At 33.9% G+C, this 108,507-nt stretch overlaps 2 protein-coding genes across 3 annotated transcripts; one reads left to right on the top strand and one right to left on the bottom strand.

The window, feature by feature from the left end:
- The first annotated feature begins 2,369 nt into the window (after positions 1-2,369).
- Positions 2,370-3,958, top strand: LOC121985427 (serine/threonine-protein kinase OXI1-like). Its single transcript, XM_042538882.1, has 2 exons — positions 2,370-2,827; positions 2,915-3,958. Exons 1-2 carry the CDS (start codon positions 2,439-2,441, stop codon positions 3,798-3,800), a joined length of 1,275 nt encoding a protein of 424 aa, XP_042394816.1. The 5' UTR covers positions 2,370-2,438; the 3' UTR covers positions 3,801-3,958.
- Positions 3,959-7,408: 3,450 nt separating this feature from the next.
- Positions 7,409-85,920, bottom strand: LOC121985426 (histone-lysine N-methyltransferase, H3 lysine-9 specific SUVH4-like). 2 transcript variants are annotated; one of them, XM_042538880.1, is made up of 16 exons: positions 85,687-85,920; positions 84,986-85,594; positions 84,096-84,179; positions 76,059-76,127; positions 73,588-73,642; positions 72,564-72,673; positions 50,283-50,462; positions 49,390-49,488; positions 37,799-37,897; positions 25,891-25,940; positions 19,287-19,375; positions 12,723-12,882; positions 10,891-10,996; positions 10,638-10,820; positions 9,167-9,385; positions 7,409-7,854 (listed from the first exon to the last, which is right to left on the bottom strand). In XM_042538880.1, exons 2-16 carry the CDS (start codon positions 85,592-85,594, stop codon positions 7,741-7,743), a joined length of 2,226 nt encoding a protein of 741 aa, XP_042394814.1. In that variant the 5' UTR covers positions 85,687-85,920; the 3' UTR covers positions 7,409-7,740. The 2 variants fall into 2 exon arrangements, with proteins under 2 accessions (XP_042394814.1, XP_042394815.1); XM_042538881.1 differs by lacking the exon at positions 37,799-37,897.
- Between the last annotated feature and the right edge of the window lie 22,587 nt (positions 85,921-108,507).

The raw sequence follows: 108,507 nt of genomic DNA, 5'->3' as shown, positions 1-108,507 counted from the left end.
TAAATATAAATTAAAATTATTCTAATTTAAAGTAACTTTGATCAAAGTTATTATTCAAAGTTAAACAAGTATAATTTTAGACTATGAATCACTCTTAAATATTTATAAAAAGGTTTATCATCTTTCACCAGTTCATTAGATATTAATGGGCTTAGCCCATTTTAAAGGCAGACTTGGGCTAGCTATCAACCTGATTGGGTTGGCTTAAGGCCCAATAAAGTTGGTTGGATTTATCAAATTAATTTATATGATATGAAAGTTTTCTTTCGATAAGTCTAATATTAACTATCATTTTTACTAGAGTTAATATTTACATATCCATGCTTATATACTACTCTTGTATAGGATCCCGTGTTCGATCGTAAAGACTAAAGCAATATTTACGTGTTCACTATTTCTTTCATAGTTCGAGTAGCTCATAATTAAACATTATCAAACTTAAAGAAATGTCAAAGTTATAGATTAGGTCAAGCCAAGCAAATAGGAAGTTAGATGCAAGTTTAGAAAGTTGTTAAGTTCGTAGAACACACTTACAACAGAGTTTATTCTAGTAAACATAATTTCACTCAAGGCAATGACTAATCCCCTGATAAGCCACCTTAATTAACATATCCAACGTAAGACAATTAGTTATAAATTAGGAAAGGATTAATAGAAAATTCATGACTTGATTAGGGTTTGGTCTTTCTAACAAATACTATAAATTCGTTTAGATGAAAATTGATGAATAGGTTAGTTGGAGGGACTAGTTTGATAAGGCAAATTAAGCAAATTGATCAGGTGGGACTTATTGGAAGGGTAGGGTCTGTTGGAGGGATTAGTCAAGTTAGGGTAAGAACATCAAGCGGGCTAGACGTGTCAATCAGTTAAGTAGAACAATCAAGCCAGACAAGTGGTTAACCACTCGAAAGCGGTAGAGACACTCCCATCGAAATGGTTAACAATTCAAGCTTTAACAACTCAAACGAGTTGGATAGTGTGATATCGTCGAGCTAGTCATGTCGGATGTTCCGATCAAGAGAGTTTGGGCTGTTGGCCCGAATAAGATGATTAGACATGATTTATAGTCAAGCTTATCAAATTGATGGAGCAACAAAAATTGATTGGGAAGATCATTTGATTAAATGAGACAAAATAAACTAACTATATAAAAATTATTTTTATCAAATAAATTATTCTTTATTTTTCTTTTTATTATATCTATCAGACTAACCTCTTCTTTTGGGTTAGTGAAGTTTGATTTTTGTATGGTTAGTGGGGCAGGGTGAATAACATTTAACTTGCAAATATGCTCTTACACTAGCAAAGTTATCATATATTTTTTTTGTAATAACGTCTTGAATATCTTTTCATTTTCTTTGACATATTCTAGCAACATTAGTCATTGTTATGTAAATTCAACTTATTTTATTTTATGTTTACTGGACTTGAAAATCTAACTTAGACTTTGTTTGGTTGCATATTTATAGTCAATAGTTTGTCGGTGAAAATCTCATTAGAGTGTTGAACATTAAAAATAAATAAATAAAATAAATTTATACATAAAAATAATTTTATATAAATATAATAAATATAAATTATATTGTTGTATATGCCAAATATTTATATAAATCGTACCCTCAACTCACTGGAGCCGCAAGTGGTGAAACCTCAACCACCACGCGTCTGACTGGTCTCCCGTGTATTTCTAACCACCTGAAACACGTGTCGGGCATAAGTAGGGTAGATTAATCCTTCGCGTGGAGAATCAAATCAAGATCCACGTGGAAGGCAGCCAACAGCCGAATAGCTTTACCAAAGCATGGGAATATTCTTTTCTGAACAATTTTTATTTTTATTTTGTTATAATAAGTTGACCAAATTTAAATTATTATAATAATACTTAAATCAAAACATTTTTAGATAGAAAAAAAATGAAATACTGCTTTAATATTTAAAAAATCAACCCTCGTTTTCTTAGTCAAAAAAGGAGAACCACATGCAATCGTTAGCGCCATCCTGACCATCACAATCAAACACTTTTAAATTCAACCGGTAGCAACATAAAAACATTAAAACATCAGGAAAATATATATTATATATATTTTAACGAAATAATAATAACAAATTAAATATGAAAATCGTAACGACCTGGCCTTTTGTTTTGAGATCATGCATTACGCACGCGCTCTCCGAAGGCGCGCACCGCATTGCGCGGCCCGTGAAATGATGACGTGGCATTCTAGAAACTCCCACAATCACGTATAGTGGAACGTTCATTGGTCTTTCCTTTTCTTTTTTTTTTAAATGTAAAAAAAAGGAAATGAATCCTTCCTTCCTTCTCCCCCAAGAAACAAAGACGGCTTCCTTTCTATATAAAGCTTAAAATTACCAGCCTGTTTCCTTGGACGGCGCTCAACTGTTTCCTTGGTGACTTTCCCTCCCCTCCCTCCCCTCTAATGGCCCAACCGGTGTCGCCGACGCCGCCACCGATCGACCTCCGGGATCTGAAGGCGGTCTCTGTCCTAGGCCGCGGCGCCAAGGGCGTGGTCTTCCTCGTCCGTGGCGGCGGCGCCGCCCAGTCGACCGAGCCCCTCGCCCTCAAGGCCGTCTCTCGCTCCTCCATCGAGAAGAAAAGGGCCGCCTCTGCCCCCGGCGACGCCTACCGTCGGGTGTGGCTCGAGCGCGATGTCCTCCTCACCCTCCACCATCCCTTGCTCCCTTCCCTCCGAGGCGTCGTCTCCACCGACAAGATCGTCGGCTTTGCCATCGACCGATGCTCCGGCGGCGATCTCGCCTCCCTCCGCCGCCGCCAGAGCGAGAAGATGTTCTCCGACGATGCGATCAGGTGCGTATTCCATCCGATCGCCGGATTATTCTCTCCAGCTCGACCATCGCGCTTCCGATTCTTAACGTTTGGTTGCATTTTACGCAGATTCTACGCCGCTGAGTTGGTGTTGGCGCTGGAATACCTCCACGGATTGGGGATCGTGTATCGAGATCTGAAGCCGGAGAACATCCTCATCCAAGACAACGGCCACCTAATGCTAGTCGATTTCGATCTCTCCACCAAACTCCCACCCAAATCACCGCTGAATCCGCTAGGTTCCACCTCTTTCCGCCGCCGTGAACTGGCGCCGGAGCGCAATGGCAACAAGGAAGAAGTGAAAAAGAAAAACACGAAAAGGAAGGAACGGCGCTTACTGGGTTGTTTCTCCTTCAACTCCGGCGTCTCGCCGGAAGCCACCGAATCCGCCGCCTCCGCAGGGAACCCTACGCCGCCGTCGACCGAGTCATCATCGAGCGGGAAGTCGAACTCGTTCGTGGGGACAGAGGAATACGTGGCGCCGGAGATCATCCAGGGGCGAGGCCACGACTTCGCCGTCGACTGGTGGGGACTGGGCGTGGTGCTCTACGAGATGCTCTACGGGCGGACGCCCTTCCGGGGGCAGGATCGGAAGGAAACCTTCTACCGGATCCTGACCAAGCAGCCGGAGCTCACCGGCGAGCCCACTCCATTGCGACGCCTCCTCCGTCGCCTCCTCGAGAAGGACCCCGCGCGGCGGATCTCGTGCGAGGGAATCAAGGCGCACGAATTCTTCGAGGGGATCATCTGGGATGAGGTACTCCGGGTAGCGCGGCCGCCGTTCATCCCTTCGCTAGCGGAAACGGGGGAGGAAGAGGTTGAAGGTATCGACGGCGTCGAGGGGCTAGACGTCGAGCGGACGGTGGAGGAAATTTCCGCCTCCAAGGAAGAAGCGGCCGAGGCGGTAACAACCTCCTCCGCAGAAACGCCGGCAGATTTTTTCTCCGCTTTCTAATTTTTTATTATTATTAATATATGAGAAAAATATATTGCTTTTATTTTTTAGAATAATTTATGAGAAAAAGAAACAAACTTTCTATTTGTTTATTTTTTTTAAATGTAAAAAGAATTGGAAAAAAGAATTGCAACGTTACAGCGTTCTTTTAAAAGTAATTCTTGAGGTGTCGTCTCACTCTTTATCTATTTTTTTTCTAATATATATCTTTAAATAAAGTGGCACCCAGTATTTTTTTAATAAAAAAATATAAAAATTATTTGTTTTTTTAAAGAAGCTTTTCATGGAAAAAAAATAGGAATTCAAATTCTATCATTTTGAGAAAAAAAATAAATAATAAATTTATGATTTTTTTAAAAAAATACATATTAATATATTTTTATACTCACCTAAATTTGATAAAGAAAAAACAATGGAGAAACAAAATTGTTAACTTAGAGCAAGAAAAAACAATGGAGGTAGAAAAGTTTGTTTCCAATTAATTTGGACGGATAAAATATCAATAAAATATTCCATATAAAGAAAGTTAATTTTATTTTTTATTATTTTATAATAGGTAAATAATGGAAAGGATGAGTAATTTATTTTTTCCTTGCATAAAATAAATATTGAAAATAAATCAATAACTTTTTTTTTAAAAAAATACTTAAATATTCATAAATTTTCTTGGGAAGGATCCATTATATAAGTCTTACCTTATTTTTTACAAGAGATTATTTACACCTTTCGATTACAAAATAATTTTACTGTTATACCAAGTTCTCCTTCATTAGTGTTCTTTTGATATATTTTTAAAACATAAATTGAGACGCTATTTTTGCCCTTAAAAAATTTCACATTCTTATTTCCATTTTGCAATCTGACAAAATTTTAGTGAAAATTTAGTAAACCATCAAAACAAATTAATAAATTCTTGAAAAAATTATGTCAAAAGTTCTCAATAACTATAAAATACATTATATAATTTTGAAAAAACATGTCAAACTCTTAATAATCATTAAATATTTCATTTTATCTTTAAAAAAAATCCCAGTGATCAACTAAAAAGATAAATTTCATTTGAGCATTAATCTAAAAAGAGTCCTTAGCAACAAGCAATTTGAGTCAATCATGTCCCGATCGACCATATATATACCTATCGATTCGGCCAAAGACCAAACCACATGTTGAGATTTATGACTATGAAAAGGATTGGTTAGTGAAATGTTGCTTCAATTAGTTGGGGCATTAATGCGCGAGCCTTAGCCTCGTCGTGTTTATCAAAGGACCAATCCAAATATAACCATCAATGTGCTTGCATTTCTTGGTGCCCTTCCAAATCTTTTATCTTCTCAACTAATTAAATTAATTAAAGATTGAGTTAGAATAATTTGTCGGTTTTCAATTAAACTTATGCTATTAATATTACACAGAATTTTCCATATAAAAAAAATAACATTATCACAATCTTTATAATAATAACTATTTGTATGATAAACTAATAAAAATATCAATAGTATTATTATCATAATTTTCATATAATAACTGCTTTTATAATAAACTAATAAAAAATTAGATAAGTAAGCAAATTTAAGGCATTCTATATAGTGTTTAAAATGAAACACCTATAGTTTTTGGGTTACTGAAATGGGACCACATTTATGATTGAGATGGATAAAGATATCTGGATTTATTAAAAATATAAATTAATTAAAAAAATAAAGGTGATTTTTTTATTATAATAAATTAAATCAAATTTCAATTTTGATCCATTTATTTATTCTTAGTTTCAGTTCCGTTAATGAATTGTCCTATTTATCCATGAGATTGGCTTTTAAAAACATTACGAGGCAATTATTTTTATAGAGAAATATAACTGATTATTATTACATTTTTTACTATTAAACAAACAATACGAGTCAAATTAAACTGGAGTATTCTCAAATTTAAACTAATATAAAAAAATAGTTCAATTTGAACATTCCCAATTAACTCAAATCAAATATAAAAAAGTTTTATTTTTTTGTTGAAAATAATAAAAGATTATTTAGAATAATCTTTTTTGATATATTTAAATTTATTAGCTGTGAATAATATGATAAATATTTTAATATGTTTTGATAATTTTATTTTATCTAGAAAACAAAATTTTTAAATAAAAAAATCAATCAACAATTCTTTCCATAGCTCATAATTTTTAGCTATCTTCGTAAACATTGCAAAGCAAATTTAATATTTAATTAAATCAAATAAAATAATCATTCCAATTAATTGGCGATCAAATAAATTAAATTGATGTTTGACTAGATTTAGTGGTATTTAATTCAAATTTGTAGTCCATGTGCATTTAAAATGGGAGTAGGCACAAGTTCATATCTAAGTGTAGTCCTTGTGGGGGTAGACTAACCATCAGTTCATATTTATTTTATTTTTTTAAAATCTTATTTTTTTAAATTTTATTTTAGATTCTTGTAATCTTTGATTTAATAATATTTATAATATTTTAGTAATATTAATGATATGGTTTAATATAAAATAATTCATTTACTTGAAATTTTTGGTATTCTATTTATTAAAGTTAACTTTTCAATTTAAATTTTTTTAATGTGAGACTATTCTACCTATAATTCATTAAATTTATTAATTTCATTTAACTCTCTTAATAAATAAAATCTTATTTTATCTTTTTATTCATTCAATATTATAATTGACTTATATGCCAATGATAAATTTATCCTAATTCGTTCAATAATAAAATTATAAATAAATAAATAATATATATATATATATATTAGATAAAAAAATGGCTTAAAATTTAATATAACATTATTCTTGACCTTTTAGAAACTCAAACACTAATGATTAGATGAAAATTATAAAAAGAATAAAATAAATACTAACAAAATAGATGGCTTTAATTTCTGTGTACCCTAAATGTATAGATAAACAACTTAAATAAGTTCACTAATTTTTAAAATTGGTAAAATAAATACCTTTGCCTCGAAGGTATGGTACTTGAGATATAGGAAGATGCTGCAAAAAAAATTAAATATATAAAACAAAAGAATGGAGCAAATGGAATGCAATGATACAATTATTATCTGTATTGAAGTCATAGTAAATTTAATGAATGAGATATAACACCTCTACTTTATAATATAATCTAATTAGCCCCAATTATATCAAATTCTGAAAGAAAGAAAAAAACAACATACGCATGAATTATTCTGGATAGAATATCAATAGATCATGAATTAATGTACAATCATATTAAAATTAAGTCTTGACAATGAACTTGGACAAAGACCTGAACTACTTAATAAATATTGCATGTAATGCTCTATCATAGAAAGAAAAAGAAAGACATCAATAATTGCATCAATCGTACTTATTTAACTAGAGTGAAAACGTCTTTGCCTGAAACAGTTTATGACTAAATACAAATTCCCATACATAAGTTGAAACAATTATAATTGTGTAAAATGGAACAAACTCCTGTCAGTTCAGATGAAATTAAAAACCCACCGTCCTGAGCAATTTACCAAGTCAGAACTACATGATCTTTGCTACTACGAACCCATAGTTTTGGCTAGATAAAACAAGTCCAGGAACCGCCAAACATATTCAAATTGGAAAAGAAAAGGTCATTCAAAACACTTACGTTGCAATGTAATGCATACAGATGCGGAGCGGTCTACAATACCTCCTTTCCAACGAGAATACATTAAACATTGGAGACAATGTTAGAGAAAAATGCTCAAGATTTGAGGCATGCAACCACTTGCAATACATGAAAAGTTAAAGAGAATACACATGAAAGAATAGCACATTGCACTCTTTCATAAAAAAACAGCGTCCCTGCAAAGATAATTTGAATGCCCCGGCCAATGTAAAATTAGGGGCACCGTTACAGTAGATGTCAAGGAATTAGCTAACACCTATCTAATGATTAACTAACCATTTAGTATAACCACTTTCTGCAGTCAACTGCCCCACAATGGCATCGCATCTTAACAACTTTCCCGTCAGCTCCTACGACACTATCCAAAGCATAGCCATAATCGTATGTGAGCTCCTGCAGGATGAAAATAAAGACTAGTATTAACCAAGTTTTTCAAACAAGCGTACAGATGCTGAACAGCGAAAAGTACCTCCATGACACTTTCGCACAAGCAAAAGTCATAGATCTGATTCCATGAAATAAGCATTGATTCTTACAAGCTAAAGCTATAGATCATCAGTTAAACATGCTCTTAAAATTCCCCTCCAGCTTCAGAATTGCAGGATGGCAACAAAATTCAAATCTAAATTGCTCCATAACCCTTTTATCCAATGCATGAGTTTTTCTGGAGTTATTTCATTGAAAATTCCAAGTATTGATGCAATAGTTGGCCTTCTAATCAACCTCCAAGGTTATTCATTGTCAAAAATAAATTTCTACCAGATTCATTAATACTGGTATTAACAGGCCCACATCATACTTATAGGTTCCACTAAAATAGCCTTCTAATCATGTAACTATCTTGTCACTCTGAATTTTGTAGTCTTCATTTGCTTAGTAATTTTATATCTTTGTTTCAAATGAAATATCCTATAACTTTTTAACAAACCTCACGATATTGTTGATTTGAGAAAAATAGAATGTTTCTGATCTTTTTGAACATCAATTATGTACATTTTCATTATATAAACAACAGCACTGATGACAACAGTATGCTTTACAAGATATAAGGCCCTAAAATTTGAAATAAACTAGTAATCAAATGTCATCTTCAAAAGAATAACTTAGGACCCCCACCATTTTTCTGTTTCTAACTGATAGACCCTGCGCGTGTGTGCGCACACACACAAAGGCTAAATCTATTGTTTCCTTTTCCATGCAACATAAAATTTTCAAATGATTTCATCTTAATTCTTGTCAATCTCACTCAAATAGATGATTTCTCAAGAAAGATAATTGAAATTTACTAATCCTGAATGCATTTGAATAGAATAAGCTAGTATAGGAAATCATGGGTTTAGACCCATATTTGGTAAGAGAGTGACTGCAGTTTGTACTAGACAGGCATCATGTCCAGAGAGTGACTGCAGTTTAAACTAAATATGGGTCTAGGAACAAACATGTTTTAGGATGTATCATTATCCAGAATGACTGCACAGTTTGTACTAAACATACTAAGTGGCATGTTTTTCCAATCACCCAAACTAATATCCATATTAAAAATCCAAGCAACTTCAAACATAATAACTCCAACTTCTATTTACTTTTGGCTTTAAATATATCATTTGAATCTTTAAACCTTTTCCCTTGCTTATCATGAAAAGAAATGTTAAATCTGAAATATACAATGTATATTACACATAAGATAGAACTACAGGGAAATTACCTCCAATGGCGGTATAGTGTCTGCAGCAAACAACATCACCTTTGCCATTTTCATGTCATGGTGTGAGCTCAGAATACACTGAACAAACAGATTTGGTTGGCAACTGTGGTTAATGAATCTAGCAACATTACCAACTGAACCTGCATCAATGCAATACTCTACAACCTCTGATCTTTTATCATCAAGGTTGATGAGTGAGGACACATCTCCAGGCCGCGTCTATATAACAAGATGCAATTAATATAACTAATTTTCCATTCAAAGGAAAAGTAACATAGATTAATTCCATGCAAAAAATGTAGTTGTATGTGAGAAAAAATGAAAAATAATGAAAACAATGACTTGTCTTTATTGATTGAAGTATCTTTAGAAATATTAAAAGATGCTCTCTATCTTGCTCAGCAACAATGGCAACATATTGAAAGTAAATACTGCTCAGAGGTTGAATTAACAGCAGAATCTCAGGAAAACTACAGAGATCAGCTTGTTTTCTCATATTTTTTCTGTTTATCAGGTTCTCTGGATTTCTGAGGAAGAATAGTCTGGAAGAAGACCATGGTGAACAAGACAGCAAATTGCCTTTATCAAAATCATCTATTTGGAAACAATGGATATTAACACAGAAGTGGAGGTTGAAGATGCACCAAATTCCAAGATGCAAATTGATAGAGACATAAAAGCTTGGCTTCTGCAGTGGTGATGGTAGCAGCAACAGAAAGAATAGGTGGTTTTCCCTTTCTGTGCTACTATTTCAGTGCCAAATGGAGCATGAAGAAGCTATTATTGATGGCTGCTTCAACAGTTCAGCATTTTGAGGTCTCCAACCACACATTCTCGAGGATATGAGAAGATGTGGGGAAAATCTCACAACGGAGAAGGATAGAATGGTGGAGAGAAGGCAGGGAAAATCTCACACGTTATCGAAGGAAGAGGCCTTGCATGATGATGAAGGAAAACAAAGCTTGTGCTGAAGGGGAAATCACGATGAGATGAACCAGGGGTGCACTTTGATACCAAGACTTTAAGTAAAAAATATTGATTTCCCTATTCAGTCTTCTCTAACTATATAAATGTACTACTACATTCATGCAATTTGTATGCATACAAATGCTCTCTCACCATATCAAAATTAGTCCCTAAACTATTTACAACTAGGTGCCTAACAAAACTAAACTAGGGTGTGACACAGACTAAAGTATGGTATACAGGACTAGTCTAATTATAGAATTCATCTGTTATGTTTAAGCATTTAAGTGCCCACTAATTTTTTTGAAAAATTGGCATACTGGACTTTCATGTGGCTAGTGGTTTTCAGTTCAAAAGGCCTCATTACAAGGATTGCATTTTCATGAAATAAAACACAATCTGTGAGAATAATTTTGCTTTTTATATAGATACCCACAGAAACACTCATCATGTAAATAAAATGGAAAGATAAAATTAAATTGAAAATTAGAATTAACAGAGGCACCTCTCGGCCATCAAGACCCTTCATCGTCTGAAGACAGTCTATCTCAAAAATATAGCTGTTGTCAGCTATATTGTCCATGTCATCTGTCTTTGTAAGGATTCCAGTATATTCACAAATTGGAGCACCAGAAGGAATAGTGTCCCAAGATCGAACTCCCCACCCTTTGCTAGGTGTGCGAAACACCTGGATACACAATCCATAAGTTATGCAATTCAACAATTAAAACAAATATCTTTGAGAAATCAAGCAGAACCTCCAAATGATATTTTATTCCCTGCTGAGATATACGATTGACACAGCTGATGTTGCACCCACAATTTGGACCACATTCAAAGACAACAGATTTGGCTTCAATTAGCCTGAAAGGGGAAAAGGAAAATGAAAGTAGTTTCAAAATAACCATAAAACAAGAATGTGTTTGGAAATTCAATTTGGCTCATTTCAAAAATGACCAAAATCAGAATATCCAGTGAGACACATGAGAAAATCAATCAATGGAACACTGTTAAAGTGAAAGAAAACCAAATCAACTGAGCTATGCAACAACCAAGAGAATTCAATTATGAAGGGTCATTCTATTAAGAATTCGTAACATTTGTCCTCCAGCAGTGATTGGAAAGATTCTCTGAAAAATTTTGAAATTTTGGAATCCCAAAAAATATCTTAAGCTGAAGACGCCTTTTACCGAGATGGTAAAGACCTTAAGCTGTTGCCAAATTGTTGGGTGTGAAGCCCAACTTCACAAAGTAGGGATCCAGATTTCAGCTATCCCTTCTCCTGAAAACAAATAGCCTAAGCTAATTGATAATGCAGCAATTTATATCTAACACCAACCCTTCCCGTGTGGAATACTAGAACAGAGCAAAACCAAGAAACATCAAACAAATAGGAGACACAGAGACGGGGGGACGGACGCGCGCGCGCGCACACGCACAGCTTCAGATATGCTAACTTAGTTGAAAGTATGTAAGGGCCTAAATGTAGACAACTTATTCAATACATATGTACAGATAGAGGGAGCTACTAAGGATTAACACTAAATTTTTTCTCATTTACATAAATGGTATCAGATAGAATTCTTGGTTGTGTATGTGGTTTTAGCCTGTGCATCAACCTGGTCATGTCCTTATTTGATTTCACAATTGTCTGCATAGTGCTGCAAACTACTGCAGACTTCCTGAACCGGCAGAGAAGGGGCACCTGGGTCACTTCCTTTCCCTCTCCGCTGTTTTAGCAAAGTTCAGTCAGTGCAGTGCCTCTCCAACATCTTCTGCAAATCTAGGTAGAAGTAACATGCGCTCCCAATCTGCACTTCTGATAAACGATTTTCTTGGTATTCTTGACCTCTTACATCTTCCAATCTATTCAATCCAATTCTTTTGACAATAGAATCCATTGGTCGCCTTTGATCACAGTCAAACCATCACAAATTATTCTCTTATTCTATTATTGGTTAGAACTACACCTAATTGTTTTGGATATTAATATATTTTCTTTTGGGTCCCTCAATCAAACTTATACTATAGTCTCCAATCCATTCCAAGCACCAATTTTTTTATTATTAATGATATCTTCATTAATATCTCTTTGCTGAATAATACAACCACATCAATTTTGCCAAAGTTTCTATTCAATTACTAACTATGAGAAAATTGACTAAATTACTAAAGTGTCACATAACCTTTGCTGCTAATTCTATTTTTATCAAGGATTTACACACTGAAAAGGTGCTTGGTATAGGTTGTCAGTTTCAAGCATTGTATCAATTGATAATGGCTACCCTTCATTGAATTGTACCATCTCGTATAATAAGTTTTTATTTTTTAGACACAAATTTATTTTAAGATTTAAAAGGAGTTGAGACACCAACTACTTTTTGTCTACCTTCTCCATCTAGACAGAATCACCTGAACAGTAGCATATCCATTCAATTATCTAAGGTTCCATAATTATGGAATTTGAGGTTATATTATATGCATACATCCAGCAAATGGAGTTAACCCAAGGAGAAAAAACACAAACTTGAATGGAGTTTGATGTAATGTTGATTCTTTCTTACTACAATTAATGAATCATTAAACTCACCTGCCACCATCTCGTTGAACATATGGGAAATCATTGCCATTTAACTGAGCACATGCACAAGCTCTTGGATTTGTGCAACCCCCTTTGCATTGACAGCCAAGACAATTTGTAGGAAGCTTCAAGTTCTTTGCAAATTGCATAAACTTTTGATATACAAAATCTAGCATTAATAGTTCATAACTGTTAGAAAAGATGAATGAAGAGATGCATTGAACAATTCTAAATTAGTAAGGATAACTGATTAAATTATCTGAGCCTGAACAGGCATAACCAATAATATATTGCAATACAAATAAGAAATTAAAGAGTGCTCAGCTAGAATGCAGCTAGGCTTGAAATCAACAAGGACTAGCAAGATATCAGTTGGTTCATTGAAAATTCAATGACAAAAGCTATATTTCAATGATCTTGTGACTTTGAACTTGGTTAAATGACATAGCCATAGTGATTTTCTTCAATAAAAAAGTCAAGAAAACCTCCAAAAATGAATGCCAAAGATAGTAAACAAATGCAGAACAAGAGTTCAACTAGGGAAGTTCAAAAAGGTTCAAACTTCTTGTCATCATCCACTCTTCCATAGTCGTTGGCATTTGCTGGCATACCCACTGTCATGTTAATTATATCTGCATTTTGTCATGAACATGATTGCCATGATTGATGTCATATAATTAGGCGAGACCATTATCCATTTCAAACTAAAAAATCAAACCAAACATAATTTTCAATTTTGGCATAGCTTGGTTTGAAATGGAGAAACCCCCCCAAAAAAAATCAGTTTAGTTGACTAATTGGACAGTTCAGTGAGGACCAAATCAAAAATTGATACACGAAATTTGTACTAATTTTATAAAAGTTACTTTTATATCTAAAAAACCCACTTATGCCCGTCCCTAGCCAAGATGAAAAGGGGCGAGGGTTGCGTTAGGTTGCTAGGTAGTTCAATAAATGAAGCCATTAAACTATTGTGTGCTAATGGTAGGTTGTTCCCCGGAAGGAACACGTTTCAATTTTTGCATATTTAATAGGAATAGGTATTGCTGTAGACAATTTGCTAAAGAATGAAGTAATAGGAGTAATTAGAAAGGGATAGTAATTATAGCTATTAAGATAGTGGTAACAAAAGAAACTATTAATATAATTGATATTTTGAAAGAGGCATGGAAGTACCTAGAAAAAAAAGATATTGAATGGCTTACAAAACTATTCAACCAGATATTAAAAATGAAAAAAATGTATGATCACTAATGGGTAAATACTCTAGTTCTCTTATATAAGGATAAAAGAGATGTATAAAATTGTACAAATTATAGGGGTATTAAACTAATGAGTCATATCATGAAACTTTAGGAAAGAGTAATAGAGAAAAAAAAGTCTAAGGAAGGAGACCACGATAATCAAAAAATAATTTGGATTCATGTCTAGAAGGTCGACAATAAAAGTTATACATCTTCTTAGGCAACTAATTGAAAAATATCGAGAAGAAGAGCAAAACTTACACATGATATTCGTGACATAGAAAAAGCTGATGACAGAGTAAAGGAGAAATTATATAGAAAATTCTAAAAAAGAGAGGTATTAGTCGTATATTGAATTAATTAAGGATATGCATGAAAATATAATAACAAGAGTGAAGACTTCCGGCAGATTAACCAAAGCATTTCCATAAAGATAGAGTTTCATTAAGAATCGGTTCTAAGTTGTTATCTTATTACACTGCATCAGGCTACATTAGATACATGCTTTGGCTATCATCTGAAATGTGTTGCAGATCACACACCTAGCATATGATGATGACTTGCTACTCTTCGCCAAGGGTGACACTTCATTAGTGGGCATACTTGATAGTTGCTTAGGGCAGTTTAGTGGCATAGCGGGATTGCACGTCAACCGGCTTAAATAAAAAATCTACATGTCTTGGGTGAATGAATGAATTAGGTCAGCTTGGTGGAAACTTCAAGGTTTCAGGAGGGTACATTCCCATTCAGGTACCTTAGAATACCACTTGTTCCAGAGACATCATGCAAACCCCGTGATCGCTGCAAACGCATCGTGAGAGCCCCATGGTCGTATCGCGAACTGGCGGCACGATTCAAGAAGGGATCGTGAGGGAACGAGAAACTTAGCTTTTAATTAAATAACTTGAGTTAATAATTTCAATCAATGCCTAGTCATAATAGGGATAATTTAATTTGGCTTAATTAAACTCTAATAAAACTATTCGATATTATATATATATATATATATATTTATTCTTTTACAAAATTTTATTTTATTTTATTAATATTTAGATTAAATTTTTTATTTTTAATTAATATATTTTATATTTAAAAAATATCAAAATCATAGCGGCACAATATGGTACCAAAAATATATTGTTTCAGTCTGGGACTAAAACCTCAACACGAGTCAAGATTTTAAACCATGGTATGTATAAGAGCACCATGGAGTAGATAAAACCTATGAATACTTTAAGAGGCCAAGGACCCAGGAAAGCTTGGACCAACACTATAAGGAAGTCCTATATATAGCCTAGTCACACCTTCACCGTATGACTACTAACACGTGGAAGACTACCTACTCAGGACGGCTGTCACATGCTTTAAAGAAGACCTGTAGCTTTTATGCTAGAGTAGAGAAGCCACAGAAACACCTATTCTTTTTGATGCCCTATGGTAGGACAATTCTCGAGAATGGTTAGAGACTGATTGGACATGAGGTAGGAGATGAGCAAATGCAATAGGATGTCTAGCATCTTCAAGAAGGATTTCGTGGTACCTAACTTTTCACAAAGGCGTGGCACCTAGCTATGTCATGCATGTTTTACTATACATGGATTGGTAGGAACCGATGTCTTTTTGAGAGGGAGAGGATAGATGCAGGGGTGTCTATAGGAGTATACAAATACATGTGTATAGAACCTTTAACATCTACTCATATCTAGCACTATGTTAAATCTGATAAAATGTTCGAGGATAGTTTTGTACATCCTTTTTCTTGGGGCTAATATATATTTATTTATAAAAAACAAAACTTCATATTCCCAATCCTCTACCAGATATGCCATGTGGGGTAAGGAAGCAATGGCATTGATCAAGTTAATTAGTTAACCTCATCGACAAATCTATGTGTGACAATCTTCCTATATGAGTGCCCCTCAAATAGTGTCGATTCTAGCGTTACTCTTACAAAAGATATCGGTCTCTCCCTTCCCTTTAAGGTCACTATCTTTGAGGGTTGATATTGCCAAAGGTATGTGTCTTCACCAAAATGATAGAATCTTTCTCTAGCATATGAGTTGTTGTCTCGATTGTTGATCTAGGTGGTAATGTTCACAATGACAACAATATCAACCCTTTTGATGACAACGATAACAACTCTTGGTGTCCTTGCCTGCTAACTTGGTATATTTGTTTCTCCTAATTCCTAGATTCTTGACACTTTTCCAATAGTTCCCAATTTAAATGGGTTCGAGTCTCGAAAATAACCTCTTGCACAATAGGATAAGACTGCGTACAATATACCCTTCCTCGAGATCCCGCATTGACAGGAGCTTCGTGCACCCGATTGCCTTTTGTTTTTTAGATATTTTTTCACCATGCTTGACTTCTTCAAGTTACATTGTAAGAGGGAGTCTATCTGCAATTTTGATGAAATGATTGATGGCCATGTATTGTTGAACATAATGCAAAAACTAGGCAAAGGCAACTTTCCCGATTCCCACCAAAACCATTATGTAATGCTGGAAGCATGGGTTGAAATGACGTTCCGTGCCGCTTGACACTAACGGTTTTTATCGTTCCACCAGACGGCCGAAATCGGCACAGGAGACATCCCCGGATGTCTCCGTCTCGACGGCGCTAGAGGACATGCGGGACACCTCCAGCGGCGTCCCGCAACGCCTTCTGCAGCTCCGCAAGCATCGCCGAAAGCGTTCGGCGACCTTGCCGGCGTCGCCGAACGCTTCCAGCACTGCCGAACACCCCCCGCGAGGATCGTGGGCGATGATCGCGGGCGATCTCGCTTCCGCAAATTTTTTCTTTTTCAATAATTAATTATTTTATTTAATTAATTTAAACAATTTCTAAGGAGGATGTGATATTTCGAAGAAACTTTAATAAACCCTAATTAAATTATCTTAATAAAATATATAGAAATATATTTAAAATTAAAATAAATTTAATAAATTTTATTAATTAATATTCTGAAAAAAATAATGTTTTAAATTTCATTTAATGATTTAAAAAAATATAATAATTCTTATTTATATTCTAATATATTTTTTTTTATTTTAAATTTCATTTAAATTTTTTTAAAAATTATTTAAAAATTCTAAAAATAGTTTAAAAATTCTAATAAATTATATTTATATTCTGATATTTTTTATTATTTTAAATTTTTTACTTAATATTTTTTTACTATTTAAAATATATATTATTTAATTAATAATTAATTAAATGAATAAATAGTTAATTTATATACTTATTATTATTATTATTATTATTATTATTATTATTATTATTATAGATAGTTCCATTTTAATTTGAATTATTGATATATTAATTCTATTTAAATAAAACTATTTTTAATTATTTTTCTAACAATATTAAATTATTCAATAATTGAGAACTTATAATAAATCAATATACAACTTATTTTTATATACAACATAAACATATTTATCTTATAATTACTATATATAAATAAAAAAATACTGAAACTGTATCGGCACAACATAATACGATACCGAAACCGTATCGTTCCGGTCTGAGACCGAAACCTCGGCACGGGTCGAAATTTTAAACCGGCTGGAAGTGAAACAAAATAAAAGGAACCTAAGCATCGAATGATGTGACATAATGCGGAAACCAAACAATGGAAATCTACCTGCTGAAACTGCTGCAGTGTAAGGGCAGAACCATGTGAAGGAAACCCTACCATAGAAAACACTGCAACAAAATACTGAAACCAAGTGCACAAGAGCACTCCTTTGACCCACAATGGTAACATTGAAACCACTGCATGGTCAACAATCTAACAGGTATATGCCTCGCACATAAGAAAACACAGCCAATACTAGCCTCTTCATGCGATCCCACTACCTATGTACTCTATCAACTATCTTTAGAGCTTTGTCGATGAGCTCAAAGAGATCATTAATTCCATGTTCCATTAATGCATGTCTGGAGTCCTATATATTTCTAATGTAATGGGGAATAATTCAATATAATTTTTTTCTTTCAATAATATCTAGTCCTGACATGCAACGCATGCCATAACCACTAATGAACACACATTTGCTTGAATTCAACTACAATATATATGGTAGCTACTTGTTAGTTTTCATTTTATTTGTCCAATTTGCAGTTCCAAGGATTCTAATCATCTTTGAGGTAGGTTCCTTCATCCTTTTTCCTTGTACCAGAGATAGATTTCAAGGAAGGGTAACAATAGTATATAGCAAGTTGATAATATACTTGTGTAGAGTATCCATGATTGTGAAACAGCTTGATCGAGCATCTAATCCAAGGGGTGTGATTAGTTGAAATGTGTTGTATAATTGCTCGATTACCAAGGGGGCAGGAGGCAAAAATTGTAACTTAGCATTGAGTTGATCAAGGTAGAGTTATGATTTTGAATTGGTTCCTTTGTCTGTAGCTTAGTAAAATAGAAAACTTTATTTTCATTTATTTGAAAGTGTTTCCACAAATGGAATATTTTTCAATTGAAAGTGTCTTATTAGAAACTTTTTTAAAACATTAGAAAAAAAAATCAGCAAATTGTAGAGAGCGTTTGTACATTCTTTTTTATAATTATCACCACCAAGCTAGTATATCAGTTGTATCAAAATTGATATTTTAGATTAGACTAGCAAAGTATAGAACTCATAAATCTAAGTTAAATGCATAAACAATCAGCAAAGGGGATACAAATCATGATCTGAACCATTCTTAAGTTCTAGACTCGAAATATAAACGGGGAAGGCATCTCATGAAGCATATATTGTTATAATGACCTGGGCAAACTACTGGAAATTGTACAAAAAATTCTTCTCCTTTTAATCTTGTTGTGTTTCTTTGCATTTTATTCTGCTATTGATTTTGGCAACATGTAAGGGAATATTCAACTTCAGCTCCTAATATAGTGGATCAACATTAGTAGAAATAACCCCAACCACTACAGCCATGAGTCCATTTCCAATATCTATAAAAGCAAATACAAAGATAATTTTCATAACCAGCATAAGCATTATCATAACTGCAACCACTAAGGTCTGGGCCTTCTTGTTTAAAACCTATTGGCAGACAACCACAGAGATAGCACTTGGAAATCCGACTAGTCTAGACATAACAGCCCAGGGACCACAACTAGAAGGCAAAGTAATATAGATAGGCATTTATACTCTCTCTCCATCAATCTCTGCATCTATGTAGTGTTTGCAAATTAGTTATGATTGAGGAAAAACAGAAATATTTAACAAGAATCAGATCCTACATATATGGCAATTGATGACAATTTTCCCAAAAATTCTAAATTGCAAAGTGAGCAATTTTTATAAAATCTCACCTATAGGCCCAACTGGTGGATCATCAATAACATTGGTTACAGGTATTGGAATGTTCTCTTGACCACCACTCAGATCTTCACACACTAGCCTGAGAGGATAAAGTCAATTTCAAAATGCATATTAATGAACAGGAAGAAAAAGTAGCATGCTCAATAATGAAGAACATAATAGCATTGCTAAAGACAATACCATTAGTAATAAAAATTTGATATCATGTCCAATTAAATGATTGAAACCATTGTATTAAATGTTGTTCCGTGCCACCCGGCACGGACGGTTTTTACCGTTCCACCGGGCAGCCAAAATCGGCACGGGAAGAGTCCCCGTATCGGCGGCGTCGGAGGAGATGCGGGGTGCCTCCGTCGGCACTGGAAGAGACGCGGGACGGCTCCGGGGCGTCTCGCAACCCCTTCAGCGCCGCTGAAAGCGTCCGGCAAAGTCACCGAACGCTTCCGACGACCCTTCCGACGCCGCCGGACGCCCCCCGCGAGATCGCCCGCGATCATCACGAGCAATCTCATGTACGCAAGGTTTTATTATTTTTTTAATAATTATTTATTTTAATTAATTAATTTAAACAATTTCTAAGGAAGATGTGTGATATTTCGAAGAAACTTTTATAAATCCTAATTAAATTATCCTAATAAAATATATATAAATATATTTAAAATTAAAATACAATAAATAAATTTTATTGATTAATATTCTGAAAAAAGTAATGTTTTAAATTTCATTTAAAAATTTTAAAAAATATATAATAATTCTTATTTATATTATAATATATTTTTTATTATTTAAATTTTATTTATTTATTTAAAAAAATTCTAATTTTTTTTAAAAAATCTAATAAATTATATTTATATTCTGATATATTTTTTAATTTTTTACTTGATATTTTTTAATATTTAAAATATATATCATTTAATTAATAATTAATTAAATGAATAAATAGTTAATTTATATAATTATTATTAATATAAAGTAATATCTTGTATTATTATTATTATTATTATTATTATTATTATTATTATTATTATTATTATTATTATACTTCATTTTAATTTGAATTATTGATATATCAATTCTATTTAAATAAAATTATCTTTAATTATTTTTTCTAACAATATTAAATTATTCAATAATTGAAAACTTATAATAAATCAATATACAACTTATTTTTATATACACAATAAACATATTTATCTTATAAATACTATAGATAAATAAAAAAATACCGAAACTGTATCGGCACGATACGATATCGAAACCGTATCATTCCGATCTGAGATCGAAACTTCGGCACGTGTCAAAATTTTAAACCTTGATTGAAACACAAATGCATGCACACTTTCACACAACTTATATACTTAAAATCAAACAAGTTTCCTTCTAGTAGATAATTATAGTACTATGGATAACAAATAATAATAATAATAATAAAAAGGGCAGTCCGGTGCACGAAGCTCCCGCCATGCAGGGTCCAGGGAAGGATCCATTGTACACAGTCTTACCCTGCTTTTTTGCAAAAGGTTGTTTCCAGGATTCGAACCCATGACCTTTTGGTCACGTGGCAACAACTTTATTGTTGCGCCAAGGCTCCCCTTCAATAATAATAATAATAATTACCAGCATCCAATGCTTTAGAAAAAGTAACAGGTATCAACCAATCAAATTTAACTTGGTGTTAAGAAATGACAAAACCAAATGCTAAACTCAAAATCAAAATGTCCACTGACTTGACAATGTTAATAATAAGTAACAAATAAAAAAATAATATATTGAATCTAATTCTACAAATGTCTGTAATCTTTTTAGCAAAGTAAGTTTTAAGTCTGTGTCATTTTAGTTCAATTTTCTTGACACAAACAAGATCAAACATTAAGAACTCAAAGATACAAGTTGGCCAAAAGCTTAAGCTTTTGGCATAGTAGGTTTTCCATTATACTTTGAACATGATAGCAAAAGCAGAAACCCAAGCGCGCACACCAACAGTAGTCAAAGAGATGGTAATAGTTGAATGAGCCCACTTATTTGACTTGGTTGGACCAATAAACATTCCCTAAGCACATGTGAGTACTATGTGAATAAATGTGTAGATTGAACTCTTTCCTAGCAACTGGTCATCCAATTATTGTTAGATACAACATCAGGGGTTATTATTCCAGTGATTAGGATTATGCATGGATCTTGGAGATCAAATAATGCTGTTATATTAATAGCCTATGAGAAAACTATTTCAATGTATCATTTGGGTGGCGTTTGGTTTAGAGATTTGGGAATGAGGGAATGAATTCATTCCCAAACCTTATGTTTGGTTGATGAGAATGGAATCAAGATTTTGGAATGAAACCCAAAAATTTAGGTATGGATGAAACTTATCCCTTCCCTTGGGTTTTGATGGAATGAGAATAAGAATTAAGTTTGGACGAAAATACCCTTAGTATATTTGTTCAATTTTTTTTTTCATTTCACTCTCTCTCCTTGTTCTCTCTTATCATACTCTCTCTCCTCATTCTATCATCACATTTTCTCTCTCAACATACTTTCTCTCTCCATATTCTCTCTCATCACACACACTTTCTCATTATTTTCTCTCTTCATTCTCTCCTCATTTTTTCATCATACTTTCTCTCATCATATTTTCTCTCTCCTCAATCTCTCTTACCATTCTCTCCATATTTCCTATCATCACACTTTCTCTCTCTTCATTCTCTTATATCACACTCTCTCTTCTCATTCTCTCTCATCACAGATTCTCTACCATTTTCTCTCTGTATTCTCTCTCATTATACACTCTCTCATTATTTTCTCTCTTCATTTTCTTCTTATTTTTTCATCATACCCACAATCTCTCTTACCATAATATTTTTTCTCATCATACCTTCTCTCTCTTCATTCTCTTCCATCACACTCTCTCTCCTCATTTTCTCTCATCACACTTTCTCTCTCTTCATTTTTTCCTATCATATTTTCTCTCTCATCATACTTTCTCTCCTCAACCTCTCATTTTCTCTCATCATACTTTTTCTCTTCTCAATCTCTCCTATCACGCTCTCTCTCCTCATTTACTCTCATCACGCTTTCTCTCTCTTCATTTTTTCCCATCATACTTTCTCTCTCATTATTCTCTTTCATCATATGTTTCTCTCACATTCAACTTTCTTTTCCATCTAATTTTTTCTTTTATTTTCCTCTAAGAGTAAAAAAGGAAATTTAGGTTCATTCCGATTGAAAATATTCAACTAACCAAACATTATTTTTAAGAATGATACTCAAATTCATACTCATTCTCATTCCACAATACTATGATACTCATTCCCATTTCGATTCTTAGGAGAGAACCAAACGCCACCTTGGTGTTTCAATGTATCATGTCTGCATTTTGACATATGATGCTGGTGAAGAATTGATGTGGAAAGAGAAAGGAGATGAAAAAGAAGTAGAGAACACAATTATATGTCTAATTTTGTAGTATGTAATGGATTTTGAATGTCAATATGACACAATACTCATTGACATATAATATATCTTAGGATAGCTTCCTGGTGACTAGTATCAAGTTTTAAAAAATTATCAAAAAGATACCTTGACCATATCACCAAGCACAGTACGAGATTTCAAATGACATAATAGTTCAATAAAAACTTTTTAGCAAGGAGTTAAATGACTTCTTTGAATTAAACTACTTTGAATTAAGCTAGTATATGATGCAAAGAATTTTCATTCTCAAAGGAAGTATGTCACTAACCTAACATGCCATTGATCTACATGACATGAGACTTTTTTGGTGAAAATGGATGGACTCCAAAAGATATTCAACCATTTTCCAATTATGATGAAGATTTCAATGAATATGCCCAATGATACATCCTATAAGCAAACTAATGTATTAAATGGTTACTCATTTGAACTTACCATTTACAACTGGGCTGGTTGGACATAGATATAAAGTCCTAACTAGTGCCACTAAGAGTGTATCTTTCTTCAACAGATTTAAAAATTTCACCTAGGAAAAGTATTTTACACAAAAAGATAAGCATAAAAATTGAGATCTATATTAATGCAAACTATATTAGCTTGGTAAGTGATCGCAATTCATCTATAGAAGTCGTACGCTTGTTGGGATAAATTTGATTGCTAGAAAAAGAACAAAGTGTTCAGGCATCTACTAGTATTGAGGAAGTATTGAGATGTCATGTCTGCGCAATTATGTGGTTGAATACTTGATGGATATTGGTGTTCACTGATTGAGCCAACGGCTTACATTTTGATAACAAGCCAACTTTTCACATTGCCAATAATTATTATCTAGAACTTCCAAACACAAGTATTGTCAGTTTATCTATGGACTAATTCTTTAACTTATAAGCATACAAACTCTACTTGTAGATAACTTCTGAAGGTTTGTTGACTTTCAAATGATTTAAGAAATCGAATGAAATACAAGTCTATGCTCACCTTAATAATGTTAAGAGTAGTTTATTTGAGGTTGCATTTACAATGCATTGTACCATAGAATCAAATACTGTATCGTGTCACTCAGCATAGGAGGAATTTTTCATTGTGATCTCACGACTGCCTCCAATTTTTTTAAAAAAATATATAAATCCATTTATTTATTTACTTTTTAAAAAATTTTAAATTAATTAATTTATTATTTTTATTTCTAACCATTATTTAAATTCCTTTTTTATTTTTCTTTTAATTTCTTTTATCCATTAATTTTTTTCCTCTTTCATCCGTCCATAAATGTAAATAATGAAAAAAAACTTCTTTACATCTTTGACAATCGTTATTTTTTTCCATCTATCTATCTATGAACAAAAAATCATAAGGGGAGCCTTAGCGCAACGATAAAATTATTACCGTGTGACCTAAAGGTCACGAGTTCGAGTCTCGGAAACAATCTCTTGCAAAATAGGATAAGACTATGTACAATAGACCCTTCCTTGGACCCCGAATTGATGGGAGTTTCGTACACCGGACTGTCCTTTATCTATGAAAAATATTCCACTTAAAGGATGGTTAATTTTTTTTCTTCTATCTATCCATGAAAAAAATCTCTCTTAGATAGTTAATTTTTTTCCTGTATTTATTTACAAAATAAACCTCTTTAAGATGAAAAGAATAGATTGTTAAAAAAACAAATATAATATAATTTTTAATCTTATAAAATATACTATCTGAATTAAATTATTATATATAAAGTAAGTAAAAATATTAATTTAATTTAATTTAAATATATTTGATCATGTCATATCTACATACTTAGTGGATTTAACTAATCCTAAATTAAGTTTTACTCAATAAATATTAAATATTTTATGAGATAGTATTAAAATTTAAACTCAACTTTCAATATCTCAATGATAACTCAATATAAATATCTATATAATTAATATCACTTAAAAATCAATTAATATATTTATATTTTAAAAAATAGTAAAATTGTATCGATATAGCACAACACGGTACCGTAACCATATCGTTCAGTTCATAATCCTTGCATGACTTGAAATTTTAAACCTTGCATTATACTACCAGCTCACCACTTGTTTGAATATACAAGCACCTTTCTATTAATAGTGACACATTCAACATGTGGCTAAATCATTCTTCACAAACAAAAACAGATCATGTTTTCTAAAAAAATGACAATAGAGATGAATTCTTATACATACTAATTCATACAAATTGAATTGCTGAGAGCATTCTTCACTAAGATGTCAAACAATACCATATGTACCATTCTGTAACACGCAAAAAGCTCAAAATGAAATTTAAAGAACTATAGAAAAAAACACTCAAAAGATTTATGTGAATCAACTTGTACATAAGTAGAGCACAAACATCAATTATTTAGACAAGGATTAGCTAGTAGGGAGGCTAGAGATCAAGGCATTACACCACAAGGAACAAAAATGTCTACAGACATGTTTAAATGAAACATCTTGAGATTAACAGAGGAATGGTACTAATGGATTAGCTAGCTAGCCTATTCTTGAATAAGCATAGATCATATATTCATCCAATTAGAAGGATAGCCTTGTTTTTCATGAAGGATAAAATAATCATTATGAATCGAACATTTTTAGTAACCAAATTTGATTCCGATCTGCAGGCATAAAGTTCACATTCATAATTATCATTCATTCTGTCAATTCTAAAATATGTTACTTAACATGAAGTTTGGCTAAGATAGTTCCAAGAAAATAAAACGGCCAACATAATAGAATTCCCAAGAAAAGCAGAAGAAATAGAGAACTCCAAAAACTTCTTCACTTGTCCCATCCATCAGAGTTAAATATCAGAATAGAAAATTAAATCGGTCAAGTATATTTCAGCCATATGCAGCATCTATGGCAGCTAAATGACATTTATCCATTAGTACTCCAAAATAATAATTCACTATATGTTGACCTACAAACATTAGAAACAAAAAAGATATAATCCTATAATCTCAAAAAAGCTAAAGAAAATAAAGATCAGCATTCGTGCAACCACAGTGCTGAGCTAACCTTATCATTTGTCCATGAACATCAAGTGTAGATTTGATTATCAACAACAGAACAATATATGAGAAAACAGAAGTATATTTCATACCCACGAAGGTGTGAAATTGACCTAGGAGCTTGTGCTCGAGCAAAAAACACCTGAAATGAGAAATAAATTAAATAACCAAGTGGAACAGACATGTGTTAGAGATGTCAATGTAGAACATTGATGCAAAAACGTGATAACGCTCGGGCCAAGTGCCCCTCATCGCCAACCCTAAGGTCAGATGAAGGGAGGTAAATTAAGTACTCAGTAGCCCCCTAAGTGGGAGGGTTATTTGTCGCAGCCGCTATTAGAACCCTTGCCCATTGATGCAAGTCTACCACTTGGGTACAATGTAGAACATGACCATATACACAAGTAGAACCTGATGATAATATCGTTGACAGTGACAGACTTGGATTGAAATCCTAAGCCATGCTAGAGTTTCAATAAATAACCAAAATGGTACAATTTTTATATAGTGCCCAAATTTTGACCTTCAATCCCGTTGAAAAAATAGAGGTGGAAGGAGAAAGAAGAAAGAAGATGAAAAAAAAAAGAGAAGAAGAAAGCTACGTACTTAGGGCAAAGGTTTAAAGTATTATTCAAGCTGAAGAATATAACAGCTCCAACACTGTGTTGCCCTGATAATCAACACACAACATGCATAGACGTATATTGAGGTGAATTTAAATCAATACCCTTTCACTTTCACTTAGTTTATTTACTTAAAAAAATAAGTGTAGCAATCAAACACTAGATTGAATTAAATTTTAGTATGGATACTCGAGATATTTCAACGTGTGTCAAAGCATCCTGAAATAGAATAAAATGCTTTTTATTCATTTGATCCTCTGTCACACGATTTCTATTATAATATGAGTATATTCAAAATAATTTTGTTCATTTTTTATTCAATGCATGTTGAGATAAATTCATATAAATTTTATTTGAAAATCCTGTTCCACTTAACTTTTTTTTTACTTATATAAGTAAAACCATTAAAATTAAATAATCAACTTAATTAGAATTTTAGCAAAAAAATTTAAAAATAAAAATATTACTTGAATTCAATGTGATGCATGTCATAGTGTATCAAATGTCAACAAGATATGATTGGTTAACAAAGTTGACATAGACGACATGGGAAATTATTTGATTCAATAAATAACAACAACAACCAAGCCTTATCCCACTAAGTGGAGTCGGTTATATAGATCCTTCTTTTTATAAATCTCTATTATCATTTATATTTAAATAAAGTTTATCTTGTTTTATTATTACTAATCAAGTCTTTTTTTATCTTCATTTTCCTCGTTTGATATGCACATGTCATAGTTTCACATCGCCTGAAGCATTTATTGGACGTCTAAAAACATGTTTGTATCATCTTAAACGTGTCTTCCGGAGTTTTTCTTCAATAGGTGCAACCTGACTTTCTCTCAAATATTTTTATTTTTTATCTCATTCATCCTTGTATGTCTGTCTTTGTAACTCTCATCTTCTGCTCAGGTATTCGAACTATAGCTCAACATTCATCTTCATATATCATAATAGGTTTAACCGTCATTTTGTAAAACTTTCCAACCTTAGAGGTGCTTTACGATAAAAAAAAACACCACGCACTATCCTCCATTTCAATCATCCGCTTGTATTATACGTAAGACATCTCTCTCAGTCCTTCCATCCTTTTAGTTATTTACCTTTTCCCTAATCTTTCACTTTTATCTTTAGAAAGAAGTGACAATTTATTGTGATTGAAATCTCTCCTAAGGATTAAGTTTGTTATTGCTTATGAAATCACAGTGGCTAGGTCAAGGTGTATCCTTGTTTGTAGAAGTTACACTATTACCTTTTGTGAAGAGGTGGTTTAGGGTCTTTAAACCTAGCTATATCTCATGTAGCTCCATGTGTTTTTTATATTCATTTTATTTCTGCTATGAATAAACCTTGACATGACCAACCAAGCTATATCACACATGATTATGTTGGTGTTTCAAAGCATGGTATCGATGATGAAATGGAAGTTGAAGGAGGAAAGAGACAAAGTTGAGAAAGGATATATTGTCTATCCCAAGTAGTATGAAGTTTCAATAATTTTCAAACGTTTTGACTTTTCTCCTTGCACGATATAAGACTTCAAACCATGTACTCAAACCAAGAGTACAGGAAGCAAGGTATTAAAATGTGTACACACTCACCACTTGATCTAGCACCGAAAACCATCTCACTAATATTACTCTAATGATGTCACACCACTTGATATTGCATCAAAATTGATCTCACATAGAAAATTTTCAAACTCAAAGAATGAATTACACGAGGAATATTTAAAATAATGATCTACTTTAAAGTCCAACTAACCCTAATAAATACAACAAACTTTTAAAAACTTATGACAACTTTTAAAATTCAAAAAAATTGTAAAAAATTAAAATCCAAAAAACATCAAAAAAAACTCTAAGATTAAGCCTTAAATTTTGAATCGTATTATTCTTCTCCAACCACTTCATACAAATTGTTAATTTCTTTTTTCAATCATCTTCAAGCATAAGTGATGTCCATCTGCTCAGTTTAGCACAACTTCTTCACTAAATTTTTCTTAACTAATCTTTTAATGAGTGAGAAATTAATGCATCTTCATTTTTGGGTTTATTTCTCAAAAAGTAAATAATATCACTCAAATTATATGCATTAGTAATGATATTAGCTTATTAGGAAATATAACTTTTTCTGACTTTAAAAGATTAATTTTAGTTATATTGGAGGAACATTGATAATAATTCTTGGGAATTAAGTGTAAATGTAGATACTCAACGGACCTACATGAGATATTTATATTGATTTGTAATATAAATAAATAGAGAGGACTATATAGGAAAACAATATGAATTTACCAATAACATAGCATCAAAGCTCTAATTTCTCCTTTTCTTTGCTCTCTTGTAGTGGTTCAACTCACATTGTCAGCATAGTTCATAATCTCCACCAAACACCAACAATATGAGATTCAACCATCTCATAGGAACTAGTTCGAGGCCCTAAACCTTTTGTTGAATACTTTCGAAGATTCCCTTGATTGTAGAGATTATGATTGATTTGGATTCCTTTGAATATTAGGATTGAGATTGATCTTGATTGTATTCCCTTGACTGTAGGGATTCAGATTGATTTTTCTTTTTTCTCCTTATGTATATAAATACCTACTTGCAAACATATTAATGATAACATAAAGAGATTTTCTCTTTTCCACATGGTATCAAAACGAGGTTGAAAGGCAAACCCTATTTTTTTTTCTTTCAGCGTCGTCGTTCCTTGCACCGCAGCATCGCGCACGCCACTTCACACGCATATTGCAGCCCCTCTTCAACAACCGTCCGATGCTGCCGCCCTCCTCTCCTCTTCGCGAACTAACACCAACGTTTTCATGCGTCGTGAGCACACCGTCCTTCTTCCTCTCCTGCGGTCCAACAACAGAGAGAGGCTCAGGAGATCAGCAATTTGGCGACGGCAGGGATTATTCTTCCTATAGTTCCACCGTCCTCACCTATCTTCTTGCATCACTTGAGGCTTTCTTCGCCATGTGCACTCTTTCACCGAGCTGATCAATGGCTTTCTCCGGCACTCCAAAGCCAGATATTTCAATCTTTACCAACCACATCACTGCACCACTCTCTTCTGAGTAGTTGGATGGTAAGAACTACTCTTCTTGGGCCCCTCACATTGAGCTTTGGCTTGTTGGACACACATTTCACTCACACCGAAGAAGATGTCCAAGTCGCCGATCGTCTTATATGGAAAAAGGTTGACACCCAGATGTGTTGCATTATCCGAGCCACCATCCATCCATCTCTTAGAGATGTCTTCCGCACTCACAAAACCTATAACTCTGTTTGGACACACGCTCAACAACTCTTTACAAACACCTCTCGGCGACTCTATCAGGTTTGTAAAGATATCATGACCATCCTCAGTGTCCATCAGGTTAAGGATTCAATGTCTACCTATCTAGGTTCAGTCTCTAGTCTTCTTTGTGACTTCAATGAACTACTTCCACCTACGGCAACTCCTGTTGCGAAGATTGAAAATAGGAAAAAATATTTTGTCAATGGCTTTATATGGTCTGCCCACAGATTATTCTCATGCTCACGATCAGATCCTAGGTAGCCCTAGAAGCTACCGTGGCCAGTACCTGGCCAACTCTCCACCGTGTCCCTGCCAAAGTCTTGACGTTGTCTCCCTCCGTTCCTACTGACTCGTCAACTTTGGTCTCTCGAAACAACAACAAACCTCCACCTCGTAAGGGTAGCAAAGGACGTCCTTGGTGTGATCACTGCCACTGACCAAGACACACGATTGATAAGTGTTGAAGTCTCCATGGTCGACCTCCTCACGCTGCTCAGATCGCTCAGAGTTCTGTCACTTCTTTAGCTTCCGCTACAAAATTGCCACCGAATCTGACTCTGCCGCCTTCCTATGATGACTTTCTCACTTAAAGTCTTTGTCTTATGAGTCGTGTCAATTAGGAAAGCATGTTCGCAGTTTTTTTTCTCCTCGTACTTGAGTCGGGCTACGCCCCCTTTTGCTTTGGTTCATTCTGATGTTAGGCGTCCAAGTCATATTTCTTCTACATTGGGATCATGATATTTTGTTACTTTTATAGACGATTTTTCCCGTTGTACTTGGTTATATCTAATGAAGGATCATTCAGAATTGTTTCTTATTTTTAAATCTTTTTTCCATAAAATCAAAACTCAATTTGATATTTCTCTTCGAACTTTGCAAAGTGAAAATGCATGCGAGTATCTATCTACTCAGTTTCGTACCTTCTTGGCATCTCACGGTGTGTTGCATCGCACGTCTTGCCCTCATACCCCTCTACATAATGAGGTTGCAGAATGTAAAAATCGTCATCTCCTCGAGACCACCCGAACTCTTCTTCTCCACTCTCACGTTCCTCATCAATTTTAGGGCAACGCTGCACTTACTGCGTGTTATCTCATCAATCACATGCCTTCCTCAACTCTCCAGGATAAAATACCTCATGATGTAATTTATCCTCATCAGTCTCTTCATCCTTTACCACCAAGGGTCTTTGGCTCTATATGTTTTGCTCATGCTCTTGATCTTGGCATTGACAAACTCTCTCTTTGGATACCCCCTGTCTCAGAAAAAGTACAAGTGTTATTCCCCTACTCTCCGTTAGTACTTTATCTCAACTAATGTCACGTTCTTTGAATCAATCCCCTTTTTTGAGCCTCGTGCATCTCCATCTGAGTTTTTTCTTTCTCCGCCTACACCAAACTATCTTTTATCCTCCAAGGGCGTCTCTATCACCTCCAGCCCCATCTCCTCCTTTGCAGGTTTATCAACGTCGTCATTGCCCTGCTTTGCCACAGCCCATCACTAGCATTGCCATAGACACATCTTTGGAGTCGAGTCCTTAGTCTGATATTTTCATTGCACTTCAAAAAGGTATGCGTTCCACTCAGAATCCTTCTCCTCATTATATTTCCTTGAGTTATCATCGTCTTTCTCTTTACTACTTTTCTTGTCTTTCTTCCTTGTCGTCTATCTCTCTTCCAAAGACTGCAAGTGATGTCTTTGCCCATCCAGGATGGAAACGGGCTATGCTCGATGAAATGTATGCCTTGCAGCGCAGTGGGACTTGGGACCTTATCCCTCTACACCTGAAAAGTCAGTTGTTGGTTGTCAATGGGTGTATACGGTGAAAGTTGGTCCAAACGACACGGTTGACCAACTTAAGGCTCGCCTCTTCACTAAAGGTTATACTCAGATCTTTGGATTGGATAATGTGGACACTTTTTCTCCTGTTGCCAAGATGTCTTCTGTGGGCCTTTTTCCTGTCCATTGCTACAATTCGACATTGGTCTCTTTATCAGTTGGACATTAAAAATACATTCTTAAACGGTGACCTGGCCGAGGAGATCTACATAGAGCAACCTCCGTGTTTTGTTGCTCAGGGATTATCTTCTGGTCTTGTATGTCGCTTGCGGAAATCTTTATATAGCCTCAAACAGTCACCCAGGATATGGTTCGATAGATTTAGTACTATAATTCAAGAGTTTGGCATGACTTAGAGCGAAGCTGACCATTCTGTCTTTTATCACCACTCATCTACTGGTTATATCTACTTAGTAGTTTATGTTGATGACATCATCATCAGAGGTAGTAATCATCTCGGAATTTCACAAGCAAAACAACATCTTTTCAAACATTTCCAGACAAAGGATCTCGGCAAATTCAAATATTTCTTGGAGATAGAAGTAGCACAGTCTAAAGATAGGATCATCATATCCCAAAGGAAGCATGCAATGAATATTCTGGAAGAACAGGAATGTTAAACTCAAAGACAGTCAACAACCCCATGGATCCTAATGTTAAGTTCCTGCCAAATCAAGGGGAGCCTCTTCTAGATCCTGAACGGTACAAACGACTAGTAAGGAAACTAAGCTACCTTACCGTTACTTGTTCGGATATCTTGTTTGCAGCAAGTATAGTAAGTTAGTTTCTCAACTCTCCATGCAAAGAACATTAGGATGTTGTAACTCGCATTATTCGATATAGCGCACTAGGAAAGGGTCTTTTGTATGAAAACAAAGGACATACTCGTGTTGTAGGATATTCTGATGCAGATTAGGCAGGATCTCCCACTGATAGAAGATCCACTTCTGGGTTTTGTATATTTGTCGGAGCTAAGTTTGTTTCTTGAAAAAGCAAAAAGTAGAATGTTGTAGCAAGATCTAGTGCAGAGGCAGAATATCGAGCTATGGTCATAGCCAGTCAAGAGCTTATATGGCTAAAACAGTTGCTTCAGGAACTAAGGTTTGGAGAGGTTACACAAGTATCACTTATATGTGACAACCAGGCCGTCATGCATAGCGCCTCGAACCCAATTTTTCATGAGAGCACAAAACATATTGAGGTTGACTATCACTTTGTCAAAGAAAAAGTCATATATGGAGAAATATCTTCTAGCTTTGTCAATTCACATGATCAACTAACAGATATATTCACTAAGTCACTGAGAGGTCCCCGAATTAACTGCATATGTAACAAGCTTGGTGCATATGATCTATATTCTCCAGCTTGAGGGAGAGTGTTGAATACTTCCGAAGATTCCCTTGATTGTAGGGATTATGATTGATTTGGATTCCCTTGATTATTGAGATTGAGATTGACCTTGATTATATTCCCTTGACTGTAGGGATTAAGATTGATTTTTCTTTTCTCTCCTTATGTATATAAATATTTACATATAAACATATTAATAATAACATAGAGAGATTTTCTCTTTTCTACACCTTTCAATCTCCTCCAAAGAGCACCACCCACATTGCACTGAAATTTAGGATCCTCCTTCCTAACCTTCAAGCACCTTTGCAACATCAACCTTCATTTTTTATAACATGCCTTTAACCTTCTTTGTAAAGTACATAAGCAAACACCTCTTCTAATTTATTCTCAAAATATCATCAAATAAGATCAACTTCTTGTTAGCAACCACTGAGTTCAACTACTAAAATTAGTTGATATTATGTTAATATTCCCATGTGGCTTAGGTCTTTAATTGTTCGTTCAGCTACCTTCTCAATAACAACGAAGCATAGGTTATGAACAACAAGAAGTTGATTGTTTTCTAAAGAGATAAAGTCAATAGATGGTTCTTTACAATTATATCATGAGCTTCATCTAAGATGCTAGTGGAGGATTCATCTAAAATGTTATTATATAATTCTATTAAAGTTGGGGATTCATTAGAGAGCTCTCCTAAAATGTCATAAATGAATTTTCCTAGAGTCAAGTGCTAAGGAGCTTTCTTTAAGCAGCAACAACAACAATAACCAAGTCTTATCCAACTAAATGGAGTTGGCTATATAGATCCTTTTGCACCGTTGGATTTTATCCCTTATTATATCATCATTTATATTTATATAAATTTTATCATATTTTATCGTTGCTAACTAAATATTCTTTCATCTGCCTTTTACTTGTTTAATGTGCGCATTTGCACTAATTTCACATCACCTAATTTGAGAATTTATTAGTCGTCTTGAAAATTCCCCTCAATAGATGCAACCCTGATTTTCTCTCCAATGTTCTAATTTCTTATCTGGGGCATCCTCGTATATCCTCACAGTCACCTTAAGATCTTTATCTCTACGACTCCCATCTAATGTTCATGTGCTCGAGTAATGCCTAACATTAACTCCATATACTATAGCAAGTCTAACCATCATTTTCTAAAATTTCCCTTTAAGTTTTAGAAATAATTTATAATCACAAAGAAAATCTAACTCTCTCTTCCATTTCAATCAGACTACTTGTATTCTATGTAAGATATCTCTCAACTCCTCCATCTTTTAAAAACAATCATAAATACTTAAAGCTATCAGATCGTTATCCTCTATCTTAACAATTTTCTTATTATGTCTAATATTACTAAACTTATATTTTATATATTCTATTTTTACTCTACTAAGCCTAAAACCTTTCACTTTCAAATTACAGTGTTTCCTATCAAGATTCAAGCTTAGTATTTACTTTTTCACATGTCTCATCTACCAAAATAATATTATATATAAACAGCATGCATCATGGTAACTTGTCCTTGAAATGTCTACCAAGTTCATCCATGATGTAAAAAGATAAGGAGCTAGAGCTAATCTTTGAAGTAAGAAAAGCTTCGGATAATCCGCCTCGAGTCTTCACTTTTGTCATTACATCTTCATATATATATCCTTAATTATTTCAATATACGCTTCACAAACACCTTTCTTTTTTACAATTCTCCACGTAATTTCCCTCAAAACTCTGTCATAAATGTTTTCTAGGCCAACCTCTTACTTTTGTTCTCATACTTTTCAATAAGTTGTCTGAAAGATGTATAACTTCTATTGTTGACATTTTAAGCATGAATAAAAATTAATTTTCGATCACCATGATCTCCTTCCTTGGTCTTTTTTCTATTATTCTTTACTAAAATTTCATGGTATAACTCATTAACTTAATGGCCCAATAATTCGTACAATTTTGTACGTCTCATTTGTTTTTATATAAGGGAACCAGAATTCTTACCCTCGACATTAGATTTTATTTTTATTTTCAATATTAGGTTGAATAATTGATTAAACAATTAATTTTCCTATAATGCTTGTTATCACCCAACCTATGATGTGAGAACTCTTATATATTTAATGTTACACCTTCATTCTCATGAAGATACAACGGTCCTTGCCAAGACGTAGACGTTGCAGTAGACAAGTTATCTTAAGCACAACTCTTAATATAACACAAAGTTCACAATTCTTAATATAACTAAAAGTTAAGCTGCTGTAGAGGATTCTATGGACAAAGGTATGTAATTCACGCGTGTTGTGGGCATCGAGGGATTAGAATAGCTACAACGCAAGGCAACACAACTATTCTTAGAGTGGATCAGACAGGAGTCATTGGAGTAGATCATTCTTGTAGAGCATTGTCGCCAAAGTAGAGAGTAGGAAATAGAAGCCAAGGGCTGCCTCAGTGGACACTTCGTTGGCCTTGAAGTGTGCGGTGGTTGTGAGACCATTTTAAGAGGCAACAATCATGCAACCATCAACGACAGTGCATGGGAGCATAATGTCATTGGGCAAAGGTACTAAGGGTAGTGGTGATATCATTGAACAATGTCAAGGAGGAAATCAAGGGACAAGTTATGTTGTGGCCGCCATTAGGTGATGAGGACAATCAAAGATAGGATCGTCATCTATTGAACGAGACTAGAGGCCAAAGATAGTGGAAAATGGAGAAGATGGCCGAGAAAGGAAAGACATGGGATAAGGGTGTGCAACAAGGAGATGGAGCACGGTAATCTTTTTTCTTTGCAATTGGTGTAGGTAATGGAGAAGTCTGTGGGTGTAAAGGTGAGAAAGGACAATACAATGTAGGGGATGGAAGAACTAGTATTATGGCTCAACGATGAAGCTCCAGCTCTAATGTCAATTGATGTAGCACCAAACTACGGAGGAACAAACTTAAAGCACTGGATTACCACAATGATAAACATATCAAGAGGAAAATATAATTATTTCAAGGATGTCTTATAAAGGGGGAGTTAGATCTCTAACACAAGTAAAATTGCAAGCAATAGATGAATTGGTAGGCAAACTAGAAAACAACCAATAAACTCGCATATGAACTTGTGGATGCACTCACAGATGAAGAATAAACTCACAAATGAACTTACAAACAACGGACAAACTCACAAATAGTAGAACTTGAATACGAAGGATGAGCTTGAGGACTAAGGATGAGCTCATGTTTAAGTATTTACTCATAGTAGGATTTCGAACCTTCCTATGTGTTGGTGGCAAGTGTAATAAAAAATTTCGCCTATGTGGACCCACAAGAATTAAAATGGAAAATGCTGGTTCTCCTAGAGATGATAGAGATGATTATAAGTATAGGGCTATAACAAAATGTAAGTATATTGAGGTTACACAATTGATGATTAAGTTGAGACATGTTCCAATTAAGTCAATGAACTACTACGACAACCATGTTAATGTACATAGCCACTAATCCGATGCTTGCTACAATTCACAGCATAGAGGTCGTTAGTTTATCTGAGAGAAAACATAATACAATGAGATCATCAACTTATTTATCAGTTTTATTTAGTAATGGAATAAAATACATAAAGATCGATTGCTAATTCATCTAAAGGTAATCCAATGAGATCAACACCTCATTCTCAGTGGCAACAATCAGTTAGGAAACTTGCTAAACAAATCCTTAAAAAAAATTAGAATTGAGTACATTTGCAAGAAACTGATTTTCAAAATATATTTAAAGCAGTTAATGAGAGTTGTGGACTTGAAATGAAAATACCCATAGTGCATGGATTGGCACTAGAGTTATTTATGCTGATTAATAGGATAAAGTAACAAGAATTACCTTGGTGACAATCTAATTTTTCCCATTACAAACATATTTTTTTTATTTCCTTATTGTCCTATGTATATCCTATTCCTAAATAGGACAATTTTTGAACAAGACCTCATATCCAACTTTTAAAAATCACATGTCTAATACTTGGATTCATATTCATATCAAATAATCATATTCTAGTCCATGTAACACAAAGGAAAATACCTCACAAATGTTGACTATTATATATTAATTCTAACATAGTTCGGCATTGGAATGAGACCCCTCTAGTACATGCCAAGTTTAGGTGTGAGCATAACCCCACAAAATGATTAGGATAATGAGCTATCATAGCAAAGCAAAAAAAGGATAATTGGGTCGTGAATCTAACTTGTGTTAAATAGGTATTAACCAAGAAAGAGCCTATCCTAACATATAAAATCAAGAATTAATAAGGATAGTGTAGAATATTGAAGAATATTTTTAAGTTAGAGTTGTGCAATATATTTGGATTTAGAGGGAAAAAAATTCAACTTCTCTCATTTCCTTGGATAGATTTTCTTTCCATGTATCATCCTTAAATTGCATCTACCAACACGAGTAAATAAGAAAAAGGAAAGAAAAAGAAGCACAAATGGATGATACAGGCATGATACCACCTAGAAAAAACATGCATTCAAGCCATGGTTTGAAACTTCATCATTAAACAATATTTTAAACCTTGGGTACATTAATTGGTGCAAGTAGCACATATAATAACTTAATATCATGATAATCTACTCCAGTCTGAGAATTATGTCATCAAGGAAAGTCAATATATTGTTTTGTTTGTTTGAAAGGTATTCTAGAGAAAAGACAGAAAAGGTTGCGATTAAGATATATACATGCAACAAGTTACCAAAGAAATTTGCCAAACTTAAAAGTGGAGGCAAATACCATAAGAAGTCAAACTATGCAATTAATCTCATCTAAATATTAATCCCCAATATCAAGCAAAAAAAAGTCAACTGTATTGTTAGTACTAAGGGAAAAGTTGTGAAACCTGGCTAGTTGTTAAAAGAGGTTGTCCTTCAAGCCTCTTCAATTTGTATTTGAAAATTGTAAAGCCCCGGACCCCTTTCTCAGCCCAATATTTCACCACCTATGAAAAATACAATCAATTGATTTTTGTTTGCAACAATTCCAATTTATTGTAGCTTAAATAAGCCAGCACTAAAATTCTTTAAGATTAGATTAATAAAACCAGTCTTATTAAATTTTTCTTAGACCATAAGAGACACATGGTGGTGAACAATCCCCAAAAACTCATCTTCATTTTAATCAAAACAAACTCTCATCAATATATTTTTGTTGAATAATATATCAAACTATAAGGGCACAAAATTCTGCAAACTATAGGGGTATTAAACTAATAAGTCATATTATGAAATTTAAAATAAAAGTAATAGAAAAAAAAAAACTAAAGGAGACCACGTGATCAAAAATCAATTTGAATTCATGCATAAAAATCAATTTGAATTCATGCATGAAAGGTCAACAATAAAAACTATATATCTTCTCACAACTAATTGAAAAGTATCGGGAATAAAAGTAAAATTTACACTTGGTATTCATAAACATAGAAAAAGCTCATAATATAGTCCAAAAAAATTATATGGAGAATTTTAGAAAAGAAAGGTATTAGCATAGTGTATATTAAACTAATTAAGAATATGTATGAGAATATAATGACAAGAGTAAAGGCTTCTGATTAATCGAAGCATTTCCTATAAAAGTATTACATCAAGGATCAGCTCCAAGTCTCGATCTTTTTACACTAATTATGAACCAACTTAGTGAACACATCCAAGACACAATACCATGGTACATCCCGATTGCAGATAATATTGTTTTAGTAGATAAAGCACGTGAAAGAATAAATCTTAAACTCCAATCTTGATAGAAAACGTTGGAAGTGAAAAGTTTTAAGCTTAGTTGAGTAAAGACAGAATATATGAAATTTAATTTTAACAATATTAGACGTAATGAGATAATTGTTAAGAAAAGAGATGACGAGTTATTTATAACTAAGAACTTTAAATATTTAGGATCATTTTTACAAAGGATGGAGGGATTGAGAGAGATGTCTTACATAGAAAACAAGTAGGATGGTTGAAATAAAAAAGAGCGTTGGGTGCTCTTTGACTGTAAAGTACTTTTAAAATTTAAAGGGAAGTTTTATAAAATGGAGGTTAAACTTGCTATGTTATATGGAACTAAAAATGTTGAGCTACTCAAGCACATGAGAAGAAAATAAGAAAGTAATAGATAAGAATGTTAAGGTGACGGATGAATAAGAAGATATGAGAAAATTAGAGAGTCCGAGTTTCACAGGAAAAACTTCAGGAGACATTTAAAATGGTATGGACATGTACTTAGACGATCAATAAATGCTTCAATTAGACGATGTGAAACTATGACAAATATGCACATCAAACGAGGAAGACAAAAAAAGATTTGGTTAGAAATAATAAAATAAGATAAAATTTATTTAAATATAGATGATAATATAGTAGTCGACCCCACCTAGTAGGATAAGGTTTGGTTGTTATTGTTGTATAAATGATGATATAGTAAGGATAGAGTACAATAGCGTAGAAGAATCCATATTGCTGACCCCACCTAATAGAATAAAGCTTGGTGGTTGTTATTAATGTAATATATCAAACATATTTAAGTCATTATAGGAATATTTTGTCCATCTTAACTATTTTCCACTAATCATTTAAAATATATTTCATACATTCAATGTTAGTTCTACTTAACTCTAGTTTCTAAAGTTTCTATACATAATGTAAGTTACAACTTTACCATAATTTCAAATTAAATACTAAGAGATAACATCTAATAAACTAAATTAATCTAGTGAAAAAGAGAAACAAACAAAATATATATATGGGCATAGAATAGATCTTTGATATAAACCAACATCTACAATTAAAGGATAACAACTTATTGCTTTTCTAATTGTCGCAACACAAGTAACTATATTATTTTAAATTTTTCTTTTTTGAATTGTAATTTTTAAATAGTTTTTTCTTTTTTAAAACAACATAATAATAGTAGGACTCTTCATCAGTATTGCCCAAGTCAATATTTTAAGTGCATACCTCTCTTATTTTTATCTATATTTCTAATTTAGTAAATATATAACATAATTTATCTTCTGAACGTAAAACAAGTTTAGCTTTCAAAAATTTCAATTTTAGTATTTTATATGATTTTTCACAAATAAGAATATTTTCAGGTTGTAAACTGACATTTCTAGGTCAGAAAATTGATGTTACTGCTAAACAACACAAAGAAGGGCAAATATCACAGGAGGATCCTTTACTACTTGTGACAGGGCTAGTTGTTGTTGGTTGCAGATTCAGTATGCAAACACATGTTGAGATCTCAAAGAGATGTAGTGAAGCAACCACAGATAGAGAGATGACACTCAAAAAGGAGGCATTGTGCAGGATGTAGCACACACATAAAAACAAGACAAAAAAACTTAGTATCTTGCAAAGAAGAGATTGTAGTCTATAGTGATAACATAAGACTAATTAGAGGTCACTCCGTAAGCTGGCTATAAGGCAATATGGATCCATGTGACTCTGCTTGATGCCAAGTGTTACCGAAAATAACATTCAAATCATGCTTAAACAACTCATGAGGGATCACGGTGCTAGAAGAAGATGAACTCATGAGCCAAAGGTGATGAGTCCAAGGTTTAAAATCCCCCACCCACCAGAGTTTCAATCTCTAGTATATCGTGTAAATATAGTTTCAACACTAATTTAATTAAATTATTAATAATAAAATAATTAATTTTATAATGCAGATTGTAACTTTTAACAACCTTTCTATTATAATTAAATTGTTTATTTAATAGTCAATATGATGCTTATGCATGTTTCTTTTTATATTATGTATTAATTTAATCTCCATAGTTTCTAAGTTTTAATTTTTCAATTTTAGTCCTTTGTAAATTGTATACTTTTTTCAATGCATTTAATTTACTCGAAAAATCTATTCAACTTGGTAGGTATAATAATAGAATTAAAATGATAAAATTAAATCTTCCGTGCTCCAGATTCTACAATCGAATTACAATTTGACATCAAAGAGATTTAATATTAGAGATGTAATTGTATTGACATGAACGTATATTTTAATAGTTTTTGTAATTATGTTTGAAATGTGTTCATGAAGATTTGATGTAAACTTTGAGCATCAAATATCACTTTGTTCTTTTATTAGAGTGGACAAACCAAACCATTATTTTTATATTTTAGAATATAAAGTTTTATATTTTAGATTTAAATTGGATTTAAATTTTGTAGTTAAATTTTCTTTAATTTTATAAGCATAAAATATATATAAAAAAATACAAATCTCAAACTCATATTCAACTTAACTAAATTTGAAAACTTTGGACTAGAAATTCTTTTAAACATCAAATTCAAATTGAAATATTTTTATTCATTCAAGTTGAATTGGAGAGAACTTTTTTTGAAAAAAAAAATAACACACTTGATCACATGTATCTTTAATGATTTTTTAATGAAACAAATAAAAATAGTGAAAAAAATGAGTTATCTTTTTAACTTGATCAACTAAATTTTCATATAATTAAAGCACAATATCGAACTCTAGTTGTTCCTGAACACCCAAACAAAAGCTGAGAGAAGACACAAAAGTTGTGAAGAAGCTCGACATGATCTTATCGAATCCTAATTTTCTTGTAGTTTACTTGCACAATATCTTGGTTTCTAACTTAATCACAAAATTTAGATCACGAAATAAATCTTCTCCAATGTAAGATACTAAATTTTATCCTATTTAAATTTCTGCATTTTAATTTCTTTTAAAAAATATTTAGTTCACTAATTAAGCTAAATCAAACAATTATTTTGACTTTTCGAGTCGAGTGAAAGTGGATCTAGGGTTAGATGAAGTCGATTAAGTAGACATGGTGGTTAGGATAAGGTAGGTTCAATTCAAGCTCAATCGATTTGGATTTATTTTGAGTATCTTAAAATTAAACTAAACTTGCATAATAATACTACGATTCAATCGTATTAAGTTTGACTACTAATACTTTCGCAAGGTCAAGAATGGTTTTAAATTTCTACCTCGTTTCTCTCCGCATATTCCCCTCCTTTTCTCCTAATTGCTCTATCTCGCTTGTCTTACATTGTGCCCCCATTACCCGCCCATCATTAGTCACCTATTGCCCATCAATCTTACTCTCTCAATGGTACTATTCTCTTAGTTCTCCTTCTTGAGTTCTTGTACATTCTCTTTCCTCTCTTTTCTCTCGTGGTCTCTCTTCTCTCCCTTAGTCTCTCATCCTCTCTATGTCTATTGTGCAAAGCTCTGCTTTAGTGTCCTAGCTATCTCACTTGTCAATCGATGAGCACACCAATCAATTTTGCCTATGCAAATCACCACAACTCTCCACTTCAATTGTTGGAAGTGAGTTGCCTATGTAAAACCGTAAGGTACAATTTGCAACACAATGGACAACATCATTAAGAGGCATTTAACACATAGGAGATCGTGTGAATTGATTGTTTTGATATCATGTACACTGGAAAATTAATACAGGTCATCCAACCCTAGGTAGTACTCCCTACCTATGCAAATTATGGTATTACAACACCGCAAACATGACCATTTATATTTACAATCTCAGAACTAGCTCCTAGATAGTGATATGAAGGTCACTATTCTTCTTTTTCAAATTTTAATGTCACTATTTTTATTTTTCAAACATGACCACCACCCTATCGGGTGGGTTACGACCCGATAAAAATCGCCGAACTAGCGGTTAACCACCAAACCAGCGATTAACCACCGATTCAGCCTGTCAATTAACCGCTGGTTCACCGGTTCTAGCTGTTGGGATGGGGAGTTTGTATTTTTTCAACAGTTGAGATCATTTGACCGTTTTATATCAATGGCTACGATTTAGTGTTCGTTACTCTCCAAACTCTATAAATAGATAGTTCATTTCATTATTTCCACACCATCTTCTCTACTCTCATTCTCAATTCCGCAATCTCTAGACGCATTCCACTACAATTCTACACGCATTCAACTCCCACTTCCCACTACAATGGAAGGAGGCCGAGGAGGTTCATCATCTCGATCTCGGAGAGGTAAGGAAATAGTGAATCCAAAGGAGGAACTCAACATGATTCAATCTACCGATGATGAGACCGAGCAACTTTCAACATCTGAAACACAACTACCGATGCAATTACTTCTAAGGTTCGAGAAGCTCCTCCTTTAAAATTTTCTATTTTTATTAAACATTTTGAGAATGTCACTCTTCCGTCGAGAAAATTACGTGTAAAATATAAGCACTGCAATACTTCCTACAAATTTCAAGCTGACGACAGTTATGGGACGTTGAAACGTCACGTAGAAATGAAGCACCCGATGGAATATGGAATTGACCGTTCTCAAGTATAATTATCTAGATTTTTCATTAGTGAAAGTACTGATTTTGGTTTATTTTTATATTCCGATAATAAATTAAAAGAATCATTAGTTAAATTTGTTTTCATAGAACATCTTTCATTGAGTTTTAAATCTAAATGCGCTTTTGAAATTTTATAAAAAATCTTGTAATCATCTACTAAGCGTGTCCTAGAACTACACTTCAAAAAAAAATTAAAAAATTAGTAAAACAAGAGGAAAAAAAATTAAATGAATAATTTAATAAATTAAATAATAAAATTTCTTTATGTTCTAATATTTGGAGTAACCATTGGCAAATACATTCATATATGGGTGTGAATTGTCATTGGGTTGATAACTCCTAGGATATCTAAAAAAAATTATTAGCTTATAGAGTTTTTGATAAATCGCATACTGCTCATCATATCTCATAATTATTATGTTTAATTTTAGAAGAATATGGATTAACTCATAAAATATTTTCAATATCATTTGATAATGAAAATTCTAATACCGCTAGAATTGATGAACTAAAATTTATATGTCAACCTATTCTTGGTGATTTATTTTTTTTCACATTCATTACGTATGTCATATTTTAAATTTACATGTTCAAGATGGATTAAAAATTTTAGAAAATCATATTAAACCAATTAGAACTGTTATTTCCTATTTATGGTCATATCCATCTATAATGAAACAATAGGATAAATTTTGTAAAAATAATGAATAAGACCTAAAAATTTCCACGTGATGTACCAACACGTTAGAATTCAACATATCAATTATTACAAGATTCATTTCAATATAAAGAATCGTTATGTTCATTTTTTGTACAAACTATTAATAATACTAATATTTATTTATTTTCACACCAATAGAATATTTATAGTATTTATTAAATTTTAAAAATATTTAAGATGCAACCGAACAACTTTCCGATTTTTATTATTCAACTTCTCATTTAGTTTTAATGAATTTTTGTAATATAGTATTAGTTTTAAATGAACATAGTACCAATGAATCTTTATCTTATTATGTATTAGCAATGAAAATAAAATGGGAAAAATATTTTTTGTCATATTCCTCAAAATTATTTAGGTACATTTGCTTTAAACCCTATATGTAAATTTAGAAGTTTTATAAAAAATATTAATTTTGTATTATGACGCTTTAATTCCATTTAAAGATTCTTCTTCTCTTGGACCTAATAATATTGTATATAATATTAAAAATTATTTATATGATATTTATAAAAAGTATAGTATGAAATATGGAATTCAAACTTATATTTCTAAAACACAAACTATTAGTAGTAATTTTAAAACTTATAAAAACACAACTTTATTAAAAGAACGAATGAAATGTCCATGAGAATCCTCAAATTTCACATAGAAACTTAAGAATTATTGTACGACTTCTTTTAATTTTAGTGAAGCATATATCAAAGCGGATTTCAATATCCTCAAGTGATGATCACATAAAACTCAAAGCTTTCCCATCCTCTTAATTATCGTAAAAAAATTTTAGCATGTCCAATGTGGAACAGACATTCAGTATCGGAGGTAACATATTGGATAAACAACGATCAACTTTGTCTCCAAGGAATGTTATTTTTAGATGATGAAATCAAAGGAATGCTATTTTTAGATGATGAAATCAAAGAATTTGATACCAAAAGGAACAAATACTATAGAAACGGGAAACAGAAGTGAGTAGCAATATCACTTCTTAAGATAAAAGGGTAAAAAAGTAAGAGAACTATGTGGGCTTTCATTCTCCTATACCCTAAGGGGATACATAGGTAACTTAAACAAGTGCAAGCACTTTTATTATTAACTTTTATGAATTTACAATTTTATTTTATTTTTACTATAATAATATTGAACCATGGCGAATTGGAACCAGTAATTTCGAACAGTGAATCGTAACCATCTTAGATGATTAAGGTTAAGAATTGACTTGCTAGGAACTGTCGAACCATCAATTCTAAACCACCGAAACATGTGTAGTGCATGATAGAAATCAAAAGAATGTGGCACTCAAATAAATATCAAATAAATGAGTGTGGATGGACATTTAATGTTTAATCTAAGCATATAGGATGTAAGTTTGAACTCATTGTAGGGTTGGGTGTGGAGTTATGTATTAATTAAGCTAATCTAAAAATCAAACTAAAGCTATGTTAGCATGTTTAAGGATGACTAGACAAACCAACCTCACAAAGAACCTCGATTTGCTTATTATCTTGTGTTTGGCATGTTGTATTTTAGTCATTCTCTTGCACATCTTTGTCATCCTATTTTATAAGTGATTATAGTCAGGTTACATTTATACGATGAAATTGTAAGATCTTTGTTGATTATGTCATTATAAAGTATGGTATTTGGGTGTTATTTATATGAGACATGAACATTTCATTTTAATATAAGTTGATAGTTAATGATAGTCAAAATCAAGCATTATGGTTGTTTTTAGTTCATACTAATGTATTAATGCCATTGTTATCAATGCCTTCAACATTTTTTTAGAACAACTGCAATAGACTTCGAGGTCGATGTACTTGAGAAACACTTGACTGCCTTCGCACTTGGGGCAGGATTATGCGATTATGATGATGGGTCAAATCGTACCTAATCATAGCATACCTCTTCATATCAAGCATTGACTATCACTCCAAAGTGTGTACAAAGAAAGCAAATATTTGGTCCGCCTCGTTAAATGATTTAACTTTGCATGACTGTTTGAGAACATTAAGGACAAAACAACCAAGCACTTATATTTTGAGAAAATGAAAATTCATGTTGATATCTTGATCCTGCACTCAATTTTAGTTGGTCAAACTATAGCTAGTGTTTAATGCACTTATTGTGTACAGTTGTGAGATTAATACAAGTAGCACACATTCTTTTAGTTCTTAACCCTTCCGAGAAGTGCTATATTCTTATATTATATATAGTCGAAAGACCGTAAACTAGAATTTAGTGATAAAATTCTATTGGCGAGGCTTTTATTGCTAAATTTCACCTAGTTTATTATTATAATAGGCATGGGCTTGTTATCTACTAACCATAGCAATGTGGAGCAAAATTCAGTGGTGCAGTCTAGTGTAGAGGCAGAATTCCGAGCAATGAATCAAGATATGTGTTAATCATTTTGGTTGAAGATCCTCTTAAAAGACTTGAAGATCAAATGGGACAATCTAATGAGATTTTATTATGATAATAAATCTGCAATTAGCACAGCTCAGAAATCAGCATGATCAAACAAAGCAAATTGAAATTGACAGATATTTCATCAAGGAGCAATTAGAGAGTGGGTTGATTTGTACCCTTTAAATATCTACACTTGGACAACTTGTAGATAGGGTTAACTAGCTTAGTGTTTCAAAATATGGTATCAAGCTGAAATGATAAATTATTCGCCATCTTGAGGGAGTGTAGAAAATATGACTTCATAAAATCTTTGTAAAAATATGCCTAATTTTTTTAGATAAATCTGTTAAGAAAAGTGTGTTAAACTTTTTAAGATTTTATTAGAAAAGATTATTATTTATAAAAAATAGGTGGTGTTATCAATTTATAAAATTGGATAAGGATCTCATATATTAAATAAGTTTTTGAGTTAATATAATTTTCAATTCTAACAATTAAAAGTACTCAAATGAGAGTTACAAAGCTTCCAATGCGCATTTTAGACCACAGACAACGCTACTTGTGAAATATTTCCGTGCAAGTTAAAGTCAAGTGGTAGTACCACTACAACTAGAAGCTAGGAGCGCGAGGTCGACATGCAAGCTATGTAAACCACTATCGTTTTGCATTAGGTAACTAATTTCTTAAAGGATAGGTAAACAAAAGGATCAAATTTAAATTTTATAAATTAAGGGTTTTTTATAATTTCTTTATTAAAAAATAAGAATTTTAGGATTTAGGAAGGGCAATAGAATTATAGCTCATAAAATAGTAAAAGCAAAGAAATTATTAATGTAATTAGCATATAAGCACTAGGATTAGATGAAGACACCGTAAAGGTTCTAAGAAAACCTAGATGAGGCAGTACAAAAAAATTCGGACAAAGAAGATTTTAATACAAGGAGATCTAAATGGATATGTAGAAGTGAGAAACGAAGAATAAAATAGGGTACATAGGGCTATGATTTGGGAATAAGAAATGAAGAAGGAAAAGTTATAATACATTTCGCAATAACATGTGAACATATAATCTCTAACACATTTGCAAGAAGAGATAAGAACACCTAATTACTTTTAAAAGTAACAATAAGTCGCAAATTAACTTTCTTACGATTAAAAATATGATTAAAAAGAGAGATGGAAAAAATTATAAAAATTGCAATGTAATTTATGAAGAATACTTAACCACCCAACATAGGTTAGTGATGTTAGATATGCATCTCAACTATAATATCAATAGAAGAAAAATGTGCATAATTCCTAGAATTAAGTGGCAGAAGTTTAAGGATAAAAAATAAAATATCATTAAAGAGACTAATAAGAAACACAAGTATTAGGAGCAATACGTGGTGACTCAAATACAACATGGAATGAAATAACATTAAATTTAAAAGCAGGGCCAAGAGCATACTAGGTAAGTTAAGAGGACAAGCACCACCAAATAAAAAAATTTAATAGTGGAACGAAAAACTACCTGAGAAATTGAAGAAAAAAATAACCTATAAGAACCTATACACTAGCAATAGTTATGGATAAACTCACTTAACACATCCAAGTTAAGTTATCATAATACATATTATTTGCAAATGACATTATTTTAGTTGATGAGAGTCGTGGAGTAAGTGTTGAATTCAAATCTTGGTGAAAGACACTAGAAGTCAAAGGTTTTGGCTTAATAAAGTAAAGATGGTATATTGAATTTAAGTTTAATAGTAGAAGATGTAGCAAGACAATTGTTAAGATAGGAGATTATCGGTATCTAGGATCATTTTTGCATAAAGATGAAAGAGTTGATAGTGATATTCACATATGATAAAAGGAAGATGGTTGAAATGGAGGACGACAACAAGTGTTCTTTGTGATAATAAGGTACTTCTGAAATTTAAAAGGAAGTTCTTTAAAACAACGATTAAACCTACTATATTATATAGAGCTAAATGTTGAGTGATGAAGAGATCACAAGAATAGAATATGAGTCATAAAGATGAGAATATTAAGGTAAATGTGTAAACATATAAGAATAGATAAGATAGGAAATGAGAACATTAGAAAAAAAAAATCAAGATTACACCGATTAAGGGAAAACTCAGAAAGATGGATTAAGATGGTATGGACATGTATTAAGGAGATTAATAATTGTCCCTGTTAGGTTATGTGAGATTATGATGAATACACACATTAATCGAGAAAAATAAAGACAAAAGAAGACTTACTTTGAAATGATTAAAAAGAATAATTCATTTAAATATAGATGATTATATAGTAAAGGATTGGACCCAATCAAATGTCATAAAGATGAGAATGTTAAGGTGAATGTACGGGCATACAAGGATGGATAAGTCAAGAAATGGGAACATTAGAAAAAAATATCAAATTGTACCTATTAAGGGAAAACTTCAAGAGACGTATTAAAGATGGCATGGACATGTTATGTGAGATCATGACAAATACACACATTAATCGAGAAAAAGAAAGACAAAAGAAGGCTTACTTAGAAATAATAAAAAAAGAATAATTCATTTGACTATAAATGATTATATGGTAAAGGATTAGATCCAATAAAATAAGAGGATCCATATAGCCGACCTCATTTAGTGGGATAAAGACTTGGCTGTTATTGTTGTTATAAAAATATGAGGACCTACTGAGAAAGCACCTAGTCACACAAATAAGCCAACATGGTGGATGTCAATAGAATTATCATAATGACAAATAAATTCTAACTCGCACACTAGTATCTGAAGTCATAATGGTCGTGAGAATATAAAAGATTAAAACATAATATATGATAATTAAAATCATAGGTAAAATATTCCATGCATATGGTGTAAGATGACTTTTCGAAGCATATTACGACAAGTAAAATAATAAGTAAATTATTTCAGCATAAAGTGCAACACCATCTAAACATAGTCCAAAAAAGAAAATTCATTTTCCATCCACAAACCTTATATAAGCCATCGTATGTGTATACTTTTCCACAATAGCTATTTCGAGATTCATGTCCACGAACAACTCTAACAGACAAACCAGATTCAAAGCTATTCTGCGTAGGGGAAAATCTGATATCATGAAACTAATAGAGCATAAATAAATAAAAAAACATTCAACAACAAGGGAAAACATAATATCATAAACTAATAGAGCATAAATAAAAATATAACTAAGAGTTCAACAACTTTTGATTGGCAAGTGCCCAAAAAAAAAAAAGTAAAAAGAGACATCAAAAATATTTGTAATTAAGTGTGTCAATTTTCACACAAATAGAACTAAAATAACTATAAGAATACATAATCTAGGAATCACTTTTCAACTCCAAATAAATTTATCCTATAACATAATATGGTTCTCTGGGAAAAAAAAAAAGAATTGAATGAGATGGAGTAAATCACCAAGAGCAATCATAGTTTACTTATTTTGCATAAGTAGAAGACAAAAAAAAATGTAGCAATGTCCCCTAGCTCGACTAAATTAAAAAATAGATAAATGCCAACATTAAATTCATAAAATGGCAAGTTCCTTGCCTATAAATATGAACTATAAATAATTATTGTCAGGTACCAATATAGCCTTTAAAAAGTACTTAACACCTCTTGATTTCCAAAAGATAGTTTAACTCAAAGTTTGAAATCAAAGTAAATCAGCTAGTGCCATATAGAAAACAGATAAATGTGTTGACATCAAGATTTAAGTGTCTCAATTTCTTTTAAGTACATTGCTCTGATTGAGAATATAGTTGAAGAGCATACTTAAATATTATAAGAACTACTGAGAAAAAATCATTCAGCATATATCTTCAGAGTTTGCATAAAGCAGCATCAATGGTGCACTCAAACAAACCTTCAATGCCAAATTACCGCGTTCCAACTTTTGATCTTTGATTTGTTGCTTGTTTCCAAGAAGATCATGCCCACCCTGACCGGTATACAGAATTTCATCTGCATTATCAGTGTCATCCTCATACATTCCTGACAACACTATGCACACAGCGAGTGGAAAAGTAACACCCTTATATTTTTCCTGCCAAATAGGAAAGAATAAATAATAAAGTTATGCAGAGTATTTTGTACACCAAAACATAGCAGAAAATATGGAATTCCAATATCTTGTGACACAGGCATAGAATACCTAATCATATCCATTATAAGATGTCATACATATCACAGATCAAATATCAACTCTAGTAAGAAAAAATAACTAAAACTGTATAAAAGATGATTAATCTTATTGTTCTTAGTTTATCATAAAGGAAAATATAAATTTATATATATTCAAAATATTTAAGGATGTTTATACAACTTTTGTTGAGTTCTAGACTGCAGAGAGAATGTAATAAGACAATAATTATGTTAAAGAAGTTAACAAAGTTTCCAAAAAGGAGTCTCATAAAATAGAAATAATGCTAGATAATATGGGGTATCTAAAAAATAGTATTTAATAAAATCGCAAGAAAAAAAGAAGATGCAAACTAATGAAGGAAAAAATATTTCATGAGTTATAAATTAGTATATTCAATAAGATTGTATTCTAGAGTTTAACTAGCCTTTGATTGGTATTAATTGAGTTTAATTTAAGTGTTCTATTTATTATTTTTCAAGATTTGCTTTTTTGCAGATTAAGGCAATGGTGGTGAAGGAGGTAACAACCTCGAGCTCGAACAATTGAAGGTCAAAGGAACAAATTCTTGCTGATCTCATACGTTGAAATAAACAATAATCTATTTAAGAAATTAATAAATTTGAATTTGTTTCTTAGATTTGTAGTGATCCTTAACCGAACCAAGATTGTAGGAATTGAGTTGTACATACCATTGGGCAATTAAACTGTGAACTTTAATTTGCAAAGTACTAGATGGTTATGCTATGTTGATCTAGATTTGGATTTGTCAAGCAATAAAAGCACAAATATTTCAAGATCAAGATTGAGAAGAGAGAATGTTGGGTTGCTTAAGATCAATACTCTTTTTAAATACTTGTTACACCACAATATCTTGTTTGCTTACTGCTTGACATGATTGAATTTTATTGTGACTCTTGCTATTTCTGATTATTTTAAAAAAAATATTAAGTTTTTATATGCAATTACCTTGGTGTATAAATCACTATATTATATCATGTTGGCCAAGTTAGCTTTCCGTTAGACTTCATGTCAAACAGGTAAAAAAGTTTTTATATATCATGTTATGTGGCCAACATGATAACTAAAACCTTGCTACTGCAATGATAATTAGGACTACAGCTTATATATTAGATGGTCATATTTACAAAATCATTGAATGGCCCTCACACATATTGTTCAGTGAGACAATTGTTGATTCTATGTGTTGGATATGCACTATCAAAGCTACTATATTAATTGGTGGTCATATCTATGTTAGAGCAGAGATATAGTATTTACTCCTAGAATCTATGATGGGAAAGTGTGAGAAAATTCAACTTTGTCTTGATGTACCCTTGATTGGTTGGCGTGGCAGTAGACTATATGAATAGGAATAGTTGTGATCACTAGTAGTGATACAATTTATTCAGATATATCTAGGACATGTCAGCATTCACAATTGTCATTGTCCTAAAATTTTCTCATACTCCTCTTCTCTTGCCTCAACTTTCAGACAATTTATTGCTTATGCTAGTTTCTCAAAGATTCCTTAAACTATAACATAGAGATGTATGGTTCAATTTGTTTTGCAGTGCTCTGTTAATTAGTAGCTGTAAGTTTTTTCATCATGGTCATAAGTTTTTGAATGTCCATAGAATGATTGGCAATGAGGCATAACATAAAATTTGTAGTGCTTAATGATATTGCATAAAAGTCTGAGGTTACAATTGCTTTGATGTTCAATTAAGCTCAACTAGAACTGATTTTACAAGTTAAACTAGTACCAAATCTTCATGCATAGAATAGATGAAAAGACAATAAATACACCAATAACTTGGGTATCTCCAACCAAAATTGGACCAATTCTGGGTTGCATAAAAAATCTAGTTTACGTTTAATTAAAGAATCTAGAAATGATGAGGAAGTGATCCCTTAATCAAAGCAATGTCTTAAGTGGCCTAGAATCCTAGACAGCTACATATGCCACACTTGCGTGCATATAACAAAGAACTGCATAGCATATATAGGTGGTCCCCATATGTGATTGGCATCAGCACCAGACAATCTGTGACTGCAGCAGTGTAATATGCATACAAATGGAGAATACTTGTACCCAAAAAAACTAGATTTTTATGGTCCATCCAAACCTGCTTACTTTAAACCAAATCAATAAGTCATAATTATTTCTTATTTCTTATTTCTTATTCTAATCACTCTTCAAATAATGTTCACCCAAGATGTCTTTTCTTTTCAAACTCGAGAATTTGTTCACTTTTCTAATGTAAGTTTTTTGGTATGGTAGCATGTAATTGTTAATTTAAACACTTACATTGTATGAGTTAACTGACATATGTTAGTTTTATGAGACATTTCACATTGTCAAAAATATAGGTGTTAGTTTTATATATTATTGCTCGCGTAGTGTCTGTTGCAACAAAAGCCAATCATTATGAAAAATCAATGATACCAGGAACATTGATTTTAAAAAATGGATACTCAAGAGGATAAAAATAGAAAAGAATTAGACACCACTATAAAATAGGTGCAACTAGTTGAAATTTGGCCAAAAAGTGAAAAGGATGGAATATCAGTTTGGAAAACTCAACAAACTTAGCCAACTTTATATTGATCTCATTGAGAGAATCTTTTTCACTCTCTTGAATTTTGGATTAACATAGGTCATAGCTCAAGATAGAACAATCATTGAACCTTATTGATATTTGTGATTCACAATAAGCTACAATAAATGTTTCATCCATCTATCTCACTCCATGTCTAATGAAAGAGATAACAATTAATCAAGAGATGATAATCGAGAATCACTCAATCAATAGGCCCTCAAACCACTATGAGATTGTAATGTGATTGAAGTCATAGCTAAAGTTTATGTGGAAAATTACCAACTGACACAATGCAATTTAGCAACACATGCGCCATACTTTGAAAATTATCAAAAGGCACACCTTTGAACATTGATATTCCCAAAACATCCCTCTACAATAGCAACCAAACTTTATCCCACTAGGTGGGATCGGCTATATGATCCTTCTACGTCATTGGACTCTAGCTCCTACTATATCATCATTTATATTTAAATAAATTTTATCTACTAGCCAAGTCTTTTTTTTTTGTCTCTCTTTTCGTTGTTTGATGTGCATATTTTTTATAATTTCACATTGCCTAGATACATCAATTTTTATTTTTTATCCTATCCATCCATATATACCCACATATCCACCTTAACATTTTCTTCTTTACAATTCTCATCTTCCGTTCATGTGCTCGATTCATAATCTAATATTCAGCTCCATATAGCATAGCAGGTCTAATAAGTCATAGAGAAACGTAACGATCACAAAGAGCATCTAACACTCTCCTCCATTTCAACCATCGTACTTGTATTCTATATAAAGCATCTCTATCAATCCCTCCATCCTTTAACAAAAATCATCCTAACAATTCATCATCTCCTATCTTAATAATTGTCTCATTACATTTAAAATTACTAAACTTAAATTTTATATATTCTTCTTTATTCTATTAAGCCTAAAATCTCACTTCTAACGTTTTCCACCAAAATTCGAGTTTAGAACATACACCACGGTACCGTATTCTGTCTTTATTATGCAAAGCATAAAATCTTTCACTTCTAACATTTTCCACCAAAATTCAAGTTTAGCAACAAACACCATGGTACCATATTTTAGATTTATCAAGTGAGTTTGTCCATGATTAGTGTAAAAAGATAATGACTTAGAGCTAGTCCTTGATGCAACCCTATCTTTATAGGAAACAATTTGGTTAATCTACTTGAAGTCTTCACTCTTCTCATTACATCCTCATATATATTCATAATTAATTCAATATGTGGTATACCAACACCTCTTTTTTTATATAATTCTCTGTATAATTTACCTTGAGACTCTATCATAAGTTTTTCCTAGATCGATGAATACCATGTGTAAGTCTTTTCTTCCGTTCATGATATTTTTCAATTAGTTGCATGAGAATATGTATAATAGACTCTTCCCCGAGACTTTACATTGGCAGGAGCTTCGTGCACCAGACTGTCATTTTTATTTGCCTGAGAATATGTATAGCATCTATTATTAACTTTCCCGGCATAAATCCAAATTGATTTTTGATCATCATGATCTCCTTAGTCTTTTTTATTACTCTTTCTCAAAGTTGTACGATATAAACTCATATGTTATCGCAAAACCCAATATAGCTTTTCCTTGTTCATTTCTTGTTCCAAAACCATAGCCCTAATGCACCTTATCATTTCTGCATTTATTACTCGTATCCATTTAGATTTCCTCCTATTTAAATCATCTCGTTTAGCAAAATTTAATAAATATTCATGCATTGTTATTTACCAAATGACACACTTATTTGCTAAAATAAAAATAATTACCATCCTTCTACCTACACAAACTAAAGCATCAAACTACTCTTAACCCCCCAAACCAAATCAAATCACAGCAGGAAAAGAAAGTATTTGTTCTTTTATTAAGCAATTTTGGCCAAAAATATTTAATGGCCTAAGAGTGCTTAAATTCATATCAAATAAGTCTTATTGCAACCATCATTGGTCCTAAGTCTATTTATGTCATTTTTTCATATTTTGAAACAATTAAGATCATCAACTTATTTTACCCAAAAGTGTTTGAAGATCCTAAAAGCCTTGAATTTATGTCAAATAGGCATCATTGCGACCCTATTAATCCCTTAAGTTTGTTTGTGCCATTTTTATAAAAAAAAATAAAATAAACTCTTTAAGGCAATCAACTGCTTTTAACAAAAATGGTTTAATGACACTAAAAGGCTTAGATTTGTACTAAATGGGCACCATTGTGACCCTAGTAATTCTTTGAATCTATTTATGATCTTTTATCTAAATTTTGAGCCACAAGGGGTGCAATGGTTCCTATTTGCACAAATTCAAGTTCTTTAAGGTCATTAAGCACTTGAACAAAAGTGTTTAATAGTCTTAAACGACTCTAAATTAGGAAAAGAATGGCATAGACAAATGTAACGAACTACTACGGTTGCAATGGTATTTATTTGGTACGAACTTGAGAACTTTAAGGTCATCAAGAACTTTTGACCAAAAGCATTTGATGTCCTATAAGGCTCCAGGAAAATGGGGCATAAGCAAACTAAGAAATGCTAGAGTTACAACCGTGTCATTTGGCACAAAGCTAGCCTCTTTGGAGTTATTAATCACCTCCAGTCAAAAATCAAAAAACAAAAATGTTTGATGACTTTAAAGGGTTCTATATTAGGAAAAAAGAAAACCACTAGGGGTGAAATGGTGCCTATTAGGTATAAAAGAAGCCTCTAGGGTCATTAAGAACTCTTGGTCAAAAGCTAAAGTGCTGTAAATTAAGATTAAAAAAGTGTCTAGAATAGTATTAAGATTGAATGATGTCTATTTAACATGAATTTGAGCACTTAAGAGTCATTAGAAACTTTTAGCTGAAAGTGTTTGATAGTTATAGAGAGCTCCAAATCAAAAAAAAAAAAAAACATAAAGACTCAATGAACCATTAGGGATGCAATGAATACTCATTTAGCACAAACTTATGTAATTTAAGGTCTTCAAGCACTTTGACCAAGAGTTTTTGAAAGCCTTAAAAGGCTTTAAATCTAAAGAAAAAAATATTAAATCAGTAAAATTTGGCACAAACCCGAGCTGTCTAGGGTCATCAAACAATAAGTTAAAAGTTCATGATAAAAGAGTAAACGCTTTAGCTTCTTTTTTGTAGTTTGGTTTGAGCAAGCAAAGAGCTTTAGCTGGGCAAAGGACGGAGGAGTTTTTACCTTAATTGTTTTGAGGTAAATGCATCTATCAATTAAGTGATTAGACCAATGAAGAATTTCAAGATACTTTATATATACACCTCATGTTAAAAAACAATGGCAGCCCGGTGCACGAAGCTCCCGCCATGCAGGTCCCGGGGAAGGATCAATTGTACACAGTCTTACCCTACTTTTTTGCAAGAGGTTATTTCCAGGATTCGAACCATGACCTTTTGGTCTCATAACAACAACTTTACCGTTGCGCCAAGGCTCCCCTTCTGTTGATTTATTTAATTTTTCACCCAAATTAAACCAATGAATTTCCATTAACTAAAATAGTCACAAAACATGAAGAGAGATTAATTACATTAAACTAGCAGAGAAATTAAACTACCCTCTAGTCACAAGACCCAACATCGTATTTGTGGTTATGATTAGTCATGCTCTAGATATAATAGGTCATAATGACAATTGAGAGGCAACCCTTAGAATTTTACGGTACCTTACAAATGGCCCAAAGAAAAGATTTCTTGTTTTAGGATCAAAGCAATCTTAAACCGACCCCACTTAGTGGGATAAGACATAGTTGTTGTTGATTGTTGTATTAATGTTGAATGGGCATCTTCTCCCACATATAAAAGATCCACATCATCAAGCTACTCTCTTCATTTGGTAATAGAAAGAAGCAGATTATTGTAGAGAAATTGAGTGCAAAGATGGAATATAAAGATATAATTTTAGTAACAAATAAGTTCATTTAGATTACACAATTGATGGCTAGAAAGGAGCATGATTTCACAAAGTCAAAGAAGTTGTTCTGCATCAATTAAACTGTTACACATATAACCTCTAATCCATTATTCTATGAGAAAACAAGATAAGATTCATCAATATTTATCAGAGAGATAATGTGATTTAATGAAATAATCATCTAATTCATTAGCTCTGCTACCAGACTAATACCCAAATCCTTAGTGAGCCATAGAATTGAGTGTGTAACATAACAAGTTAAGTTTTTGTAATATAATTGAACTAGTTAAACATAGACTATCATCGACATAAGGACTTAAATGTAAAAACCACATAATCTTAAGGGCTTGCTACATGGATGAGCAATGCACAGAAAGAGGAGACTACCTAGGAAAATAAAACTAATCATTTTTCCCATATTATTGTCTGTACAGTCAACAACATATATGTGCATGGACTTTCCACTAGTCAAGTTTTGAGTTTACAACTCAACCATCAAGTGTTGTTTAAACAGTGGATGTCCAAATCCAATTGCATCCATGAGTCAACTTGTCCAAAGGAGAAAGAAGTCCCTATGTATCAATTGGATTCAGCATTGTCTTTTCATTTAGGATAAACTATCACCAATAGTCTTAATCAATAGAGCATTTAAGATTACATATGGAACCTTGAATAAAACCAAAGAGGAAATTAAAGTATAGAACTGTAGTAACAAGAAAGTATACGATGGGAAACGATGACTGTTAGTTCAATTTTGAAGATCATTCCTTGTAGCAATAAGAAGAATGGAAGCAGTATTAAGAAATATAGAAAGTTCTAGTAGGCAGTCTTAAGATGAAACTACAATGAACTCAGATTAAGATCACTGCTATAAATCAGTAGTGGTAAAGTGTCTAGTGTCAAGTATCATGTACTATAAGATTGCATTGCAAAGTGTTTCAGTTACAGACTCGAGAATAATGAGTATGGCTCCAAAGGAATGAAGTCAAAATTTTGTATGTATATTAGCTAAATCAATTATAACTTTTATGAATCTAAATGTCAAACAGATACTAAGAAAAAAATAGTATTTCAGCGGAGGGAGTTATTTCACAATTTGTGGCTACGCTTGCATCAGAAAGTGCTAAATGGTTTTTGCTTGATGACTTTTGTGGGATTACTCCAGAGATGAGTTAGGTCAGGTAAGGTGGCAAGAGCCTATTCTATTATATGATACAACCAAAAGCTCAATCCTCCATTGCAAAGGTCTCCTTGATTTGAACAGCTTTTTCTCAAACTTGTGCTAACACCTAACAGCCTTATACGTGTGTAAAACAATGCCCTTGAGTTATAGCCGCCTAGGAGAGACTAGCAGTGCTATCGAGATCTCTTAGACAGGAATCCTTGATTCCATTCCATAGAGGAAATAAAAGAGCAGCTTATAGAACAAGAACACATGTACCCAGAATCCATCTGCAGAGCTTATTCTATGCATTTTCTTTGGCATCTTGTCCAGAGAATAGTTGCTTCTCTGCCTCTCTCTATTTCCACTCCTTTGCATGAGATGAAGAACTACTTGCTCTCACTTACACATAAGGCATGAGTCCACTTGTTTGAAGCTTTCTTCCCATGTTGATAAGGGGATATTAGAAAGAAAAAGGAAAAAAAAAAAAAAAAGGTGCACTCTCCTATAAATCCATTTTGAGAAAGTGCCAGTCTCCTCTCCGTGTGAATCCCACCTATGCAACACTAAGACACAAGATTCACAGTGTCAATAATGATTTGTGTAATGAGATTGCAACACGTATCAAGGAAGATGATCTGAGAAGGATAACAAATTCATTGCACATGTGTATCTTACTTAGGTGAAGCAAAGATCGCACAAAAATAGTGAAGTTCAAGATGTTTGGCATCCAATAGCAATGATGAGGAACACCATAAGGAAGGAATAACAGCTTCCAATGCTTTAATAGCATACCGAAAGGGGGATAAACTAATTACCCTTGGTAGAAGCCCTATCAATACATCTACTGTATTAGGGACCATATGACATGAAAGTGGTTTGATCAAAGATGATTGGCACCCAATTGCAAGGATGAAGATCACAATGGAGAGGAAATGATAAGACTTCAAGGGATTTGGTCTCACATTTAATAGGGATAAACTATGGTTGAAAATCTCAAATTGTATCGGACTTTCAGTTTATGACCGGAACGATACGATTTCAATACCGTATCATGTCGTATCGATATGATTTCAATATTTTTTAAATATAAAATATATTAATTAAAAATTAAAATATATATATATATATAAATGAAATATTAAAAATATTTTTAAAAAATAAAATACTTTTTTTAAAAAATAAATAAATAAATAAGAATTTTATTATATATTTTTGAAATTAAAATAAATAAAATGTATATATATTGAATTAATGAGATAGTTTTATTAGACTTTAGTTAAGTTGGTTTAGATTATCCAATTTATAGATCAGAGTTGATTGGAATTATCAACCTAAGTTTAATAAACTAAACCTAAGTTCTTTTGCACTAGTGTGTCGTCCCCGCCATGGCCCACGGCGGTCACGGTGGCCTCCACCCCATGGGATCGTGGCGCCTCATGGACCCAACTACAACTTGCGATGTCTGGTGGTGAGCGAAATGATAAATTTCACTCGTTTCACCCAACACAAAATGAAATTTTAAACTAAAACCTAGAATATCCATCTACTAATACAACTATTATAATAAATAAATAAATTTTGGTTTAAATTTTTATGTAGTGTTAGTCAGTTCATGTGAATCATTGTTGTCCACAACGACACAAGGCTTTATGTGAAGATGGTGACCAATACAATGAGTAAGACCCTTCATGCAACACTTGCATGGTTGGTGCAATAGACCTTTGGTCAAGGTGGTCCAAGCTTAAATTGGCTCGAGTTGGATTTTGATGTTTGACCAAAATATTTGATGTTTGAGAGTGAGATGTCAAGTGAAAGGAGAAATTATTGAAGAGGAAGATTGATGGTGCAATCGACATCGAATGTTCAAGTGTTGACCCCCCCCCCCTCTCTTTCTTCGTTTCTCCTCCCGTGGTTTTCTCCCACACATGTGAACCGACGCTCGCCAGTTGTTCTCTCCGTTGCCATGCACACACGAAAAATCCCTCCATGCATCGCCAACCGACTCTCCTCTTTTCTCTATCTATTCTCTTCTTTCCCATCTGCTCTTCACAACTGCAGCAGCTCTCCTTCTCCTCCTTCCTCTTCTCCATCAAAGAACAGCAACAAGGCAGCATTTGTGCTGCTTTTCTCCTCCTGCAGCAGCCAACAGCAGCAGCTAGGACTGCTACCTTTTTTCCCCAACCAACAGCCTCTCCGTCTCCCTCTCTTTCTCTTCTCCCTTGCTCCCAGATGTGCTCCTTGCTGTCCCCACTTCTTGGCAGCACCGCCGAATATCATCAGAGTTTGCTGGAGCTCGCCGGACCGCCAACCGAGAAGGGAAAAGCAACCCTAGCTGCTTCCCTATCCCAGCAACAAGGACAGCAAGCTGCTGCCTTCTTTTCCAGCCACTCACAGCAGCAAACTTGCTGCCTTTTTCCAGCAACGCACCATCCTTTGGTTTTCCCTCTCCTTGCTCTCCTCACATCTCGGCAGCAGCAGCCAGAGAGCCATCCAAAGCCATCAACGAAGAGGGAAAAGTTGTTTTCCCTTGTCATTGTTTCTCGTTCCCTTTTCCAACCACAGGAGATATATTTTACTTTAAGCGATTTCTATTTAGGATGGATAAATAAGTAGATTGTAGTGGAGGTCTCGTGTAGGAATGTGAAAGATTACAAAGTAGCGAGATCAAAAATAATCCATCGACTTAAGTCTTATATAATGTTTAGATTTTATGTTATACATTTATTGGATAGCATTTTGAGTATTTGAATTATTTGCATATGATACTTGTAGAAACGAGGTCGCGTGGAGCACAGTGATCTGCCAACACTTGACGTTTTTGCTGTATATAAAAGTAGGTAAATTGTAACCACTCGTTATAAAATTTCTTATACATGAATAAATAAATAAATTGGATTATGCATATGTTTATATCACTATTTTCAAAAATGGGATTACAATGATTAAAAATAGTGAAATGGGTTTAAAATAATTAAACCACTAGAGGATAAATAATTAATGTTATTTTATGTTCACATATAAGTACCATATGAGGATTAAGATGGGAAAGATTGTTTTAAAATCAAAATAGATGCTCTAACTTACTCTTCCGTTGACAACTGTCTTTATATTTGCTTGACCTTCCTTATTATTAGTACTTCTTGATGACACTTGCAACTTCTTATTTTATCACTTTTACTCGTGAACCCGATAATGATGAATGAACATACTTCGTATGAGATTAACTTGGGTTGGTCGTTCAGACTAACTAATACAATAAACAACAACAACCAAGCATTATCTCACTAAGTGAGGTCGGATATATAGATCCTTTTACGCTATTGGGCTCTATCCCCCACTATATCATTTTCAATACTTAAATATATTTTATTTTATTTTATTATTACTAACTAAGTTTCTTTTTGTCTTCCTTGTTTGATGTGTATGTTTGTCATAGTTTCTCATCGTCTAATTCGAACATTTATTGATCGCCTAAGTAACCATCTTAAATATATCTCTCGGAGTTCTCTCTCGATAGATGCAACTCTAACTTTCTCTATAATATTCCCATTTCTTATTCTATCTATCCTCATATGCCCATATATCCCCAATAACATTCACATCTTTACAACTCTGTGCTGGATTCACCTCCATATAATATAGGAGGTCTAACTGCTATTTTGTAAAACTTTCTTTGAAGATTTAGACGTACTTTACAATCACATAAAACATCCGATGCTCTTTTCCATTTCAATCATTCTAATTCTATTTTATGTATGACATCCCTCTCAATCCCTTTATTATTTTACAAAAATGATCATAAATATTTAAAACTCTCAATTCCAAGCAACTCATTATCTCCTATCTTAACAATTGTCTCATTACATTTAATATTGTTAAACTTAAATTCCATATATTCTGTCTTTATTCTACTAAACCTAAAATCTTTCTCTTCTAGTATTTTCCATCAAGATTTTAGTTTAGCATTACTCCTTCATGTATTTCATCTACCAAAATAATATCATATACAAACATCATACATCATGGTATTGTGTCTTGAATGGTTCGTTCATAATTAATGTAAAAAGATATAAACTAAGAGTTTATCCTTGATGTAACCCTATGTTTATTGGAAATACTTCAGTTACTCCTCCTGAATTTTTTTAATATATACATACCCTGAATTAGTTCAATATATGTTACGCTAACACCTCTCTTTTCTAGAATTCTCTATATAATTTCTTTTGTGACTCCATCATAAGCTTTTTCTAAGTCAATGAATACCATAAGTTGTTTTTGCTCCCAATATATTTCAATTAATTATCTAAGAAGATGTATAGTTTCTATTGTCGACCTTTCAAGCAATAACCAAAATTGATTTTTAATATAATTGTGGTATCCTTCCTTAATTTTTTTTTCTATTACTCTTTCCCAAAGTTTCATGGTATGACTCATTAGTTTAATACTCATATAGTTTGTCAATTTTGTGCGTTTCCCTTGTTCTTATATAAGAGAACTAAAGTACTTACCTCCATTAATTAGGTATTTTTCGTTTTTAATATAATGTTAAATAATTTTGTAAGTCATTCAATACTATGCACTTCCATATCTCTATCGAAATATCATTTGATCCAATGGCTTTTTCATTGTGCATTCCATTTAAAACTTATTCTACTTATGAAGTTTAAATTCTACGATAAAAATTTAAATTTCTATACTCATTTAACCTACTTAAATTACCTAATGATACAGTGCTGAAATGGGTCCCCCAAAAGTGGGTCAAAGTTGGGAAAATCGGCTGAGAGTCAAAGTCAAAAATAGTCAAAGGCCTAGAGTCACAGATCAAGCGAAGTGGGTCTAACGGACCTCCAATACCGCTCGAACGTGACCGTCTGAACGACCATCCACTAAAAACTTGCAACTGAGGTTAAGAGACAAACAGTAAATTTCTGAGCACACCGTCCCAACCGATCGGATGGCATGTCCGATCGGACAAAAGGTAGCCCTCCGATAACCAGAAAGCCAAGTGAAGGACAGGCTGATACACTGTTCAGTACAACCGAGCTAGGACGTCCCTGTTTGGCCAATCCCAAAACCTGCCCAGCCAGAAAAAAATGGACTTAGACCAGCCCCACCTAATTTTTCAACCCGCCCTGCCCCGACCCCATTCAAAACCCAGCGGGTCCATAACGGGTTGGACCCACCAACCCGCTAAGCTAAAAAAAATCCAAGTCAACCATATGTTATTATTATTGTATATTTTATATTATATAATATAAATATAAAACATTATTATTCTCAAAGTGTAAGCCAAAAACATTGATTTGATAGTTTCATCTAATCCTACTTACGTGTATATATGTTAATTACGTTCATAATTTCTTTCGCTACTATTATTTCAAGGGCTATAATTTTATCCAATTTTCTAACTACTCTTGCAACTTCATCCTTTAACAAACTATCTAACAATATTCACTTCATTTCTTATTTTACTTTTTCCTGTGTATCATAACTTAAAACTCGAGGTCTCTATCATCTTTGCTTTCTCACCTACCTATTTTGTCTCTTGTACACACAAAATATCAATTCTTCTCTTAATCATCGCATCTATTATTTTCATCGATTTACCAAAGAGGGTTCCTATGTTCCATATTCCAAATTTTAGACTATTAGTTTTCCTATAATATTTGTTATTATACCACGTATGGTGTGAGAACTCTTGTTTATTTAACACTACACCCGAGTTCTCATGGAGATGTAGCGATTTTTGCTGATACATTATACATTACAGTCAAACCCTGCAATATGAACTATTGCATATTTAGCACTACATCGGAGTTATGGAGATGTAGCAGTCCTTGCCGAGACGTTACAGTTGGATACTACAACGTTTTCCTTCTGGAAAACAGCCTAGAATTAGCACAATAGTTTAATGAATCCATTCATTAAACATTTATCAACCTAATTCAACCCTCCTCCTTTGATAAGATCTGAAAATTGAATAATTGTGATAAATGGATAAATTAAAATCTTATATCAGAGAATTCGATCACCCACATGTTATGGTAGCATGGTTGATCGTAGTATAGAGTACTTGACCACCCATATTTTGTTGTGGTAGCGAGGTCACCTGCAATCAGTGGTTTATTATTATATTCCACCAGTGAGGCGGCTTTTAGCCTATACGTCAGATGACGTTATTACTCTAAGGACAATTACTCCAGTACTTCTTAGTTGATTTATCAGCTTTAGATCATTGATACGTCAGATGCTGACAAGGTTTAAAATTTCAACCCGTGTCGAGGTTTCGATCTCAGACCGGAACGATACAGTTTCGGTATCGTATCGTGCCGTGCCGATACAGTTTCGGTATTTTTTATTTATCTATAGTAATTATAAGATAAATATGTTTATTATGTATATAAAAATAAGTTGTATATTGATTTATTATAAGTTATCAATTATTGAATAATTTAATATTGTTAGAAAAAATAATTAAAAATAATTTTATTTAAATAGAATTGATATATTAATAATTCAAATTAAAATAGATCTATAATAATAATAATAATAATAATAATAATAATAATACAAGATATTACTTTATATTAATAATAATTATATAAATTAACTATTTATTAATTTAATCAATTATTAATTAAATAATATATATTTTAAATAGTAAAAAATATTAAGTAAAAAAATTTTAAAAAAAATCAGAATATAAATATAATTAATTAGAATTTTTTTAAAAAATTTTAAATATTTAAATGAAATTTAAAATAATAAAAAAATATATTAGAATATAAATAAGAATTATTATAAAATTTTTAAAATTTTTAAATGAATTTAAAATATTATTTTTTTCAGAATATTAATTAATAAAATTTATTTAATTTATTTAAATTTTAAAAATATCTTTTATATATTTTATTAGGATAATTTAATTAGGATTTATAAAAACCTCTTCGAACTATCACACATCCTCCACGCATCCTTGGGAATTCTTTAAATTAATTAAATAAAATAAAAAATTATAAAAACAAAAGAAAAAAAATCGCGGCGACAGAACGCGAGATCCCGCTGCGATGATCGCGACCGATCCCGTTAAAAATTTACCTTAATTGATGATAATAGATGATGATAATTCTACAAGAATCTACATTTATGTATAAATTGAGAACTCAAAGAAGATCTAAAAGTTATAATAAGAAATTGTGCTTCCTTGACCTCTTAATAAAATGATATTTATGCATATCTTTTCTGATTATCCATTTAGCAATTTGTGCTTACTGTCTGCTCCCCTTGATCTTCAGTTTTACAAGCACAGGCACCCTATTAATATTATAATTGATTTCAGCATGTACATATAGTTGCCCAAAGATCTTAACCTACGGAATCTAGGTTTGGTTTGCTTTTTTTGTATTTTATTTTGTCACTTATTTTATTGGTAAAGTTTCATTGTATAGAAAGAAAATGTTATAAATAAATAAATTAGATGAATTTCTTGATTATTCTATTTATATGGTATTTAGTTCTCTTTCAATATATTGTCACCGAATAGGGTACCTCCCAATATGTGAGAATCACACCGTTGAGGCGTGACAAGATCAAGGTTGACCAAGATAGATTTCGACGTGGATGATTGTGCGGAAAGTTAAGTAGATTAAAGTTGATCGGATACTTGACTGTGGAGAAGTCTAAGTGGTCACAGTTGACCGAACAGTTAATAGTCAGAAGTCCAACAAGATTTAGCAAGGATAAAGTCCAGTGAGTCGCAGTTGATTAAACTCTTGCCTTTAGACGAGAAATCCAAATTAGTTAAGGAGGACCAAATGTTTAGCAATGGTGAAATCCTAATAAGTCATGATTGATCGGATGTTAAACATGAGACAAGAAATCCTGACAAATTAAGGTTAACCAAATACTCGATAATGATGAAGTCCTAAAGGTTGACCGAATGTTAGGCAAGAGTGAATGACCGCTAGCAATGGTGAAATATGTCAGTCAAGGTTGACTAAATGTTAGACAAAGGAAGTCTTAGATCAAATTTGATCAGATATTAAGCAAAGAAAATCATGGTAGGTTGAATTTAATCGAATACTAGACAAAGCGAGAATTTAGTCTTGGTAAAGCTAAAACAGAGGTATCAATCAATTCCTATGGAATGCAATCGACTGAAACCCCAAGTTCAAGATTTCAGGGGGGTTTAAGGGAGTTTGTAATATACCAATCGGTTATTGGGTATTTATTGGGTATGAGCAACATAACACTATTACAGCGAATAGCAAATTTTGAACTCAACCATAGCTCTCAACTAATGCAGCAGTTATTGATGTTGAATAACAATCAACTATTGTGATATGAGTTTGAAAGAGTCATTTTGCAAGTACAACATTCAAATTGTAGAAGCATAATCGATTGATGATGACTAGCAATCGATTGTTAAGTGGTTTTCAATTACGACTATGGTTAGGTATGAGCAATTGACTGATGACAGCTCATACCTAACCATAGTTGTAATTGAACACTGTTAGAGAGAATAGAAAATTTCGAACTCAATCGCTCTCAACTGATAGTAATAGTTGATTGATGTTGAATAACAGTCAACTATTATTATCGAGTTAGAAAGAGTAATCTGTAGGTGCAATGTTCGAATTCTAGAATAATCGATTGATGATGACTAGCAATCAACTAATAAGCAATTTAAGTCTATAAAAGAGGGTTTTGTGGAGAATTTCAAACATCGATTCTTCGGAGTTTTGGAAGAGAATGTTGTTGTATTTTTAGACATTCAAAAGGCAATCCAAAGCAACTATACAACGAGCAAAACAAGATTTATTTGTAAAGTTGTTTCATTTGCACTGAATTTATTTGCATTTATATCTTTTGTTTTCTTGTTTGTATTATTTGTAAAGAATAGGAATTGTAAGAGGTTTTTCTACCTATAGAAATTAATTTGTTGTGCTTGTGTTGTTTTTGTTTTATATTTTTTTTTCTATTGTGTTTTAACTCCTTGTAGACCAACACAATGAAGGACGAACATGACAATCCAAAATCGCTATTCTTTGGCGACTTTATTATCCCAACATGCACGACGACAACGACACAGCACAAGGCTTCCCTTGAGGCTTCTGCAAAGTGTGCACCTGTGTTAAAGTGGCACAAGCCTTCCATGATCAACACGACAAGGGCTAGGATTTGGAATTGTCCCTTCTCTTCTTCCTCAACTCCTTGATTCCGTTCTTTTGGTGCATATGGCACTGTGTGTCAACACAACACTTGTGCATCTCATTCCAACAAGGATAAAAAAAACCCAACTCAAAATGAGATTTCAAACCTTCGTATAAATAGATGTAGACGTCTATATATATCAGTATTCTAAAAAACGTTAGGCGGTAGGCAAGCGGTCACCCGCCACCCAACACCTAGGTGGAATATTTTTTTCTCACGAAAATCTGCCAATCGATCGATTGGTGTTCAATCAATTAGCTAGTCGATGGGCAGTTTATTTCCTCGCAAAACTCTTGCCAATCAATCTATTGATAGTGTACAATCGATCGGCCAATCGATTCTGAAGGCTTCTCTACGAAAAAAATATGCATAATTTGATTTCAACATACAATGAAAATAGTCCAAAATAGCAAAAATACACAAACTGATAAGGAGCAAAATATTAATCAAAATTGAAAATATTAATTTGTTCAACTTCAATAAACAATGAAAATAGCAAAAGTACATAAAACAACTCATATAATCTTATATCCCTAATTCTTCTTCTGGTTCATCTCCATATTTCTCCAACATTTCTTCTTTATCGGATTCAAACTCAAAATCCATGATGTCTTCCTCTTCTTCATCCAATACAAATTCTACTTCTTGAAATTCTCTTACATCTTCAATATTTGTCGCAACATCTTCATCTCCACAATCAACAATCCATTATCATAGTTGTTTCACTTGCAAGTAGCACATTAACTCCTTTTTCTTCTTGTCTTCTCTTTTTGTTTATGATCTTGACATTGAATTGAATATAACTAAATTATTCAACCTTCCAGTATCTAGTCTATTTCTTTTCTTTTGTATGGATCTATATTAAAAAAAATATTAATATTGAATACATATTTAGACATTTAGTAATTATTAATTAGTAGTTACATAATAAGTAATTAAATACTTACCCCCTCAAAAATACTCCAATTTCTCTCACAAACGAAAGAACTTGTAGTTAATGAAAGGGTCCTTTTAGCCATCTTTACAATTTAGGTACACTATTTCCATAAAGATAACACCATCCAACTAAATAAAAACAAATCAAACAATAACAATAAGCAAAATCAAGAAACAAGTAATAAAAATTATAAAATAAAGTAAGCAATTATTACTTAGTTTTTACCCGAATCATATTTCTCGTCGTTTTTTATGCATCCAATTATAGCCAATGCCCTTTCAAATCCCCCGCTTTGTTAATATACTTCAACAACTCTACATTTACTACCTAACTTTGGCTATCAATATCATCGGAAAAGAATGCTTCAACACAAGTGAAAAATTCATTCGTGACCACTTCTTCACTTCCTATGCTCCAGTCATTAAAGAAGTAATAAGGATTCAAGAAGTAGGTCGCCAAATGTAGTGGACTATCAAGCCGATTACGATTTTTCTTATCAATAATATCAATAATCGGAGATAGTGAAGCTCTTGATTTTTTAATGTCACTTTAATCTCCTCTCTCAGTCTAAGTAATTCTCCATACACAAAACATGACTTCTTATCCCCATTAACAAGATGGAGCAACTTAACTAAAGGAGTAAACACCTTCAAGTAAAACTTACCTCATTCCAAAAAGAGGCACTCATAGCGGTATTATATGCAGTCTTCCCCTTTGTACTCTTTAAATGTTGGCATGCATTCCATTTTTCACTAGCAACCATAACTCTTAGTTCTCTTTTCTTCTCCATCAAGCTTTGCAAAGTTAGAAAAGCGGTTGCAAATCGTGTTACTCCCGACCTCACTATGTCCCTTTTTTTTTGGTAAACTTTCTTATCATTGACCATGTCTTGTGATGTGTATAAATAAAGATTGTCAAGCCCTTTGCCTTCTCAATCACCCCTTTAAACTTAGGTTGGTTCCCAATTCCTTAAAGCATAAGATTCACGGTGTGAGTTGCACCTGAAGTCCAAAATTTATCACTTGAACTACACTTTGGGCCAACTTCTTCAATGCACTTGTCCACATATTCAAATATATAATTCTCGGTGTGTGCTTCATCCGATACTTCTGTAGAAAGGAAAGTTGTGCCTTCTTTATAATTGACACACAAATTCATAATACTTCTTTTCCGGTGGGTCCAAGCATCGATCTAAACTGAGCAACCATTTAAAGATCATTCTTCTTCTTGCTTCTTTAATTGACTTTTAGTTCTATCTACGTCTTCCTTCAATAAGGGCTCCCTTAATAGGTATTAAGTTAGAGGACGATAACCTAGGCCAAATTTACCAACCACTTCCACAAACCTCTTGAAGTTATCATTGTCAATGGCATGAAAATGAATACCGGACATAACACCCATCAAGCTAAATATTGATGCACAGTATATGTCCTTTGCTTCCAAAATGCATCAATAATATTTGTCGTTGTTTTGTCTTCTTACTTCCACTCAATGAAGATTCAGGATCAATGATGGATGCAAATCGATCCATAGGGCCAAGAGTAAGCAGGTTTCTTCTTGTTCTTAGACTCCCTTCAGCTTCCTCATATTCTTCAAGAACAACTTCTCTCACCTCAATTTCATTCATATTCTTTTGTTTTTTTTTTGTTCTTGCTTCTTCAATGGCATTCTTATACTGTACTTTATCCTCATCCGAAGACTTCTTACACGGAGCAACATTTCCCTTAATATTGGCAACATGTTGTTTGATCCTATAAATTCCACCACTAGTAATTTATTCACACAACTTACATTTCAACTTATTCAAATTTTTAGGATCCACCAAGTCTGCAAATTCCCATCCAACATCATTCAAATTACGCTTCAAAGGGGTATCAATCTCCGATATTGAACTAAATGCTTCAGAAGATATAGTACCCGACATTTTACTACACAAGTCAATAATTATCAATATTAATTCCACCGCTAGTAATTTTTTCACACAACTTACATTTCAACTTATTCAAATTTTTAGGATCCACCAAGTCCGCAAATTCCCATCCAACATCATTCAAATTACGCTTCAAAGGGGTATCAATCTCCGATATTGAACTAAATGCTTCAGAAGATATAGTGACCGACATTTTACTACACAAGTCAATAATTATCAATATTAATTTTTTAAAAAAATCATTAGAGTCAAGCAATGGTTATCAAGCATACAAAAAATCAATTATCAATTCAAGTCATGCAATAACATACAAGATTTAATAACATACAATTGAATTTTATCAACCAACTTAAACCGAGGGATGTTGTTACTAACTTAGCAAACGAAAAAGAAAAGGAGGTTGTCGAAGGCTAAAAATGAAGGAACAAGGTGCAACGCTGCTTTCCCTTCGTCGTTGGCAGCCTTAGCTAGCTACGACGAGCTCCGACGGCTGCTGTCAAGAAACAGGGCAGGGTGCTTGTAGTTGTTGGCTAGGATAAAGGCAATAGCTAGGGTTGATGATGCGGCTATTGGAGAAGAAAATCGCAGCAAAGATGATGCTCTTTTATGAAGAAGAAGGGGAAGGAGAAGATGAAGAGGCAGCTGCTACTCCTCTTTGATGAAGAAGAAGAAGGGGAGGGAGAAGATGAAGAGGCGGCTACGGCTCGAAGAGGAAAAACCCCTTTTAAACGATTCAAAAATCAAAATATAAACCCCTTTCATCGCTGCCAATTGATCGGTAGAAACTCATCAATCGATTAACAAGTTCAATCGATTCGACAACCTTCTATTTCTCGTGAAACTCCTGTCAATCGATCGGCCAATCGATTCGGCAGGTTTCGATTGAAAGTGTTCAATCGATTCAGCAGGCTTCTATTTCTCGCAAAACTCACGCCAATCGATTGGCCAATTGATGGGAAGTGTTCAATTGATCGGCCAATCGATTCGGAAATTTTTTGTTTAAAAAAAAATCAGATGCCCTACGCCTAACCCTTTGTTTGGATGGAGGGAAGGTTCATTAATGGAAGGGAAAGGGAGGGGAAGGAAGGGGAAGTGAGGGGAAGTAAAGTATTTAACTTCTCCTTGTTTGGAAGGGATGGAAGGTTCATTAACGTAACATGTGTTACTTTGTTTGGAAGGAAAGGAAGGGGAATGAAGGTTAAATAGATAAAGTTACAAAAATATCCTTATTTTTTAAATTAGAAAATTTTCATAATATTAATATTTATTTTATAAATATAAATTAGATATTTTTAATAATAAAATTAATTTTTTATATTATCATTTAAATTAGTTATTTTTTTAATAAAAAAATAATTTTTTATACTATTTATAACAAAACAATGAATTACCGTTAATCAAGTAATTAAATGAGAAATAATGAAAATAATAATTTTAGAAATCTTAAATAAAAAAATTTGAAAGATAACGCTGATAACGAGAATTCCTATTCTTTAAAAACTTATTAAATTTTGATGGAAAAATTAAAAAATAGTAGATATCCTCTTAAAGTTTGACGACAAAAATAATTTCTCCCTTCAATTCAGTTAGAAGACGTGTCAGATCCCCTCCTCTAATAATCTGGTAGCAAGCGAGCTGTGAAGAAGGCGAAGAAATTGAACTCCGGCGACATAGTAAAATTAGAAATTGAAATATTTCTTAAACTATTAAGAACAGGGATAAAATTGAAATAAAAAATATTTTGTTTTCCCTTCCCCTTCCTTACACCCCAATTCGGGGTGTAAGAAAATCTCTCTTTCCATGGGTAACGAAGGTTAAAGTTTTACCTTTCCTTCCCTTTCCTCACTCCTTCCCAAACGGGGTTCAAAGTTTCCCTTCTCCTTATTTCCCCTTCCTTCCCCTTCCCTCGCCTCCTCCCAAACAGACCATAAGCGACGCCTAACCGCCTTGGCGGCCAACTAATGTGAGGATGTCTACCGACATTGCCTTTGCAAAAGGCGGGGCAGTGGCCAGCCACCCACCGCCTAGGCGGCACCTTTTAGAACACTTTATATATATATATATATATAAAAATTAGTTGATTTAATTTCACCTAAAAAATGACTGCGCATGCATACCATGTCCTATATGATTCCCTTCTAAGTCTAACTACACAACCGCATATTCAGATGAAGCAAAGGCTTTTTTTAAAACCATGGTTATAAAAGACTAAGCAATGATTACCTGCTTAGCATAAGACATCCCCATGTAATCAATTCCATTTAACCAATGGCTATGTATACCAATAACCACCATTTCAGCACGTGAATAGAATTGATGCCCAACATCAATACCTGACATATACAAAAGATCATTCAACATGAACTTGCTAACAAGTGATCATGAACATTCATCACAAAAAAAATGAAGAAATATTATGACAATTAAGTATAAAAAAAGGCAAATTACAATATCACGCTAGACATTCAGTTTGTTACCTACTGAAGTTTTGGAACCTTTTGTACACCTAGACCTACTTACACCATTCCATGAATTTAGAATTATGATTTTCGCTAGTTGAAGATTAGTAAGGTTCTAGTTCAGTGAAGTTCCAAGAGATGGGGTTCAATAAATTCAAAATTATTATGGTAAAGGTTTACACTTGACAAACAAATTATTTCATTCAAGTGGTGTCTTAATCAACTTGGACAACAAAATTACTTGGTTAAATTCAGAATACCACGTCACATCAAATTATAATTTATTATTATTTCATTCAAGTGGAGACACAGGAGCATTTATTATTTGGATGCCCTACTATAGCAGAGTTATGGAGGCGAATTAGAGACTGATAGATGATGTGAGTTTTTGGGAGATATTACTGTGAGAGCAAAATGTTGACAAAGGCCCGTCATCTTGCCTTGTCTTCTCTAATACATTATGTATGGAGGGCTATTAGTTTCTTTGGTGAGGAACAATTAGACAGAAGATTTTTTGGAGTGTGAAAATTCATATATATCGGTCCTTAGGAGTATACTCAGATCTAACACACTGTGTCGGACAGAAATAGCTCATAAAGATCAATTCTTGTTCCCCTGATTTGTGTTATACTATTTTACTTATCCCAAAAAAAATATCAAAAGCAAGATTTTCCATTGCATTGCAAACTTCATGTGTATATATATGACACAATTCATATAACAGATGACACAAAAAAACAACACTGCATGAAACCTATCAAAATAAGCTTAATTTTGGAATGGCTAACCTGGAAGATGGCCTATTCTTTTCTCTGGATATAAAACAGATCTATTCTCAATCATCTGCCAAACAAAGTACTCACTTCAGTAAACCAGACACAAAAAATCCGAACAGTTGGCTTCTTCACATAGGACATTCACTATAGCATTCATTATTGATGGGTTAGAATAAGCAGATAAATGGTGGCATATTCATCTTCATATATACAAGTGTAACCTACGAGCTTTCAATAAATTCTAAAAGTTTACAGAAACTTTAGAAAACTTAACATCTGAATAATCAAATCATGGGAATGATTATTCAGAATAAGATCATCCCAGTTACCAACATAAGATCATACGTAATTCATTTATTAATTCACATATCTAGCAACCAACATAGATTTATACACAGGTCCAATTGTGTTGAACAATTTTGGAAAAGTTGCATCAAATGTTATTAGATAATTGGATTGCTTTGTCAAGTAATTGTCAGAATAAAGATTTAAATCACATTTCCAGGTTCAAGATAACAGCATAAAAACCGTGTGTACTACCTCTAAAACATATCCAAGATAAGTGAAAAGTAACTCAAATAGGAAGATACCAGTCAGACTGGAACTAAAGCCAACTTCAAAATACTTTGTAGTTTACATATTTAATACATGTGATGTGAGTACTTTTAGGTTCATGATTATATATTGGATAATCTTTGTTTAGTTAGATTGATCATTTTAATATTCTATACCAATTTTAAGTTAGACCTGGATTGACTTTGTCTTGGATTTGTTATTCTAATTTTTATTGTAGATCATTTGAAGATGCTAAGCATAAACAACTTAGTTAAAGAAAATTTTAAGGCAAGAGAAGCATTCTGTTTGTGAAGTTCTCAAGCATCAGATAAGCTAGAGAGCATGTATAAAAAATGTCCTTTGAGTTCATAGGAGGATCTTGCATGAATAAGATGAGCATCTAAGGTGAGTCTAATTTACCTAGATATCATATTCTTGTAATTTTCCAACTATAGCAAGATATTTGAATCGGGTTCCATGTTTTCCATCCTTTATATCAAGTGATGCCTATGTTCATTTTAGCGAGTTTTGTATCGATGGTGGACGCCTGAACATATGCATTGAAAACAGAGGTGTCATAAATGGGTCTAGGAGCCTTAGAGATGATATTTGAGTATCTTTAAAGGTGTAAACAAGCCAAGCCGCTCACAAGCTATTCGTGTCTCAGTTCGAAAAAACATTAGCCTAATTTCAAGCTCGAAAACATTATCGAACCGAGCTTTCATTTAGACGCTTGCGAGCGTGTTCATTACGAGACTATATATATATGAGCCTCGTGTGTGTGTGTGTGTATATATATATGTGTGTGTATATAGAATATTGATATCCTGCACGACGCGCACAGTGCGCGACTGTGCGCGTCGCGCAGGATATCAGCACTTTTTTTTCTTTTTCCTTTTTTTAAAATTTTGAATTAAAAAAATAATTAAAATATTTTTTAAAAAAAATTATTTCTAGGATTCATGCTTCCCAATTGAGTTATAATTTGTAAGCTATTTTTTTTTAAAAGATTTTACCTCTAAGGTTCAGATTTTCCAATTGGGTTATAGTATTTAATAAAAAGAAAAATTAAAAATAAAATAAATTTAAGTATTTATGGAGTATTGTAATGTGTTTAGGGGATATATTCATGGATTAAGGATTTATATATAAGGAAATATTGATTTTGTAAAATTCAAAATCGAAATAATAGATATCGTATGCTATTATTTGTTATTATTATTTTGTTTAATTTTTGAATTAAAAAAAGTAATTAAAATATTTTTTAAGATTTTATTTTAGGATTCATGCATCTCAATTGGGTTATAATTTTCAATCTAATTTTTTTTAAGATTTTACCTCTAGGGTTTAGACATCCCAATTGGGTTATAATGTTTAGTAAAAAGAAAAATTAAAAATGAAATAAATTTAAATAGTTATGGAATATTATAATGTATTTAGGGGATATATTTATATATTAAGAATTTATATATAGAAATCTTGATTTTTTAATTCAAATTATAAAAAAATTAATTAGAAAAGTATGATATGCTGCGCGCGCAGTCGCGCACTGTGCGGCTCGCAACATATTATATATATATATATATATATCACATGAATTTTAAATATAATATCTTAATAATTATTATAACTAAATATCTTAAACGAGCTCAATGTTGTAACAGCACCAGTGCAGGGTCATGGGGAAGGTCGGACCACATTGACACAAAGGGTGTCAAGAGCATACATTTTGAAATCGTTCAATTCTAACACCGTATTAAGCTAGTGTTCTAAAAAAAATCTAACGGTCATGACACTTGTTACGAGAAAAGGACTTAAACTAAAGAAAAGTGTTAATCTTATAAACTAAAACATATTAAAAGTACCAGTGGCTGCTTCAATCTGAAAAGACTAGTTAAACAAACATGTTACAAAGTTGAAATACTTACTTTGGTGATTGCTTTGAGATCAGGCCTTTTTGAACCTCGTTTTATTTCATCTTCACTGCTGCCTACAATCTGTAGAAACACTAACCAACTTGCTTTTAAAAATAATGTTATTTTAAAATAGTAGATGTGATAAGAATAAAACCGTATTTATAAAACTCAAGACCAGCATTTATGTTATTTATATAATGAGATGCCTAATAAAAAACAGTCAGGTGCACTAAGCTCCCACTAATGCGGATCCCGGAAAAGGGTCAAACTACAGTATATTGTACGCAGCCTTATATTGCATTGCAATAAGCTATTTTCACAACTCGAATCATGTGCTAACAAGGTCACACGACATTTATTCTGGCATTCCAAGAATGAGATGCCTACGAAATCAAGAGAAAATAAGAATGAAATGCACATGGCTTTTTATTGGATAATTTGTACTAGCATTCCAAGATAAGCATTCTGCTTATCAATTTACAAAAGAAAGGGATCTCTTGTATTTATAGTTGATCATTGAGGTGATCAAAATATATTAATAATAATAACAACAGTAATTATTACAAATACTCGAACTTTGTCTAATATATATTGCTTTACAAGTTTTTTGGATTGATACTAGATCAACTTGCTACCGGTATTCTAGTGAAATTAATATATTTACATATGATATTATCCTATAATTGAGGGCTTAGAATATTTTTTTTATTTTCATCTTGCAGATTTAAGAATAAGTCATTGAAAATTGAAAAGAAGAAATAAAAATTTATCACTCTGTTTCACCTTAATAAATTTAAATGTGTCAAAATAAATCAATGTTAGTTATTTTATTTCTCTTTCCAACTTACAAATTCTATTTTCTAAAAAAAATAAAGAATAAAAATAGAAAATTTTCCAAATAGACACTATAGACAAGGAAATGCTAGGGAGTAGTTGCTCAATCAAGTTTGATTGCAGGATTTAAACCAGTCCAGATTAAATCCATTCACAAAGCTGACGAAGTTGCTGACTTGGAAAGTCATTTGGATGATGGTGAAATAGAAGTGAGGCTACTCCCTGAAGAGTTCGCAGTAGATGTCAGTAATGAACAAATAATTGGTACTGATGCTAAGGTTCACCCTTAATAAGGATGCAGAAGTATTGAACAAAATGAAGCATTTACAGAAGCTTACAACCATAAAGAATATTGCACCTTTCTCCCTTTCTACCATCCTTTTTATATCCTATGTAAAACATCTCCATCAATCCCTCCATCCTTTTAAAAAAAAACAATTTCAAATATTTAAAAACTTGTAGTGAAAGGTAACTTATCTATCTTCTATCTTAACAATTGGCTTACTAATTCTACTTTTACTAAACTTAAATTTCATATATCTTATCTTTACTCTATTAAGTCTTAATCCTTTAAGTTTCAATGTCTCACGCAAAATTAGAGTTTAACATATACTCTTTTATGTGTCTTATCAGTGAAAATAATGTCATCTACAAACATCATGCATCATAGTTATGTGTCTTGGATGTGTGAGTTCATAACTAATGCAAAAAGATTTAAACTTAGACTTGATCATTTTTTTATAAGAAGCACTTCGATTAATCCGTCAGGAGTCTTTACTCTTATCATTACATAATAAGACATCCATAATTGTTTCAATATACATTATGCTAACACCTTTTTTTTTAATTCTCCACATAATTTCTTTTGAGACTTTGTCATAAGATTTTTAAGTCAATAAATATCATATTTATGTCTTATGTCTTTTTCCAATAATTTCAATCAATTATCTGAGGAGATGTATAGCTTCTATCATCGACGCATAAATCCAAATTAATTTTCAGACACAATAGTCTCCTTTCAAGTGGGATAAGGTTTGGTTGTTGTTTTTGTTGTAATAGTCTCCTTCCTTAATTGTTTCCAATCACTCTTTCCCAAAATTACATAGTATGGCTCATTAGCTTAATGCCCTATAATTCACATAATTTTGAACATTTCCTTTGTTTTTAAACAAGGAGACTAAAATAATTACCCTCCACTGGTCAAGCATTTTCTTTATTCTCAATATCAGATTAAATAACTTCGTAAGTCATTCAATGCTCTCTACTTCTCTAGATACTTTCATACCTCTATCGGAACATGATATGGTCCAACTACTTAGCCATTTTCATCCCATTTCACATCTATTCCACTTATGTAATTTGAATTCTCTAATAAAAATTTAAATTTTATGCCACTGACCTACTTAAATTTCCTAAGCTAAGTTGGTCATGCAAACCTTTATTAAAAGGTTGATAAAAATACCTCTTCAATCATTCATTTATTTTCTCACCCTTCACTAGTACTATATTAGATTAATCTTTAATGCATTTTATTTGGGTAAGATATCTTATTTTCATCTCTCGCTTAAGTTATTCTATATGTGTCTCTTTCCTCTTCTTTTGTATCATGTTGTCAATACAAGCGTTAAAAAGTTTTACTTTTGATTCACTACTTTCTTAGCCTTTTTCTTGGCTACTGCATACTTTTTAAAGTTTGCTTTTTAAAGTTCTCTTTAATGCATTCCACTACTAAGTTGGCAAAAGGCGAATGTGCTCGCCCTCAATGCCCCCGTGAACCCGTCCCAGTCCTTATTCCACTACCCCTTATTTCACTACTAAGATTCTTTAGTTGGTGGTGTCCGTCTTCTTGACTCATCGAGTACATGCTTGGCCACTTTTTTTAAATTTTATGTCATCTCTCATATTGTATCTAAGTCATTATGTATTTCTCTTAATACTTGTGTTCTTATCCTCTCCTTAAAAATAATTTACTTCTCATTTTTTAACTTACACCACTTAATCCTAAGAGTTATGCACGTCTTCCTTCCACTTGGTGGCAAAAGGTCATACGCACACCCCAGGCACCCCACACAACTGGTCTCACGGCCATTTGTAGAGAGGTAAATCAAAGGTGGCTTTTCTTTTTGCCTTTTGAACCGTGGTCAGTGCATGGGGGAGGGCAGGAACTTAGCAAGCATTTCGCTGCCAAGAATTGACCTCTAGACCTCTTGATGGCAACGCCCCAGGCAATGACCATTTGCCCGTCCCATAAGGACACATATTCCTTTTACTGATATTATGATTGAAGTGTGTATCTAACACTACTAACTTATGTTAGGTGGTTAAGTTTTCTCTAAAGATGATTTTGCAATCTTTTTATATCTCTCTTCTTGATCATAAGAAATTAATTTGTAACTTATTATTCCCACTTTTGAACGTAAGTAGATATTCTTCTATTTTCTTGAATAACATGTTAGTTATTATAAGTTTATATATTATTGTGAAATCCAATATGGCTTTTCGCTCTTCATTTCTTATTCCAAAAACATAGTCTCATGCACCTTATCATATTCCTTATTTTTTACTCATATATGTCCATTTAGATCTCATATTAAAATCAACTCATTTATTGAAATTTTATGTATAATCTTATGTAGGTCTTCCAAAATCTTATGTTTGGTGAGATGCATATATGTTAAATATATTAATAGTTTCTTTAGCTACCATTATCTTAAACGTTATAGTCCCATCTCTCTTTTTACTACTTCTATTTTGTCCTCAAACTATCTAGTACTTCATTTTTTGTTTTACTGTTTCGCATATACCATAATATAAAACTTAAGTTCTCTATCATCTATGTCTTTTCTCCTATCCATTTTATCTCTTGTAAATATGAAAAATTAATTCTTTTCCTAGTAATAATATCTACTAATTCCATTACTTTATCTGTAAGTATTGCTACATTTCTTATTTCAAATTTAAAATAATTAGTATTCTTATAATCAGTGTTCTAAATGACAGTTGAGGCGATCGCCTAGGCAGGAGGTGGACCACAACCGCATTGCTTTTATGGAAGGCAATGTTTTAGGCAATTTAACATAGGTTAAAAAACCCTAGTGCTTTAGGTGATTTCAAAACAACTCACCCCTCCTTCCGCCTCGAACCACCGCCGCTACTGCCCCATCGCTGCTACCGGCCACCGACGCTGACGCAGCCATCGTTACTGTCGTCGCCATCGCTTGCTACCGTCTTTAGGTTAGGCTTTTATATATTTCGATTCCAGTATGACAAACAAAAAACCTAACTCTCTGTTTCGATATTTCGGCGTTTAGGTTTCGCATCGAACGTGTCGTCGAACCCAAGCGACACGTTCGAGCCTATCGTCGGATTTGGGCGACACCTCCGAGCCCGTGTCGGGCTCGAACGACGCGCCCAAGCTCACATGATAGCTCCGGACTTGTCGCTGGCCAAAGCGACGGATTCGGACTCATCATTTCCAAGCGACAAGTTGGACGCATCGCCCGATACGGTGACAAGTTCGAACGCATCACTCGATACAACGACAGATCCAGACGCATGCCCGATCCTACGACGCATCCTGCCTCCAAAGCCGAGACACGGAAGTCGTCGAAACAGAGAGATTTTTCATTTTTTTTTAACTTAACTTAGAATTTAATTGAATAACTTTAGATTGATGATTTTAATCAAATCCTAGATATGATTAGAATAATTTAAATAAACTTAATTAAAATCTAATAAAATTATCTTTTATATATATATATATATATATATATATTGAGATTAACTTTTTTATTTTTAGTTAATATATTTCATAGTAAGTTTGTATTCTAATTTTTTATCTTTTATTTAATTATTGAAGATTAATGACGGAAAATGAGAAACAATCGCAGATGGAATTGAAGCAAAAGTCTACTGATATTGTTTGAGATTATGGAGTGTTGTATTGCAAAGAAAAAAAAGATTTGATCACATGCAAATTGTGTAAGAGACTTATTAAGGGAAGCGTTTATCGGATGAAGCGTCATAATGCGGATATTATAGGACAAGTTGAAGCATGTCCTAAAGCATTCGATGAAGACAAGAAAAAAGAGCAAAAGCTTATCTTGAAAATAACAAGAAAAGAAGCGAGGAAGGGTGGAAGACCTAAAAAAGAGAGGGCGGAAGTAAATATAGGTGTTGATGTACAGGATGATGATTGTTAGGTGGAGAAAGAATCTTCTAAAAAGAAGTCAAAGCAGTTGAGGCCTATTGATAAGTGGACATCAACAATCGATCCAACAAAAGACAAGACAACAAAACATAAATGATGCATTAAAGTTAAAGTTTACAAATGATTTGAATGAGTATCTTGCAAGATGGATTTATGAAGCGGGGATTCCTTTTCATGCAATTGACAATCAAAGCTTTAGACAATTTGTAGAGGCGGTGGGCCAATTTAGTACAAGCTACAAACCTCCAAGTCAATATCGTTTAAGAGAGTCACTTTTGAAGCAAGAAGTTGAGAGGACCAAATAAAATCTAAAAAAGTATGAAGAAAAGTGGATAAAAAATGAATGTTCAATTATGACAGATATGAACGGATCACAAGAGCAGGATTATGAATCTATGTGTTAATTGCAAACTAGGCACTTCATTCTTTGGTTCCATAGAAGAATCCATTAAGGCACACACTAGAACTTACATCTTTGAGTTATGGAAAACTACATCAATGAAATTAGCCCTCAATATGTTGTTCAAGTAGTGGCGAATAATGCGACAAACAATATGACGGCAGCAGAGTTGTTGAAGGTTGCACAACCTCAAATTTTTTGGACCTCTTGTGCAACTTATACAATCAACATCATGCTTGAAGCAATTGGAAAGCTACTCAAGTCTAGCGAATGCTTGAGAAAAGCAAAGGCCCTAATAATACCCATCCATGCACATCATAGAACTTTGGCTATTATAAGAAAATATACCAACAAGCGGGATATTGTGAGGCTCAGGGTGACTAGATTTGCTATTTTATTTTTGACTTTAGAAAGTCTCAAAGGCAAAAAAAGATCATACTTTTGTTGACATCCAAGGTGTGGAGCAACACAAAATTAAGGAGTAGTGTGAAGGGAAAATGGCAGAGGCGATGGTAACAAGTATCTCTTTTTGGAATGGTGTTTCTTTGGCTTTGAATGTTTTCACCCCTTTAGTGAAAATTTTATGCCTTTGTTGATGGTGACAAAAAATCCTTAATGGCCTTTTTATTGAGTGCACTTAAACAAGCCAAGGAAAAAATTAGAAAGACTTTCAAAAAAAGAAGAAAATATCAAGATGATTGATGAGAAGTCTAAGAGTAAACTTCATAGTCCTTTGAATTATGTCGCTTACTTATTGAATCCGATTTTTTACTTCAAAGATACAGGTATACAAAATGACATCAATGTTATCAATGATTTTTTGAATTGTGTTGAAAGAATTTTCCCCGCCAACGAGGACATGCAATCCACCATTTCTAATGATGAATTGTTGAAATATAAGAGCAAATCCGAAAACTTTGGCAAAAAAAATGGCGGTCGCGGCATATGAGAAGGTGAATGTATATCATAACTTTGATTCGGATACATCTCTTTCCTTTATTTCTATTCACTAACATATATGTTTCTTTTACCTATTCTTGGGTTTATTATTTTTTTGACTCTTTACTTTTTTAAGTTGGATGATGGTCCAATTATGGTGGTGAAACTCTAAACTTACAAAAAAAATGGCAATGAGATTTCTCTCTTTAACAAGTAGTTCATTAGAGTGTGAAAGAAATTAGAGCCAATTTGAAGGGGTAAATAGCAATTAATAAATTATATTATCTTTTTTTCCTTTTTATTAGTTTTTAATAATTTTTTAATTGTTTAGATACATACTAAAAAGAGGAATACGCTTGAGACATCAGATTAAAAGATCTTGTATATGTCAAATTCAACGTCAATCTTATGAAGAAGAGTAAAAGATAAATGGGTGAACCTTTGCTTCTATCCTCTCTGGCTAGTGAAGTTCAAGGTTGGCTTGTTGATGGTGGTGATGAAGATGAGGTCGAGACTCACTTGGAGAACGATGGTGAAGGCCTCGGGAGCAGATGAAGTGCTACAACCAAGGAGAAGCGCAAAGAACATCCCCATTAGAGAACTTGATGAGGATTTAGATACATCAGAGGAGGAGAATGAAGAATATGTTGATTTTAAGTCTGATGATGAGAGGACTATGAATGTAGTTGATTGTGCATGTGTAGATAATTTAGAAGATTAATTATTTTTAGTCTAGTAATTATTGGTTTGTTGCAATGTTGGATTGAAACTTTGAATTTTAAACTTGGGTTGTTGATACTTTTTTTTAGTATTAATATGGTAATGAATTTTTATTATCTTGTTAGTTGCATTTATATATTTATTTGTGCCTTATATAAATTGTATTGTATTATATGAACCTTATTTATGCATAGTCATCATAAAGAATGTTGACTATTTATAATATTATGTATAAAAATAGTAAAAAAATTCAACCAACGAGGTCATTGGCCGCTCCATCATTGCTTACCGCCATTTACAAAATTGCTTATAATGTTTGTTCTTTTCCAACTTAGGAAGTGAATACTCTTGCATATTTAACATTATACCTAGGTTCTCATAGAGATGTAGAGGTCCTTACCAAGACGTTATAGTCGAACCCTGCAATGCATTTTTTTTATAAAATAACCTAGCATTAAGACAATACTTTAATTGATCCATATATAGCATTTGTCTATGTTTAAAAGTTGATTGGCAACTTAACGTAACCCTCGTCCTTTATCCAACCTTGGGACCGGCCATGTCAAAGTATTTGCCATGGACATAGTTTTGTTAATTTACACTTGTTTCTAAAATATAAAGTGACGCGGATATATCTTGTTGATACCTTATGTTTGCGATTATGCACACTTTGTAATTGGTGAAAAGAATTTTAAAATGTGATAATAATTCGAGATAGCTAGATAGTATTATAGAAATCTACATTGCAACAAAAAGATTGCTATGTCCTGCCGTAAGTTGTTTGAAATTTCATGATATTGTGGTTCTTACTATCAGTAACTATTATTGCATAAATAAGTACTCAGAATTGCAAACTATTTTAATAAAAACGCAATTTTAAATTTTGGTAAACATATTACGGTGATTATTGTCAATGTCACATTAACAAACATAGCTTGAGCAAAACCTTCTTTTTTGGAACCTTGACTTTTGCAGCCTTACAATTTGCTAATTGTTTGACTTCAACTTGCTTTACTCTCTGCTCTTCCACCTGTGTCATAAAGAGAAAAGAGAAATACTATATAAAAATCATCATCCATTTTTACAACAATAGATTAGCAAATAAATAACTTTTAAATAGCAGACCAAGTGCCTATCATGACAAGCTTTACAAAATTCTTTGACAAACAAAAATTGTAGAAAATAAATGAATGTGTGTTTGAGCACATTCAACATGTTCATAATTACAACACCATGAATACAAGGGCAAACATTGTCAAACAAAAAAAAAAGCAATCATGTTAAAGTCATTGGCATTAGAACCTGGTTTTTTAAGTAAAACACCCAAAGCACTATTAATGAGGACGAAGTGAAGCATTTTTTGCCTGTCTAGTTATTTCCACAAGAATTCACCAAATTCACAACTTAACATGATTTACCAAATAAATGTAATGTAAGTGACCATATAGGATTCTTTTCTCAAGATATCTTAATTATACAATCATTCTCATAATAAAAGCTAATAGATAGCTGGTCATTGGCACCAAATAAAAAATAAAGATTAAAAAAAATCAGTTCATGCAAATATATAAAATTTACATTTTCCTTCGAATAAACTGAATACATTATCAACAGCTGGATGAAAAAACACAGTAAACTGTGCATCTAGAACAAGCATCCAAAGCCATTTTTTCTTATGCTAGGTGATTATTATATTGATCTCCCTAAATCTAAATATTATCTTTTCCGAGACAATCTGTCTTTCTCAAATATAAATTGGAACTACAATGCTATCATTAGTTAAAACATAAGAGCGCTTCGTTATATCATATTCCCATTTTATTAATGAGGCAGTACCTGAACAAAATGAAGATAGTGACTGTTAAAAACCCGCAGTGCCTCCTTAACCTTCATATGATCACTCTTCACTGCTCCATTCTGGGAGGTACCACCCACACCATCAACACTACCCTGTGCGTTAGCATCAACTTTGCCAAGAGCCGCCTTAGCCTCACTGTCGGTAGCTTGCATAAGCGAGAGGTCCCTTATGGCCCTCATTTTCACGATTTCTTTCCTAGGACCCTTCTCAGGTTGCTTCTCACTGCAATTTGGCCGCTGTTTCTCTGCAAGCCTGGGACTGGATCGGGTAGCGACCTTGGCAGTGGGCAACTCAGTGGTCGCAGCTTCGCAATGGTCACTCTTCGCAGCTCCATTCCGGGAGCAGCCATCTCCACCAACACTACCCTCTCCTGCCATTTTTTTTGCTATGTTGTCACCGGGACCTGGCTCCGACTGCTTCGGACTGTTGTAACGATGCCGTTTCCCCAGCAACCTGGCGCTAAATCGCCTCCCGGCCTTGCCCAGCGACGAATCCGCCATCGGCGCATCTTCTCCGCAGCTCGTGGATACTGTCAGCGGTTCAACCGGCAGAGCCGCTTGAACGCACTCCTTCGCGTCTCCGACCATCTGGACAACAACAACAACAATAATAACAACAAACAAAAATAAATGAATGAACTAATAACTTCAAAAAATCTAAGAAACTGGGGAGGGGGCACCTTCCAACCGCGCGAACAGCTAGGGTTTCTATCTGAGTTAAGGAAGAAACCGCGGATCGATCGAGCGAGGGGAACAGTAGAACTAGTGGAGATCGTTGAGAAGAGACCGCGGGAGGGCGAATTCCAAATGGACAAAAAGAGGAGGGATTTTGAAGCAGTGACTCGAAATGCGAGCTAGGAATCTGAGGAGCGCAGGCGTTACGTCGAGGGCCGGATTTTGCTGAACCGTGCACGAATGACGAAACTAGTTTCAGAGTCGCTTATTTTTATAATATTGAAATCATGCATCGCATTTGATTTCTACCGCTCCCTCGTCTTTCAATAATGCATCTAAAACTCTTAATTATTTTAAATCAAAATAAATATATTTTTAAAAACTTTTTTAATATACTTATTTTTTTTATATCTAAATTTATTGAGAATAATAAATTTTTAAATTTATAAAAATTTAATAAAATTTATCAAAAACTCATTATAAAACTTAAGCAATGATAATAATTAATCAATATCATCAATAAATCAATGGATTTTTAAGACTCCCTTAAGTAAAAAAAAATATCATAAAATTGTTTAATAGACTTAGAAAACATAAATATTTCAAATAAAATATAACTAATGTATTCTTAAAAATCTCCTTAATATATTTATATTTTTATCTTTATATTTTTATCTAAATTTAATGGCATGAATTGAAATGAGTAAATTTGTAAACTGGTAAAGATTTAATAAAATTTATCACTAATTTATTATAAGTCTAAGAGAATGACACGGATTAACTAACACCATTAATAGATTCAGTTCAAATCTCCTGTCCCTAAATTTTTTTGTCCCCGTGTCTCTTGTCGATCGGACGGGCCAGATTACATCTCAAGACATCATGACATCCTTAAGATATGTGCAGTATCCTCATGATGTGCAAGGCATCCTTGAGATGTAATCTGATCCGTCCGATCAATAAGACGATATGGGGATAGAGAAATTTAGGGATAGAGGATTTAAACTCTAATAGATTTGACTCCTTTGTTTGAAAATAATTAAATTTTAAAATTCTTAATAATATAGATTTATTAGTCAATTTTATTTGAAACTAGCCAATAGATTAAAAAATTTTAAATCAATTTAAAATCAAAACCAAAACCAATATGCTTTTAAAAATATTCTTAATATATACATGCTTTTAGATCTGAATTAGACAACACTTGAGAACAATCAATTTTTAAGTGAGAAAAGTAAAACATTTGAGGGAGGGAGAACATTTTGAAATCAATGAAAGGAGGGGTAAAATAGAAATGTGCCGCGTGATTTCGACATTATAAAAATTAAATACGTGACAAAAAATTCTTGAAATTTATATACACCATCAAGTAAAATATGGTAAATGATGGCAAAAGACAAATAAAAAAGAGGGCAGGGCAAGTGGGCAACCCAAAAGAGAAAGGGTTAATAGATGACATTGTGGCAGACACTTTATTGTTCCTATTGTTGGAAATTTATGATGTGTTTGGTTCGTGTATTTTTTATTTTTATTTTTGAAAAAAATGTATGTTTTTGAAAAATGATATTTGATTTGTATTTTCTACGTCTGTTTTTTAAAAAATTAGATAGAATTTTCTAGAAAAATAGATAATGTTTAAAAGATATTTTTTAAATTTCTTGAAAACACGTGTTTTTCAGAAAATAAAAATAAAAAATACCAAACCAAACGCATCCTTAATCTTCATTATTTCTATAATTGCATTTGTTTTATAGTGTACAATTGATAGGGAAATAATATAACTACTTAGAATAAATAAACAAGCAATGGAATTAAAAGTATACTAGGTTTTTAGTGGAATCAATTATACTTCAGCTTTCTACTAAAGTTGGTAGATAAGTTTATAAAATTATCAAATTTATCTTAGTTTTAAAATTATTAAATTATGTATCAATTTTTATTTTTGCCCATATTACTAATCCCAGTTGAGTTCCTTTTTTTAAGCAGTCGAATCAATTTGTTTAATCAGTTTTGATCTATTCATATTTAAAAAATCATTATTCTCAATATATTAAGTCAAATTGATATTTGAAGAGATTTTTATAATCATGAGAACTAAACGAATACATAAGAATTAGTTCCATGTCATTTCAAGATCTTTAAGCTCATTAACCGATTTTTATAACCAATCATTATAGTCGAGGAGCACAACCTATTTTTTTCACCTACTTTATATACAAGATCAATTAGTAGTGAACAAATATCAATCACATGTCATATTGCACCGCAAAGCTCACAAATAGAGTCAGAAAGATACACAACATCTAATTGATCAAACCTTTGAGTTTGGTATCCATTTAACTTACAAAGAAAGTTTATCACTTACATAAATAGAAATATGAGAAAGAAGAGAGAGGAAATAAAAATTGTTTTGAGTTTGCACATCCATTTAGCTTACAAATAAAGTTTGTCACTTACATAAATAGAAATACGAGAAAGAAGAGAGAGGAAATAAGAATCATAAGAAAGAAAGAAATTTAAATTAACTAAATTGGTAGTCAACTAATATTAATCGAAACAATTTCCAACAATAGTGCAAAAAACTTGATGTGATCTAACCATAAGTACACGGTTTTGTCACCAAGTAATAAATATCAATTCACAGGAACTGTTGATTAAGCACTAGTTGAGTTCACATGGTAAGTTATCTAGATGATCAATGTTGTGTGCGGTCACGAAAGAGAGAGAGAGGTCTGAAAGAGATCTTAGAGTAAAGAAGGTAAAGGGAATGCAAATAGTCAAAAGGAGAAGTTGAATTAGGGGATGATTCTAAATTTTGGTTTCATCACAATGATTGTACATACTTAATCTATGTTTAGTTTCATATCCTCAATAATTATTTATATAGATAAATTATCCTATGGTATCCGATATGAATTTTTAGGACTACACTGGTGTATTCGTTCTAATTCATCATCTACTCTAAGTGATTGCTTTCTTAAAAAGATCTTTGTCACATGATCTCACAACCCCCCGAGTTAGCTTATTCTACCGTGTGGCAATGAATTAGAACCAATCCATTGCGATCTATGATAGCATATTGCTCCTCATGGCATACTTTCTACGTCTCAGATTTCTACGGATCGGAGGATTGAGTTATTCTTTCAGTTCATCCCCGCACCTCATGGGATACCAATCTTGTACATACTTTTGATATTAAGATCGTGTGTACATAATAGACTCAGACCACAAACACACATGTCATTGAATAAGAATATGCAAATTTAATAGGTTCAACAAAATAGTGTGTTGGGCCCGATGCAATCGACTAGAGGTGTGAATAGCCTATGATCAGAGTTAGAATAAAAAAAATCTCTTATTTTTGCTTATCAATGATGCACAATTACATTAAGCAAATATAGACAATTAACATCAATGAAAACAACTTAAAAGAGTATGTAAAAAGTCAGAGTTTTACTTGGTTACAACCTACGTGGTTGTTAATCCAAGACGTTGAAAAGCTCACTAAAGAACTCCTTTGTTGAAGGCGGAGAAGCCTTTTACACACGTTGACAGCTCAGAAATGGCTAAGAAAGCTAATACAGAAGTTGTTCTTGATCTACTAACTCCAGGGGTCTTTTAAAAGCCCTTGAAAAACCCTATCCGTGGCTCAGAGACACCTTTAAGTAGGTCCAAGCGCCTTTAATAGATGAAGTTTTATCCGTCGAAAATAAAACTTTATCTTCGGCTAACAGGTATTGAAGGCGTCTTCAACAGGCTTGAAGGTGCCTTCCATGAGGCTTTAAGGGCGCCTCCAAGCTCGTCGGGTTGCCTTCCACAAGGCAAATTAGCCTCCAGCTGGTCTTCTTCTCGTGGGTGATGCTCCGGTTATCCAGAGTTGAGCTCACTTGAACTCAACTCCGACTTTCTCCTCGAGCAGACTTCCTTCCTAGCTTCTCATCACTTGAATATGTCGCGTATGTCCTTCTCATCCACCAGTGTACTTTTCTGCAGCTTCTCGTCCCTCGGATGCACCGAGTCTATCGACTCAATTCTTATGTCATCCTTCTTGCCTACCATGTATTCTGCTCGACTTCTTGTACTCCTAAATTCCTGCACACTTAGACACAAGGTTCAAACACAAACAAGACTTAACTTAACTTGGTTCACTACATCAAAACTACTACGGGTACTTAAAATTCCCCCCTTTTTGATGTGTGTCAGCCCGAGTTAAAGTTAAGGTCAAAACAAAATGTAATATAATAAGTGAATGAAAACTGTAATGATACTAATTATTTGTAAATAAGTATAGGAATACAATTTTCAGTTATCTCACATCCCCTTAACTTATATTTATTTTTCTCTCTTTGATCATATAAAAAAATAGGAAAAAATAAAATAAGCAATTAGAAAAAATTTGAAAAGTGTCTTAGCGGTACAAAACAATAATTACCAGTAAGCCAATAGAAATAATTTTTAAAAATATTATATTTTTATTAATCAATCTTCTATTTTTTAGAACAAATAATTTTAAAATTACTTTTTGATTTAAAAAAATTCTAAAAACTTTTGTCAAACTTAAACAGAATAAGCTAGATTAGTAGAAAATTTTCCACAGAAAGATATTATTTAATTTAATAGAAATAATTTATTTTTCATAGGAGTGTCAAAAATGAACCCGACCCGACGACCCAATCCGAGTCGACCCGAAAAAAATCGGGTTCGGGTTGGGCATTTTCGGGTTCGGGTCGGGTTCGGGTTGGAGGGTTGGAGAGTAAAAAAATTTCGGGTTGGGTCGGGTCGGGTTCGGGTTGACCCGGGTTGGCTTAAATATAGGGTTTTGTGGGTTTTTTTGGGGTTAAATCAAATTTTATTTTAAAAATTTAGATGTTTTTATGTATATTAATATCATGTTTGTATGATAATGATGGAATATTGAGATAAAAGTGAAGAATTATAGGGAAAATAGCCCAAAAAAGTCGTTTTGAATCAGATTTTCGGGTTATATGGGTCGGGTTCGGGTTGATCGGGTTGGTCGGGTTCGGGTTCGGGTTGAGGTGTTTTGGGTTGAACTCGGGTTCGGGTCGGGTTCGGGTTGGGTTAAAAAAAAAAAAAAAAAACTCAACCCGACCCAACCCGACCCGACCCACCCGAATTGACACCCCTAATTTTTCAGTAGAGTAACCTAATTTTTTAAAATAAACCTTTAAAAATATATTTCAACTTTGAAAATTCTGCTAATTTTCCTAGATATGTAAAACATATTGTTTAACAGTAGAAAAAATAAAGTTTTCAAATTTCTATTTTTAAATTTTTTATATTAAAAATAACTTTTTGCAAAATAATTCATAGAAATTTTATTATTATCAGAAAATTTGGGAAAAAAATTTCCCTCAACGGGAACACGATTGTGCTATTAGTTTAGAAATTTTGAACAAAAAATTCAAATGGAAGATAAAAAAAAAAATTAAGTCAAAATAATTTCTACCCTAACAATAAAAATTGGTAATTTAATTTAGAAAGAATTTCATGTTGGATCGAAAGCGCTAGAGGGGGGTTGAATGACGCTCGTGGCTTTCACTTGTTTCGTATTCGGAAATCGATCGAAAGTTTAAGCAACGGAAATAATAAAGAAATAACAAACACACACAAGAACACAGGGTATTTACTTGGTTCGGAGCCTTGTGCGACTCCTACTCCAAGGCCCGCGATCGTTGATCACTTCCGGTGGGCAACAACTATAAGCTCGTTAATGTGTTTACAAGATAAAGTACAATGATTAGAAGAAGCGACTAAATTATACCAACGACAGTAGGAAAAACTGAATATTCGGAGCTCCGAGTCGTCGGTGTCAATTCGCAGCACTTCTAGGTCATTTCGTTGGCAGCACGTTGAAGAAAGAAAGCTTAGAACTTGATTGTTTGAGTTCTGTTTTGAGACCTTCTTTTATACTGTGCTGAAGGCGCCTCCAAGCCTGTCCAAGGCGCCTCCAAGCCTGTCCAAGGCGCCTCCAAGCCTGTCCAAGGCACCTCCAGGCCGCCTAATCGCATGCATGGATCAGCATAGAACTGGTCGCACCTTATCTGGTTTAAGGCACATTCAAGCCTCTTCAAGGCGCCTTCAAACCTTGGTCCAAGGCGCCTTCAGTCCCAATGAAGGCGCCTCCAGCTCCTCTGGACAGCTGGCTTCGGCTCGCACCCGAGGTGCCTCCAAGCTCCATGGAGGTGCCTCGGACACTGTTCATCCGAGGCTTAAAGTTGGCTTTTTGTACCTGCAAGATGCGTTAGTCCCAAGATAACAACATACCCTGCAAGACAATGTTAGCACACATAAAATATAGTAAAAATAGTAATTGACAGTCTCCGGACTGTCCGAATCTGACTTCGGATTTTCATCCGAAAACCCTAGGTTGACCCGACGCCAACTGTTCCCTCTACGGGGAACGCACCCTCACCTACTCCTCTCAGGAGATTTACCTGTTGCCAGTGCGATCTTCCAGATCGACTGGACTTTTGCTCAGCGTCCGATGCTTCCGGTCTTCATGCTGGATGTCCGGTCCTCGACCCATCCAGTCTTCTACCCGGTTCACGACACCTGGATTTTAATCTAGGGTTACCACTCCCTAGGATTTTTGCCCGAAGCTTTGACCCGCCAAAACTTTCCGCATAGGGTTACCACCCCCTATGACCTAGGGTTACCACCCCCCTAGGGTTTTTCCCTTGCCTAATCACAGCTAGGACTTTCCTGAAACACTCAATCATACACATTAGATAACAATTAAACTTAATTTTGAATCCCTTTGCCATTATCAAAACTCGAGTTCGATCGTCGGATACTTCCCGCACCAACATTTCATAGCCCAATATAGGTTTATACATACTAGATTAACTAAAAATTTTGTTGATACATAATTCCTAGGAATTTTTCTTATTTATCCATATGATTTATAATATACCAGCTTATTCTACCATAATTTCTAAATCCTAGTTTAAAAACATTTGAACATGTATTGTCATTTTCGAGTTTCTCTATTTGTGCTTTTACTTTTTTATTTTCTATTTTTAAATCGTCATACATTACTAAAGGGCATGAATTTGTTAAGTTTAATTTAAGCTTAGCATTTTCATTTTCTAATTTTAGCATATTTTTGGAAAGTATTTTAATAAACTCATATGAATGTTCAAGAGATAGGAAACTTACTGTTGGTGCAGAGAGTACTAGACAATCGAACCTAAGTTTTAATTATAGCAAAGGGTCAAAAGTTAAGGTTACTTGTTGTCTAACTAGTGTGATTGAGCTTATAGGAAAGTCCTAAGTGCTCTTAGGCAAAAGTCCTAGTGAATTCTAGGCAGGTGGAAAACCCTAGGGGGAGGTAACCCTAGGTTCTAGGGAATGGTAACCCTAGGTTATGAAAAATCCTAGGAGGAGGTAACCCTAGGTCCTAAGGGGTGGTATCCCTAGGTTATGGAAAACCCTAGGGGGAGGTAACCCTAGGTCCTATGAAGTGGTAACCCTAAGTCATTGAAGTCTTGGCAGGTCACGTATGTTGGGCGAAATCCTAGACTCGAGGACTCTAGGTGAAAATCCTGGTGGTCACGGACCAGGCGAAAGTCTGGACGGGTCACGAAGCGAACACCCAATATGAAGACATGAAGTCTCGGGCATTGAGCAAAAGTCCAGTCGGTCTAGAGGACTGGTCTGGCGAAAGGTAACTCTCCTAAGAGGAGTAGGTGAGGCGCGTTCACCGAAAAGAGAACAGTAGGCATCGGTTCGACCTTGGGTCTCCGGAGGAAATCCGAAAGTCAAAACTAGACAATCCAGAGACTGTCAAAAGTTATCTTTTATATTGCTTTATTATTTGCTATTATTTTAACTCTATTTTACAGAAGACAAACACCTTTTGCAAAGCTAGATTCAACCTTTATTGGTCGACCGAACGTCTGAATCGGTCGACCGAATCTCCAATCAGCAAGATCAGATTTCTAGTCAGCTAATCGGGTTCGACCAAGGGATCGATCAATCGAACCTCGGGATCTGTCGATCGAACAATGGATATGTGGTGATTGAGATCAGGCTGGATTGATCGGATCAGACCAGATAAGCTAGTGAGGATAGTGCGATTGGTCGACCGAACGGAGGGATCGGTCAACCGAACAAAGACTCATCCAAAGCTAAATCTAGATAGGAAGACTAATCGATTCAGGTAAGATCGGTTGACCGAACGTTGGGATCGATTAGTGTCGAGTCAAATACTAATCCCGAGGTCAGTGGATCTGGATCTGGTCTAGCTCGACTATAAAAGGAGGGTCGATCAACAGCTTTGATACAACACATTCAGAATGATCTTCTTACGTGCGCGCTACTCTGGAACAACTCAACAAATGCTCAACCGTTGCTCTGACAATCAATGAACAACTGCTAATCATTTGTTGTCGATATACTTTGTCTTTTCAATACTTTTACTTGCATATTTGTAAAGAATTTTTGGATCTATAGTGATCGTCTAACGAAAGCGATCAATGATCGCGTGCCTGAGAGTAGGAGTCGTCACAGACTCTGAACCAAGTAAAAGAAATTTTGTTAGCATTGCTCCTTATCTCTTTCTATCTTCCGCTACGTTATTCTGTGTTTTCCAAAACATGTGAAATGACCATGAGTTCTATTCACCCCCCTATCACGCATCGATCTTACACATACCTCACTTACCTCGTGATCTGACACTCTCCCTTCATCGTTGCTTTCTTTTGAAGATCCTCTCCCTTCGTTGATGCTCATTTCTGAAGAACATTCATCATTCCTCTGGTGGTCTACCATTAGGGCTAATCTAGCATATTCTTCTAACTCCGATTCTGATGACGACTATTCAACCCATATCACTTTCAGGGTCTTGTGCTTCAATTTTATTGGTATTTTGCCCTTATCTTTCTCCTTTCTTTTTAATTTTGGGCAGTCGTTCTTAAAGTGCTCTTCTTCTTGGCAGTTGTAGGATCAAACTTTCCTTTTGTTTCGAAGTTTTTCTTTGCCTATGACTTATTAAATTTATTAACTTTAATAAATTTACTAAAAATTTTTACCATTAAGGTTGCCTCATCTTCATCGATGGATGTTTCGGAGTCAAAATCATGTGTTATGGCCTTCAGGGTAATTGTCTATTTGTTTGATTTAGCTCATTCTTTAATTTTACACATCTAGATTCGTGAAGTTCTAAAATGGAAAATAAACTTTCTAATGTACTTACCTCTACATCTTTAGAAATATAGTAGGAGTCAATTATTGAGAATCATTCGGGTGTCCTCAAAAAAGCATTTAATGCATACCTTAGGGAATCTCGGTTTGTTACATTTTCTCAAAGATTTGTGAGTCCGGTGGTCAGCTCTTTCGTTAGCGTATAGTTACACTACTGACTCTCCTTCTCTCGGTCGGAGGTTCATAGTTGGTTTCGAAGAAGGTCCCATCTAGCGAGCTTGGCTTCTGACATTCCTTCATGTAGCTCCAGGAACTTTTTCCAAAATTTTTTGTTGATTCGTCGATGTTGATCCTGCCGATTTCTTGAGGTGGCAGCATGCTTAACAGGCAGAATTCGGATTCTCCATTCACCACAAAGTCCGCTTGTTCTTTGTTTGTCTAAACGTACTATTCTTTTTCTTCATCTTTTTAATCTTTTGGAACTACAAACCATATTTGATTATTAATAAACTTCAAAGTTGGTTTTAAAAAATACCTCCATTCGCTTTCTCCATAGGGCGAACTCCCCATCGAATTTCGGTGGATAGATACTCGGTTTGGTCATTGTCTTGTTTGCTTCGATCGATGATTAGTCCTTCTGAAGCGGTTAGGCCCTGATATCAATTGTTGGTCCCGATGCGGTCGACTAGAAAGGGAGAATGTCCTGTGATCAAAGTTAGAATAAAAAAATCTCTTATTTTTGCTTAGCAAGGATGCACAATTAAATTAAGTAAATATAGATAATTAACATTAATGAAAACAACTTAAAAGAGTAGGTAAAAGGTGAGAGTTTTACTTAGTTATAACTTACGTGATTGTTAATCCAAGACATTGAAAAGCTCACTAAAGAACTCCTTCATTGAAGGCGGAGAAGCCTTTTATACACGTTGACAGCTCAAAAATAGCTAAGAAAGCTAACACAGAAGTTGTTCTTAATTTACTAACTCCAAGGGTCTTTTTATAGCCTCTAGAAAAATCTATCCGTGGCTCTGAGACGCCTTTAAGTAGCTCCAAGGCACCTTCAATAGATTAAATTTTATTCGTCGAAGATAAAACTTTATCTTCGGCTAACGGGTATTGAAGGCGCCTTCAACAGGCTCGAAGGTGCCTTCCATGAGGCCTTGAGGGTGCCTCCAAGCTCATCGAGCGTGCCTTCCACAAGGAAGATCAGCCTCCAGCTAGTCTTCTTCGCGTGGGTGATGCTCCAGTTATCCAGAGTTGAGCTCACTGATACACCGGACATGACTTTCTCGTCAACCAGTGTACTCTTTCACAGCTTCTCATCTCTCAGATGCACTGAGCCCATCAACTTAATTCTCATGTCATCGTTCTCGTCCGTCGTATTTTTCGCTCGACTTCTTGTGTTTCTAAGTTCTTGCACACTTAGACATAAGGATCAAACGCAAACAAGACTTAACTTAACTCGGTTGACCACATCAAAACTACCATAGAGTACTTACATAGTATTTACATCTCAAAAGTGCTAATCTACTACAACAAAAATGGGTTTTTGCAGCACGCTATTAACAGCGCACATTGAAAGCACGTCATTAATATTATTATTAACAACATGTATTTTGATATGCGCTGTTAATAGTATAAATTTGGAGAAAAAAGAGGCATTAACGGCGCATATTAAATGCAAGCTGTTAATATTATTATTGTAGGTGTGCATATTAATGTTCGCTGTAAATAATTAATAACAATAATGATTATCAACAATGTATGGTACGCTGCAAATGGATTTACAGGAGGCATTTTATTTTTTTCCCATTTTTCGACTGTTTTTTCTGCCTTAGTTTTTTTTTGCCTCTTTATGTTTTTTTTTGCCTTATTTTTTTCTGCGAACCCTCGTGCACGCCTCAACTCGCCGCCCTCTTCACCGTCTCCCTCCTCGCCGCCTCTACTTTTGGCCTCGCCGCCCCTCCTTGCCACCTCGACTTTCAGCCATCTTTGTTGCCTCATCCTCACTAGCACCACCTCTTTGTTAGTATTTCTTCATTGCCTCCTCACCCGCTATGTGCCTTCATTAATGGTATTAGTCTATGGTTTTGTGTTCGATGCAATTATTTTTGCATTAGTCTCCTTCTCTTTGATTCCCTCTTAATTTCTATTTCTATTCTTCTTTATTGGTCAGGCCAAAATTGTGATAAGGAACAAGTTTCAGCCTTTATCCACTTTTAGGGCTTTAATATTATCTGTAGATAAAATATTAATTAGAGAGATCATAGATAGAAATTATATCTTGTAGATGGCTTTTTCACGGTGGCAAAAGGTGAATATGCTCGCCCCTATCGCTCCTGCCAACCTATCCCAGGGCCAACACGGAGGAGATAAATCACGGACGGCTAGCCTTTGGAATAGTGACTAACACGTAAGGAAGACATTTACCTCGGCTTTGCCAAGATTTGAACCTCATACCTCATAGTGACAACATCTCATGCGCTAGCCACTAGACCATCCCAAGGTTATGCACAATGTTGTTATAGAAATTATTCTTAGTGGTTTCAAATTTAGGCTATTTTGAAATAATTTTGGTATTTCGAAATAGTGTTTCTTGTAGTATTTTTGCTAGATTTCATTAACATTCACCAGGCCCTACTGAGGATGCAAGGCCGTTTTCATACATCTTGATTCTTACTTCCTATGATGATTTTGTTCCTAATATCAATACTTGCAAAACTTACAGTTATATGACAGTGTGTGGACCTAATGGTGCATTCAAAATGATCTAGAGCTTGTCCAAGTAGGCTCTTCTCTATAACTAATTGCTTGGTGATATATTACTAGCCAATAGCCTTCTACAGTTAAACTCAATGAAGCATCACTTGAAAGACTAATATGAATTAATATTGCAATTGACATTGGTTAAGCATACGGAATTCATGAACTTTGGTTTTTCATGCACGTAATGTAATTTCCCATCTAAAGGTAATCATCAAATATGAGAATTTGGAGTGGGGCTCTAACATCTTTATGTTATCTGAACTAGAAAGAAGGTTTGTTCTATCTTTTGGTGTCATTTCTTCTATACAACTATGAAGAATTGTATATGCGTATCACCCTGTGTAAACTTCATCTATTTGTCATGTTTCTTGATTCTTCATAATTTCTTGATCGTGTACATTTTTGAGGAAGAGGAAAGGTGTTTGTTTTGATATTATAATTATAAAGATAGTGTGATTCATTATGTTTATGTATTTTCTATGTTTCTAATTCAAAATCCTTTTTTTTTTACCATAAATTAATAATAGTTGCGATTATGAGACAGGTGCAAGGAGATAAACTTTTGTGTTTCTGGCCCCTTATGCATCTGACCCAGTGAGTCACCGTTCTTATAATCATCATACTTAGTTTCTCTTGCAAATTACAATTTTACCTGATTGAAGGGTCCAAGTATAAGAAGAACCCACTGAGTGTCTAAGATATATATAAGAAGTGTTTGAGTAATTTGAAAAAGGAATAAATGTGCATTGATGCTTTGCTACTGGCTCATTTCAGCCAGCCACATATGAACCATAATAATTAACTATATTGTAAGCTATTTGGAAGAAAGAGTTACCTGCTAATTTTTGATGGTTTGGTTCTCACAACTAATTGATGATTAACATTGCTAGACTGTTGCTATATGTGCTAATCCTCAACAAATAAAATTTTTATGTTGGATTATTCTATTTGCTTTAGTTATGATAGTTGTTTGTGCTTTTTATTCAATTACATTTGCCTTCACAAATTGGTAGATTGAAATACTTCTTTAGTGCCATAGCAAGTGGCTGATCACATGAACCAGGCTGAGGAGCTTTTACTCAAAAGGACATTTGATGGACTAACAAAGGCCTTAAAACTAATCTCTAAGTCCTTAATAATAAGTGCGCATTCAGAAAAATTGATGGCAATGAAAGCTGAGGCTCTTCTCATGGTTTGTAATTTTAAATTTAATTGTCTATGGTTTGAATAACATCCTTAGTACCATAATGACCATTCTTCTCTTCTGTTCGAATATATATTGGAAAGTAGCAAGATGATTCATATTATCTTAGATACATAGTTTGAATATCTATTTTAGTATCCTGAATGTTGTTCCTCAATTTTACAATTTCAAAGGTATGAAGAAGTAATCAAATTCTGCGAGCAGACTATAGGACATGCCGAAGTTAACACTTTATCTTATGGAGCCAATTTACTGTCAAACAAAGAAGATAGCTTTGTAAATCTCCAATTTTTTCCTCTATATCGATGGCATTAGCTCCTGAAGCAAAGACTAACTTCTATTTAGGAAGACTAGGTCAAGTATTTGAATTGCTGAAGAAGCTTGAACCAGGGAAAACTATAGTGGACAAGTACAGTTAAATTTCACTATATTTTCTCAAAATTTAACAGGATAATGTTTTTCTCCTCAAATATGTTCTTAAAAATTATAGCTTTTATTAATAGTCAGTTTGTAATAGCAAAATTTAATGAAAAACTCATAATTTAACAGGATTATGTAATAACTTGTTTGTTTAAGATTTTGCATCTTGTTTTTGTATCCTCAGACCTTATTTTGGTGTAATGAAAAATTATGACTTTTATTAATTGTGTGTGGATTTGATTTGCACTAAATTTGTTGGAAAATTGTGGTTTATTGTTTTCATCAATGAAATTATTTTTTAAAATATAAATAAAATTATCAACAGTGTACGTTTGCATGCTACAGATTATTATCCATAGTATATTTTCCGCAGCGTGCAATGTATGTTGCAGAAAATATTATTCACAGCGTGCAATGCACGCTGCGGATATTATTTTTTGTGGCGTGCATTGCACACTACGGATATTATTTTTCGCGGCGTGCATTGCACGCTGCAGATAATATTTTCCGTGACGCACAAAGCACGCTGCCAATAATTTAAGACTTTCAATAGCTTTTAATTGTGCAGCGCGTAATGCGCGCTGCAGAAAGCAAATTTGCACACTGCGAAAAGTTATTTTTGTTGTTGTGATCCCTAATCCTAGAATATGAAGATATACTCCATGAAGAAAGAAATACAACTAAGAGAGAGAGAAAGAAAATAGCAATCTATAACTCAATACACAAGATAGAGAGAAGAGAATGTTTATCAATGTGTTGCCGATCTTTTTAAATGAAATCCTTACTCCGGAGGCAGACGGATCATCGAGATGGATGAAGATGGTTTCTCTAGGATCTTCCCTAGAGGGGAAAACTCTCTCCCAAGAAAGGGGTGGAGCCCTCTGGTCTAAGATTCCTTTTCTCTTCCTCAAAATCAACTTTGATACTACTTTTCCAGACGCCTAACATGGCCCCGTAGCGCGCTAGCATGGTCGCCTGTGTCGGACACTTTGACCTTCGAATCTCGACACAACTTGTGTCGGCTCGTACGATCGATCGTGCTGGCTGACATGACCGCCCGTGGCAGGGTCTGTTACACACTAAAAATGAGGCACGACCCCTCCAAATTGGCCACGACAGTGATAGTTGGGAAGAACTCGGAAGTTGGTCCTTTGTTTTTACTTCTTTTTGCCCTCTATTAAAAGAAATAAATGAGAATAGTTCTTCGGATTAGGAAAGTATCAAAATGAAATACAAATAGACGGAAACATAAAATATATGCATATAAAATGGGACAAAATGTGTGTTAAACTATGATAAAAATCTTATATGAAATGCACACATCGATAAGAGCTCGAGAAAGTTTGAAAGATAGTAGAATATATTATTAGTTACCCCAGTATGGAGGAAAGATCTAACCATGTCAACTTTAAAGCAAAGTCATGACATGCAATTCTAGTCTTTGTAATTATATTCATGGTGGCAAAAGACGAATACGCTCGTCCCTAACGCCCCCGCTTTAATTTGTAATTGTATTCATCAATATACTAAGGGTGTGTTTGGTTCAAGTTATCATATATAACCTTGGTTATGTGATTACCACGTAATCACATAACCAATGTTATAAGGAATAAAATATAACCTTAGTATTGTTTGGTTCAACCTAGTAATGATATAACCTAATTTTATATTTACTATATTACCCCTAATAATATTAGGATTAAAAAAACTATTTAAAGTATTTTTATCGTGCTCTCTAAAGTTTATACTATTTAAACTATCTAAAGTTTAAATTAAAAAAAAAATCAAATGGATCACTTCGAATTATTTTTTTTTTTGCCGTGCTCTCTTCTCCAACGTCGTCTGCATCCCACTGCGAGCTCGCGGACGTCGCGGGCGATGCCGACGTCGTCATCAGGGTGGATGGCGAATGCGACGATGGAGTCGTCGAGAAGGAGAGGGTCATCAGCGGCAGCCCCTGGATGGAGGCGGTGTCCGGAGGATGCAGGCGGGTTGCTTCTCTGATGGGTCCTCTTCTCCGGCGGACTGCTTCGCCTCTTCTCCGACTCCGGCATCAACTTCGGCGATGGGTCCTCTTCTCTAGAGGATGCATGCGGGCTGCTTCTGAGTGCCCAAAGAAGAGATGGGGACAGAGGAAGGGAGGCGGACGAGGGCGTCGACGAGATCGGACATGTCGAAACGAGGAAGGAGCTAGGAGACATCACCAATTGAGGGAGGGAGGAAGATGGAGGAAGTTGCGACTCGACGAAGGAGGACGAAGAGAAGAGGGGAAAAAAAATCGGAGGGTAATTATGGAAAAAAATTATTAACCCTGGAATCATGAAAAACCCTACGCTTCCAAGATTTTCTTATTCCGGGTTGTATTCCCACTTTGCTGACGTGACGGGAATCGTCTATTACCGGGAATCACTCATTACCTAAATCAAATAAGATTTTGATTAATAACCTACCAAAGTTGTCAACGATAATTTTGAACTAAACACACCCTAAAAGTTGTTGTAAAATTCAACATATAAGTCAAAGTTGATGAAATTCATGCAGTTTAGTTGATCCAATAACACATAATAGTTAAAGGTATCCATCACATCAAGACAATATATGGTGAAAAATGGATGTCTATATATTAGGTTTCTAAACGATGAAATGTCTTAGTTTGGAAAGACTGTATTAATTCTTCCATAGGAGACATTGGGTCTTAGGTGGGCCAGCCCGATCTTGAATAAGGGCAAAAACTAATTTAAGGAGGGAGTTAAGAGTCATTTTGTCAAGGCATTTTCGATGCTTTAGAGGCTTTGAAAAATTAAGGAGAGTTGTAGGAGGCATGTTTCAGTGTTGGAATTGAAAGGAGGGAGAGGTAGCGTGAGGGTTCTGTGCCCTTCTACCTTGTTCTTATAGAGCTGTATCGGTCAATCAAACTTGTAGATCGGTTGACCTGTCTATTAAAGGTAGTCGATGAATTTAAGGTTTCCATGTAGAAATGGTTGGATTTTTAAGGGTTATGTCGATCGATACTACTATTGGTCGATCGATAATGTTAGATTGTGTCACCTTTTTATAGTCCTGGGGCTTATTAATCGACCTATAGCTCGATCAGTTGATTGAACATTAATTTGTGGTCAAATTATGATCAAACGTTTTGCCCGTGATTAAATTTCAATTTTAACATGTATAAGTCGACTGAACATGCGTGTTCGATAGACCGAACAACTATTCTTTGGAAAAATTGAAAAATTGTCATTTTTCAAAATAATTTGTTTAAATTAGCGCATCTAAAAATTAGTCTTTAAAAAAATTGTCTAACTCCATTTGCTTTTACTCAATTGATGTTGAATTATCAATGAGTTTAGTACGGAGTTAGCCACTTTTAGTAATTATTTTGAGTATAGACCATTTGGTTCATATCAATGCATTTATCTACATTTAGAAGGGCTGATCCTAACATCTCTTCGCTAGTTTACATAACCCAATATACAAATAAGCTAATTCTTAAGTGTTTGTGAAATGCAAAGGCCGTCTATATTTATAGTTCATGTAATCTACGGTAAAACCTAGGCTATATTAAAAAAAAGTGAAAAATATATAAGTATAATATTAATACAAGTCTATTCTACTTATCTACAATTTCCTAATTCCTCTAAATTTAAGTTAAGTGGAGTCATAAAAAAAACTTGTCAATTTTATTTATGATCCCACCAAAACTAAGTGATGAAACGAGGTAGCTATAATGTGATTGTGAGATGGTTAATTCAATTTAAAATAGGTTTTCTTGAATATTTAATTTTTAAATGATGGTTTAATTAATTAATTTTGAATTAATTAGATTAATTTCAAATTTGATTGAGTTAAATTAATTTTAACCTAAATTAAAATTAATTTTTAATTAAGCTTAATCATTCATTTAGTTTAAAAAATGATTTTGGATTAAATGGAAATGAACTTTATTACATTTGGATTAAGTTAAAACTTAAAATTAAATTAAATTAATTAAGTTTAAATTAATAGAATTAATTAAAATTAATTTAGAATTAAATTAATTAGTGATACGGGTTATGGCAGGTGAGTTCAGGAGATGACATGGATATTAAAGTCAAGGTAAGGTAGCGGTCAAGTTTAGGCTAGGGTGATGTTCGTTACCTGGTTCCGTTGATCGCCCCGCATCAAAATCCTAGAAGCGTGCCCGAGCGTTTCTTAAGCAGGATGCTCGGATAAGATCAACCGGTTATAAACATAGGCGAGCTTAAGGGTACTCAGCATTATAAAACTTTTGGCATATGATCAGTCGACCGAAGACCGATCGAACATAAGGCTGTCTGTGTGCACTCGATCGAGCAAAGCCCGGACGAGCTTAAGGGTACTCAGCCTTATAAAACTCTTAGCATACGATTGGCCGGGCGAAAGCCGAGCGAACATAAGACTGCCTATGTGTATGTTCGACCGAGCAAAGCCCATGCGAGCTTAAGAGTACTCAGCCTTATAAAACTCTTAGCATATGATCGGCCAAGTGAAGGCCGAGAGAACATAAGGCTGCCTATGTGTGTTCGATCGGGCAAAGCCCAGACGAGTTTAAGGGTACTCAGCCTCATAAAACTCTTGGTATATGATCGATCGGGCGAAGGCTGATCGAACATAAGGCTGTTTGTGTGTACTCGACCGGGCAAAGCCCGGGCATGCTCAAGGGTACTTAGCCTTATAAAACTCTTGGCATATGATTGGTTGGGCGAAGAACGTTCAAACATAAGGTTGCCTGTGTGATTCGACCGGGCAAAGCCCGGGGGAGCTTAAGGGTACTCAGCCTTATAAAACTCTTAGCATACGATCGGTCGGGCGAAGGCTGAGCAAACATAAGGCTGCCTATGTGTGTGTTCGAATGGACAAAGCCTGAGCGAACTTAAGGGTCCTCAACCTTATAAAACTCTTAGCATACAATCGACTGGCAAAGGTCGAGCGAACATAAGGCTTCTTATGTGCACTCAACCGGGCAAAGCCCAGGCAAGCTTAAGAGCATTCAGCTTGATAAAAACTCTCAGTATATGACCGGTTTAATGACTGGCTGATGTGCGTAGGTTTTATACACTTGTTTAGCACGTTTTGATGCGCATTCTTATATTTTATGCATGCTTTATCTATGCATTTTCATACTCCTTGCTTTACTTTTAGCATATTTACTTTTTTTTCAGAGATTTGCTCTTGTGTATTTTCTGTCTATATGAGTCGAATTTGGAGAGGAAATGATGTTCATGGCGAATCTAATCAACAAACGAAGGAAGTCAGCGCCAACCATGTGTGCCACACGGCCATGCCAAATGAACAGGAAGGAAAATGATCACGGGCGTGTGGAACAGACCGGGTGTGCAACATCGGCAAAAGAGGGGCCTGACTGGGCCATGTGGTTTTTGTTGGTGCAATATCCCTTAGGTCAAGGTTGACTGGTTTGATCAAGCTTGAGTCTTGGTCATAGTTTCGATGTTTGACAATACATGTAGACACATGGACAATGCAGGTGCAGTTGTTCATATGGGGAGATTCTGATCAGGGACTGATCAGTGTGAATGAAGAAGAGTCAAGTAGGTATACCTGACTGGAAGGAAACCCTGGTGAGTGAAGCCAGGTGAAAGTCCTAGTGAGTGAAGCTAGGCAAATGGAAATCCTGGTGAGTGAAGCCAGGTGAAAGTCCTAGTGAGTGAAGCTAGGCAGATTGAAAGTCCAAGTAGGTCAAGAGAGTGACCGGATACTTGGCATGAAAGAAAAGTCCAAGTAGGTCAAGAGAGTGACCGGATACTTGGCATGAAAGAAAAGTCCAAGTGGGTCAAAGGGATTGACCGAACACTTGGTGAGGAAGTCCTAGCAGGTCAAGGGAGTGACTAGATGCTAGGCATGACGTACCAACAGGTTAAGGTTGACCGGATGTTGGTTTGGGAGTTTTGGGACTTGGTTTTGGGCAAAAACCAAGTGCTGGATCGATCCAGGCTCTGGATCGATCAGTGAATCGATCCAGACCTTTCCCAGCGAATAGAAAGCTTCTGGATTGATCAGTGGATCGATCCAGAGGTCTCAATCGATCAGTGGATCGATTGGGACGCTGCTGCTTTGCGCGATAAGCGCTGGATCGATCCGTGGATCGATCCAGGCGCTTTTCCAGAGCACAGAGGCGCTCTGGATCGATCCGTGGATCGATCCAAAGCCTCTCCGATCGATTGGGAAAAATCGAATCGATCGGGATCCGACCGTTGGGTCGTATTTGAGCCGCAGGCGAGCGGGAGGTTCTTCCAAGTCAAGAGGCGGATCAAAGCAAGGACAAGAAACTAGAGTTAGGGTTTTGCACTCATTGTAAGCTTGTAAGCTTGTATTTCTTGTATCCCTTTCCTCTCTTCTTGTATTGAGTCTTGTAGGGCTTCTCCGCCTTTGGTAGTTACCATAAAGGAGAGTTTTATTAGTGGAGGGTGCGTGCGTTGGTGTGGATCCTTGGATTAGTCACCTCTTGTGAGGTGGATACCAAGTAAACCAACCGTGTTAGCGTTGTGTGAGTGTTTCTTTGTATTTCCGCTGCACATCTTTGAAGGAACAAGCAACGCCGACCACCGAGCGAAAGCGACGAGCTATTCACCCCCCCCCCCCCTCTAGCTACTTTTGGTCCTAACAAGTGGTATCAGAGTGAGGCCGCTCTTCACCGGAATCATCGCCGGAAGGGTCAAGCATAACAAGAAAAGCTAGAGGGCGAAGAAGTTGGAGCAAATTCATCAAAGTCAAAGAAATCAAAAGGCTCAACTTCAAGATGCAATTCCAAGATGGACTTGGATTTGACACAAGGGTGGCTCCACCATACACATCCACAAGCTTCGATTCTTGGAGATCAAGAATCGAAAATTTTTTTATGATGGAGATAGAGCAATGGTTTGCTCTCATGGAAGGTTTTGAGGCTCCAACAAACTCCAAGGGCAAGCCTCTCAAGAAAAGCAAATGGAGCCAAGAGCAAGTTCAAAGGAGCAAGGCAAACGATAAAATGACCAAGCTTTTGGTCAACTTATTGCCAAGCAATATTTTGTCTCAAGTTGGAGAATTCAAGGATGCCAAGGAGCTTTGGAGCAAGTTGGCATTAATCCATGAGATCCCCTCCACTGTACCGAATCAAGAGGAATCCAAAGAGGGCGACTCAATGGATCAAGATCAAGAGGAGGACTCCGAAGTTGAGAGATGTTCAACTTCCGAAGGAGAAGTCCAAGAGGAAGCTTCATCCTCAAAGGAGTGCAATCAAAAGAGCAAGGAAGTAGTATATTCCTTGTTTCATGTACAAGAGGATGAAGAAGAAGGAGAAGCCTCCACCTCTAGGATTGAGGGGGAGCAATCTTCATTGACACCGGATCAAGAAGAAGGAGAATCCTCCACATCCGGGTCAAGAGAAGAAGAGGATGAAAAAGCGTCCACCTCCACAAGTCAAGCAAAATCAAATGGAGGAGTATTAAATTTGGATCAAGAGGAAGCTTCTACCTCCGGATCCAAAGGAAAAGATGTCACCCCTACAAGCAAAGGTATAAATATTTCAATTAATAATAAAAATCATATTATATGCTTTGAATGTAGGGAACATGGGCACTACAAAAGCAAGTGCCCTAAATTGGCCAAGAAGAAGGGTCAAGTGGCACCAAAGGGCAAGGAGAAGCCAAAGGAGACCATCCCCGGAACAAAGAAGAGCAAGGAGCACATTGTGTGTTTCTCTTGCAATCAAAAGGGGCATTACCGGAGTCAATGCCCTAAGGGGAAGAAGATGGTCAAGGCTCAAGGAGGAAGCTTAAGTCAAGGGGGAGCCTCTAAGGTAAAAAGGAAGGTAACTTTTATTGAGCCTACCCCTTTACATTATGGTAAAAAGCATGATAGTTCAAATTTTTACCATTTTAATGCAATTTACCATAAGAATAGAAAGCATGAGGGCTTTAAGGAAAAGCATGTGGCCCTACATGCCAAAACTACCCAACCTAAGGTTAGGAAGGTAGATAGACGCTTGGGCGGGAACACTAAGGATAATAGATACATGCCCAAGAACAAAAATGCTCATGGACTAAAACCTAAGGACTTAATGATAGAAAATCAAGTCTTGAGGTCAAGACTTGATAAAATGGAAAAGACCCTAAAAAGGATGGAAAATATCCTACAAGGGCAAAATGAGAAATACCTAGGGCTAGGAAAATCAAAGCCATCAAATGGCCATAGAGGGTTGGGATACAAACCAAAGGCTAAGAAGGATGTGCCCTCTTACCATAGGGTTCTATATAGTTATGGAACAAACCCTAGGTCCAGTGGTCAAGCCAAGAATACTAGGGAAGTCATCCCTAAGAGTATTTTTGCGATAAATGTGACTAAGACTTCTAAGAAGTCTAAGAAAGTCACCAACAAGGTCACAAGGGAGGCTATCCCTAGAGTTGACTTAGAAAATGTGACAAAGGTTTCTAAGAAGCCCAACAAGGTCACTAGGAAGGTATCTAGGGAAGTTATCCCTAGTGAATACCTAGAGCATCCAAGGAGCACCAATAGGCGTTGGGTTCCTAGGAGCATCTTCTCTACCCCATAAATGGGTTAGAGAGCGTCAACTCCGATTAGAAGGGTAGTTAACCTAATTTTGAGGAAATTGACACTCAAGGAGCATTTTCAAGGCTTTGTTAACCTTTGAAAATGAAATAGAATTATTATTTACTCCTTGAAAGAGTAAAATGTGCCAAATGGTGGAAGAATTGATTTTAATCTTAAATGGCACATATTGGGAAAATCATAAGAACTACCAAGTTGGGATTTTGGTATGTTCGTAGGAAATTTAAGGCGATCCGGGCCGTAATTTAAAGGTGCTACTCTTGTGGAAAAATGAAATATGCCAACATTTGAGGATATGCTTATTTTCAATTGGCATACATTAATCAAGGGAATTAGAAATGCCAATTTAGGCTTTGGCATTTTCTTGAAGCACGATAGGGCAATCTAGGTTTAAGTTGTAAGTTTAGCTAAGATTTTAAGGATACTTAGATAGTTAATCTAGGTATATTTTATTTATGCTAAATCTTGCCATGATTGCTTGCCCATCATATGCCATGACATCATGTCTATTTTTGCATTCATGTTGTATTATGAAAAATCCAAAAATACCATGTCATGACATTCATACATCATGTAGTTATAGGAATCTTTCTTTTGAAAGTTATTTTATTTTGATGTATGCCATAACATTATCATGCATTAGTTTAATTCCTTGTAATTAAGGACAAATGGCATTTAACAACACTGATTA

The sequence above is a fragment of the Zingiber officinale genome, chromosome 5B (genome assembly GCF_018446385.1).
Source record: "Zingiber officinale cultivar Zhangliang chromosome 5B, Zo_v1.1, whole genome shotgun sequence".
Classification (NCBI taxonomy): domain Eukaryota; kingdom Viridiplantae; phylum Streptophyta; class Magnoliopsida; order Zingiberales; family Zingiberaceae; genus Zingiber; species Zingiber officinale.
Note: the sequence above shows the minus strand (reverse complement) of the source record. Positions and strands in the feature narration are given on the sequence as shown.

Excerpts from the sequence above, each read along its gene's own strand:
- LOC121985427 (XM_042538882.1), top strand. The coding sequence starts at position 2,439 with ATGGCCCAACCGGTGTCGCCGACGCCGCCACCGATCGACCTCCGGGAT. Across the intron at positions 2,828-2,914 it reads TTCTCCGACGATGCGATCAG|ATTCTACGCCGCTGAGTTGG; the intron begins GTGCGTATTCCA and ends CATTTTACGCAG.
- LOC121985426 (XM_042538880.1), bottom strand. The coding sequence starts at position 85,594 with ATGGTCGGAGACGCGAAGGAGTGCGTTCAAGCGGCTCTGCCGGTTGAA. Across the intron at positions 84,180-84,985 it reads ACTATCTTCATTTTGTTCAG|GTGGAAGAGCAGAGAGTAAA; the intron begins GTACTGCCTCAT and ends TTTATGACACAG. Across the intron at positions 9,386-10,637 it reads AGGGTCTTGATGGCCGAGAG|ACGCGGCCTGGAGATGTGTC; the intron begins GTGCCTCTGTTA and ends CTTGTTATATAG.